We start from the raw sequence: 144,179 nt of genomic DNA, 5'->3' as shown, positions 1-144,179 counted from the left end.
ACATTCACATTCCGTACGTCTTCATATCCAATCGGATAACCATGTCTTTGAAAGCACAGTGCCGCTGCATTCATCCAGCTTTTCTGTTTCATATTTATTTGTACTGATCGGTCTGAATCTTACAAAAGCAGGAAAGAAGAAATGTGAAATATTTGCTAGCTATATATATTATAGAAAACATTATTCATATTCCCACAATAACTCGATTGATTCGGCTTTGCAGCAACTGTGAGCATTATATATTGTAATATAAACGAGTTATCCCAAAACATATAACGAAATCTCATTAATTCGAATGAAAAAGTAAGAATTCTAAATGTGTATATTGTAGTAATAAAGATGCATTTGTGAAATTTAACATGGATAAACATTTATGTTTATTTATTATATTTATTTTCTTTGTACAGTTTTATACATTGAACGGCTTTCATATAAAGCATACTGCAGTAAAAACTCTGTAATTAGTAAACACTCACCAGATGTGCAAAGTGCCGGCATTTGTTCGGAACAATATTTCCATTCATACGTTTTGTTTCCTTTACTTTTGTCGATACCTATTTTGAGACAAGTTTTGTTGTCCTGTTTTGCAGCAGGAATATGTTTAGATTCTTCCGAAAATAATGATAAATATACTTAAATTTCAACGCCTCAATGTGATCAAAAAATAATTCCTCAGCAAATGTTTCATATGTTATAAATCAATATATATTCTAATTTGCTGTCCGTATAACTTTACTTAATATATGTAAATTATAATATCATATTATTTTTATCGCTATGTATTAACCATTTACTTCCGTAGAAATGTCTACTTTTTGTGTATTTTGGCACAAATTATGTAATCTAAATTTATTGTTAGTGTATGATGATAGCTTAAATTATTTGTGTCACTTGTCTAAACTTTTACAATTATAGATCTATAAAAATACATTTGTATATAAATAACATTTAAAACATGAATGGTATGTATGAAATATAAAAAATGTTGTATTTACCGTTGTGAGGTAGCATTCTGTACAGTGAAATGACCTTGTCTCCGCCACAAGCAGCGTTATAAAAAACAGAACATCCAGCATTGCAGTTTGGATTTCTGATACTACTTATAACTGGTTTGTCTGATATGCAGTAGCACTGTAAATAACAATGTGTCCCAGAGTTTACATATTAGAATGTGGTAGAAAATTCAGTACATAATAGATGCAATAATTTAATTAAAACAAAAAAGCTATTTCATGGGGAAGAGGGTTCGGACGATGATTATTCAGCTTGCATCCTGCAGGCAAAACAAAAAACAAAACAAAACTTCTTGTTGTATGACCCTTGTTATTGGCACTATAAGGAACTGCCAAACAGTCAACAAAGAACGCCGGTGTGCAAAATGTAATCAAAATATACCTACGAATTACTAGTTAAGGGCACTTTTTAGATATAAGAAGGGTTAATTTTCAGTTTAAGAATCTATAATAACATCCTTACGAAAAATATTTTCCTACTGATCAGTGTTTAGTAACAAATAATAACATTTAATTAACATTAAAATAATTGATTTTTCTCAAAATATTTGAAATATGTATACAAATGTTACACTACCTCATCACTTTATACACTTGTTTAGCCATTTTTCTCTTAGAGAGCCTAATTCAAATTCAAAAATAACCAAAATATGGGGATAATCAAAGTTTCCCTTAATTTTCAATGTACTTTTACCGAGCAAATTAATTGATTTTGCTCAAAATATTTGAAATATGTATACAAATGTTACACTACCTCATCACTTTATACACTTGTTTAGCCATTTTTCTTTTAGAGAGCCTAATTCAAATTCAAAAATAACCAAAATATGGGGATTATCAAAGTTTCCCTTAATTTTCTCAAAAGTATGTAGGTTCAATGTACTTTTATCGAGTATTTAATATTTCATTTGACTTGAAAATATCAGGTACCATATCTGTCAATAAATAAAGCATTATTTAGCCAATTAACACCTTTAATTATTATATAAATTGAATTAAACACTTTATTCTTTCCAAAATGGATCTGAGTGATCCATTAATTTAATAATGTTAAAAGAAAAAAGAACAAATTTTGCCCTCTCTGGGGAACCACGCCACTCAGTTAAAATTGATTACTATAGTAAGCCTATTGAATACTCTTCAAAGCGGGGGTATTTATTAGTTGGGTTCCACCTTAAGTTTAACATAATATATTTCAACCCGTCTGTTTTAAAAACTGGTTTATGGTTATTGTTTAGCCTATATTGCTGAGAACATTTTGATTTGTTTAAAATATAAAGTTAATATTTCTTTCTAAATCTTATTGTGATTAAAGGATGAAGCCAAATAGCTTACACTATAAAGACAGAGAATAGATTTACTTCATGTTAATGTATATAAATTCATAAGTGATTAAATATTTCAAAACCCTCAGTATAATAACAAAATCTAAACAGCTTTCATATATACTCATCAAAATTTACAAGATCTGTTAAAATATTTATTATTTAAAATTAACATGTCATATTTCCAATTTCCTACTTATTTCCTTATTAATAAAATATGCCACGGTAAAAAGAGCCATCATATTCCGTTGTCATAGTTACGGTATTAACATATTCAAAACATCTACAGTGGAAAAGACCTCTGTATCATCTGTTCTCTCAGCTAAAGCTTATAAGGTGAACGATCATGCTATACCTCTTTCCTCTGAATCCCGATAAAAGGCGTGTTGGAACAAGCAGAATAACATCGTCCAATATTCGGTGTACCGAGTTGAATTTTGGGTATTTGTAAGTCCTCCGAACTCATGCAACCTATATGTAACAACAACATAGGCATTCATATATCAGTTGTGACCGGCACATTTGAAATAGAGAAAACATGTTTTCTTGCATACTTCAGAAAACAAACATTATATAAATAATAAAAATTTTACATTTGGTTATGAATAAAATTTCGGAGGCAATCCACTTTATCGTCCGATTCCCCATCAAGTTTAACATATTTTTTCTGAACAACTCGAAAGTCTAAGAAAATTATAAATATATGTTTGGGTCATGTTTTACAAAGCATAATACCACCTTTCCCGCATAGGTAAAATGTAGTTTCAGATTTTTAAGCTCCATAGAAAATTGTTTATTTTAACAATAAAAACGTAAAATTTACCAATATACTCAAACAAAGCAGTTTGTTGATAGTAACAAACCCAGACCTCTTTCTTTATAGAATGTCCATTCATATCAACTGTAAGCTTTTGGTTACCGTATTGTACAGCAGGTGTAGCTATCTCACAATTATTGCTCTTCTTTGTCAATGTAAATGTTGTATTCGAAACATAATAACACCATGACTCTAAAACAAACATGAAATTACTCAAAGGATATTTTTAATTCAATTGAATAACCTTATTCTGTTGGTGGTCCTCTGACAATTGTTTTAACAAATACTTGACATTTGTTAAGCGTCATTCAATTTGTCAACTTGTAAAAGAAGAGTCATGCGGGGGTTGCGTTCATTGAACGCCGCCTTTCCCTGTTGATTATGTTTATCATATATTATTTTAAGATATTTCATCATAAACTTAAATTGCAAAGACAATTTGCAGATTGATTCACGCGATAAAAGAAATTCCAACACGGTTCTTTCAAAATTATCAATAGCAATATCGACATGTTGACACAAAAGAAAAACTTTCCAAATTTGTAAACTGTACATTCCCCATCCCTTCCATTTTAGTTAAATATCATACCTATGGTTCATGTGTTATTTTATTACAGAAAATTTATGTAACCGGGATACCAACTTTAAACAGGTTTAAACAGAATAAATTCTTATGTCGGAAGCCATCCGGGTTATATGGGTTCAACTTAAACTAACTCTGTTATTAGAAATTAACGTTTCAAAGTCTTTATTAAAACATTATTTAAGTACCAATTATAATATATTTAATTTAAGTATCAATTATAAGTTATTTATATGACAAAACAACATACAACAAATAATAAAGAAGTTTACCTTGAAATATGATCTCTATAGTACAAAGAATGAGTATATCCAGTTTCATTCTCCACATGTATGCTTTTATTCTTCTATAAGAGTCTTTTCCGAAAATGAAATTATTCAAACTTGGTGCATACATAAGGAAATTTAATGGTAAGTACGTGTAGCTGTGCACGAACTATAGGATATACATGTATGTAGTATATGTCTTTAGTAACACTTATTGCTTAATTCACAAACTTAGCCGGACGTTAGTCATTTCCCGTCATTACACACTGATATACGGAAGACGATTTGTGTGCTCTCACTATAAGGGGGCATTTAGATTGACCCTTGTCCGTCTGTCCGTCCATCCGTTCTCATTTTGTGTCGCACGTAGCTCAAAAAGTATTTGACCTAGAGTCATGAACCATTACATGGATGTTGCCCAGCATGTGTAGTTGTGCACCAATGTGACTAAAGTTCAGATCTACTTATTTATTTCCTGTGCATCTAATGACGACCGAATATGGTTCGCCTTCTTTATAATTCGGATTTCCCGAGAAAGCTATTTTTAGCAATGCAATCAAATCGGTTTTGACAGATAGCCAGTAGACGAATTATCAAAATTCGGTTATCCGTGGAAATTTAACAAATTGTTGATTTTTGTTGAAAAAAAAATGTTTGAAGTAATTTTTAACAAATTAACTTGAAAAAATAGAGTCAATTTTTAATGAGCAAAGATTTTATTTTTGCCAGTTAACTTGATGACAACGCCATGTTTGTTCTTGAAATCGTGAAAATAACCTATTCAGTATTGTCTTTCCCAGGGTTAAAATTAGAAACTGCATCGCTTTCAAAATTATGAAAGCTCGCCGATGAATGGCTGTGTTAAAGGTTACCAGAAATGACTTTGTATTTGGTCACTGTTAGATCTAAAAGCGGAGCGTTATTTAAAGCTGATTTTAATTAGATTGAGATGTGCACCCGGGTATGTTCGTGTGGATTTATTTAGTTTTTGTAGAGTTAAGTATTTTGTCAGAGTTATTGCCCTTGACAAAGTAAAAATTTGCAAATTTCAATTTGCGTCGCATGTAGCTCAAAACTTATTCGACCTAGGGTCATGAAACTTTACAGGAATGTTGCTCAGTCTATGCACCTAGGGTTTAACTTGTGGATTTATTTTGTTTTGTCAAATGTTTTGCCCTTGACTTACTAAACGTTTGTAATCTCCAACTTGTGTCACACATAGCTCAAAAGTATTTTAACTAGGGTCATGAAACTCTACAGGAATTTTGTTGTGCACGTGGTGTTTCGCCTGTGGTTTTTATCACAAACCCGTGTCTTTTGTAAACCGTACTAGATATTCAAATCTGTTTTGATTATCATTTTGATTGATACATTAAAAAAATTTGACAATATTTAAAGAGATGCACATAACTTCGTTATGTTGCGCTTGTCGTTATCGTCAAACCACGTCATGTTTGATTATCTTTTCTTTGTATCTGGTTTAGTTAATTGTGTATGCTGTAAGAACGTATTAGTGTATTTTTTCAAAATTTTGATTGAATGACATATACTACTTTTCGTACAATTTGCCGTGAGACTTCCAATAGTAAATACAAATGTTTCCTCAGAAATGTAAAATTGTCATTACGGAACTTTATGCGATCTTTTAGGACAATCCTTGTACTTACATGTAGTATTTACATTAAAATATATTATATATTTATATAAGTGATGAACACTTTACTTTCAAGGTTGAGAAACAAAATATAATTCTTGACTTATTGATTTAACTTCTTTTACCCTTTACTTCCTTTATAAAAAAATATTAAACAAATTAAGCAATTCTACCGGAATAGACGTTTGATGTGTAATAGCATATTTCCTTTCATAATTAAATAAGCACAAACGTTAACTTTAACAATAAAACCTACAAAGTTTTTTGTATTATTAACCAAATGGTTAAGGGGGTGTTGTTTACAAAAGAAGTGTGGAAGGACGGATGTTCTCCTTCAGTTCCCATTATGGGCTTATTTCCTTGATCTCTGAAACCCAATAAGCAACATATTTTCACCTCATCAGCAAACTTTTACCCCCACAAGGCTGTACATAATGAACAAGGATATTCATCCCATAATATCCCTCAAGCCCGAACGGACAGACGTCGGGAGGCGAGTGTTGAAAATACCTCATCTTGAGCACGTTGCAGATTTGTATTTCTTAATTAGCACAATTGAATAGTCCATAGCTTTGTAAAGGAATTAGTAAATACATCTGTTGAATCTGTACGATCAATCTTAATTGATTATTATATTTACTATCCCGTTTTAAAAATAAGCCTATCACATAAAAGACAATAGACTCTATTTTTATTTTATGAGTTCCTCCTAAAAACATTTATTTGAGAATGTCAATACAGGTCATAGAAGATCAGAGAAAACCAAAACAAAATGGTCATTCATCATTTACAGCGTTCATTAGAGCACCTGCTCAAAACGTTTTTGCAATCAATGCCACACAGAGGTCATGCAGAATAAAGAATATTTTCTACGAACATTCCTCGATATACTAATAGTGTTAGAGCGGCTTCATAACCGTAGAAGGAATTTGCTTTACAAAAGATAAAATATATGTCAACATAACTTTCCGTAATGTCTTATAACAAATATAATAATGCATAACAATATACAGTTTGTACTATATTTCATCAATCTTCTGTATCAGCTTATAAATTGAATTGTGCGTGTTCCTGCCTTTCAACATTTTACTAAAAGCTAGCAGTGTTGTAGACATTGTCTACTTGTTTTTGTTCAAACGGATCAGAGTTAGTGTGATTGTAAGGGCTTTCTTCAATGGTATTCATACCAACTGCATGATTGCCGCCAAGTTTAAATCCAGAATTCGCTGATATATCTTTCGTTGTGTTGTATGTATCATCAGACGCTTGAATTCCAGTTTTAGATTTATCATTGGTGTGATCATATATGGGACTGCTTTCAGATTGCAGTTTATTATATATATTGTCGTGTTCCTGTTTTAATGTTTGTCTGTCGGTACCAGCGATGTCGTATGTTGTTACGTTTGTGTTTACTTCATCTGCTTCTTGTTCGGGCATGTTGTAAGTGCCATCACACAAATCAGATGTTGTTTTGATAGCTGTATCTATATATTCAGCATCAACAAGCTCGTAAGAATTGTTTACGTGTGAAATAGGATTTTTAGTCTTTGAATTTTTTTGATCAGCCACCTCAGTTAACTGCTTTCCTTCAGTACAACAACGTATTTTCTTCCTATAAAAATGTATCAGCAGAAAAGAAGAATAAATCACAAATGTAAAACCAATTAGAATTACTTTATTTAAATGCTAAAGCAGATAAATAAAATAAAGCATATTTCATAAATACATAAATATCAACACATACTTGTGAAAAAGATTTACTTCAATCCTGTTTTGGAAAAGAAACATTGATATTTTTGTAAACTTCACCAAGAAGTAAGTTACGTTGCACTATGAAAACATCTAAGGAGGCTTATAGTATCTAAATTCCTTTCAAATGAGGAAACATACCGTTTGACTAGGATCAGAATGATCACAATTATAACGACAACCAGGATAGCTGAAACTGATACGCCTACAATGACAGGTATGTCAGTATCTGAAAATAAACATGTATCGGTCTTTATTCATAGAGATTTAAGTTAATAATAACGCTAAAGATCGACGCTAGAAAGGCAAGTAATGCCTGTAAACCAAGAAATACTGCTAAAGAAAAAGATTCAGTAATACATGTAGAATGAATTTAGGTTTGTAAGTGTTTACACATTTACAATGGCTTCTTTCTTATACTCAACCACCACTTGATCAGCTCAAAATTTTACACACCCCATTTTTTTCTTTCTCTCTTTTGTATTGCTAATATTTGATTCTTGCTTATTAAAATATCAATCCAAGTCACTGAGAATGCTTTTACACACTCACATGAACCATTGTGAAAATGAAACAAAGGCACTAAATCGATTTTGATTTGTCCTTTACCTTTGGTTGATGAGTCATTGTGTGACTTTCTTATCTCGTCAGCCAACGAAACAGACGTGTGTATTTGGTGTGTTTGACCAAGATGTTGATGAAAGTCGTTCTGTTGTCGTTGCTGTAATCATTGTAAACACCAATAAGTTTAGACATGGTATATATCCGAACATCAGTATTAATACAGTCATATACTTGCACAAAATATTATATTAATGACAATGCCTATCACAGAACAATTGATATACTGTTAAATACCTGTTATAATATTTTCTTACTCTGTTAGATAGGTCGATCCCGTTAAATGAGGTTATAATGATTGCTTGAAATCAATAAGGTTATTTAATCTTCAAAATATATCAATTATTATAACTTTCTTAAATAATAATAACGGATAAATGCATAAATCATATACTGGTTATATGAGTATGTTTTGTAGGCGAAGAGTTATCATCACTTGTGATAGTTGTCAATTGTGTTGTTTCTTTTTCTACAGGCGTATCTGTGAAAAGATGTTGAACATTATTGGCTTAAAACGAAACTCAAGACTAGTACAATGAAAATTAAACGCAATCTAATGAAGCGCTCTAAACCACTGAGCCAAATGAACGATTTACTGACGCACTGATTACATGAAGGAAAGACTTTATTAGTTACAAAAACATTCCTGTCATATGAATAGATATCGTTTTGATAATTCAGACAAAAACACATTTGGGTTATATATACAAAACCAATCATGTTGTGAATACAAATACCATTGCGGTTGTTTATAATGAAACAATTTAGCTTGTTTTACTGTTTTATAACTGTTAATAAATATTACTTTTTCCGTAAGTTAGATTGATATCTATAAATGAGATTATAATAATTGCTTGAAATTAATAAGTTTCTTAAATTTCCTAAAATTATTATTGATTAATAATCAAATTTAAAATTAATTTCTCGGAACAGATATATGCATAAATCACACACAGGTTACATGCGTACGTTTTGTACTCGAAGTATCACGAGCGATAGTTGTCAATTTTGTTGTTTCTGTTCTCACGGATGTATCTGTGAAAAGACGTTAAACATATTTGACAAGAAACGGAACAAGAGACTGCAATAATAAAGTTTACATGCAAAGTTATACAATGCTTAAAACCACTGAACCAAAGAAACGTTTTATTGACGCACCGGTTACATGAAGAAAAGACTTAGTAGCCAAAAAATCATTTCTGTTTTATGAACAGAAATATATAGTTTTGATCGTTTATAGAAATACAATTCCGGTTGTTTATATAGTTAGCATCGCCAGTTGTCTTGATAATTAACTGAGCTAGGTGTACAGTAATACATAACAAAGCTCAAATCTTAACAAGTTCATTTTATCAATTGTTAAAAACTCAATTATTGTTATTTCCAATGATTCCTGTTGAGAGGAATTTCTCAAGTGATGCTCGTTAACGAATTTTAATGATTTTCAATAATAATGAAATATTAAATATGTGCTGTATATTATTCAAAAAGCATGCGACCAAAATTGCCGAATGAAAATGACATTTTTTCAAAAAAAAATATCCGCAGTTTATGATACAATGTGCATAATTTATAGCTCTGAATCCTTTTATGAAATGTGTCACTGTACGCTGATTTAGGTAAACCTCTGAGGCATTGATTGATGAGTTAACTGAGGGTCTGTCGGGGCTTGTGTCGACGACATGATAAGAACTTTTTGAGTCTTTTGGGGTTAGATCTTGAGAGTATGGCTGGTGTGGTAAAGGGGTAATTTTCTCAAACTACAAAATTGACTTCACAATCTTAGATGTATGCGATGGGGTGTTATCATGAAATAGACGAATATACCTAAATCTCGACATGGCGTAGTTTCTGACAATATTTCATGACCTTTTATAGCGTTAAATCTCGGTAATACCGACATGAAACACGTTTGCCTTCCCGGGAGAAGAATATTCAATAAATGACCTTCTTGGAACTCATGGTCCGTTGTGCCAGTCAGAATTTTTGTTCCCCATTCATACCTTATTACACACATTTACCTCCACCAAATCAGTAAAAATGTGCTTTACTGAATAACGGAGTTTTGTGCGAACCATTACTTAAGCTCTTATTTCTCCAATACATGTATTCTCAAACCGTTTCCAGACCATTTTATTTTTACAACAATAGTCATCGACTTACTCTATTAAAACTGCGATTTCTTGTAGTTTAAAACTGTTTTAAGCTGATGGCTCGTGTTAATAACGTTAGAAAGGTTTTGAATAGAGATGTTTAAGCATGTCAAAATCAACGAAATCGTGCATCCTCGTGATTATATATAATCGTACGTGTACAAAAATAAGTGTTTTTTTTTTTGTTACAAAGTATGTTTAAAGTGAGCAACAATCATCAAACTTGTAATTATCGCAAAATGACTGACAAAAAGATACGGTGATTTAAAAATTGAAACAACGAATGTCCGCTATTTGCTATTTAAGTAAGGAGACAAAAGGGTCTCTTGAATTGATAAATCGTAGATTCAATGATGATAAAAAGGACGTTTCGACCAATGAAAAATCGAGAAGTTTATTTGCACTATAATAAACTGCATTTACCGGCATGAAAGTGTTCGCTAAATTATTTGCAAGTTCTCTTTCGGTTTTATGTTTGTTTTGCTTTTGTTTTTGTTTTCATAATGAAAGATCGCATTACAATTGCATGATTAAAATTTGCCCTGTACATATTTTGTAATTGACCTAATCGAATAATACACTTATAAATATAAATAAAATAATCTTACCATTGCAGAGAATATATTTTCCTGTGTCTTCTTTTGAAAAATGTAAAACATATCCGTAAGGACTAACATATTTCAAATACCCATAACTGATGTCCAACAAAGTTTTCGAGTTTTCTAAATCTAAAATGAGTAAACAAAATCAAATTGCTGAATCGCATAATTTAGATTATATTTAATTTCTCTTTCAAGTAAAAGAAGTAACTACTGATAATAAACAGATAAAAAATCAACAAATGCGTTTTCTTAATTGGTCATTGGTGATTTACACATGAATGTATTCATGTATTAGTTATTTACGCATAAACGTATTAATAATATAAGAAAACCTTTAATTGCATGTATTTGATTTTGGGAGACTCTTTTATCCAGAAATCTAAACCAAAATGATTTAGAGCTTTTCAGTGTGGAATTCGGATTTTGAAACTTTTTTCTTGTTTTACGTAGTTGTTTACAAAAATCGTTCCAATCTTCTGAAAACATTATTTTATGGAAAAAAATACCATTATCGTTGAAAATTACATCGCTCCACACGATCCCTGCCCAGCCGTATTTGGCCACGAAAATCACATTCCGTACGTTTTCATATCCAATCGGATAACCATGTGTTTGAAAACACAGTGACGCTGCATTCCTCCAACTTTTTTTTTTATAACAAATTTTGACTGATTGGTTAAAATCTAAAAAAAACACATAAAGTTTTTTACAACATTACTATTTTAACAGTACATCTGACATTCAACATATCCGTACAATGCAGCAGTACATGTAAACAGGGTCAAAACATTTTATAATAGTGAACGTTTTTATCGTCGCTTTTCACTGGATAATCGTGATGGTTATTGGAGATGTTATCAGATACACTCCATGGGGCGTCCGTGGCCGAGTGGTTAAGGTCGTTGACTTCAAACCACTTGCCCCTCATCGCTGTTGGTTCGAATCCCAACAGGGACTTTGGATTCTTTCAGCTAGCTTACGGAACGTCGGTGGTTCTACTCAGGTGCCCGTTCGTGCCTGAAATAATGCACGGAAGGGCGCCTGAGGTCTTCGTCCACCAGTAAAGCTGGAACGCTGCGATATGACCTATACTGTGTCGATGTGACGTAAAACCCAAAACAAAAGATCCACTCCACAGTTGTCGGCTGCAACCGGACTAGAACACGATACTACTCAAAAGACAAAATAACATCGAGGAGAAAAAATCGGTAAAAGAACAGGTGGGAAATATCTTTTATGTTACATTACGCTACGGACAGTGGTTCATTCCGTTTTTTATCTTTTCATCTGTATAAATTGATAATTGTTTTCTGAATATCGTTTTACTATTTCTTGTTTCCATGCACAGTAAACACTTTATTGCTACAATAACACCAAGCACTGTTATATGGCTGTGTAAACCGTGTACTTGCTACTCCTTTAACTTGATTATTCCTTATAAGAACTTATTCGGAGACTGACAGAAATAGCCGCAATTGTTCGCAAATGCAATTCAACCTTTCAATTCCTTTTTTCTCGACATTTGAGCAATCAAGATGAAAAAGACCTCTCATTCTAATTTTTTAATGACGCAAACTTGTATTAACTATATACACGGTTGTTGATAATTTATAAAGTGAATTATTTTCGTTTCCCCTTAAATAAATTTATCTTGCTGTATTATAAATCCGTTATATAAAGATGTTTAGAAATTGCTGCGCCCGTGGTCATTTACGCAGGTTGGGTTAAAGCTTTACATACATGCTGTAATTTTCCCCTTATAACATGTCGCTCCTTTTGTAACCATTTACGTACATCAGATTGCCTTTTAAAGTTTATTAAGTTAAACGTTATTAAATGCTGAGATGATATTAAAATTGTGCAGTAAGTCATATATACCTGGAAAATATCATAGCTATAATATAAACAAAACTCACCAGACGTACAAAATACCCACATTTCGTCGGAACAAAGTCTCCATTGATATGTTTTATTTCCTGTTTGGTCGATATCTAATCTGAGACATCTTTTTTTGTACTCTTGTTTTTCAGGAATATGTCTAGAGTCTACCGATAAGGACATAAACATGAAGTTGAAGTTGCATGTATACATCTATATGAATGACAATCTAAATTTCAAAAATAAAACTTTTTTGTCAGTCTCTATTCAAGCCATCAGCAGAGATGTCAAATTGTTGACAGAACAACTTGTCCCTTGCCTTAGTGGGTTCGACTCCCTCCAGAGACTTATATTATTTCATGCGAGGAAGCTATCTTGTTTGCTTCCGGAAGGTCGATTGTGCTGCTTATGTGTCCACCAATCGGTACATCTCGGCTATTATTCATAATAACCCCGGAATTATTACGGATTGAAAGTAGTTTTACTACGTGGTTTTTATATGTAAACAAAAACAGAGGTGTAATAGTTGGTGATGTGTAGCGAATGTATATATATATTTGAAATCCAAAGGAAAATATAGTCTATTTCGGTAAAATTATGATTGAAAATATGTCTGACAATCACAATCATAATCAATTTAGAAAATGCCCACCGATGTACAATTGTATCTTAATCTGAATTAATGTCGACATGTATATATTTAATACTTTCCGTTTCTACAACCATTAGAATAAGTTTGTACATAATATACTGTTTACTTTCATACCTTTAAATTTCTTATTTTTGCTGGACTTTTACCCGATATATTGGAATAAATTTAACTCCTAGCAATAAATTACTATTGGTTTACATGTTAAGTTCCTTAGAGCATTGTCGGGTACCTGAAACGGTGCAGATTTTCCGTGATAGGGTGCTTCAATCCATGATGGAGGAAGGTATACAACAAGAATGCACGTGTCATTTTATTTCTATGTATTTAGACAAATCCGTTTTATATTGTAAAAGAAGAATAGTTGCATGTAATGTAACAATAAGATCAATAAGTTCACAATGTATGTTACATATGATATGACATATGATATATATGAACCTTCTTGTTGTTTACCTTCCTCGATCTTGGATGGAAGCACCGTATCACGGAAAATCTGCACCGTTTCAAGTACCCGACAGTGTAGCGTAGGTAAAACCGAAATACAGTATTCTTACTATTGTGTTTGAGGCTCTTATCCGAAGTTTGACGAATATGGTCGAAAGAATGCGATTGGTTGTCCGCTCGTAAGAGAGTCATGAAGGGGTACCTGATATCTTCCTCCATCACTTTTCCCGGATACAAAACATGACTAAACAGTCAATCAACAATAGACTTAAATTACTTTGCTTGTTAACTTTACTATATTTTACTAGATGAAAGCACACGCAGAATAGGTCATATGACGTCTTTCCATCTTAACTAGTGGTAGAAAACCCTCCGTGCATTATTTCAGTCACGAACGGGCACCTAAGTACAACCACAGATGTACCTTTAACTATCTTGATAGCTTCCTCTAAAGACCGTGGCGCAATACAATCCAAGAGCGGTGAAGGGCAAGTGGTTTGAAGTTCTAATTAAGTTAAAATGAATTTTGTTAAAGCATAAGGCAAAACGTAATCCTTTACGTACCGTTGTGAGATAACATTCTGTACACTGAAATGAAAGTGTGTCCTCCACAAGCAGCATTATACCTGTCAGTACACCAATAATTGCAGCCAAGTTGTCTTATGTTTTTCTTTGGTATGTCTGGTATGCAATAACACTGTAAACAAGCATTTGTAACAGAGTGACCTACGTCCCCTTTTTACATGCAGTACAAAATTGTGCTATTTCAAAAGAATGAGATATGGATCCGAACTTTCAGAGCAAACTCTTTATCAATGCTACTCTGCACATGCAACAATAAATTCATTAAAGATATAGAATGAAATAAATCCTGTGTATGTTTCAACAAATTTCGTTTGTATATATAGTTGTTATCACTATTTCAAAGCCATAAAATGTAACAAATAGAAAATCAAAACAGGGTTTGGTCTATTACAGGGTATGTTTCGTGTCGGGTCCGTAATTATTGTAAACATTTGTGCCGAGGTATTTTAAAATCTATTAATTACTGGGGGAAAAAAAGATTGACCTGACACAAAATATACCCTATATTAACTAACAATGTTAAGATGATCCCTAAGTATGACCTTGACCATGAAGGTAGGATTCCGGTTGTTATGCGTGACACGTCGTCCGATTATTGTGAACATTTGTGCCAAGTAATTTTAAAATCCCTTGGTCGATAAAACAATATTGATAGGACACAAAAATACCCTATTATAAACCATGTGCAGCTTTAATCTCTCCGTGTGCGCTTGACATTTGAGTTAGGGGTCCGGATGTTGCGCATGACACATCGTCTTATTATTGTTAACATTTGTGCTAAGTAATTTCAAAATCCCTTGCTCTATGAAAAAGTTATGAAACGGACACAAAATTTACCCTATAACAGACCATGTTAAGCTTTGACCTCTACATGCGACATTGACCTTGGAGGTAGTTGATTAGGCGAATGTCACATTGTCTCATTATTGTGAACATTTGTGCAAAGTATAATCAAAATCCCTTGATGGATGAAACAGTTATGGACCGGCCACGAAAATGTGACGGACAGACATACAGTTTGACAGACGGACGAACGTACAGACGGACGGTGTCAATTTCTAGACCCCCTTTATTCTACAAAATTTGGGAGGGCCAATGTTTTCTATAGATAACCATAAAACATTATTGTCAGATTTGCTAGTACATGTAGATATCAGAATAAAGTCTACAAACTTCAAATCAAATGTCATTTTAGCGGGAAGGAGTTGTATGATAGATTTTGATTCGTTTGAATCTACGTTAAAATATCTATCTAAGCCCCATTGAGATAAAACCCGATATCTTAAACAAACTACTTTCGGGCTTACTTTCTAGAACTTACTAGTACATGTGTCATCAACATGGTTATGTCCTCAGTGGGGCTAGAACAAAAAAATATCTGTTTTAACAAATTAACAACTAGGCAGTTGCTTCCCGTATGTGTTGGTCCCAGTGTCTTTCATTTCATGATAAAAACAGAAGTAAAGCAAGCTGTAGAGCTTTTAAATATACCCATGTAAAGTTACTACGGTGGTTCTACTAAGGTACCCGTTCGTGCCTGAAAGTATCTTCAGACAGGCCCCTGGGGTTTTCCTCCACCCGTAAAACAAAAATCATAGTTCATCTTCCTTGTTCTAAAAGGGTTCTTCAAGAGGCATACAATTTATGTCACATAATTTTAACATTGTGGTCTTTATATATTATAACCGTTGCTAATCTGCCGAAAAAAAGTTTATCTAGACACTATTCATAAAATATCCTAGTAACAGATATTTTATAAAGAAGAGTATTTTAACAGACATAGTTTTTGATAAGCCGACTATTGATACTCATTTACAGCTAGTTAAACCAAGGAACCTTCTAGTATTCACATATCAAAGCACCATAGTCATGTTATGTACATTCTAAAAGCATATACAAAACATTAGAGATAACACAATAAAGCAGACCACTGCCCTCTTTACTTTCAGAAGGCATTTGAAATAAACACATTCACAAAAGATAAAAACGTTTAAAACTCGGGGTCAGCTGTCAAGACCCGACCAATGGCTTTAGGCACATTTGTCTATATTATCATAAAATAGTCTCCCCTTGATCATAAAAAATGACCTCGAGTGTAAAATTGTTGAAATATGCTAAAGTGTCATACAGCTTTGATTCATACTTTGACAGAAGAACACTATGACCAAACCGATATATTGAATTATTCAAATATGCCCTTAAGCTTTAAATGACCTTGACCATCAAGGCCAAATTATTTAATCTAGTTTAAATTGACATGACTGTAATTCATTTACGAATAAAATATAAACTATATACGCCATATTTGACACAATAGATGTATTGTATAAATCAAACAGGGCCTTGACCTTAAAATGATCTTGATCACGAAGGTGAAAATATTTTTCTTAATGCAAATGTTTGCAAATGTTATAGAAATCAAAATATGTTTTTATAGATTGAATTTATACTTGGGCAAAACAAAGCTTATTGTTGAAATTAAAACTGAACATGTTGTTTAATTCAAGTTTAACCTTAAAACTAAACTGACCTTGACCGACTTGTTCAAATGTTTATATCATAACTTTAATAGTAATTATATGGATAGGTTTGATTCATATTTTGACAAAACAACGCTTATAACAATACCACTATGATGAATAATTTAGGTATAACCTTAATGTGTAAATGACATTGACTGTCAATGTCAAGTATGAAATTTTAATTGTAATTATACTTTTTTGCAAACCAAATGATGTTGTCTTGAAGAATTCTTTGCTACAATATTTTTCCTCCGATGTTTTGAATTTAGAAAGGCGGTGGCTCTTGTTAACATTCATACTTGTAAAACTAATGTCTTAATGCTGTAGAAAAATTCTAAATTGAATGAAGATTATCGTTAAAACAATGCTCTACCTTACTCTTCTGTATCCCGATAAAAGGCGAGTGGGAACAAGCAGAGTAGCACCGTCCGATATTCCGTTCACCGAGTTGTATTTTAGGTATTTGTATATCTAAGTCATCTGAACTCATGCACCCTAGATAAAAACAACATGATAATTATTCATTTCTAAGCTATTAAATTAGAATATCTTACATATATATTACATATATGACCGGCTATTTTTCTAATGCGTTTCAGCATTGTATGATGACTTTACACGCGTTCACGTAGCCGTTGAACGGCTGACGTCATCTTACTTTCGTGCGACATTTTCCCACCGTTCTTTGAAAACAGTCTAAAACTGCTTGGTTTTCTTATGTACTAGTCGTCAATAACAATTTGCGTTATTATAATTTCATTATACAGATTGCCGATAGACGGGACAATGTATGGCTTTGTTGGCATAAATACCTGACATTGAAGGGAAAATTATGAATATACATTGCTATCAAAATCAAAAGACCCATATTTTCATAAGAACCCATGACGTTAAAAAAGTATAATTTCATATCGAATATTGCTTAGAATTATACATTGTACATAGATATTTGTTATTTCAAACAAAATTACTTGAATTTACCTATGTACTCAAACAAGGCAGTTTGTTGATAGTAACCGACCCAGACTTCTTGTTCTATAGCTTGTCCATTCATATCAACGGTAAGGTCTTTCTGGCCATATTGTATGGTTGGTGTTGCTATCTCGCATCCATCTCTATTCCTTGACCATTGCAGTGTTGATTTTGAAACAAAGAAGGACCATGAAGCTGAAATGGCATGGAAATACAATTGTCTTAACTGCAGTGGCTTTTTACGTACAGATACATGACGTGTATTATGCTTTAGATATTTTCTGTGTATCAATGTTTGACATTTTTATCGGGTTTTACATCGCATTTGAGGTCATATATGGTGACTTTACAGCTTTACTGGTAGAGGAAGACCTCGGTGCCCTTTTGTGCATTATTTGAGACACAAACGAGCACCTGAGTAGGACAACCTTACTGGATAGCTTGGTCACATAAAAGAATCCACATACACTGGCGAGTTGGGAAGAACAGCATTAAGACCAACGACCTTACTCACTTGGTCACGAACGACCCATTGTAAAAGGAAGTTTTATATTAAAACTGACTTGTCATCTTATAAAGAAAGTCATTGTTGGAGACATTCAAACATAAAAATTAAGACGCAAAGGAAAAAACATAAATCACATGCACCCACGTGTTCGAATGAAGTTCAAAGTTCTTTAAAAGAAAAAAACAAACGTTGATATGGATATGTTGATGTAAAAAAACTTTATTCGTTAATCCCTCACCCATTTTTATAATCATATTTAAGCATAAAAAATTCAGTATTACGTCGTAAAAGTCCTATGTCTTTACTAAGTCCGAATATACAATCATAGCTTGTTCTTGAAGCCATATAGTTTATCAATATTTCGATGATTAAACATTATATTTTGTTAACTTATGTATGATAAAACTAAAACTAAAACTATGATAATTCTAATTCTTAAACGAAAAAATAGACGAAGGAAAAACAAATGAACATATTTACCTTGAAATACGGTGACCAGGACAGATAAAAAGAATAAATCCATTTTCATGCTTCACATTTCATATTCACTTCCTTCTAAAACGTCTTCGCCGTAAATGTTACACTTTGAACATAGGAAATTTTATTAAGTTTGACTAAGTGTAGTCGCAGTTATTGGCGGATGCACTTGAATGATGATATTTATCTACAATAATTATAGTTAAATCTTAATTACCGCAAAATGTAGACGAAATTCGTAAGGCTCGACAAATTACTATTAATGTCGACATAAATCGCCCAACTTTCGTGATTATCCGTGGTTCTGAATGAATGCGATAGTTTCTTCAATATATACATGACATAAAAAACATAAAAATTAAGATAAAAAAAAATGAAAATACAATTTTACATTCATGTTTGTTTGTTTGTACATTTGTTGTTGGGTACTTTTTGGGGGTTGTTGTTGTTGTTATTTTTCTTTCTTTTTTTTCTTTTTTTTTTTTTTTTTTTGCGGGGGGGGTGCAAAAATACATTATACAATGTAAATTGAATTATTGCTCATTTTGACACATCACTTTCTTTCGACAAGGAAGTAAGTGTAAAATATAAAAGTTCAGCAAAGTTGTTAAATGAATACATGAAATGTTGTATTGTGTTTCACAATCTCAAGTGCTTTCTTCATTAATTTATATAAATTGACAATAGACGCGCAAACGGAAACTAGCTTGTTAAGTGCGTTCGTATGAAATTTTGTTTCGACCGTGGGCGGGCTAGGTGTTTCATTTGGAGTTTTTGTTAACAATTTAAGAGAGTTTTCTTATTCGTGAAATTCTTATTCTTAACGTTAACTTGTATTTTTACACAGAGCAAGTTTATTTATAAGTGATCATATTGACCGAAACTGATTTATCTTCGGCGGATTTTCCTAATTTGTTTCCGCGCACTCGAACTATCGAAATGTTTATAAAATATTAAAGATCCTGAGTGTATGTTGTAATTAAGGATGTAACAACACTTAAGTGAAATTTTATATATGTATAATTATGGGACAGCAATGATGGAGTAAACTTTTCAAACCTGCAATACTTACCAGAGGCAATTTCAACAGTAAAATTGACAAATAGATATAATACAATACCACAAAATGACAATGATCAGATTAGAATTAAGACACTGACCACAATACAGTACGAACCTATTTCTGCAGTTAAAGGCCAAAGAAAGTTAAATGTATGTTGCATTAACCCAAGATCAGTTAAAAATAAAACTCTGGCCATTTGTGATTTTATACTTTCCTACAAATTCGATTTGGTTGCAATCACCGAATCATGGCTTGGAACTTCAGTTGACAAAGTATGTCTGAATGAACTTTTGCCAGAGGGGTATCAGATAAAACATGCCCCGCGCCCTGGTGGGAGAGGTTATGGTGGTGTCGCCGTGATTTATAAGTCAAATATAAATGTTAAGGTTCTAGCATCAACTCATGATAGTGAGTACTCAACATTTGAACATTTGGATTGCAAGATAACAATCAAAAATTATTCAATGAGGTTAGCTGTTGTTTACCGACCACCCCCATCTAAAGGAAATGAATTAAAAACTAGTGTATTTCTAGAAGAATGGGCAAAATTCCTAGCACAATTTGCTGTGACTGATAAGAACATTATAATAACAGGAGATCTGAACTTCCACCTGGATATCCCCACTCAACCTGACACAATCAAATTCACAAGCATTCTACAATCATGTGGAATGGTACAACATGTTCGAGAACCAACCCATGTGCTTGGACATACACTTGATGTTGTCATTACTAGGGACACTGACATCTTAATTTCGAACATTAAGGTTGTTGATCCAGGTTTATCAGACAACAAATCTGGAAAAGTGACAAAAGATCATTATGCAATTATATTCAATACCATTGCTGAAAAACCTCCGCCTATCCGAAAGTCAGTGACGTATAGAAAACTCAACTCAATTGATATAGATTCCTTTAAGAGTGATATTGAATCATCAACACTCTTACATCTTGAACACACCGATCTCGAACAACTTGTAGGAGAATATACGAATGTTCTTTCCACCTTGCTCGAAAAGCACGCTCCAATTCAAACTAAAACAATAGTGTTACGACCTTCTTGTGCTTGGTATACCCAGGAGCTACATGACGCAAAACATATGCGGCGCAAGTTAGAAAGAAATTGGCAATCATCTAAATTGACTATAGACCACGAAATATATAGAAATCAATGTGCAAAAGTAAATAAAATGTTGGTTGAGGCTAAAGTAAAACATTATTCTGATAAGGTAACATCCTGTGGTCGAGATCAAAAACAATTGTTTCAAATTACCAATAACCTAATGAATGGTCCAACTGAGACATCTTTACCCACAAACATAGAAACTGATAAATTGCCACAAGAGTTCAGTGATTTCTTTGTTGAGAAAATAGAGACCATCAGGGATGAAATAAAATCAAAATTAGTTCTAAACCCAGGTGACGTGGAAACGGAACAGATGGGCGTTGAAAATAGTCTGACTCGCTTTGAGAAAGCATCAAAAGAAGAAATTAAGAAAATAATAAATAGTTCTTCAAATAAATCATGTGAACTGGATCCTATACCAACATGGCTATTAAAATCGTGCCTTGATGAACTTTTACCATTTCTTTCTAACATTATCAACATCTCTCTCAGTACAGGAAATGTTCCCGCAGAGTTTAAAAGGTCTTATGTTAAACCCCTTCTGAAAAAACCAACATTGGATCAAAACATTTTAAAAAACTATCGACCTGTTTCAAATTTATCGTTTGTATCGAAAACACTTGAAAGAGTAGTAAGCTCTCGCATTGATGAACATGTGACAACAAATCAATTTCAAGAAAAGTATCAGTCAGCCTATCGCAAGTTCCATTCGACAGAGACTGCACTTATCAAAGTCCAAAATGATGTACTAAAATCCCTTGACCATGGAAATGTGACAATCTTAGTTATGCTAGATCTATCAGCAGCTTTCGACACAATAGATCACAAAACCTTAGTACAGAGACTTGAAAATGTTTTCGGAATTGCTGAAAAACCACTGGAGTGGATAACATCATACCTTAAAGATAGAAAACAGACAGTATACATTAACGGTGTGCTGTCAAAGCCGGTCACACTTAATTTTAGTGTTCCACAGGGGTCCGTTTTAGGGCCAAAATTCTATACTATGTACACTAAACCACTTGGTGCCATTTGCAAAGATCACGGACTGCAATACCATCTCTACGCCGATGACTCACAGCTGTATCTATCTTTCAAACCATTAGATGACATTTCTAAGGAAGAAACATTACAACGCATTCAAGCGTGTCTCCGAGACATAATATCATGGATGAATGAAAACATGCTTAAACTAAATACTGATAAAACAGAAGTCATCATGTTCTCATCTCCGTATAACTCCAAACACATTGAAGATCTATCGATAACCGTGGGTGACTCTAAAATAAACAAATCGGTCAATGTTAGAAATTTAGGTGCCATCTTTGATTCAAACATGAACATGGAAGATCACATCAATTCGGTATGCAGATCATGTTATGATCAGCTTAGACAAATAGGAAGAATTCGAAAATATCTGACAATTGATGCATCTAAACAACTTGTCACTTCATTGGTCATTTCGCGCCTAGATTACTGCAATGCATTATTGTATGGAGTACCTCAAACATTAATAAACAAACTGCAGATTGTTCAAAATACAGCTGCCCGCATCATCTCCAGAACTTCACGGTACGATCATATTACACCTGTACTTAAAGAATTACATTGGCTTCCGGTGCAATACAGAATCCAGTTTAAAATTTTAACACATACCTACAAAGCTTTAAATGGAAAATCGCCGGAATATATGGAAGAAATGTTATGTGTTTACAAACCACGAAGGAATCTACGATCTCAGAACAAAGCACTTACTTTAGTGGTACCAACGAGTAAAACTGTAACCTTTGGCGACCGACGATTTGAATATGCAGCTCCGAAACTGTGGAACGATCTGCCGTCTGGTGTGAGAGACTCGAGCTCATTGTGTTCTTTTAAACGTGCACTTAAAACACACTATTTCAAACAAGCCTATATTTTATCGTGAATAATCTGAGACAGTGATTTTAGAAAACTGTGTGACTACTGTGTGATATCAACCATAATTTTACAATTTGTTTTAATTCTGCTAATATTTTTAACACAGTTACAAATAATTAAGGTGTTGATTATAAAATACATTATTTCTAATTTGGTGTTTTAGAAATTTTGCTAGAATATTTTATCGTATGTTGTCGATATTCAATTATTTTAATTCTAAACGACTAAGTTAATACCACATTTTAATTGATTGTTTCATATTCTTGTTCTTAGTATGTCGTAGATTTATTATGTAAATGCTGTTATAGTATTTTAAATTGTATTGCTGTAATTAGTTATTAGTTTTTATATCATTGTAAAACGGTAAATACCACATTTTAATTGATTGTCTCATATTCTTGTTCTTATTATGTCGTAGATTTATTATGTGAATGCTGTTTTAGTTTTTAAATTGTACTGCTGTAATTAGTTATTAGTTTATATCATTGTAAAGCGCCTTTGAACATGTATATGAAAAGGGCGCTATATAAGTTTGGTAAATAATAATAATAATAATAATAATAATTATTCTTCTAAAACAATTCCAAATCCAAACATCCAAGAATATGTTATGTATTGCAAATGTTTATTCGCATTATAAGTAATCATTAAAGTCTATGCATTCATTTTTTATTTAGACCTTTTCGAAAATAGATTTCTTATTACCTCCCTTTATTTACATGAATTGTGAATTCGGTAATATCTTTGCAAAAAATGCTTTTTTGAACTGACAATATTGATAGATTTTCATTTGAGCATCAGATTTGTGATAAAAAAAACTTAAAAAATTGAGTAACAGGATTTTTAATGCTGGTTAACATTAACTTATTAATGTGACTCGATGTAGACATTTGTTTCAAAAACTATGTAATTAGTTTCACATATTGTTTTTTCCAATATGCAGCCAACTTTTTAGATAACCATTAGAAGTATCCAACAACATAATATTGTGTGCATTGCAGATAGTCTGTCATACAAGGTGGTAAAATTTTATTATAAAAGGAAATTATTTATAGTCAAGGCCAGATGCCAGCCCTCATTTTCAATGAAATTACAAATCTTGAGATGGGAGGGTCCGTCGGGAGCAACGAAAACAACAAAATTACACGGTTTTATTGAGGGCAATGTCTTTCACGTCTGGAACAGAAAAATATGTAAAATAAACGCACTAAAGTGAAGTACGGGGCAACTTTTAACCGCTACCACACGGCACTTAGTATTAAAATCTGTAAAAGAATGACGTTTGATCATACTGACACATGCTAGTATATAATCATATTGATGTGTCGTACTTCAAAAGTCCTTATGTTTAACTCTGCGAACAAAAAAGTCAATGACTATTTTGATATCTTATAGGTTAGTTTAACTAGACAAGCATGAGAATGAGATTTCAAATTTACATTTTTTTTTCCTTATTGATATGAAAGCACTTCTGATAAATCAACTTGCTTAAAAAAAACTTGAAACAAAAGCCACCGCAAGCGGAACCACGATCAACTTTTGATACTCCAAAAAACAAATTCTGCGTATATATGTAACATTTTGCACATGGAAGGAAATTGAAACTACTTGTAGTAATGTTAACTATAATGAGATGATGTGCAGAGCGCAGGTCTGACATTCCTCAGGTCATAGGCAAGGTCACACTTTGTATTTCGTATCAAGTCCGCTCTGTATCTTTTGAACGGATAGAAAAAAATTAAAACATTTTGGCACAAATATTACTTCTAATGAGACGGTGTGCAGAACACGGGTTTGGGTCCCCCCCCCCCCCGAGATCAAAATTGGCCCCGCCCGTTAGATTACTTGATTTATATAGACTATGGCCTATTAATTGAGTAACAGGCAGGGTTTCGTAATGGTTATGGAACTACGGATCATATTTTTTCCTTAAAAATGTTGATTGATATTTACTTATCGAAGAAAAAGAGATTGTATTGCTCTTTTATTGATTACAAGAAAGCATTTGATAGTATAAACCGTACTGCTCTCTGGAGGAAATTGTTAGCACATAATATTGATGGGAAAATACTTAAAGTTATTCATAATATCTATGACAAAGCTAAGTATTGTGTTAAAGTGAATAATTCATTGTCAGATACAATTGTAAGCTGTTTAGGTGTCCGTCAGGGAGAAAATCTTTCTCCAATTTTGTTTTCAATTTTCCTTAATGATTTGGTTTCTTATATGTCTACATATTGTGAAGGGTTGCAGTTTTTATCAGACCAGATAAATGAACAGTTAAGTAATGATGAAGTTGATGTATTCTTGAAGTTGCACTTATTACTCTATGCTGATGATACAGTTGTTTTCGCGGAAAGTCAAACTGGCCTTCAAACAGCACTAAACTGCATGCTTGATTATTGTAAATTATGGCATTTGACTGTTAATACCGATAAGACAAAAGTTGTTGTATTTTCTCGTGGTAAATTAAGAAATAAGCCTGTATTTTATTTCAATAATGCACCTCTAGAAGCTGTAGATGATTTTAGTTATTTAGGTGTGATATTCAACTTTAATGGTAAATTTAATAAAACAAAAAAGCACTTGACAGATCAAGCGAGGAAGGCTATGTTTAGTATTTTAACTAAAATTAAGAAATTGTGTTTGCCAATTGATATTCAGTTACAGTTGTTTGATAGTATGGTTAAGCCAATATTATTGTATGGGTCGGAGGTGTGGGGATCTGAAAATAATTCTATTATTTCTCAGTTTCAATTGAAAATTTTATAAATATATACTTAAACTTAAGATGTCAACTCCTTCGGTTATGGTCTTGGGAGAACTAGGTGCATTTCCTATTGAAAATGATATTACTTGCAGAATGTTAAATTTTTGGAGTAAATTAGTTAATGGTAAAAATGATAAAATATGTGCTTCTTTGTACCGCACTATGTATAATCTTCATGAAAAGGGTATTTTACATTGTCAGTGGATCGAGAAAGTAAAATCTACTTTGAATAATCTTGGTTGTTCTGATTTTTGGATAACTCAGAATGTTGCAAATTTTAATAATTTTAAATATGTAATAAAATCACGATTACGTGATCAGTTTTTACAAGTATGGAATAGTGATGTTTTTGATTCTGCTAAGTGTTTAAACTATAGAATATATAAAACTCAATTTAAACTAGAACATTATTTACTATGTTTACCAAGAAATTTAGCAATTGCTCTCTGTAAATTTAGATGTCTCAATTCTAATATTCCTATAGAGAAAGGTCGCTATTTTGGTATTGAAAGAGAAAATAGAACATGCTCACTTTGTAATCAGCAAGAAATAGGTGATGAATTTCATTATATTTTTAAATGTACTTATTTTAATCATGAAAGACACAGGTATATCAGTAACTATTATTCAAGGTTTCCTAGTATTTTAAATTTTCAGGCTCTTATGTGTAGCGACAACAGAAATACTTTATTTAATCTAGCCATTTTTGTCAAAGCTATAATGCTGAAATTTCAATAAGTCATCTTCCTTATTTACTTATTTACTTCATGCCATGTTTGTATTATTATTTTTTGTTTTGTTGATTGTTCACTCTTATGCCCTTAAGGGCCATGAGTTTTGTTTATAAATAAATAAATAAGGAAAACACATTTAAGTTTCATTGTGTGCAACTAAAATGTCTAGAGCTCAGATATTAAGCATGTAGCATTGCTTTATTTACCTTTATAAAACTGATATGAATCATGCCCCTTGGTTCAATATTAGCCCCACCCCAGGGGTCACTTAATTTATATATAATATATCTATTGACTTATATAGGAAACACACATACCGTATAAGACTTACTGTGTGAAACAACGATGCCTCGAGCTTAGATTTTTCGGCATATAACATCACCTTTGTGGATCACAACATAACTGGTATTAATCATGCCCCTTAATTGGTCCCTTGGCCGGGGGTCACTTAATTAGTTAATAAAGTTGGTATACATTGCATTTATGCCTCTACAAAACTGGTTATAATCATGCCCTTTGTATTAATATTGGCCCTGCCCCTGGACTTATAGTAAATTCACTCATAATTTATTTGCATATTATGTGGAAAGTGTTTATATTTAGATTGTAAATATCTGTATGTTTCTTATACTTTATAAATTTTCATAATTTAGCTAGAATAAGTCCAATGATCACAAAAACAAGAAATACAAATTTGGACTTGCTTTAATAGGGAGATAAATAGAGGATATTGAATGAGTGAAAGTTTAATACTAAATTTATTGAACAAGTTGAATAAAATCATTATGCAAGCCTCTGTATCTCTGTACTGAGGCCGTCCTTAAAAAAATGTTTGTTTGCAGTTACCCGACCCAGAATTTTCAAGGTGGGTAGGTAGGTCGATTTTTTTTTTTTATTATTGAACTGTACTCCCAAACATGGAATTTCAAAATGCTGGACAATATATGCTTTGATAATCTGGTAATAATTAATAAATTGATAACTGAATTCTAATTTAATAAGAACTACATTTTATTTCTTCTATTAACCTTAAAGCACAAGGCATAATTTTCTGATTCAAAAAAAAATAATTTTTTATCCAGACCAAGAAAAAAAATTTGAGTGGGGGCAAATTTTGTGAGTCGGTCGCGTTACTGCAAACAAACATTTTTTTAAGGATGGCCTGATAAGGGAAGATCACTGCGTAGGAGATTGATACACATTAAGACTTGCTTTGAGAAAGGGAGATAACTAGAAATACAAATTTGAAGTTACATTTGCAAAGGGAAATAACTAGACATACACATTTGGACTAGCGTGCATCATTTGTGGCTTCAAGACATATAAAGTGAGAAGCCACTAACTATAACCATGGAATACGTAATGAAATTTCATTTAATTCTTATTGTATAATCAATACAAAATACAATACATGTAGTTTAAATCTTGCTTCATTGAGATTTTCAAACTTTGTCATTTCAAGACATGGCTCATTAGGGAGCACCTGACTAGAGAACAAACAAATCAACAAATAGAAAGTAAAATATGACCATACAGAAAGTTACAATAGCTTGAATAGGCATGCAATCAATTTACTTTAACAACTGTAAATTGTTATTATTGTTTTTATTAATTAAATAATATTTAAATGCATTTTAAAACTCATGTACTAAAATATGTACATGTTATAACAAAAAGACTCAAAATGGAGCCGTGCATGAATGGAACTTAAGAAAACAGTTTTCATACTTTTTTTATAAGCAATAAGTTGTATGTTGGATTTTGTTCTTTGAACCACTGATGAGTTTGTTATTTTTGGTGTTGTTTTACTAAAAACAACAATATAAATGTTATATAAGAATATGCAGGTGACATGGATGCACCTTTGTGCACACCTTCAGGAACGAGTAACAGTCTGCATCTGACCACCACAGCTAGTTTATGACAAGCTTGTTCACAAAACAGAGTTAAATGTTCCAAGAGGAATTGAAACTCCTGCCAATGAGTTTACTTGTTATCATATTAATCTTCTTTTTCCTCCTTAAATACCTTTCAATCATTTTCATTTCTTGCTCATGTAACTAAAGGATCATTCTTTTATTGGCAAGGTAATGGACAGAGTCTCTGATTTTTTGATAAATTTTGCTGCAGCTTCGGAGTAGACTATATGGCAGGGGAGTGGAAGTTTTAGCTCGTACTCTCCTTCTACAAGTAGGTATACATCATCCTGAAAAAGAATAAATAAAAAAATAAAGAAAAATTATAAATATATACACACAAAAATCTGCATATATTTTGAAATGTTCCCTAAAGATGACAAAGTAACGGTTTATATTGTTCAGATTGGAAGATGGACAAGTCCAGTCAAGATATTCAGCATGATATAGTGTTATTCAGTGATTAAGGTGATAATAACTTATTACCACTATCACTTTAGGGTCAGACCAGCTTACACGTGATCTATGCAGTTTGATTGCTGAATGCTGGATCTCAGTGCTTTATATTGAAATCCATTAATATACTTATGAGCTGGGCTGCATTTCATAGAAAATCCTATGTGTATCCTAAGTCTTAGGATATAAAACCAACTTCAGGACTAACTTAAGACCTTTTCATTATCAGTCAAATACTCAACACAATAAATAAATGCATTCTCCTTAGAAAGTTTAGAAATACAATGACAGACCCTTTTATTCGTAATGTGTAGCTTTACTGCCCATTAGCATTGCTATTCAGAGAGTCATAACATAGGAGTCAAAATTTAGGACATTTTCTTTGAAACGCAAAATTGTCTCCGTTTTGGTCTTATGCCCGATTTTAGACTTAGGACAAGTCATCTACTGGTCCAAATTCAAAGCTGGAGGATTTCACATTACAAGTTTAGAAGGTTTAGCACTATAATACTATACCTGTGATATATCCAGTTCACACTGTGACACAGACTTCACACCAGGCAAATAAACTTTCAACACTAATTTTTTGCATGTCTTTGAGTCAGTCTGAACAATGTTCAAATCAAAACCTGGTTCCGGTAATGTAACTGCTGTAGAAGATACTTCCTCTATTAGGCCTTTTTTCACAGGTTTAGTATTCAGAGTTATCCCTGAAATATCTTCTGTTTCCTTGTTGAACTCATTTGGCAATTCAACAGTTGGAGGAGCAAAATGTTTGAGAACATTTTCCACATTGTCTTCCTGATTCTTATTCTTGCTATTAAAAGACAGTAGTAAACTTTCTTGAAGTTGTTTAACATTACCCATATGTGCTTGCTCAAGTATTTTATAGTTTCGTTTCAGAACAATATGTGGGTTTTGTTTCTCTATAAAGTCCATGGCTATTTGTATAAGAACATGCTGATCTTCTTTGTTTACAGGATTTCTCCCACATTCATCTAAGATCTTTCCATTAAAAGCCACTGAAGTGGCAGTCTTAGTACCTGAAATTTAACAAATGTAAATAAGGCAACCATTAAGCAATTTTGAGGACAAAGACATTTGATTACCAAATTTGAGGTCAAGTGCAATAGAGAATTCATTTAGCAATTTTGAGGACAAATATAACCATCTAGCAAATTTGAGGTCAAGGGGATTCATTAAGCAAATGTCAGGTCAAGGATGAAGGCAAAAATTTAGCAACTTTCAGCACAAGGGCAAGCATAAAGCAATTTTCAGGATGATGGCAATCATTTTGCAATTTTGTGGGATAAGCGTAATCATTGAGCAATTTTAAGGACTAGGGTCAACATTTGGCAATTTTGAGGATAAGGGCAATTGCTCAGTTATTTTTGTGGACAAGGGCAATCATTTATCAATTTTTAAAATGAGGGCAATTATTATTTTTTAGCAAAATTTGAGGACAAGAGCAATCATATAGCAATTTTTAAGGTAAGTGTAATCATCATGCATTTTTTTAGGATGAGGGCAATCAGTTACCAACTTATGGGACAAGGGCAATCATGTTACACATTTGAGATAAATGGCAATCGATCAATTTTGAGAAAAAGAGCAAACATTTTGTAATTTTCAGAATGAAAGGCAATCATTTTGCAAAACTGGAAATGAGGGCAATCATTAAGCAGTTTTGAAGATAAGGGCAATCATATAGCAAACTGATGGCTGACTGAGGGCAATAATTCTAATAGCAATAATGAAGATTAGGGCAATCATTATCAATTTTGAGGACAAAAGCAATTTCTATTTGAAAGACCTTTCTAATAAATCTATTAAAACAAATGTCTATCACTACAAACATATCATTGACATATCAATATCTATTTTGCAATATAAAAAGGGCTAAATCAAAGGCAGCGAGTATATCAAGGCCTAAAACATATCAAATGTACGGTCAAGTGTATATTTTTAAAAAAAGATTGTAAAATCATTTGGAAGTTATTTCTCATTTCAGAATTGTTTTTTACTCAAGGGAGACAATTAGGTGAAAGTACAACATGATGTTGCAACAGTTACGCACCTTTACCCTCTTTAATTTGACTAACTGCACAACCAGTCACTTTAACTGGTTCTTCCGCATTTGCTGGTGGTGGTATTCTCTTCCAGGAGCAAAAATTTATGTAGAAATTTATTTTCTCAGGCTTCTGTAAACAAAAATACAAATTTTATTTTTACAAATGCTAAAAAATAATTAATTTTTTGACAGTAAGAAACATAACACAAATACAATGTATATAAGCTAGCTTATGACTCCAAGGATGATTTAAGAAGTTATACTTTGCTTTCCTGAATTTTTTAATGCAGAAAAGTGCTTACTGGTACAATCATGTTTTACTAGACAATTCTCAGTGTCTTTTTAACTAAATTCACCAAAATTCTGTTTGTTAGATATGTATAGGCCAAGTCACACCCAATGCTTGTATAAGGTATTATAAATAATTTTGCAATATTTTTGACTAAAAAAGAAATTACAATACTGTTTATTAGCTGATGATTAAGTTATCACCAACAATTTTTCTAAAAATATACAGGCTATACCCATGGCCCTTATAATTATCCCTGACTTGAATTACAACAAAAATCTTGTCAGTTTTTTATGTTGTTAAAAAAATCAAAATTGGGTTCTATGGTTTCAATGATGATTTAAGTATAACTAAAACTGTGTCCAAAGGACACGGATGCCCCCACTGACAACATACATGTATATATGGATATATATTGAAAAAATCAACAAAGGGCCATAATTCTGTTAAATTTGGTCGCAGCAAAAATTCCTTCCTTTACTTCCATCTACACATTCAGGTTGTTCATCCCTGGAAGTTTAAGCAAAATCTGCCATCCGGTTTAAGAGGAGTTGCGTTCATAAATTTCTATATGATATATAGTGAAAAAATCAACAAAGGGCTATAATTCTGTTAAATTTGGCCGCAGCAAAAATTCCTTCCTTTACTTCCATCTACACATTAGGTTGTTCATCCCTGAAAGTTTAAGCAAAATCTGCCATCCGGTTTAAGAGGAGTTGCGTTCACAAAATTTCTACATAGTGAAAAAAATCAATAAAGGGCCATAATTCTGTTAAATTAAGTCGCAGCAAAAATTCATTCCTTTATTACCATCTACACATTAAGGTTGTTCATCCCTGGAAGTTTAAGCAAAATCTGCCATCCGGTTTAAGAGGAGTTGCGTTCATAAATTTCTATACGATATATAGTGAAAAAATCAAGATTTCGGGATGTACGGACAGACGGACGGACAGACAAGTGTAACGCTATATGCACCCCACTTTGTGGGGGCATAAAAATTAGATGAAATACTTCAACATGCAGTTTACAGCCATAGTGCTCAACTCCCTATATCAAAAAACAAGTGAGTAAGTGGCTTATCATTTCCTTCATGACCTTCTTTTGAAAGCAAAAATATACAATATCTAAATTTATGTGATAAGATTATCAGAAAATTTTTAAGGGTAACCACCAAATAGTATAAGGTGAAGCTAATGTAAAACAACACAAGACTTCAAATCTTTATAAACATATGATTACCACTTGCCCCTCACCGCTGTGGGTTCGAATCCTGACAGGGACATTGGATTTTTTCATGTGAGGAAGCTATCCAGCTAGCTTACGGAACGTCAGTGGTTCTACTCAGGTGCCGGTTCGTGCCTGAAATAATGCACGTAAGGGCACCTGAGGTTTTCCTCCACCAGTAAAGCTGGAATGTTGCGATATGACCTATACTGTGTCGATGTGATGTAAAACCCAAAACAAACAAACAAATAAACATATGATTATTTAAGCGAAAATTATATTACACAATGATGTAAAGATGATAAGTAGGTGAGAAAGAGGAAGAAAAAAAAAGGATAAGAAAGAAATGAAGGAAGGAAAATGGAAAGGAAGGATAAAAGGAGGAAATAAATTGGTAAAAAGCAACCTGCTGAAACCGGAAGTAATTAACCTTTAATGCTACCAGTAAAGAGCCTGAGACCTTCATGTCTGTGCACCCTGACCAGAGTATTATATTATATATATGGTAAGTAACTGTAAATTCTTGTATTTGGATACTGTAATTCCCTGAACTGACTTACAAATTCAAAGCAGAGACAACCCATTACCCATTGCACAAAGTGAAATTCAGTAGATTAACTGTTAAATCAACTTACCACCATTTCTGTTTTGACACACATATGTGGCTCTGGTGGTGCCATAAAATTGTTTCTCTCTGCCATCTGTTTGTCTATAAATGCTTTATATGCACCAGGATCATTATCAGCCATGTCGTCCAGCATTGACCACACTTGCTGGGCCTGTTGCATCATAGATTCACTGCTGTATTCCCCTTCCATGCTTGCCTACAGAAACAGAATCAGAGTTGTCATGCATTTATATTAATGTTCATCCATTCAAATAGTATTGACATTGTGATAGTCATATTATACACAGCTAAAAAACTCCCATTGTGGTTATATAACCTTCACACTTTCATATAACTGCATAATTATTCCATTGAAGGAATAGGGCCAATAAATTTCAGCATGATTTTTTAAATTTTCATTTTTCGAGAAAAGCAAATGTATTAGAAGTTTTATAAAAAAATAATGAACAATAACATAACATTATACACAGTTTATCTTTTTATTTTAAAATGTTCCAGAAATTGTCTTTGTTAAATTATTCATAACCACCAGGCTGTAATTAAAGTTGCACTATAATATCAGAGTATTTAATAACACTTTGGAAATGATCATTATAAAATGTCGTCTTTTAGAAAATGTGTGAAGTTTAAATTAAATTTGCCAGCTTAAAATTATGTTAATGTGCAGTCGGAAGTCACAAATTACATGACATGTAGTACATATGTATCAATTAAGGGGGCCTATAATCACACTATTAACAGTCATGGTATAGTACTCCCCGCGGGTACCGCGTCCTTGCCAATTCCGATGTAATAGGAAATTTGTTTCTTTACACATTGAATGCTACCAAATACTGTTTCCACCATTATAGTATAAGTGGAAGTGCTGCTTTTCGTGAATTTGGATAGAAATTGTTAGAAATTTTTTCATTTCAAATAAATTCTGTTATTGATAGGAAAATCCAAAGCTTCCTGTGTGTGCTGAAAAAACTTCTTTATTTTACCCCATATTTAACGGTTAAACTTATAATTTCATATTCCGACACGTGAAGGTCGTCTGCTGAAACTGTAGTGACAGCATATTCTGTTACAAAAAATTATACTGAAGCCAAAAAGGCCCATCAATTAATATACCACGGTACCATAGTGCTCTCTGTATAAGCTCCCATTCTAAACATGGCTGATCGCGCATAGATGTTTCTAATTAAAATCATTGAGATATTCCATGAATGACATGTGTATTTTAAAGTTAAGATGCGACAGCTAAACACAATTCAATAAAATAGTTAATATAAGTTCTTTTTATTTGTACAATTTGCTGGAAATAATAAGAACAGTGGTACCATGGGGACCATTCTATTTGTATTATCTATATCTATCATAATCTATGTTTATTTTTCTATTAAAATTGAACACACTTTATGGGAACATGAAACATGCCTGAATCAAAAAACGGATGAAAGGATAAAAAGAGTTGTTGAAATGAAGAAAATAGAATGGAAATGCGGGGGGGGGGGGGCTAATATTAATCATCCCTCTATATATTGAATTTGCAGACATCAATGTTATATTGACTTTCATTATCACCTTACTAAGATGTATGAATAAATTTAGTCCAATAATTGAATAAGTATAGAAATGAAAAATAAAATATATCAAATAAGGTAAAATAGGGCGAAATGTGAGTGGGACGAATCGCTACATAACCGAATATAAAACGTTTTATATGTATATATCTAGAAGACTTTTGTTTCAAATTAACCATAAGATTTACCTATGTTTCAATTAGAAGTCCCGGTAAAAAATAACACTGAACATAAGGATTACGCAAAATTATATCAAATCATCTATTGGACATGAGACAGCTCGTTCTCACTTGTCAAAAATGTAAACAAACTAACCGGTGTTACAGACTGTATCTCATACTGCACGCGGTAAAGTCTTCTGAAAAATTGTTGTATTGGACACAGTCAACCGGATGTTATTACATCGTAGCAACCGTTTGATTACTCGTTATTCTAACACTGGCAAGTGTAGCTGTCTTTTTTTATTCCGTTTCATCGTTAAATTAAATCGGCAAAATGTCTGATATGGGATCTGAAGAAATGGATGAGGAGCAGGGGCCATACTTAGGCGTAAGTACTGTTGAAATTATTTGAATCAGTTGTTTTTATAAAAAAAAATAAACAGTTGGCAACTTCTGTGAAATTTATCATTATGTTCAGATCTTGATGAAATTGTAAAACAAAATCATCTAGTTTAACTTACCCGTTTTATATAAATAATTTATTTAAAACTTAACTTTGTAATGCTTTTTACTTACATTTCATATATATTTATATAGATCTATTACTAAAGGCTACTCACAGTAGACAAATTAAAATTGTAATTCTGCAGGGTATTCATTCTGCAATGTTTAAATTTAATTAAGCATGTCTTAAAGCAAAATCATATAAACCATGATACTAGGAATATGTAGAATCAACTCTAAAAAACAGGTTTCTGTTACAATGTGTATTCTGAATTTTGTTGCATTTTATTGACATACACAAAATGTAAATTATAATAGAATACTGGAGGCAGCACTGCCCCAAATAAGCAAGTGCAAATACATAACAGGCCAAGCAAATGTGCTTATAATTTATTTTTTCCTAATCTGCTAAATTAGATGTCTTCCTCAGTGTAACCCAATTCGGGGGACTCACACCACTTGACTGCATGTTTCCACTTGTGTCATAACCAGTAATAATTAACATTAGATTGAGGAAGTCAAAAGAGAGGCTCACATTTTTTATTCAAACCTACAACCTCAGTTAAGTTCCGCCACAAAATATACCCAAGTGTTGTCCTGTTTCCAAATGAAACATGTATTTATGAAGTGTCAATGATGATTTGTCACAAGGTGACAATATTCCATCTTCTGGTTTATAAGGGTTTATTTTGAAAAAAAAAATGCCTTTATTTACCACAGATTACCCAATTTATAATAGTTCCTGTTGTCAAAAAAGGTGAATCCAGACCACATAAGGATTTAAATAAAATTTTAAGTGTTATATATTTATAACCTTTTCTATGCTAAATAATCTTAGAATTGTTCTTGTCCTGGTCTTTCAATCTGGACAAATCAGTTAATCATTTTAGGAAAGATTTCAAAATATGTACTGACTGAATAGAGAACATTGCAGACTATGATCAAATTGTGCTGTTTGATCTTGGTCTGCACTTGTCACAGTGCTAGAATCCTGTATCTGCCAGGAGGCAAATGGTTAAATTTCAGGCTATATTTTAAATTTCAAGTAATATTTTAATGTGATATTATAGGAATATGAAGGGGGAAGAAATGAAAGAGATGAGAGGCATGGTCAAGGAAAAGCTACACTGCCAAATGGTGATACATATGAAGGCATGTATGAAAATGGTAAAAGACACGGTCATGGCATTTACAGGTATGTTGGCTTATATAATTATGTGTATTTAGGAGTGCTCCCATTTTATATACATAACTATGAAAATTTTGAATTGATTTATTGAATGTATAAATGTATATATTTTGGTCTTAAATTTAAAAATCTGCATATTCATTTCAACTATTTTGTCTTTTATTCTTCAAGTTTTGTGTTTATAATGTTTAAAGAAAGATGCTTATCATTTTCTGTTCTAAAGTTAATAAATCTATAAATTACCTTAAATAAAAGCACATGTTGCTGTAAAACTGAACACTATGATGTACATTTTTGTATGCTACATTAATTGTATTTTGATTTTATAATAATAAGCATTATTTCACAAATATTTTCCAGATTCAAGAATGGTTCAAGATACACTGGTGAATATATAAAAAATAAGAAACATGGCAATGGAACCTTTATATATCCAGATGGTTCAAGATATGAAGGTATGTTAACAACTGTTTTCATAACTTTAGATGAGAACAGAGGCTTCTATAAATTTCTAGATGTTAAAAATTATTGGATATGTAATTAATGACAGCAGTTTAACTTTTGTTTTAATACTTTAAGTGAAATATCAATTGGTAATTGACATTGACTGTGGAAGTTGCATCAATTATGAATTATAAGTATTTTCATAAATGAAATCAATATGAACAGCACAATTATGACAAGACAAGCCATGAATATTTATTTTTTTTTTTTTTTTTTTTTTTTACATCATACTGCTTTAAAATCGTTTTCGATTACTATAAGCAGGTATACATTGTATACATTTAAGAAACAGCTTTTAAGATACAAGGGAATCCGGGAACCAGTCCCTAGCTCTTATTGAATAGACCCCTTGGTTCTTTTACATGCCCAGTGTATAGCACTGATACATGCGAGGATTACCTGGATTTCTTACCAGTACACCTCTAGGTAGGTGGGAAACACTGAAAGTGTCTCTGAAAAATCCCAAGGGTGTAACCCAGGATCGAACCCGGGACCTCAGGAGTGATAATCAGTGGTTTAACCAACTGAGCTATCGCGCCACCGATGTTTATAATATTTAGAATATTATTATAACTACCATAATTAAGATATATCTTAATGAGTTGGATGGCCTAAAAGACAAAAAATAGTTTGACAGTGACTTGAATTATTCCTTAGTTTCAGTGATGTTTACCCTATGATTTGTCAATGTTAATTAATCCAGTGAATAATACTTAAGGCTCTGAAACATTTTTCATAATATGAATATCTGATTAAGTCCTTTGAGTAAAAAATATGTTAAGAATTTACTATTAAAAGTGATTAAAAGTTCTCTATGAATATTCAACAGGCAGCTGGGTAGATGACCAAAGATGTGGTTTCGGTAAATATTTTTACGTCAATGGTGATATATACGAGGGAGAATGGTTGAATCATGTCAGACACGGTCAAGGTACTTACACATACGCTGCTACCGGAACTAAATATGTAGGTACATGGAACACTGGAAAGAGAGACGGACATGGTGAACTTGTACATGCCAATCATAAATATGTAGGAGTTTTCCGTGAAGATAGAGTAAGTAACACCAGTAATAAGCATTAACTCTAGTCACAAATATATTTATAAGTGATTCTGCAAAAACTTCATGCAAATATTTTTACAGTGAATCATTGATTTTGCTTCATGGTACTCTGTTAGAATAGAAGTCACATGGCTGAGTGGTTAGGGTCACTTACTCAAAAACACATGCCTTTTACTGTTGTTGGTTTGAATCCCACCAGGGGCTGTGTATTCTTTTAGATTCTCTTTCATGTGAGAAGCTAATTCAAGCTATCTTACTATCATAATTTAAAGAAAGTCATCGGTTCTACTTGGGTGCCCTCTTGTGCTTGAAATATTATACAGAGGGACACTGCAGTCTTCCTACATCAGGAAAGTTTTGACTTTTTACAGCTACTGCCAATATGACTTTAAAAACAACCAAAAAATAAAGAATATAATTATTAATTGGCTAATCCTTTAAAATTCTAAATAAGTTACATCTAAGTTAGAAATTTTATTGATTTTCTATTATCTTTTGTTTTAGCCAATGGGAAAAGGCAAATATGTATTTGATATTGGATGTGAACAGCATGGTGAATATCTTGGCATTGAACAGGTAAGATTGTAGAAGGTTTACACTCATTGAGGAAGCAGTCTGTTTGAACTTTTAACTTCAAGTACTGTGAGAGAGTAATCTTTGATAATAATTACCACTGCAAATATGGTTGGTTACTTTTACCTTCTGAATCCTAACTTTCTGATATTTAAATGTTGTAAACAACTTATGTACTTAAATAGTTGACTTGTCAAAGAAAATACATTACAAGATCTTATAATTTCGTACAGGATAAGGAAGAAAAGGGTGAGGAAGATGAAGGCCAGGTAAATATAATCTCAAAATGGAAAGCTGGGCAGACAACAGGTATACACCTGGCTTCGGAAGATGATGATTTAGAAGATATTCAGCCAGAGGGCAGAACGACGGCGACTGACGAACAACCCTCAGAACAAGGTAATTTGAATTAAAGATATGTTTTAAATTGAATTCACATGTTTTCTGATTGTAGTGTGTCAAGACAAGGAATGCATTTCTCGTGTTGTGATAAAGCTTTTAAAGCACAGAAAATTGCATTTATGCTTTCTGATTGAAAAAACACAGTTTGTCTTTTCTTGTGTGAACTGACTTCTTTCTTTATTCTCTCTTGTGATTTTTAGTTTATGCTTGTCATATCTTACATGGCTTTGAAGCTTGATATTAACAAATTTGTATTAAAGGTACTGTTTCCACTTTTTAATTTGAAAACTTGTAAGATGTTAGGACAAATCATTTCCAAATATTATGTAAGGAACTTGCTTTAAGTTCATTTATTTTTTAAGAAAAAATGATACAAAAATCTTCTATTGTTATAATAATTCTAAGTATTTTGATATTAGAACTCCTAAAAAATAACACTGATTGGTTCTTAACTTGATGTAGTATAAGTCTAAACAGTGTTTTTCCCACCCATTAGGAAGCAGTCCACCAAAAAAGGGTAATTTTTGATGTATGGAATTATGCATATTTTGGAGAAAAATGACTTTCAACAAAAGCCAGATTTTGAATAAGCATTGGCAAACTTTTGGTAAAAAAAAATTCAATTGCTTTGGAATGGGTCTGTTATGGGTTCATTAAATTTTACAGGATTCATCTAAAGGAGGGGAAATAACACTGCATACTAATAATTCCCCAAAGGAAGAGTACTTAAAGAGTTATCTTTCTTAACAACATATTGTTCTCTATATAATTCTGATTTTCTCTATCCTTGTTGTTGTTGTTTTAACAGAGGACTCAGAACAGTAGTTAGACAACAGGTAAACAACAAACACACACATATATCTAAATTTATATATTATTTTTGTTATGTATTCATTGTTTTATTTTTGAGCTCGCTAGAGCACTGTTATTGTGCTTTAGGTGGAGTTTGTGTTGATCAAATTGGTACAGTGATATTTACCCATCCTTTTTTGTCTGCTAATTGAATGCACAATTTTTCAAAATTCATTTCAAGGGATCAAGTATTAGTTATTTTATGATAAATACCAACAAATTTATATCTTTGAATGTCTTTTGTCAAAAGCTTTTACTATAGTGTTAATTGAGAGAATCACATACAAGAAAAAAAAATATGCTCATACTTCTGACCAAAAGTGCCTAAAAAATTAAGGAGGATTCTACTTTGCATTTATAATTGAGGCCTTAAAAGAAACAGGGTATAAAATATGCAATTTTTTCTGCTTAGTTAAAGGTTGATTTCATAGAAATTCAGGTGGGAACTCAATATATATATATATCAGGAACAAATTTCCTCCTTACTTCATTAATATAATGATATTCTTACTTGTATAGAAGGTAAACTTTTAACATGGCTGAGAGGAAAATTAAGAAGTTAACACAAAACGAAAAAAGATGTTTAGTAATTAATAAAATTGAGGCAGTGGATTTAATCATTTCAGTTAAATAATTGCACTCTATAATGAAATGAATGGGCTTTTTAAATTATTAATTAAAAGATAAAAATTATGTATACTTATTCACTAAGGCTTTGGCATCAGTGCCACTTTTTATTGTTTTCATTTTTTCCAACTCCACTTTTTTCCTGAAACCTGGCAGCTTTGAAACATTGAATACTTGTTTAAACCATCACCTCCACATATTTGCAAGGTACATAATACTGTATCATGAGTTTTGACAAAATTATGCCCCTTTGTCAACTTAAACTTTCTCTATTACTGTTGGTACTGCAACACTTTTTCACAAAACTAAGATATTATTTTATACTAGTAATACTTATGGGTGACTTTTTCACCCATTGTAAGGCAAGAGTATGTAACTATTGTGTACTTTGACATAATTATGTGAGACTTATGTCCCTTTTATTGCTAAGTAAGATCCCAAAGAAATCAATTTCTGAGTTTTGTCATTGAGAGTAGGCCATTTGACAAACACATTTAATATTTATAAAAATAAAATCCTTCAGCCTTTGAAACTGCAAACTGGGGGAAACAAAATAAATAAATTGGCTCTAAGAAAACAAAGGACTTCAATTTAAGTATTTACATTTAATTAAACATTTTTAAATTGTGAAATGTTAAGTGAAAGTATAAATTCATAAACAAGTTATGTATATACCCTAATTATACTGAAAAGTACAAGTATAAAGGTGTTGTTGTGAGGTAGAAAGGCCAAGTCTGTTTCTAGGTGTGTTAAAGATTAAGGATGTTGGAAGCATATCTACTTAGTTGCTAATGTTTGAGTTGATTGATTTAGCTGGCTACTGTCCCAATTTTTGTATGTTTTCAGGTTATGTAATTTGCATGAGCATTGTTTGTTTTCTTCTGTTAAATTTATCAAATTTCCCATTGTTTTATTGACTTTCATATTCAGTTATACCATATACATGTATGAATGCACAAAAATCAAAAAAAATCCTTACCTACCACATACATATATTTCATACATATAGATAAAACATTATTCTGTAAAAAATTTCTATTTTTCAATTTGTTTTTAGACTTTATGATAAATTTGTGGGGTGTTTGGGATGAGGCTCTTCTTGGGTTTTTTTTAATATTATTTTTTATACACATATATTAATATTTTATATAGTATTTATAAATTTCATAATGTTTACTTTATTCATTAGAAAAGTTATAATAATATGTCTTCTAGAATTGATCTGGAAATGCTGATTTTTTTATTAATTTTACATATAATGCTTATGTAATATATATATTTCACATAAGTACTAAGTTAACTTAGATATTTCTGAGTCTAATAAGTTCAGAATCACAAAAGTCATAACTGAATTTTGTCAAGAAATGGGCCTTGGTGATTGTATTTCTCCGCGTTTGAACTCGAATTGTGCATAATGTTACAACAATGCACTCAAAATTGATATCTATTTCCCCACAATGATATATCTCTTTTCACACTGTGGATACAATTTGAAAATTTTCTCAAATTTCAGTGAAAATTACTGCAAACTTATAAAATTACCAAATACAGTCTTGAAAAAAAATATGCATAAAATTTGATTTTTATTCATATAACCTGCAATGAAGAAAAAAGAATTGTGAATACAACTTGTATTTAAAATATGTTTCATTATTTCAGAAGTAGCAAAAACACCTGAACAAACTGAGACACAAGAACAGGCAGAAAAACCACCATCTCCAGTTCAGGCTGAGAAAACAGCCGAAAATGAAGATGGTGCAGGGAACCAGGAAGAGGAAGCACCTGCCGAGCAGAAACAGGAACCAGCCGATTCTGGAAATCAAGAAGAGACTCCGGCAGAATCATAAAAAAAAAACAATATTTAATTAATTTATCACATTCTTTTAAAACTGACGGATAATAAAATAAAATATTTATTATATATCTTAGATGTTTTATATATTAAATATATATCTAACGAAAGGAATACGATAACAGTATTACATTTTTGATGATACATGTAATAGTGGTTTTAATCAGCAATGCACCATTGTGAAATATGCGTTTCATTGCAAAGGCTACCAAATATAGGTCAAATCTGACAAGTAGGAATTCTGGACAAGTTGCTCATTATAACAGTACTTTTCTTGTGTCCCAGCTAAATGTGTTGTGAATTTGTTACATATGAACTGCTCTTTATCTATTATCATTCAAATCTTTATTGAATTCCATTTTGCATGATTCTTTTTTTACAAAAAAAAAATAAAATGTTACATATATAGTGTTGTTGTTTAATTTTTCTTTGATACTTGTATTAAAGGGACTCAACTGAGGATTTTTGACTTGACAGGACTTCCCAGATATCTGTACCATAGGTCTTGACTCATAACTTGTGGCCAAATTTTCAGATCATTCCTTCTTTATATTTTTCATAATAATCATTTTTTATTGTGAAAAATGACCCAAAAATGAAAAGGGTTACAACACTTGTCACTCAATTCAGGCTTAGAATGGCACAAAATTCGATATTCGATCTTATCCTGAGTTAATTATTCCATTTTTCAGTGTTTCATTCAATCTATGTGATAATTTCAAAATTTTATGTTTTTAGGCTTTTTGACCTCAGTGGAGCTTCTTTAAAAACCTTTCAGCAATAATTTAACAGCCATTAAATGTATTCAGACCAATCTGATGTTTTGCTACATGTAAATACCTTAAGATGTTGACTTTCAATCTGTCACCAGGATAAATGCTGAACTAGTTTTGATGAATGTGTTCAGGAATCATGTATACAGTATAGAAAATAATTGTGTTGGTTTTAGTGGATATGGAATGTATCTCACTGCAGAGTTACTCAAGTCAAGAATTCGAAACCATTAATCTTGTGCCAGATTATGATATTCACAATGGTCTTCATAATATTTTTAAGTGCTAGTAAAAATATAAAAAAAAACTTGAAATGTGTCCATATATAGGACATGGATGCCCCCACATTTTCACTGCTTTGTCATTCTTTTGACATACAGCAAAAAAGTATGACAGACAGACAGAGGAAATTTTACATTACTCTCCCTACCCATTAGTGGTTGGGGCATAGAAAATGACATAATTTTTCCAATGTTGACATTTTGATTTCTCCAAAGATAGAGCTGCAGGAATTCTAAATCTCAATTTTATGTTAAAAGAAAATAAAAACAAGCCAAACCCAAGTGCACTGAGCAACATTCATGTAAAGTTTCAAAACTCTAGGTCAAATACTTTTGAAATTTTGCAATGCTCATTCAAGGGCAATAACTCTACAAATACTAAATAAATCCACAAGACCCCCCCCCCCCCCCAATATGTGCATAACAATTTTACTGAGTCAAGAGCAAATGCTGAATTAATACACAAGCAAACCCCCAGGTGTAAAACTACACATGCTGTACAACATTCCTGTAAAGTTTATCTCCAGGTGTAATATTAATGTCACAACATTTACAACAAAATCACAATTTAACCTAGCTACGACAAAGTGTGATTTTTTTCCAAACTAAATTGTTCTGAAACAGGGGGTTTTCTATTTGAAAGTTTTTTCTGTTTCTTTTCTATATTTCAGTCAAAACTCGCAGGTCAAATTAGATCCACGGTAACAGTTAAAACTATAGAGAAAACAGTAGCATTTTATTTTCTTACCTCAGAAGCTCGGTACGTGTGGTCATGTTCCGACCATTTTGGCGCTAAAACCACCGCAATGACTCGGAAGTATGGGCACTTTGGACTTTCAAGGTTAAATTACAGCTCAAGGTTAAACCTAGACTTTCCAAAGGGGTAGGGTCGTGGTTACAAAATAAAAGTAGAAAAGCCAAGCAGAGCACGGGAAAATCATGTGATTGAATGAAAATGTATCATTTACATTTTAATTATAGAATTTCTATTTAAGCGCGAATTGTCTGTACCAAAAATCTTAGAATATGAAATAAATTAATAGCTCTACCAAAACCTATGTAGATTTAATAGAATAATATAAAAACTTTTTTTCAGTCATGCATATGGAAATACGTTGAAAGGGACGTAATCGCTGTTGAGTATGTCACAGTGATTACTTCCCTTAGCAACCGTGGGAGATTGATTGAGCATGTCACTTACACATTTACGCCCCTTATATTTTGCGACGCCATTAATTTTACAAATGTTATTCAATAAACTGTTCAAACTGTTTGACACAACCAAACACTTCTACGAATGTAAATGGGTAAAGTCAGAAATTGACAGTTTGTTATTAGAGCAAGCAAGGGTAAGAATGACCTGTTGTTTTTTTTGTTCTTTTTTAACTTTTCGAATCTTTACCTGTTTACAGTGTTTTACAGTTACTCTGAAACAGAAAGCTGTCCCTAGAGATCAGATAGACAAATCATGCACGTTAAATTTGATTACAAGTTTTCCCCCATTTCTGATCAATCATGCTATATTTCCCCCTTCAGAAAGCTACAGTAGCTAAAGAGACTTCAGCAAATAGGTTTTATAGTACTGCTACAGTATACTTACTGTCACTCAAAATCAAAATAAAAGCGACATATAAAGTTATGGAAGCCAGAACTACAGAAAGCCATTGTATTGGTTTGAAAATAGCAAAAAAAAAGAAATAATTTATTATATCATCTAACTGGAAGTGAAAATTTAAAAGACTGACAGATAAAAAATTTCCATCCTAGCATTGTGTTGTCCCACTGTGCATGCTGTGGTATTAGCAGTCACTAGTTCATGTCACCTTTGTTGTCAAAACCGGTACACTAGAGTGGTTGGACCAATGCTCGGCGCATACCAATGCTCGGCGTAAAAAAATCTTTTTTTTAGAATATCTGAAAATGTCTCGAGTTATCGCCGATTTAGGTCACTGGTGCTTTTATTTACATCTTTCACCATTTTATCCTGGTGTGGTTCACTGCTGGTAAAGTCATGTGACAATGCTAATAGCAGACAAACAACCGTACGTAATCCGCAACATATAAATTATTAAAATCTTTTAACACTAGAGTTCTGGCGCTGTAAAATTTAAATTAAAGGTTGGGTACTTGTAAATGTATGAACCTAATTTGGTTGTTACAATTTATTCAATGTGTTTTCTTCATAAGATAAAAAAGAGATTTTATTCGAAAAACAATTCTGCATCATGTAGTATTGTACGCCGAGCTATGGTACAATTTCACGCAAACCACTCTTGTTTATCCGGACTATCTATAGTTCCAGCCATGCACATCATTATGTGATTAGCGAATTTTACACAATGGCTATTTAAAACAATATCATCGGTCTTGAAAATGGACATATAACATTGAGGTTTGTTGACGTTGATTTGAATTCGCCATATCAAATATAGTATTTTTACGCCGAGCGTTGGTCCACCCACTCTAGTAATCAGCTGTTTACATTTATCATTTCGGTTAAAAGAGTTATAGTGAAATTTCTATTAGATTTTGACTCAAATAACAAAACATAATGTGGCAAAACTGTAAAGAGAAAGATAGAATGAAGGGCTAGATAGCTAGCCCTTTAGACAATATGTCTTTGGCAAGACAATATTTGTCGGCACTTATACATTAGCATTGCAGATACGACTATTAGAGTTGTCAGTAAAAATATGTATTACATACTGGAAACAAATAACTTATCCACCTTATGAATAATGAAGCCAGTCAGAATAAAGGGTAGTTTAAATCTTAACTCACAGCTTTAGACATATACAAATATCATCTATTTTCCATGAAATACTATAGCTGTTACCAGGGTCCCAGGGTATAAGTTTTATTCACATTCCTGCTGTTTCTTGTCTTCCCGTACACAATAGATGTTAAGAACCTAATAGTCCTATCATGCAACAAACGTTATTAAGCTTAGTAACCCAGTCTACCTTGAGAAGTGATTTTTCATCTCACTATTATATAAATTTCAATTTCTTTCTACCTGGCCATTACCAAACACTAACTTAAAATAAATATACTATTCTCAAATTTGATATTAGAAAATTTTGATAATTGCTCCAAGTTCTCTTTGTAAATATAAAATAAAACATGTTTTGGCTTCACACAAAGTAGATAATTATGTTATGGTTAAACTTCTACACACTTAAAGTGGTCACGATAAGAATATAAAGTGTCATTAAAAAAACTGGCAGTTTTTTTAAAGAAAAGACCAACTTTTCTTGACCTGCAATAGGAATGCACATTCCCAAACCCTATACATAGTTTACTCATTCTTTTATTTAAATTAGACATATTCACTAAGAATTTCATAGATTTCAATGAATTTCTGCAATTGAAATAATTTAATCAAGAATGACTATTTTATACACAGACACTTGGGGTTTGGAGCTCAAAACGCCTTTAAAATCCAAATAAAATGCATATTTGTCAATCCCAGCACATGTACTGATCATATATATCAAAAAAACTTAATATAAGCCGTTTTGAAAAAATTTCATATTTCAACATCTATAATAATTATAGATGTTGAAATATGAAATTTTTTCAAAACGGCTTATATTAAGTTTTTTTGATATATATGATCAGTACATGTGCTGGGATTGACATATATGCATTTTATTTGGATTTTAAAGGCGTTTTGAGCTCCAAACCCCAAGTGTCTGTGATTTTATATCTTTATTCTGAATTTGAATGTCTTATTTAGTCTTCAGGAATTTAATCAAAATGAATTTTCAAGAGGCATATCCAGATACAAGTTCCTCTGTAGCAGCAGCAGCTTTGTCAGGAGATAATAAATTATTGAAAAGATTAATTAGATCAGGTACATTCTTACATGCATTTCTTGCTGGGCCTCTCATTGGCTATAATTTTTGAGTCAGGTCACAAATTCGTCAGGAAATTCTGCGCAAGAAAATTTCAATATCAAAAATGCTTGATTTGTCGTCAGTTGTATGATGTCAGATGAGACTGTAGGGGCTTTAAAGGCCCATTATACCTCAGAAATACTAGCATTTTTCTTTTATAAAAAACTTTTTTTGGTATTTTGTTACAGTTTCCAAAATAAAACTCATTTGCCTTATAGATTAACTATCTTTGATTATTTTGCTTTGTTAGCATTTAGTATATTCATATTGAATTAGAATTTTGTGTGGAAGTCGAAATACTACTATGTTTACATTTTGCTACTTTTACATTACAATACTGCACATTCAGCATTACTTTTATTGATTGTTTAACATGTAACATTCTCTAAATCCACTTCTAAAGAATTAAAAAATATGTATTATAATATTTTAGGGCATAATGTGCTTTTAATGTTGGCTCAGAAAAGTTATTTAGTACAAGTGCATTACAGATTCTCAGACAATAATTAAATCTAGCTTACGGAACATGTGCAAATCTGACTAAAGATGTGTTAAAATGGTTGTAAAAACAGAAAAACAAACAGATTAGAAAAATATTATTTTACAGGTAAAGCAGTTGATGTTAAAGACAATCGAGGTTGGCAACCAGTGCATGAAGCTGCATTCCATGGTAACATTGCATGTCTCAAGGAAATCCTCAAATGTGGTGAGTTTGAATTAAATAATTCTGTTCGTATTAATATGTTCTGTTTTAATTTCATTTTTATTGAATATCGGAATCAACCAGGGAATGAAATAAAGTATGCTTTTATCAACTTTTGTTGCTTTTTTTTTCAAGAAATACTTTATATCAATATCTAAATGATAGTATATATTTCTACTGTTGTACCAATATTTAAATACTTGTGAAAAATGTGCACATTGTAGGGCTTAATGTTGTTGTTGTTACTGCTGCTGCTATTATTTATTTATGTTGTTGTTGTAATTAATAATTATTTATTAATTATGTTATTCAGGGCTGCAGATAACATGCGTATTTGCGTTATTACCCAATTAAAATGTCTTAAAACCCAATAGAAATAATAACTAAGGGTAAGAAAAAGTAAATGAATTCTTATTTATACAAACTACATTTGAACTGGTGCGTAATGACGAAAATTATTACTTAACGCGTACATCAGGCAGATCATACTGTTTCAAACTGTTTTAACCTTTAAATTATATAAGGCAACTTGGAAATCTCCTAGGCCAATAAACCATAAAGCAAAGTAGAAAGTAGCTTTTTTATAACCGTACAAAACCTACAAATGTCTACAATGAAGGTCAAAAATTTTGGGTAAAATGCATGAACTTGTACTTTATAACCCAAATTGGTTAAAGGGGGTAGGGTAAAAAAGACAGAAAGAACTCAAAGAAAATAGAAAAAACCCAATAGATCACAAAATAAGGGGTAATTACCCAATATACACAAAATGTTATCTGTAGCCCTGGTTATTATTATCATTGTTGATGTGTAGATTGATGTGGACAGTTGCTATTGTTGTTGTTGTAAATATTATTATTTGTTATAATTATGTATAGGTTAGTGTTTAATAATATGCATTAACAAAAATAATTGGTCAAGCCTGCCGCAGGCAGGCGACCAATTATTTTTGTTAATGCATATTATTAAACATTAACCTATTTAATGATCAACATTATTTTTTTCAACTAACAACAAGGCATTTCTCTAAATCACCTATAGCTCCGCCCTTTCGCTCTACAACATGTCTACACCTTGTTAAGTTGCTTACATGTCACATTTAGATAAGCTAATTAAATGGCCCAGGCACATTTTTTTACTGAAATGTCACAGAATTTATACCTTTATCTACAGTAAGACTATCATGTTTATAATATGTCTGGAAAAAACAGCGAAAAACGATGCAATTAGGTAAAAACAATGGAGTTAATGAAATGTGTACATCCTTTTAAAATAAATGGAAAATGTGAGAAAAAAATACATTAGAGATTATTCATTGATACAAATTCGTTATTAGCTTCAAGTTATTCACTAACATTTAAAATCCCTATTGATTTGCTCATTTGAAAAACAGTTCATTTTTTTTCTGTGTGAAGGGGGTCCATTTTCAATGAGTTTTCCAGCCAAAAAATGTAATCATTGTATTCTTGATATCAATGATTGTTAATGCAGTTTATTCCTATCAAGTGAAAGAAAATAATGTTTTGGTTACTTTTTCTATAAAATATAAAGTTTAAAACAGTCAGCAATTTATAATAGTCATTTTTCTTAGAGTTCAAAGGATTTAAAAAAGTTAATATGCAATCATTTGTCTCTGTGTACCCAACATGTATTATCTATGTAATAAATCAGTTCATTGTATCCTCACATTTAGAAAACACCTGACCTCGACTATTTTTTTTTTATGTTGGCATTGTTTTGCTAACCTTGACATTTTACAAATCAGAGTGCAAACCATACCTCTAACTCCTCCCTGATATAATGCATTATTGAAATTTGTTAGACTGCGGTTAGACGACAGATTAAGTGAATTTTATTTAGTTAGTACACATTAACCAAAGTTAGACAAAGCAGAAATTTGAAAAATACTACAATGTGATTGGACAAAAAATAATGTTGATCATTAATATTATTATTATCATCATTATTATTAGCTCACCTGTCACAAAGTGACATGGTGAGCCTTTGTGATCACCTTTCGTCCGGCGTCTGTCCGTAAACTTTGACTTTAAATGACATCTCGTCATAAACCGCTAAACCAATTTCATCCAAACTTCACAAGAATGTTCCTTTGGTGGTCACTTTTAAAAATTGTTCAAAGAATTTAATTCCATGCAGAACTCTGGTTGCCATGGCAACCGAAAGAAAAGAACTTTAAATATCTTCTTTTAAAAAACCCATAGAGCTAGAGCTTAGATATTTCAGATGAAACATCTTCTATTGAGTGTCTACCAAATTTGTTCAAATAAAAGCCCCAGGGTTAAATTTGCCCTGCCCGGGTGTCTGATTTTCCTTATATGTCTGTAGTAAAAACTAAAAAAATCTTCTTTTAAAAACCCCAAGAGCTTGAGCTTAGATATTTATCATGAAACATCTTCTAATGGGTGCCTACCAAGTTGGTTAAGAAAAAGCCCCTTGGTTAAAATTAGCCCGCCCCAAGATCCTATACACAGGTGAGCGATTTCAGGGCCATCACGGCCCTCTTGTTATTATAATTATTGTTATTTAATTATTATTGTTATTATTATTATCATTGTTCAGATGTAGATGTTGACAGTAGAACATTTGAGGAACAAACAGCCTTGATGTTAGCATGTAAGAAAGGTCATTCTGATTGTGTATCTTGTCTACTCAAGTCTGGTGCAGACCCTAACAGCACTACAAATGAGGAGTATTCTCCACTATGGGAAGGTAGGTAAAACAAAGTCCCCATACTATTGATTGATGCAGGAAAATAAAGATACTGCAAAATCATTATCATTTGTGGGGAATTAATTTTCGCGATTTTCGTGAATTAAAAAAGTTCAAGATCCAACAATATTTTATTTCATCTGCTGAAAATATATTTTGCATGACATAATTTACATTTTACCTTTTGGAAAAATAAACAGTTCACAAATTTTATAACCCACGAAAATGTTCTTTGTGACAAAATCACAAAATTTCATGTTAACGAAATTTAGTGAATTCACAGTATATTATGATATAATGGTTTAATAAGTAACCTTGTATGAAAGGATTTAAGGAAATTGATAATGCTAATTACATTCCAGCATCAGTTAACGGGAGTTTAGAATGTATGAAGCTTTTACTGGGTGCGGGTGCCAATGTAAATGGAAAAATCTACACATTAGATACAGCATTACATGCGGTGATACATCACCATGACGATAGTAACAGTTTACTATTGGTCAAATGTTTGGTGGAGGCTGGTATAAACCTTACTTTACAAGATGAATCTGGTCTAACTGCTGTATTTACTGCTGCCCAGTTCGGAAGGACAAAATGTTTACAGTATATATTAACCTGTGCTCATGATAGAGGTAATCAAAGTAGTATAAATGCCTATAATTATCATTTGCAGATACATTGTATTAAGATTAGTAATTTTACCAGGTGCTTTTAAAGCATAATTTTCAGACTTACGAATTACAACTGTTTGTTCCCTCATAAAAAAGACAGTAATAACTGTTTGAGATGCTAACATTTGAAAATGAAAATGTTGACTGTCAGAATCCTTCTCTAAAATGGCATCTCTATGAATCACAATGTCTGATGTTCAGGGGCATCTCTGGCCAAGCTATTTGACTTAAGCCCTTAATTTGAATCTCGCAAAGAACTTTACAATCTTTCATCATGTAAGGAAGCCATTAAGATAGGTTACAGGATGTCAGTGGTTCTACTAAGGTCCCCATTTATGTATTAAATATTGCATATGGAGTACCTGATCTCATGAGGTAGTCCTCTATCAGTAAAATTGGAAATTAACATATGATTACAGTACATGAGTGGCGGAGTGACTTAAAACCCAAATATATAAATAAATGTCTGGTGCTTTAAATAAACAAAAGTCACAAATTTCATTAACCACGATAATTCCTTGAAATGCTTAAATCATGCTGCATTATGGATACAATTTTACCAGCATGACAATACTGCAGGCACATGAAACAAAGTAAATTCTAAAAGGATAACTTGATTAATAGGTATGCTTATTCTGTCTTGTAATTTTGTAAGTTATAATTTTTTTCCCAATATGCATGTTAGGAGTTGGCAATAGAATACATAATACACCACAAGTTGTAAGATAAAATAATAATGTCACATTATAATACATTTATCAGTGATTTTTAGCTCGATTTTTTTAAGAAAAAGAGAGAGCTATCACACAGAGGCATCAGTATCACACTTTGGTTAAGTGTCTGTGTGCAAGTTGCTATTTCCAAAACTATTGAAGAAAATTGGTTGAAACTTCACATACCTATTTTAGAGCATAATGGAAGGTAAATTTCCAAAGCGAATAACTCTAACTTTGATTTTGACAGAATTATAGCCCTTTTTACGAGTATAACTTAAAAAAAATACATTATCCAGGCTCTTGTTTTACTATCCAGCACTTAGAATCTTCAAGCATGCAGTCCCACTAACAGGTCTTGTTTGTTATATGAATTGTAGGGAATGTATTCAAGAAAGAGCTTGTGAACAAAGCAGCCTTTGACCTAGCTACTCCACTTTACCTGGCCACGCAGAATGATAATGTGGACTGTGTCAGAATCCTGCTTCAAAATGGAGCTGATGCTGATCTTGGTATAAGTGCTGAAGACATAAAACCAGGCTTTCTCTATACACCCCTACTGTTGGCTTTATATAGAGGTAACAAGGAGTAAGTATTTTATATTGGTCATGACTGACCATTCTTTTTTTCATCAGTAAGTGGCAAGTGTTTTCTGTGAGATTTTATAGAATTTTCAATTATAAAAATTAGGTCATTAAGTGACCTTGACTTTTTGTAGCAAACAGATCAAAAGTCAAGGTGATTGAGAGTCAAATAAGATCCAACAATAGAATGGTATTAACTTGTGACAAAAAAGTAATATTGCCATTTATTATCGGATATTATAAATTTGCGTTTTAAGTAAGTAGGTCGAGGAACTTTTAAATAATGATTTCTGTAAGTAGGTCAAGGACTTTTTGTAATTGAGTAATTGTGTCAGTAGGTTGAGAAACTATCAAAGTGTATAGATGGGTCAGTAGGTTAAGGTATTTTCTAGTATTTATTTTGATTTATAGGTCAAGAATCTTTCTTATTATCCCCTGCCATTAAAAATCGAAAAAAGGGATATTCTGTTTGTCTGACTTAATTAACTTCCTAGAGGATACTTATGTGGCTACTGTACTTATTCTCTATTGCCATTCATTCATTCATTCATTCAAGTGAGTCTCATTGTACGTTTGGGAATATCAATTCAACAAACTTGCTCATTGACTATTTTGGTCAGAAGGGTAAAGAACTTGATAGTAGTAAATGTTGGTCTGTAGGTCAAAGAACTTTCTAAGTGGGTATTTGGGCCAGTAGGTCAAGTCATTGAATTTTCAAATTAGGTCGAGGATCATATATTTTGTTCATACATTTTCTATCCATATTTGTATAAGATAGTTGTATTTTCTTATTATTTGCTGGTTTTAGTTTATTTACATACAGATTCAACTTTTTTTCAGATGTGTTGAGATCTTAACACCTGCAACTGATCTTACAAATTTCATATGGGAGATGAATGATTTTGATCCTGAAATAAGAGTAAACTTTAACCCTGTAGCTATAGCAGCAAGTCTAGACTCCGAAGAGTGCCTCAGAATTCTTCTTGGCAATCCATTCTTTTCAAATCTTTATAGTGGAGAAAAGAACTTGAACTACCTGGCAGAAAGAAATCCCTTTAGTTTTGATATTAGGACAAGACCTGCAGTGCTTTTAACAAAAAAGTTTAGACCATTCTTAGAGGAGTGTTTAAGAAGGGATGAATTTGCATTACGGAAATGCATTGGATGTGTTATTGAGAATGGTTATAAGTATTTTCCTGTATTCATATTAATGTTGAGACTTGGTGTAAATGTTCACTTTCCCAGATATTGGCTTGACCATGTTTCTATGGCACCATGCGCTCTTGGGTATTTCTGTGCTATGTTGAAGTATACAGTGAAAGGAAATAGCAGTAGGGGAATTATTGACACACACAAGTAAGTGTCCAGATAACATTGTACTTTGCAAATGGTATATACAGTGTAACCTCCACAGTGCTGCCCTTAGTAGAACTGTATTACCTCTTTACAACATTCAGTATTAATTCTTTAATTCTGGTATATGATTTCATAATGAACTTAATAACCTCTATGATTTCACAGTGAATGAATTTAATAACCCTTCTATTATTTCACAATGAATTTAATAACCCTTCTATGATTTCACAATTAATTTAATAACCTTTCTATAAATTAACAATGAATTAAAAACATCTATGATTTCACAATGAATTTGATAACACATTGAATTTAATAACATCTCTATTATTTCACAAAGAATTTAATAACTTCTCTAGGATTTCACAATGAATTTGATAACCTCTCTTTGATTTAACAATGAGTTTAATAACCTCTCTAGGATTTCACAATGAATTTTGATAACCTCTCTTTGATTTTTAAAAAAAATCCCCTTGTCTGCTTGTAATTAAGTGAAGAATTTAAGAGATGAGTAGAAAAATGTTGCATGCACATTGGATTTAGAAATGAATCTGAAAATATTCTCGATGCTTGCAATTTTAATTTTCAGACTTTTGGATGATGACACGTCTGTTTGTAATATTCCAGTGAAGCAATCTTGTATACGTAAACTACAGTTATATTTGACTACATATACTGCAACTGTCAAAAGAGAAGAAAAACTAAAAGAGAAAATGGGAAAAGAATTTAAGAATATGCTTAATTCAGGTAAAGACACTCTTACAAGTCTGTGACACATAATTTGCTGGATTTTTTGTTTGATGGTGAAAGAAGATGTACAACTGTTGTCTGATATGGGTGAATTACTTTAAAAAGTAATGCTTTAATTCAAGCATTTTTTGCCAAATTTGTGCATAGATATAGCATTACTGTATTTTGAATATTAAAGCATTCAGTTAAGAGCTCTGCTAAAAATTGGGGCAACATTATAAAGCCCAAAAGCAAATAAAAGACAAAATCGCTGACAAAAAATGCCTTCAGTGTAAATCCTTTGAGTTATCTTTGAGAAAACTCGCTGTGAAAGTTATTTTTGGGGAAACCAATAATTTTATAGAAAATTTGCTTTAAAAGGGGCATAACTCTTTCAATAATATTTTGATTGCACCGAAAATCAAACTTGTCTTTTAATATGCTTACTGGCATGCCAAATATAAACTTAGTCAAAAGCTATCATGTGGAAACAAATAATTTTACAGAAAATTTGGTAAAACAGTGTATACATGTATAATAAATAGAAAATTCAAGTTTATAAATACAGGATTATTAACCAGGTTTTCAATTTTGAAAATCCTGGTTATTAGATTGGGGTATGGCGGGCGGATGGGCGGATGGGCGGCTGGGCGGATGGGCGGGCGTCAAACGAAATTGTGTCCGCTCTGTAACTCTTCAACCCTTTGAAGAATTTTGATGAAACTTCAGACAAATGTTTACCACATCAAGATGACGTGCAGAACGCATGTTCCGCATGGCTGGCTCCAAGGGCAAGGTCACAGTGACATTAACATTGAAAATCCTGTCCGCTCTGTAACTCTTCAACCCTTTGAAGAATTTTGATGAAACTTCAGACAAATGTTTACCACATCAAGATGACGTGCAGAACGCATGTTCCGCATGGCTGGCTCCAAGGTCAAGGTCACAGTGACATTAACATTGAAAATCCTGTCCGCTCTGTAACTCTTCAACCCTTTGAAGAATTTTGATGAAACTTCAGACAAATGTTTACCACATCAAGATGACGTGCAGAACGCATGTTCCGCATGGCTGGCTCCAAGGTCAAGGTCACAGTGACATTAACATTGAAAATCCTGTTTACATGATTTTAACTTGATTTGGCAGTCAAAGGTCATATCATCTTTGGAGGTAATTTAAAAAAGATATGATATATTATTTCATGTCTACTTTGTAACTTGTTTTTCATTATACAGAATTATCAATATAATTATAGTGAACAAATTCTTCTGTGCTGAACTCGTCCTACATTTCTCAACGGATTTTGTTCAAACTTTCACAGAAGCTTTGTCATCAAGCACCCTGGCACATATTGTCGGGGTTTTGTGATTGGATAGTTTTTGACCTAATTATGGCCCTTTGTTTTTTTCCTTATACATAATATTATAGTGAACACTTCTTCAGTGGCAATTCCTCCTACATTATTCATGTTTTACATTGCACATAGTTACATTGTTTGTTGCTTGTATTTGTATTTCAAATACAACATATTTATCTACAATGGTGATAATTGAAAACCTGGTTTCATGGCATTGCCATGTTTCTTGTTTTCATCTTGTGGTATGAAAATGATCAAATATTAGTATTTGCCACTCATGAAATATTTATTTTCTATCTACTAGATGATATAAATTGTGTTCATAAAAAAAAGTGTTCATAAACATTTTTTTTTGGATTGTGTTATAAAGGTTATGTGAAGGCATCAGGTGCCCTTCTGTGCATTATTTCAAGCACAACTGAGCACCCAAGTAGAACCATCGATGTTCCATAAGTTAACTGGATACCTCACTTGAAAGAATTCAAGGTCCATGATGCCATTAAAACCCACAGCAGCAAGGAGCTAGTGATTTGAGGTCAACAACCTTAACCACATGGCCCAACACTTTAATTACAATCAATTACAATCATTATTTATATTTTAAAGTTTTGCAATCTCCAATAATAACTTTGTATGAAATCAGTATAATTACTTTAGTGAAATTTTACTGAAATAATATTTGCCATGAGAAGGTATATCAACAAACCTTAGTGACACTCGTATACAGTGCAGGTATATGTAATAAAACTTTATTTTCATCTATTTTAGGTGAGGTACACAGTCTACAGAGTCAATGTCGGAAGATTATTGTTTTACAATTGATGAAATGTTCATATTTTTCAAAGAAATCAGTTTATAAACTACATGCCCCAAAACTGATACTCAATTATCTGTTGTTTAAAGAAGACGTGCAATTTTCAGACGCTGTTTTGAAAGCTTTTGAGATGATCGAGAAAGAAGAAAAAGATCTCAACAAACTTTTTAACGATATGAAAGTGTGATTTGTGTAACGACTATATGTATTGATTAAAACGAAAATCTGCAGAAGTTGAAAAAATTTACTTTAAGATCAGTCTTCGATGTTAGAATCTTAAATAGGGAGTACTTGTGGGCATTTCTAGGTAAAAAGAGCTTTAAAAAAACAATATCTAAATTTGCAGAAGTAAATGATTTACTTTTAGACCAGTATTCAATGTAAGGTCTAAAATGGAATTACTAATTGTGGACGTTTCTTAATGACGTGCTGTAAAAAAATGCTGTGGATTTTATTACATTCTCAAAACTTCAGCTTTGTATTTCCTTTAAACAATTGTTCGCATAATAAATGTTTGAAATTTTTAAGATAAGGTAAGTTTTTAATTTCACAATAAAGAAGTTCCAGGTTCTTATGTATATCTATTATGATTTTCTAGGAAATTTCTGTGTTTTGACATTAAAAATAAAATTTATGTACCGTTCATCACAGTTAAGTAATTTTTTGGCCCACTTTTCAGTTCAGCATTGAAAAGCAATAATATAAATATTTTAGAACACAAATTGTAAGGGGGGTATACTTGTTTGAGACTGTGCAGCCATCTGGTTGTCAGGCTGTCAGTGCTTCTCTTAATTCATATTATTAATTGATGTACAGCTGTACATGTACTTTATTTATACTTGGATTAAACATTTAATTTGAGAAATTCACATATAACATTGACCTTTGCAGGGCCAATTTTAACTTATGCAAAATATCTATGCTATAGGATCTTGTGAACCAGATAATTGCATGGAATCGAATTCTTTAACAAATTTGGAAGCCCTTCACCCAAGGAACAATCCTGACAAGTTTGGTTTAAATTGGACTAGTGGTTTTTCACAAGAAGATTTTTTAAGTTCACTATATTACACACTAAACACTTAAGCATTTGCGATGCAGTGGCATATAGCAATTCACATGTGTAACACATGTGAATTGCTATATGCCACTGCATCACAAATGCTGCAGCATAAAAAAAATCTGGCAAAAACTATATTACTTCACTGTTAAGTATTGATATGTAATCAATATAAAAGCACTGTGCATTATACATGTAGTTTTCCACAAGGTCTAAATATCATTCTAAATGTGTGCATAAACTAATTGATCCTCGTGGTTTGGTCAGTTTTGACCTCAGGAACATAATATATTATATATAAACTTGTAGATAGGGCTGTCATTAAATAACCCTGTAGATATTAAACAGTTGATTTAATACTGATTCTAAAATTAGAATATTGATACAATTTAAAACCCATGTCTTGTAAAAATATTTCACTCTTTGTCAGCATAACATTGTACATGCCAAATCTCTCAACTCTTGGCATTGTAATTTCTCAAAAGAAGTAGACTGCATTAAACATTTTACTTTTGTAAAAGACCACAAGCTGATGCTTCATGCCAAATGAAGGACCAGGACGGACATCCGTATCTCCTGCAGCAGCTGTGGATATTTCATTGGGGGTGGCTGTGTAAAACCTTGCTGTCACAGTATGCACACTGTTAGCATGGAAACCTATTTTCTTTTTAGTGACCTTGACCCTAGGGGACCCTATAGCAATCCAAAGTGAGGTCTATGCACAAGCTTGCCATATACCATAGTTTGATTACAATATTTCATTCCTAATGATAAAAAAATAAATTTCTGCAAATTAGTCAGTTTTGATTTTAGAAATTTCAGTTTGATTAGGATTTTTTTTTGAAGAAGAAGAAAACAGTTTTTATGCGAAACAAAGCAGTAATTAAAGTTTTGCAATTGGGAACAAGTCTGATAATCTGACCCATGGTGACACTAAGAAATGCTTGCTAGTTATGGATCAGAATCACCTGTTCGACCTCTATCCGAGCACCTGTCGTCATACACCAATCTAATAACAAGCTTTTTCAAAATTGAAAACCTGATTGATTTACAAAGGCCATATATATAAGTTCAAATTCGTATTCGTATATATATAAGTTCAATGCAGACCAAGTAAAATACCAGAAATTGCTTACAGGGTAATTAACAAGTTACATTAGGATGAATAAAATAAACAACTTCTTCCATTTATAAATATTTTATAATCAATAAAAAACCTTGTAAGTTTATAATATAGCACATGTTTTTTCAAATAACTTGATAACTTTTAACTAAATACAGCACACTTTTTCTCAATTGTTGAAATCTCTTTTAATCTTGTAAAAACCTGAAAAATATCATTATGTAACTTGTTTGCTAAATGTTAAAATTTTGAAAACATGTGAAAGCACTTTTGACATTCAATCAAATACATGTAAGTATAAATGTACATATTTAAGATCATAACAAAAACAATCAAACACCCTACACGGCCATAATTCTTTGCATCCTGAAATACGTGTATTGTTTCTTTACTCAAATATTATTTCTTTTCAGAAATACAGTTTCGAAATTGTCCAAGAAATTATTTAGAAAAGCCGTAGCGTCTGTAGTGTGGATTACTAGGTTCTCTGTTAAGATCTGGATCTGCTAACGGGGCAGGTAATTCTGGCTCTTCAGGTTTCGGTCTATTCGTTTTATGTAGGCGAATCTTCATAAAGTGCATTATATCGGGTCTAGTTAGTCCTATTTGCTCCTCCACACAATTGTCAAATATGGTCTGATATTTCCTACAACTGAATAGAAAAAAGAACAACAAATTAACTATTAATAACCTGATGGATTTCTTACACTCGCTTTCCATGGCTATCTATTTTAGATGAAATTATCAAGTTAGTCGATCAACAGTGTATAGCTGGTCTGACTACATAGAAATGCAGGCCAGCCTAGCTCTATACCAGTGACGAAAGGCTAATCTGGCTTTCTGTCCAGCTGGTTAAAGCTACATGCCTCCAGCCAAAATATTTCAAGAAAATCAACCTTGACAAAAAGTGTACCAAGATGTTAAGAAAAGTAAAAACATTAACAATTCAAGAAATAATTTAACATGTTACATGGTATTAATGACTGATTTTGCAGTATTAACCACCATGTTACTACTTCCTTGCAGAACTTTTTGCATACATGTATTTTGACCATTTTTTGGTCATTGTCATAGATTTTAAAAGCTGTTTTTATGCGTAAATTTCTTTGTTCATATGACAATCTTTTATTCTTTAAAACATTTTTAGCATGAATCTGGAGGCATTTTTTGAGTCAAGTAAACACCTCTGTTGAGAACATTGCAAAAATGTTAATTGTTACAAAAAATGAGACTAAAAATATCCTAAGATAATTAAATACATGTTTAATGTATTCATTACTTAGTTGTAGTTATATTTATATATTGCATGACTAAAAGAAAATCCAAAAATATCAACACAGACTTGTTTCTAAAGATTATCAAAAATCTGCACAAATACCTTACATTGGTCATAATATTTAGCATCAAAAGAGTTATTAATCTAGAAATGTGTCCCCATGACACTACATTCCACTGTTATGTCTGTCTACAGATACATGTTTTCATATTTCTTGTCCAACTTTTTACCTCTGCAGGTGACCTTTACCTTATGACCTGAATTTTTGCACAAAACACTGCTTCACAATTTCATTTGTTAAATGTTTGGTTTTACAGCACAACAACACAGCACAGGCTATATGGCAACAAAAAAGGAAAGATGATTTTGTTTAACCTCGGTTGTTACAAACAGAGTTCAAAACAACCTGACCTGCTGGAGCTAAGAGATGCATATGCTCCAGTTATTCTATCCCATTTAGTCGCCTTTTACAATCACACAATGATAATTACTGATAAATGGTTGCTGCGATTCTTTTGCCTCAACCATTGAACCCAACCTCTCAGCCACAAGGGGCTTCTTTCACAATGGTGAAAATTGTGCAGAGTTACATTAAAATTCTTGTAGAAGTTTTTCTCCTAACAAGCATTTTCTTTTAAGACTACTTTTATATGCGCAACACTTTTTCTGTGATGACGTCTAACTTCTTATCAATTTAATACTTAATATATAAGAAGATACATGAATGGCTCAGACATAGTCTGCACCTTGCATACAATGACCTTGAAAAAAATGATTATGCTGTTAACACTCATGATTGTGATTTTGAACATTTTTGATACAGTATAATTCCTCCATTTGAGACTATATATATTTTTTATCTGACTTTTAACCTTAGAGACCTGAATATGCAAGTAATATTCCTCCTATAACAAAGGTGAAAATTTGTGCCAATGTGTATTATAATCCCTCAATAATTGGAGGAGCTTTACTATGGACAAGTATTTTGTCTGACCTCTTACTGTGACCTGACCTTTGATCAAGAAACCTGGTTTCTGGGTGCTATTTTTCATAGCAGTAATCATTTGTATCAAATAATTTTACTATCCATGGCATCCTTGCACTTAGAACACATTTATTCTCCCTACAAATTTCGACATTTAATAATCTCTGCTGACCTTGACCTAGTATTGAGTCTTGTGAATTTTTGTAATATAATTCTTCGCATCTGATGTACTCAAATCAATTCTTCATGTAGCCGCAGATCGTTACCTTCCTGCCCTATTCTGCGGTGTCAATATCAGAATACATAAGAGTGATTATTCAATGGTTCCAAAATCAGCAGAAGAATTTAAATACTTGACCCCTTAACCTAAAAATTTGAATCTGTGCTCAAGATTAACCCATCTTTGAATATGGAGAAGCCCATTCAAAGTTCAAGGGATAACAAGAAACATGGCAATGCCATGAAACCAGGTTTTCAATTATCACCATTGTAGATAAATATGTCGTAGTTGAAATACAAATACAAGCAACAAACAATGTAAGTTAACTATGTGCAATGTAAATCATTAATAATGAATTTTCTATTTTTAGTAACTGTAATCTTGACCCTATTGGGGCCAAAAAGCCATCCCAAGTGAGGTCTTTATAAAAACTTACTTTACATCAAATTTCATAAAAATATCTTATTGTGAACTAGTTATTGACCGGAAACCTATTTTCTATTTTTGTAACAGTGACCTGACTGGAAACAGATTTTCTATTTTAAGCAACAATGACTTTGACATTACAGGACCAAAAAGCAGGCAGATGAGCTGGCAGGCATGCAACAACCTAAAGAGTTTCTGTTTTATAACTTAATAAAGTTTGTTGTGATTAAAAGGATATATTACACTAATAATTAAATTTTATGGAAAAAACATAATAAGGGCCATAATTAGGTCAAAACTTATCCAATCACAAAATCCTGACAATATGCATCAGGGCACTTGAAGGTGAAAGCTTGAACAAAATCCCTTGAGAAATGTTGAAGGAGTTGCGCAACAGAAGAAATTGTTCACTATATATTCTGTACAAAGAAAACAAAGGGCCATAATTAGGTAAAAAATTATGCAATCACAAACCCCAAAAATATGCATCAGGGCACTTGATGACAAAGCTTCTTTGATAGCTTGAACAAAATCCCTTGAGAAATGTAGGAGGAGTTGCACACAGAAGAAATTGTTCACATAAAGAAAACAAAGGGCCATAATTAGGTCAAAAATTATCCAATCACAAAACCCTAACAATATACATCAGGACACTTGATGGCAAAGCTTCTGTGAAAGTTTGAACAAAATCCTTTGAGAAATGTAGGAGAAGCTGCGCACAGAAGAAATTGTTCACTGTATATTCTATGTAAGGAAAAATAACAAAGTGCCATAATTAGGTCAATTGTTATCCAATCACAATATTCTATGTAAGGAAAAATAACAAAGTGCCATAATTAGGTCAATTGTTATCCAATCACAAAACCCTAATAATATACATCAGGGCACTTGATGACAAAGCTTCTGTGAAAGTTTGGTCAGAATCTGTTGAGAAATGTAGGAGGAATTGCACTCAGAAGAAATTGTTTACTATATATTCTATATAAGGAAAAAAACAAAGGGCCATAATTAGGTCAAATATTATCCAATCACAAAACCCTGACAATATGCGCCAGGGCACTTGATAACAAAGCTTCTGTGAAAGTTTGGTCAAAATCTTTTGAGAAATGTATGAGGAGTTGCGCACAGAAGAAATTGTTTACGCCCGCCCGTCCGTCGGCCCGCCCGCTGCCGACATACCTCAATCTAATAATCAGTTTTTTCCTTCGGAAAACCTGGTTAAAAATAGTATAAAAATACAAAAATTGCGTTGTCAAAAGTATAGAGCATCAGGTCAGAAAAACTTCAAAATCAATTAAATTAAGTAAAATCAATAAAGTGCAGTTAATTACTTACAATCTAAATTTTAATTCATGCTGCGTATCAAGACATTTCCAATAGTCAGTGAAGCTTTCTGCGCAGCTTTTCTTTACTTTCTGTAAGAACTCCATACCACAACGGGTAACCTCTTTGCCCTCATTTAAACATGGACGTGGATCTTTCCCATTCTCTGACTTACACAACATGAACTCCTGAAAACAAGAAGTAACTCATCAATGCTAAACCATCGCTGGCAACAGTTGCAATATAACTTGCATTTAAAATAAAACTTTCATTTTCAAGACTAGTATAACTTCTTTATACATGGATGGATTTTGATATAATTTACCATAAATGTTCTCCATGTTGAATTGAATTGTATCACACAAAATGAATGTCAAGGTCACAAGTGGTCTAAGGTCAAAATATTAAAATTTGTTTGTTGGCCCTGTATCTTAATCATTCTTTGAAGGATTACAAAATAATTTGGTACAATGTTCACCATAATGGGGTGGTGCGTTGCACACAAAACCCAGGCCTCTCAAAGGTCATGTTCAAACTTGGAAGTTAGCGCAAAATCTGTGTCCAAAGCGTAACTTCCGTATGAATGCATTGAGGGATTTTGATATATCTTGGGATAAATGTTCTCCATAGTGAAGCGGAGTGTTGCACAAAAAAATTCAGGTGTCTGTGTTAAAGGTAAAGGTCATACTTAGGGAAACAAGAGCACCGCAAGGCGGAGCATTCTATGCCCAAAAGTGATTTTTTTTTTAGTAAAGATGAAGCATTTGTAAGACATGGGAATTAAATAAAGTATTACCTCCTTCACAAAACAATCCTCCTTTGAAGTTTCAATATTGTGGTCCAAATGGACCTTAAGTTATGCCCCGGAAACTGTTTTCAGTTCTAAGCTAATAGTGACCTTGACCTTGTGACCCCAAAACCAATAGGGGTCTTCTACCCAATATGGACAATCATCCTATTAAGTTTGAAAACTGTGGGCCAAATGGAACTTAAGTTATGCTTCGGAAACTGATTTCAGTTTTAAGGTCATAGTGACCTTTGACCTTGTGACCCCAAAATCAATAGGGGTCTTCTACCCAATATGGACAATCATCCTATTAAGTTTGAACACTGTGGGCCAAATGGAACTTGAGTTATGCTCCGGAAACCAAATTGCTAACGGACAGACTGACTGACAGAAGTTCTAAAAGGAGAATAATAATGTGGCTACTCTATTGTTCTCTCTATTGTTCTTTTTAGCCACACAAAAGAAAATAGCCACATGAAAGCATTACGGAATGAATGACTTCAAAGAGAAAGAACAGTTACCTATTATCCCTCTAGCCACATAATTACTGTCCTGTGAGTGCAGATAGACAGACGGACAGACGCCAGGGGGTATAACATTCTTTTGGGCATATAAAAAGGTCAAATAACAAAATAAAACATTCAGTTGCTAGTATAACTTCTATATACATGGATGGATTTTAACATAACTTAAGATATAGTTAGAACAAATGTTCACCATGGTCAGTTTAGTTGTCCTGCCCAAAATGAAGGTCACAGTCACAAGAGGTCAAAGGTCAAATAAAAACATCAAAATATGGTTGTCAACACTGTAGTGTATCTTACTTAAGCTTTGAAGTATTGTGCTTAGTGGTCAGAGGATTTTTGTTATGCCCGTTTGCGCTGAGCTTGACATAATTGACAAAATAAATTGTGCACTGTTTGCATGTGCATCCAAACTTGTCCATGCCATAACTTCTTTGTGCATGGAGAAATTTTCAAATAACACAAGTTGAGTTTTTTATGTTCATATGTCATGCACATGAACCAGGTCACCGAGTCAAGGTCATCTAAGATGGTGCAATTTCAAGATTTTGCCTTGGTTATACATGTATATATTTTCCCCTTCAGAAAGCCATAGGTTGTTTTAAAATTGGGGAAAAAAATCATTCGAGTCACGAGCATGTTTCTTCATATGACATCACTCAGTACTGGTTGCTTCCAGGAAGCGGACTCAAAAGTGTTTAATATAAGTTGCAAGGACTTGTTTTGCAATCAAGCTTAAATAAATATGCTAAAACAAACTTTGATTGACTCCTAAACTCAAATTGCTGCCTCTAACAATATTGTAAAATGAAAATGTAAAAAAACATCAAGTATATCACAGGAACTTGAAATTTAATCAATAGATCACAAAATATGCGTATATTAGTGATATAGCCCTTATCTCTATTATGTTTTTTATATAGAGATAAGGGCTATATCACTAATACACGCATATTTTGTGATCTATTGATTAAATTTCAAGTTCCTGTGAGTATATATACAGAGACGAAATATATAAATCATGCTCAAAAACCACCTAATTTATGGCACAATAGCTCAGTTGGTTAGATGTAGCCCGATAGTCCACTAAGCTCAGTTGGTTAGATCACCGACTGTCACAGTCACTCCTGAGGTCGCGAGTTTGATCCTGGGAAACACCCTAGACACTTTCAGTGTTTCCCATCTACCTATAGGTGTACTGGTAAGAAATCCAGGTAATCCTAGCATGTATCAGTGCTATTCACTAGGCATGTAAATGAACCAAGGGGTCTATTCATAATTCAATAAAAGCTAGGGACTGGTTCCACATTCCCTTGTATCTCATAGCTATCTGTGAAATCTAGAGTCATGTATATGACCTCGCGAGGGGTTTGACATTAATGGAAGATAGGTAAAGAGGAATTAATTGTTACCAAATGCCCTGAACTTTTGGTGGTTCTTGAAAATATTACATTTGTCTGAAATTTCAGTTGAAATAAATTCATCCCACCCACCATGTAAAGGTAAGGTTTTCTTACTTTACTTTGATCATCACAATATTTGCCCATGTGCAAACTAGCAGCTTTCATAGCAGGAAATGTTAATTTAATTTCCTGCATCATGAGCTCATCACGAGCAGGAAGGTTGAAAGTTTCTGTAAATGGCATTTTCTCTGCAAGGAGAAAGCCAAGGGAGGCTATCGCAAAACGTCAACAATATACAGCTAAATGCCGTAAATAACGGTCGGTTAAAGTAACGGCTAAATACCGTCAGACTTTGTACGGACTTGTAGCTTTGGTAAAATTCACATTTCATCATGCGTTTCCAGCATATACCACAGTGCATTTAACAGAAAATACCTGAAATTACCCAATTTCAAACCGCGTTTTTCCATGTTAGAACATTGCCTAACATATAATTTTGAGGAAAAATTGTTGTTTTGTAGATTTTTTGATTTTTTTCATTAACCCATTACCCCTTGAGCATTTTGTGAAAATTGGCTGTTTTCATTGAAAAGTCTCCCGTTACAAGTTCAAGTTGCTATAAAACTATTAAAACTGCTTCAACACTAATCAAACTTGGCACAAATGTTAACTGGACCATTGCCTTTGTAACAACATGCTCAGTCTTAAATTTCCTGTTACCATGGCAACTAGGGGACATCTCAAAATTGCCAAAAATCACTATTTTGCGTTGATTTTTTCCATCAAAATTGATTTTAAAGTGCTGCCACTTCTCAATGGATTGAGGTAGCGTCAAAGGCTTTTCAGCATTGGTTACACGTTACCTTATGATCGACCTGGGGTCATTTTTAGCCTCTCACAAGTCCAAAATTTTCTTTGCGATGAGGGGGACTCCGCCCCCCTTCAAACCCCCAAACAGAAGGGGGCACATCCACCTTCTGGCAACCCCCTGATGTATCTTTTGAATGGGGGACGGCGCCGAAAAAGTGGTCAATTTTTTAAACAACATTTCTCAAACAAAAACAAGTGTTTGGGGGCCTAAATAAGGCATTTTTTCACCATTTGAGAAAGCAAAAGGGGGGGGGGGGTGAAAAAGCGTAGAAAGGCGTTTAGATCTGGTAATGGGTTAATCAGAGACCTAAATTACAGATAAAATATTAAACATAGCTCTTTGATAATACCACAGGTTTATATATAAATCCGTGATAATACCAATTCCTATATATAATATTAATTATATGCTAATATTATACTTTACATAAATTTGCTCCTTCTTTATCTGTACGTGTTACAGGGTTTGCAGCAATAAATAAAATATTGTTTGTTTAACCTTCCGCTACCTACCAACAAATACACAGCTACCTTTTTTTTTACTAAACATTGAAGCATAGTCTGTCAATGAGAATCGCATCTTTATCTTCATGTCTGCCTCATGCTTTTTAATTGTAAATATACCGACTGGGATATTATTATGTTGAATAAAAATTTGAAAATATGATTCTCAACTTTAGACAGATGCTCAGCATTCACAATTAGTTTTTTGAATTCGCTATAATTTTAGACAGGGAATTTTATTCTATTTTTTTTTTTTTTTTTTTTTTTGATATGATAATTTTTTTTCATCTACCAACCTACCCTACCCAAACTTGCAAATGTTGCGGGAGGGAAACAAACATAATTATAAGGCTGACCTTACCGCAGTATTTATTTTCCTCCGCCAATGGCACTATCACAGAAATGATTCACATTGAAGTTCTCAAAAACTTAAAGTTTTTTGGTATCTTGTTACAGTTTTCAAAGTAATTCTCATTTGCCATATAGTACATTGACTGTCTTTTGCATATATAGCTCTGTTGGCAATCATCGGTATTATTGTAATGAATTAGTATTTTGTATGGAAGTCAAAATACCATTTTGTTTACATTTTGCTACCTTTATGACACATTACTTACTTTCTTCAGTTGTAAACAACATCTATATGCCCTAAATCCATTATTTAAGCACACGTTTGACATTTCTAAAGAATTAAAGATCCTGCGTAACTCATTTTTATGGTTTTATATCATATATGATGCTCAAATTAAGATTTATCAATATTGTAAGTTCCAAATAGCATTATTTATAAAGATATTATACCGAATTTAACATTTCATGCAAAAAAGGAAGTAATTAGAAATTTATTTTCTATAAAGTCTAAGTCAAATGATTTCACTAAGAAATAAAAGCATATAGTTTAATGATTACATACATATAATGTGCGCAAATATTTGCAGTACATATTTTACATATTCTTCGATGTTTGAAAATTATTTTATAAGCATAATTATATACATATTTAAAATTTCACTTGAGTAAGGTATACAACCTCAATTATAACATACAGGATCTTTTAAAAACTATCTGCCCTAAATCCATTATATTAAACACATGTTTGACATTTCTAAAAAGATCCTGTAAACTCATTTTTATGGTTTTATATCATATATATATATAATGCTCAAATGAAGATGTATCAATATTGTAAGTTCCGAAAAGCATTATTTGTAAATATATTACCGAATTTACATTTCTTGTTAATAAAGAGAGGTAATTAGAAATATATTTTCTATAAAGTCTAAGTCTAATTTTTCAATAAGAAATGAATGCATATATTTTAATGATTGCATATAATGTGGACAAATATTTGCAGTGCATATTTAACATATTCTTCGATGCTTGAAAAATTGTTTTAGAAACATAATTACATATATAAAATTTCACTTAAGTGTGTATACAACCTTAATTACAACATAAAGGAACTTTAAGAAAAACGATTTATAAGGAATAATGTGCAATTCGCGGAGGAAAATAAATACAGTGTGTGTATGATTACCGGAAGTAAGAACTTCAAGTACGACAGATATTATAATGGTATATGTGTCTAACACCATCGTTGACGGTTTGTGTGCTTACCACAATGTTTCATTGAAGGAAATAAATAAGTGTTGACAAGTTTAAAAATGTGGAAAAAAACATGTACTAGTATAATGGCATCATAAAGTATTGTCTAATTCGTGGAAATATAGAATTTAAGCAGTTTCTGCTAATTGTTTTGTTTTAATGTCCGTATAATAAGAGGATTTCCATGTGAGTTGATACTTAATTGACATTAAACATTATATGTAGCTCTATGAATTGATACGGAGTGGGTGAGTGAGCATGCTATGTGATGTGTTGCATGCAAAAAAATATAATTTTATTATTGTAAAAACATAAAGTACTGCTGCAGAAAAAAAAGTTTACATATATATTATGTATAGGACATTTTTTTAAAATTGTAAGTACATTACAACCTTATAACCTTACATTATAGTTGTAAACTAGTATCTTTTAATTATAAGTAATGCAAATCTCTCATCTGAAGAGAAACTGTGATAATTTCAAGTAAAATTGTAACTATAAGTAGCGTAAACTGAAATAGGAAAGTGTTAATTTCATGTCACGGTGGCCATTTTTAAAAATGGCTGCCATGGCACCCATCTTGGCATATATAAAATGGATCTCATGCCCAAAATGTTTCTTTTGTCTTAATTATCATCTGTGCCAAGTTTGATGCTTTTCCCATTTTCTGAAGTATTTTAGCATATTTTGTTACAAATTGACTGGTCTACTTGGGTATGTGGCTGAATAGTTAAGGTCATTGACCTCAAAGTACTTGCCTCTCGCCACTGTAGGTTCGTGTCGGGTTCTACATTGTGAGAAAGCTACCAATCTAGCTTGCGAAACGTTAATGTTTCTAACTGGGAGCCTGAAATAATGTACAGAGGGGGTACCTTAGGTACTCCTCCTCCAGTAAATCTGGAAAGCGGCCATTATGACACTATACTGTGTTTGGTGTGACGTAAAACCCAACCAAAACAAAACAGTGCAACCTCTGCAGAGCAACTTCCTTTGGGAGACAAAGATTTGTGTTGTTGTTGAGATGTTGCTCTACAAACGTTTATTTTACTGTTGTTTTACTTTATAAAAATTGTTACTTTTTTGCTTTAATTTCTTTATTTTGCAAAGGATTTATTTTACACTTTACTTTTAAGTTTCATATCCACTACAATATAATAATTATATGACAAGGCTGACTCATTAACTCTACTGAGTAGCGTCAATATTTTCCGAATTAACTTCCCGTTAAACTTAGAATTTTCCTTATTTTTTCTTTATTTCCTCAAGGATTTAATTCAGACTTCCAAAAATGTTTATCAACTGTGACCTTTGTCATATGAGTATGCTAGCTCCTGCTTTTGTTGATTTATCTTCGTTTTATTATGTATTAGAAAATTGTTACTTTTTAAGGTATTATCTTTATTGTTATACTACAAGTATATGGTATCTACTCTAGACTTAAGATAATTGTTTTAGCTTTGTCACTAGTCCCATCATGCATGACAAGGTTTTTTTTTCATCTAGCATCTTTTTTTCAAAGGCTATTTCCTCTTTGAACTTATAAGTTTACTTTTAAAAGTTTTTATTTCTTTTGCTTATTTTTGTTTCTTCAGATTTTAGATTGTTTTCTTTTCCGTTAGAGCATAGATATGTCTGTTTTAAACTTTTATTGTAATGGTCATATTCATATAATGTGGTGCAAAAATATTGAACATTCTCAACAGTGATTTTTGATACTGATACAGAAATATATTTATATCATAATTTTTCCCCATAGCATGTATTTTATTAATCGAGCGTGGCTGTCTCCTCTGACAGCTCTTGTCTACATACTTCGCATTTAAGTTTGATAATGTTTTAAAGAATATTGCTATTAAGAATAGAAGATCTTTTATTTTGTTAATTAACTGCATACTTCATAGATCACATTTAATGTTTGACAATATTTTGAATAGAATTACTATAACGAATACAAGATACGAGATTGTTGAATTGTTATTATGCTGTAAGGGGCAGAACTCTTGCAAAACTGTTCAAATTTTTAATTTTTCGAAGGGAAACAACTCTTCTGGTCTTACCTGATACTTTCTAAAGGTAGATTACTCTACCTTTACATTCTTTGCAGGATATAAAATGACAAGTTAATTAAATTGTAGAAATGTACATAACAGACTTAATTATCTCATGTGAACTTGAAAATACAAGAATGTTTCGTTTGAAATAAGACTGTTGAATTATTTTATCATATGTCAAATGATTTCCACGAGTTTTTGAGAAGGCCAAGTAAAATTTATTGTTTGTTGTTTAAAGTGACATTATGCATATCCAAGTCAACAAGGGAAAGTCAAAATAAGGTAGCTTACCGTAATTCTTTTCAATTTTATAATTTACTTCACATGCTTGATAAATAAATCTCTGAACAGTCTTTTTATTTTTGAGGCAAACATACATTTTATCCTAAAGATTCTCCAATATGATTGTGTCACAGAGAGGTAACTTGGTTAGAGTCGATGACTTCTAATCCAGTTACCTCTCTGGCGTGGGTTCGATCCCCAGGAGAGGCTTTGGTTGTTTAGAGCGGGGGAAGGTAGTCTAGTACTGGTGTAACTCTCCAGGAACGTTGGTAAGGAAACTACCCGCCTATATGACTGAAATACTGTTGGGAAAAGGCGTAAAATGAAACAAACAAACAAACCATTATTACAGTCGATCATTAGAATTCAGCTCAAACTTTGACAGGGAAAAAATTAGCATAATGTAACTTTTAATCACTTAAGAGACCAACTTGGTTACATATCAGAAATGTAGAGGTTTGAGCCCTTACACGTCCATGCAATCTAACCAGGAAATTTAACAATGTGTATTTTGGCCTGGTTTAAAATCTTTTAAACTTTGAAGAAATGGACTGTCAGTGCAACTGCAAGGTCATAAAGTTGTATTTGACCATGATTGAAATCCTTAAGACTTTAAAGGAATGAGCAAAAGGCACCAGAAGCGAGGGAAGTTTTAGGTTATAATTATTGACCAAATAGTAACTTTCTGAAAACCAAAATAAAAAGGTTTTGAGGCCTAAAATAAAAGCATAGGAAGGAATGCTAAATGTGAAATGGTCAAAAAATGTAGCAAAATGTAAACAAACTAGTATAGTAGTATTTTGACTTCCATATACATTTGTAAAATGATTAATCGCTATATCTGTACTGCATCGCAAAAGGCACCAGAAGCGAGGGAAGTTTTAGGTATAATTATTGACCAAATAGTAACTTTCTGAAAACCAAAAATGAAAAGGTTTTGAGACCTAAAATTAAAGCATTTCTGGGACATTGTGGGCCTTTAATAAATGCGCTTACCAGGTAGCATTGCAATTGAAATCAATGATTAAACTTATGAAAATTATTATTGCAAACTACAATAGACATATACAATTTTTGTACTTTTTAATCAGCACTATCGAGCTTATTGTTATTTCAATAAATTCTTTTTTATGTAAGAGTTAGACGCTTATAAGAAAAATAAAACAATGATTTAAACAGCGTAAATTAAAGACGTTTATCACATAAACTGCGGCGCAGGAGTGTAATAAAGCCATTTAATAAAAACCATATTACACTAGGCGATATTACACTAGTGTAATAACACTTTGACATCACGTCATTTGCACTATAAACATAGCGTTAAAGCGCGCTAATGTTAGCGTTATACTATAGGCGCGTCAAAGTAAAATGACTCTTGTTAACATTTTACAGTTCTTATTTTATATATGTGATAAATAGAATATTATATTCGTGTAGATTCAATACTAAATTTATTGAACTCGTTGAATAAAACAATATTATGCTCGCCAGAGGCTCGCATAATATGATTTTATTCAACTCGTTCAATAAATTTAGTATTAAACCTACACTCTATTTATCACACACCCGTGCCGATTTTGCGACTCCGTAAATATGGTATTGCACGGCCGTGCATATATTTTGACGTGGCGTCATTAGCGTTTATACAAACATATATAGTGTAAAGACGCGCTGAATGTTAGCGTATACTATAGGCTCGTCACATGAAAATGACGCTTATTTCACTTTAAACGGTCTTATTTTTGGGTATGTGATAAATAGAATATTCAATTCGTGTTAGTTCATTACTGAATTTATTGCATCTCGTTGAATAAAATAATATTTTTTTTTTTCAATCTCGTGCAATAAATTCATTATTGAACTCACACTCATTCAATATCCTCTATTTAGTTTTTCATTTGTAGCGTCGTTGACTTACTTTTCGTAGGCACGGACAATGTATTAATGAATAGTTAAAGTGACTCGACTGAGGTTTTTGACATGAGATTAATATTTCATTTGATAGAGCAAATAATTTCAGATCGTTTTGTTTTCCCAGAATAATCATGTTAATTGTAAAAATAAATGACCAAAAATAACTTAAAAATACGAATTTTCAATTCATTTCTGGGCATATTTCTTAATTATCTTTTGCATATTTTGACCTCAGAGGAGTTCCTTTGAAACCCCTACTACATGCAGTATGTCTGTATGAAATAATGAGGGTCCATACGCCCTTTCAGGCACTGAGAGTACGGAATCCGGACATGGCACCATTCATGTTCTTAAAGGTTATAATCTACCAAAAGGTGACCTATAAACTTTGAGTCATACTAATTATGTATGCAAGTATTATTGTGATCTTTACTATGTTGATGCACGGGAGGCCGATGAGACCGAAGAAAAAAAAGTATTGCTGCCAAAATAAATGATCACATCTTTCGTACGGGGTTGACTGACTGACTGATCAATACTGTTGCAACTCAACTAGTACCTGACACATGCATTCGTTATGCATAGCCGACATGTAAGAGCATTATTCCCAGTATACGAGTATACACAAACGAATTTTGAAGATTTTAGGCCTATAATTGAGGTTCCCTTTTTGAATTTTGAATATACCCCAAAAATCGGTTTGGGTTGATTTTTTTAATGAATATACCCCAAAACCGGTGAAATATAAATTACATAGTAAGATTCAGCAAATGATATTGAACAGAGTTTTAGTAAAGGGGTGGGGGCTTGCCTCCATTTTATCAGTCTTCACAGATCAATTGAGGTTAGCTCATATGACTAGGGGCTAAGTATCGTCTATATTCAAAAGAATTTGTCTTACATATGGGGTTGTGAAGGGGAAAAAATGTATTTGTTTTAATGGTCTTAACTTGTCCAACTTTTTGTAAAGCTGGCGCATATTGGCTTTATTTAAAAGCTTTAAAGTACCTAACCTCGTACACTATCCTCTAGCTTCTTCTTTCAAAATCAACAGTAATCTTTATACGTACAAAAAAAATAGATTATGTTAATTTGGGTTGGAGATGTTTCAATTATATAGTAAATGTAAAGCAAGTGGTAAACTGAACTGACTGAACTATTTGGCTATTAGTAACTTTTTGGAAACTATAATCAAACCAGCTCATTTGCGTGCGATTTCCAGTGCTGTCCGCTGTACACGCAATTTTTGTTTCTTGGGCGGCAGGAGGGGCGGGGGGGGGGTAGGGGGGGGGCAATGTAGATGGTTTTGTTTTATGGTGATTTCTAAAACTTCTGTAAATCATTTTCCAAAATCCAATTCAAATCGTAGTTCAACCTGGCTACTGTTTTACGTGTATATTTATTTTCTCATACTTCGAGATAGTAAAGTGCAAAACTCCAAAATGATATAAAAATGTTTCATTTTTCATATAAAAGCTAAAATTATATTTGTTTCGGGTTTCGTGTGCAACGACATTTATCCGGTACTGTGCAGGTGTGCGCATTAATTGTGCTTCAGGTCTAATAATTTTACAGTGTAGTTAGCTCTTATTGTGTAAGTGTTTCGATAAATAATAGGTAAATAACAATAGCAATACCGAAATGTTAAATCAATTAGTAGAAGCGTAATTGAGTAATTGTTTATTTAGGTAATTATGGAAAACGATTTTCTGTATTTAAAACAATTTTAAGTATTCTTTTGTTTTATTTTAAGGATCTTAAATAAGGAACGAAGCATGCTATAAACGAGTACTATATAGATTTGTCTCTTATTTAAAAGTCTAGGTCTTGCCAAATAGCTAAACACTGCATATGTATACATGTAGTTGTAGTATTCAAAGTGTTATATTATTAATATTGATGTACGTCTCTACTTTGTATAAATAATTATTGTTTACCAAAGTTTTTCGTGATATTTTCATTAAATTGCTGTCATTTGAACTACAGTTTAATTTATAAATCACCATTCCGTCTTTTTTTCGTCCTTCGATAAATAAAAAAAGAACAGTATATATGTCATGTCGCCATAGCGACCACTTATTTACAACCGGAAATGGAATTAATTAATTGGTTATAAACTTCCGGTTAGTTTCTGTTTGTGAATTACCGCTATAGATTAAGATATAACGTTGTGAGGGATTGAAAAATGACCAGGAATATATGAGAATGTATCTTCACACCATTTTATCAGAGTAAATTCCAGTTTTCATATTATTTGTGACACATATCAAGTGCAGGTAATTTCACCTGTACATGACTCGACGTACTGACTCCTCAAATCTAGAAATCTATCAGTCAGTCGCGAAATATTATATAACAATGATGTGATAAGATTGTCAGTTTAAAATCTACAGTTTAACACGGAAAGTGAATTCAATAATCTGGTGGTAGTTGTTTATATGTTTCAACAAATGTCACCTGTATTGATATCACAGTGTGAGAAAAAATGTGAAGTCAGACCAGGACCCAGGCTCGAAAGACTGTTCTTTGGCTCTACCAAAATATGTTAAGATTAAAAGAATCTAACATTGTTGGCCTGTATAGACCGGAATATCTACTGTTTATGGCTGTAACAAGGCTCTACGGAGTGTGTTTCGTATTAGCTTTAATTTATAGCTGTGTTCAACCTTTACTCATAGTCTAATTTCTAAATATTTGAAATGTATTAATGTTTATTAATAGTATTAAATTTCACGTGATTGACTAACCCCAACACACCCAGAATTTTATAATTATAACAATGATTCACTGTTGATAAATGTATGCTCCTCACTCACGGAAGCTTTTATTTTGTTAAGGGGTTATCTGGAATAAATCGTCAGTTCAGAGCTGACCTGTGACCATTCTCAACACACTATTAAACACCAAGTTTCTGGTAAACAGTTACCTGAGATCTAGATATTCCTGTCTAGGACAACAAGCAGTGTTTGATTCTTTTTCTTGCATTTTATATAATATTATTAATCTCGTTTCGAAAAAAATAATGTTGAAACCAAATATTTTCATTTAGCACTTTTTTTCTTTATAGTAGATCTAGCATATGAGTTTTGTATCGATTTATTCAGGGAATAGACATATACACATACAATTTTATCACAGATATCAACTTGCATATATATAAAAACACACACATAAATGCAACAAAAATAATTATAAGATTAATTAATGAGTATGTTCTATGTAACCCTAAGGATTGCCCATTAAGGTAAAAGCTTATTTCCAATGGGGTCCATTTTCTGTAAAATTATTACACTAACTTACATAATAATAAATGAGTTATAAAGAAGTTTACAACTGAATTCATTACGGTGGCGTAAAATGATGTAATTTTAACAACACAACTCATTTAGGAAAAATACATCCCATATGGGAATGACATATTGATTTTCTAGCACAGGTATAAACAGAAGATAACCCTGTCTGATATGCAAGAAAGTTTAGTCACTTGTATTTAACTACAGCAATATCATTTAATATTTTTGAATCTAAAACCAATGAATGCTGATATATTTGTGGGCATTTAAAATCTGCTTTTCTTGAGTCATATTGCAGAATAGAAAAGTTAAATCTAGTAACAATTATTTACATGCATGATCAGATCTATCATCATTCTTTGTTGCTCCCCAGTTAAATACATGACGACCTTGTCTCTTACATGATTTTTCCAGTAATCTACATAATATAATAATGTACCAGAGTGAATGAGGACTGACAGCTCTTGTTGCTTTTATTTTCAACACTAAAGAAAATGTACTTCACATGAATTTTTATTGTTTCAGATGTTAAGAAAATTTCCATGAATTGGTGAGAAAAAGAACCAGTGGGACATAATGGCGGCCAAAGTGGCACCAAAAACACTTCCTCCACTACAGAGAAGACCAAGCATAAAGTACGATGATCAGGCTATTGAAGTAGAGAATGTTGGTGGTACACCATTTGTAAGTGTGTGTTACCTGTATAAATTTGTTGTTGTTTTCATCTGGTAACTTACATAGTACATGTAGCTAGTGATTGAGTCAAAGTTTACAAAAGATACCTTGAATTTTTCTAAGGGTGAACTTATTGCATTATGATTAGTTTTGATTTTAAGCTTGACTATTCCAAGAATAGTTTGGGGACATCCAGAATTTAGACAATCCATTGTGCAACCTTACTCTTATAAATTGCTGAGTAGTGATTAATATAACAATTTATATTATAATTTTATAAAACTGCATGTTTGTAACATGACTTTTCACTGGATAATCATAAAGGTTTATATAGTTTTATATACACTGCTTCTGTCAATTATCAAGAAATGGAACTTTTTCTCTAAAAGAAGGTGCTTGCTTTAGGCCTATTATAAATTCCTAGCAGCTGGAGTTTTATTATATTTCCAAACAGCCATTTATATAGGGTAATATAATCTGTCAAAAATCTTTGGAACTAATTATATATTGAGATACAGATCTCATACAGCTGACAGGTACCATGTTAGTTTATATAGAACTACATTCTTAAGATAATGTGTTTGAACTGTCATTTATTTCTCAAATTTGTAAAATGTACAAAACACCATTTTTGGTCACCACCACATAGACAATATATTTTTGGAATACAATAGATGATGCTGGTTATCTTACAGATGTATTTGATCCTGGTCCAAATAACTTCTTCTGAAGTGGCGTGTTCATAGAATTGATCCAAAATATTTTTTAAGATAATTACTGCAGTTGTTGAATATGCGCGCTTTAGATTTTACTGTATCGTATTGCACCCCCACCACTGATGATATACTGTAACTTAAAACTTTGCATGTACTATATAAAATTATGTTACATTTTGTCACCTTAATGCAGTAATGGGTTAACTCGCATTGAATTTAAATGGGAGTTAACCCATTACTGTGCATGTCTTCTAATTCATAAAGGACTGTATGAGAATATTTAGGATGGAGCACATTGTTCTTTTTGTAGGTCTCATTTTAGTTGTAACAGCATATTAAATCAGTTCCTCGAAAACGGCTGTTTTTAGCTGCACATTTGACAAATTTTTATTGAAACAATGTAAGAATTTTGTTTTGTCAGTAGCATTGTTTTATTTATCTCATATTAAATGTGTTAAGTTTATACAAATTTATCATAATTTGATTGTGTTAATATCTATAAACTTATTGAAATACTCTTGAATCTGTTCCTGGAACCAACCAGTACTAAGAAATGAGTGTAAAAGTTTATGCTCAAGGAAACAATGGCTTGTCGACAATGAGGTTTGAACTTAAATCCAAGATTGAAAAAAAACAAAGTTGGTCATCCAACAGAATAGAACCTGAAAGTAAACCAGATTGGTTCCCTATTCAGATGAAATTTACATAAATATTTTGGTTTATTTGTGTAAAAAAGAATTGTTTTATTGGGAAAAAACATATGTATGGACACATATTGCTTCACCTCAAGTTTACAAGATCTTCTGACAAGATCAAATGAAAGGTAAGTTAATTTTCATTTTCTTTTTAAGAGGTTACTTCAACTAATAGGTTATGTGCATCTGCATATTTCATTAAGCTGTATTAATCAAGAGGTATGAAAATTCTAGCTTTACTGGTAGAGTAAGACTAGCTAGATGTATGTCTGTGCATTATTGTACTGGCACTTAAGCGAACCTGAGTAGAACCACATTAAGGCAATCTTTGTTTTAAAATCTATATATGATTTTCGTTGTATTCTAAGTCAGGTGTGTTCTAAAATTTTGAAGGTTTGTTAAATACTACATGTTGTCTGTATAAATACAAGTATTACAAATATTATTGCTTTTGTGCCAAGCAATTAAATTCAATTATTCAAGACTTCCATTAAGTTCCAAAATTTGGAAGTCAGAGACCTTTAAATGTTTGACTTTCTAAGTCACATTATATAGATCAAGAAGAAAAAGGGTTAAATTTTGGAAGTTACATACCAAAATAAGGAGTAAATTATTCCCAAACTTCCACTTATGGAAGCCCTGACTATTTTAATTATGTAATTTTGCTTCTTCGCTAATTATGTGGCAATTATATATACATAAAGTTTATGGAAACTTTTTTTTACAAATTTACTGTTTAGTCGATTTAGACCCATTTTCTTAAAGTACATGTATGCAAATTATAAAGAAGAGAACAAGTATCTCTTGTTAATTGTCAAGTGTCAGTATATATCAAGTGTCTTAGTGTATATTGTTACAAAAATCAGTAAAAACTAAATATTGCTAGATTTTGACATTTTCGAAGACGGAAAGCAACCAACATGCCATTTCAATGAAATCGCTGTCTTCTAGATTACAGGTACCATACTTATTTGACTTAAGAGATTTTTTTGTTTTGTTTTTTTTACAACAAATGAATGTGAATTTTTAATACAGTCTATGCATATCAGTAGTAAAGAAAGAGCAAAAATTAATTCAAATAAATTTTCAGATGTTGTATTAAGTTTAAGTCTACACAAGATTAAGTTTCAATCAAATTAAGTCAGATTTTAGTTATTTGACGGATACATATTACATGTACAATAATTACAATAATTATCTGTAATTTTGTGAAGTCATTTTTTCTGAACAATATATTAAGTAAATATACTAGTTATTTGGTGAGATGCAGAGTTCTTTCCCTTAAAATTTCTTTTGGATAAACTTGCAATTTTCATTTAAGTATTAATTCACTGACACATTAATTGATAATTTTTTAATCCATGTTCATTGTCTATTAATTAATTGGGTCAGTCAGTGCTGTATAAGGTACATTTCGTAAATATTTTTGTGCCCTTGACTTATAATGCCATTATTTGCTGCACTTATATTGGATAGCTTACAGGATGTAAATAAGTTAGTAAGTTACAGCGGATATGGTCGATTAAATTGTTTTAATTTTATTCTTTCATACTTCACTTAGATCTTATAGCCTTAAGCAATTTCCATTGTATACAACCTGTTGAGTGAAGTGTAAGATACTGTGTTTATTGTCTAATGCAGATACTATCTATTTGATGATGTGCATAAAACACACATACACAGACACACACTAGTCATGTGCTTAGTTTTATCTTGAGAAACATTTTCACTCTGGTAGTCTATGAAAAAGGAAAACAACATATTTATATACTTATTTGTGAGAAATTAATGTGTTTAGGATATTACTGAAGTCAACGCATTTCAGTTATGCATCCTTCACACACCATTGCCTGTTTAACACTATGTTTATTTGACACAGTCTGTAAACACAGTCACGTTTTGTTGGATATAGTTTGTTAAATTATCTTCTTATAGTGGATAGATTGTAAGTTGAATTATTATTATTTTATTATTTAGATGATTTTGCCATTATTATTCTGTTTCATTTTCTTGTATTTTTATTAGTATTTAGTTATAATTTAAAATCATAAATTTATAATGCTCCATTATTTTAGTCACAGTATTACCACTGTTTAATATTTGTGTGCATTTGTTACTTCTTGTTTTACTTAATTCTTTTCCTCATTTATTATTTAAGTTAACTGTGCTCAATTATCTACTGCTTAAACATTTAAAATGTTTCTAGGAAGAAATATACTTGTCTATGAATTAGTAGGAAGTTTTAAGAATTAATTTTATAGTGACCTTATTGTTAAAATAACATAGTTATGTCAACTCAATCATTTATCTGCACATTCACACAATTATCAAATGAGGCAACTCAGTTATTCACCAGTATGTTCTCACAATTGTGTTCAAGTAAGGCAACCCAGTCATTTGCCAATACATGTATTTTCACACAATTATGTTCATGTGAGGCAACTCGGTCATTTGCAAGTATGTTCACAAAATTATGTTCATGTTAGGCAAGTCAGTCATTCACAAGTATGTTCACAAGGTTATGTTCACGTGAGGCAACTCAATCATTCACCAGTATGTTCACACAATTATAATACAAGGAAGGCAACCCAGTCATTCAAAAGTATTTGTTACACAGTTATGTTCTAGTGAGGCTACCCAATCATTCACCAGTATGTTCACATGGTTATGTTAAAGTGTGGCAACTCGATCATTTGCCAGTACGTTCACACATTTTTGTTCAAGTGAGGCAACTGAATCATTCACCAGTACAGTACAGGTTCAAACAATTAATTACAAGGGAAGCAACCAAATCATTAACCAGTACATTCACACAATTATGCTAAAGTGAGGCAACCCAATTATTCACCAGCATGTTCACACAGTTATGTTCAAGTGAGGCAACTCAATCATTTGCCAGTATGTTCACACAATTATGCTCAAGTGAAGCAACTCGATCATTCATCAGTTTGTTCACACAATTATATAACAAGGGAGACAACTCAATCTTTCACCAGTAAGTCCACACAGTTATGTTCAAGTGAGGCAACTCAATCATTTGCCAGTATGTTCACACAGCTATTTTCAAGTGAGTCAACTCAATCATTCACTTGTATGTCCACACATTTATAATACAAGGGAGGCAACTCAATCATTCACCAGTATGTCCTCACAATTATAATACAAGGGAGGCAACTTAATCATTCACCAGTATGTTCACACAGTTATGTTCAAGTGAGGCAACTCAATCATTTGCCAGTATGCTCACACAATTATAATACAAGGGAGGCAACTCAATTATTCACCAGGATGCTCATGAGTTATGTTCATGTGAGACAACTCAATCATTTACCAGTATGTTCACACAATTATAATACAAGGGAGGAAACTCAATTACTCACACAGTTATGTTCATGTGAGACAACTCAATCATTTACCAGTGTGTTCACACAATTGTAATACAAGGGAGGCAACTCAATCATTTGCCAGTATGTTCACATAGTTATGTTCAAGTGAGGCAACTCAATCATTCACTTGTAAGCTTAGGTACAAACAAGGTGTCATCTTATAAAAAAATCAGATTTTTTCCTGTATTTTTTTTTAATTTATTTATTTTGAATTTTATTTTATATTGTCCAATTCAAAGCTAAGTATACATGTTTATGTGCCAAAACTTAATTTTTGGATTTTTTGTTTTATTTCAAAAATCTTGAAAAAGGTGATCCCTGGGAAGCATTAATTAAAACAAAAATTACATAAAAATTGCAGGTTTTTGTTTGAGTCAATTACATTTATGTTTTCAATCAGAATGTCTCAACAGGTGACATATTGTTTCCGAAATTGCCCTGGGCTAATTACCTTTACAGCAGACAAAGAGGTGTAAAATATTTGATATATTAACAACAGCTGTAATCTTAATTCTTTTTAATAACATAGACAATTGTCATGGTGATTGGAAACTATTTAAGTTATTTCACAGGTATTTCAGACTTGAGCCAAAATATTTAAATCAGCCTCTTCAGAAATAATGTCTAATTATTGGTCAACTAAATTTTAACCAATCAACAGTGAGAGAACCCCTAAAAGATCCTTTTTCCGGCTGGCAGTTTTAATAATGATTCTGTCTCGAGTAAAGAAATATGTGTATAATTAAATAAATGCTAGAAACTTGGATTAAACTTATATAATTATATATTTATATATAGATATTTTTCATTGTCATAGATACTGCGCTAAGAAATCACAGCAGGGAAAAAGCAACTCAATTCTCAGCTAGGTTGCATTTGTTGTAAAAACCCATGTAACATGAGCATTGTACTATTAAGAAAACATTATCATGTACAGATGAGATTATACCATTGGCACAAATCGGGCTACACCATCATTTACAGGTCAGATTACACCATCATGTACAAGTGAAAGTGATGATAAATGAATTTGAAGACTAGCTTCTAGCTATTCTTCTTCCTTTTAATAATGTGTAATGTATCAGTTACATAAGTGGAGATATAGTGTCATGTATAAACAGTGTGATTTAAGCATGTGTGTTTTGGGCTTCCCATATCAGTATCACTAAGACATGTGAAATGTTATATAGTAATGTATTGTTTTTTCTTGTTTTTTTTACAGGGAATAAGAAATACAGCAAATTTTATAATATTCCTGAAAAGAAGAAGATGGCTAGTAAATGATTGAAGTCAGTGTCTTGAAACTAAGATTAGAATATATTTTAAGCAATCCAATTTCAACACATTGTATGAACTAAACTGTGTTGTTGCGCTATAAAACCAAACAAACAAAAAGGCAACACATGGTATCAGAGAAGCATTAAGTTGTGTTAGCTGACAGTGTAGCAGCAATAGCAATGTCTTCAGAAAATGATGAAGTGATTCAGGATAGTGTAGATGTTGGCAACAAAATGAATAAGATGGACAGACAGTCTGAACAAACAGTAGGCACCAGCAATGATGCTGGTGGACGGAGGCATTTTGTGGAAGATGTAACTTCTGATACCTCACCTCTCCTAGGAGCCAGTATTGATAGCGAAGAAAGTTGGATAAAGCTCGATAGTGATCTTAAAAGAGAGCGTGAAGACGCCACTGAGCAAGTAGACATAGAAGTTGAAGACATAAGCCTAAATAACATTCATATGAATACATTCCCTGGTTTGGAACAAAGCTTGGAAGACCAAATTATAGATCAGTCTAACAATAACGTTGAAGATATAAGTAACAGTAAATCATTTTATAATGAAAAGTCAGATAGACCTCACACATACAGAATGGATAGCAATCAGAATCATGCTAGAAGTAATGTTGAAGATTCAAAATTAATTGAAAAGACATCTGCTGTGGTAGAAGAAAAAAAATATGACATTGAAATTACAAATATCGAACCATCTCTGATAAGTGAATGTGACTCGGATGTGAAAGAAGAAGAGGTTTTAAAAGTTGATGCTTTAGATGGAGAAGAAATTGTTTGCATGTCCAGAAGGGAGCGTGTTTCCATAGGTGATTATCATTATATCCGAATGAATGCATTTCCTCTTACCAAACATGATGCAGTATCTTCATTAGATTCTGTAAGTAGTGACGAAGTAGATGGGGAAGTGTTTGAAGATACCACAAAGGAGAATTGTTCTGCTCTTGGTGAACCGAATAGTGTTGAAAAACAGGAAAAGTATAAAAGAGACAAAAAGAGAGCTGTCCGGTTTCTTGCTTCTTACTGGAGCAGGGATTCGTTAGAAGCAGTTGATATGATTGATGCTGACTTTAATGGGAATAATGAAGATGATGAAGTTGACATGGATATCGTACCGAAAGTAAACATAAGAACGGATAGGAGTCAGTCAGTCGTGAAAAAACATGCTTCCGTTCTAGGTGAACTTAAATCTCAAGTGAAGGCAGTGAAACAAGAACAATTACAGAAAGAAAAGGATGCAAGGAGACGGTTTGGCAATGTTTTAAAAGAATTAAAAGCATACAGCCTGGTTAGTGTTTATTGTAATGATTTTTTTTCAACATAGGGGTCAACTGGTTAAGCAGGTCATTTCAGGAAGTGAAAATTCTGTCATAATTCTTATGAAAGGGGAGCAAATACAAGCTATTTTTTATCTATAATTAACATCCTTGTCAGAAGAAATAAAGTAATAAAAACTTTAATGAAAAAGAATACGGCATCAATGTAGACCACAACGATATTCGAAATTCGGGTTTTAGTATTGCCTATAAAGCTAAGGGACAAGCTGTTAAACTGAGCCTGCAATTTAAGGAAAATAATATCACAATGCACATGCTTTTTAGCTCGACTATTCGAAGAATATGAGAGCTATTGTAGTCGCCCCGGCGTCGGCGTCAGCGTCCGCGTCTGCGTCTGCGTTGGTTAAAGTTTTTTGTTAAGTCAAATATCTCAATTATTACTTGAGATATCCAATTGAAACTTACAATACTTATTTATAGTAACAAGGTACATCAGATTGACAAGTTGGATAACTCTGCCTACAATATTGAGAGAATTATGCCCCTTTTTTACTTAGAACTTTTGGTTAAAGTTTTTTGTAAAGTCAAATATCTCAATTATTGCTTGAGATATTCAATTGAAACTTACAATACTTATTTATAGTAACAAGGTACATCAGATTGACAAGTTGGATAACTATGCCTACAATATTGACAGAATTATGCCCCTTTGGAACTTAGAAATTTTGGTTAAAGTTTTTTTGTAAAGTCAAATATCTCAATTATTGCTTGAGATATTCAATTGAAATTTAAAATACTTTAAATACTGCAATATTTGCAGAATTATTTGCCCCTTTGAAACTTAGAAATTTTGGTTAAAGGTCTTCAAAGATATTTACTTGAAACTTTACACATGCACTTAGGGTCATAATTGGAGGGTCGTACTATCAAGCACTTAGAATAGTCGAGCGTGCTGTCCTACCGACAGCTCTTGTTATATAAAGTTATTAAATACAATATTAATTTTGTTTACTTGATTTTTACGAATCAAAATAAAACTAATTAACACAACATGACATTAACTGCTTACAACAACAGCTCCTTCCATAGGCCAAAATAAAAAGCATTCCATAAGAGACGATGCCGCTCATCAGCGTCACCAAAAAGCCCCCAAAAAATTTTAATGTAAAAACCTGACAGAACATTCTTCCAGTATGATTTTTATACTTTTTTGTTGGAAAATTTTGCAAAAAGCACTTTGGAAGATTGGAATGGGACAGAAAGTAGCCTAAAAAGCACTGTTTTGTTGTGAATAAATTTTCATTCTTATAATCTACACTATTTTGGCTTGATGATACCCAATGTTTAGATAGGTTTATATTTTTAAAATGCAGGAAAACTAACATGATATCTAATCTAATAATAAATAGCTTGGTGTGAAAGGGTTGTAACTCCTTCTTTTTTTAATATGAGTAAGAGTTACAACCCTTTGGTACCAAGCCCTAGCTATGTAATGTAATATTGTATTGTTGCTATCATTATGGCATGGCCATTGTTCTATTGGTAAGTATGTTCAGAGAATTAACTGATTAAACAATATTTCATTTTTTTGTTATTGAATATAATACAACGCCACTGAATTAACAATGTTTAAAATTAGGCGTTTAATCAAATAAGTTTCAGTTTCAGAGTATGTTTAGAATAGTTTGAATAGACAGTTGAAAAAATAGAACACATGATAATAAATTATTGTACTATAAGTGGATAAATGGACATTGACAGTGAGTCCTGGTTCAGGCATTGTGTTCGAAAGAAATTTTACTAAAATACTTTTAAAATTTTGAGGAAATATGGGTCAAAGGGTCAAGCATAATAAAAATAGACATTTCTTTTTAAAAAAAAATGAAATTCATATTCAGTGCAAAAATAGTTTTGTACTGTTACAGTGTAATATTATGGTTAGATTTACATTTTGAATGCTAACGGAAAAAAGAAAACCCTAAGCCATTACCATTTTGCCAGCCAAGACATGTTAATGTTGTTTTTACTGAGGGGAAGATGCCGACCATTGGTGTCTATTTGCTAGTAAAAAAAAACTTTGTTAGTATCAAAAGTACTTTGATACTGAAATGTCTTTTCCAAATTCACAGCATCAAAATTCCATGTAACAAATTCAGTGTTGTCCAATATTTAACTTTACCCTCCTTAAACCAAAAATGATTACCAATAGCCACCTGGTGAGAATAGAGCCTGGCCAGCCTACCAGGCTATATACTGTTGGCTAACTTTAAATTTTCATCTTGATATCCCCAAATTTGATAATGGACAGTTCCAAAATTAGAAGCTGGACTGGTCCTTCAAACAAATATAGCAGGTTAAAGTGAGATATCACTTGTTAAAACAATCAAATAAAATAATGACATGGCGGAGTGCTTAACACGTCACACTTGTAATCTAAGGATTGATGACTGCGTCGGTTCAAATTCTGTCTAGGGCAAGCTGTCGTTTCCTTGAGCAAGAAAGTTAACATTCCTTGCTTTGAGTACTGGTTGGTCCCTGGGGAACAGATTCTACAGTGTTTCATTAAGCTAATAGCTTCCAACACAATCTAGCGAAAATAAATTTGTATAAACTAAATTAACCAGTCTAATTATTACATTATTAAGTCAGAAGCAGTCATTGTTGACATTGAACTTTATTATTTCCAGGAATTGGATGAGGAGACAAAATGGATACGTGGTCACATAAAACGCCGGGAATGTTCAAGTTTTATACCACCTGCCAACACTCCAGAAGAAGAGTGAGTGATTTTGAATATATAATGTTCTTTTTAATAATTTAAAAATAAAACTTCCATAATAATTAAATTCTATAATTATACCACCTGCCAACACTCTTGAAGATAAATGAGTAACTTAAAATTGGTGTTGTTCTTTGACATAATTTTAGAGGACTTACATTTTGATAGTACATACTTGTTGTACAGAGATAAGCAAAACATTCTTGAAAGTGTGAACTGTGACTTTTCAGCTGCTGAGTGACTTTTAACCCTTAAATGGTGAACACTCCAGGACAGACTTTAAAACCTGAAATTGTAAATTCTCCAGAATTTAAATTGTGAATTCTTCAGGACTGTCATTAAACCCTGAAACTGTGAACTCTCCTTGACTGACTTTGTGAATTCAAGGACTGACCTTAAACCCTTAAATAATGAATTCTCCATGACTGACCTAATAAATAAAGCCTAAAATTGTGAGCTCTCTACAGCACTTTTCAGAAGTGAACTAAACCCTGAAAGGACAAACACTCTACCCTTTAATGGTGAACACTCTTCAGGTGTTACTTTAAACCCTGAAACTCTTCAGGTGGTGATTTACCCAAAATTTGTTAACATTACAATAGTGACTTCATTCCCCTAAAATGGTGAACATTCCTCAAGTGTGACAAAAATTACCCTTAATTTGTGAACATTACAATATGAACTTTAAACCTTATAATGGTGACCACACTTCTGGTGTGACAAAAATTACCCTTAATTTGTGAACATTACAAAAGAATTCTAAACCTTAAAATGGCGAACATTCTTTTGGTGTGACAAAATTTACCCTGAAATGGTGAATGCTCTGTAAAAGTGACTTCAGACCCAACAAGTCAAGATGAGACGGTGAAGAATTTCAAGTGGTATAAAATTTTGACATAGATTAAAAAATGAAAAGCTTGATCAATCTATTATTTTTTTCTACAGAAGGAGAAAAGTTAATTGCCAGTGTGGATATGCCTACAACAAACATATTCCAAATGCAGACAAAAAGCACCTGGAAGATGAAAAGTGGGCATACAAGAAACATTCCATCCAGAAAACAACAAATGCGTTTGGAGACATAGAATTTGTGGGCTATGGTGGAAATGTGGGAAAGGTAAAAACTTTCATAATGCTGCTTTAATGTTATGGTGGAAATTGTGCGAAATGTATATAATATCATTATTCTGCTTTTATGTTATGGTGGAAATTGTATGAATGGTAAAAATATCACAATTCCACTTGTATGCTATGGTGGTAATGTGGGAAAGTAACCAACCGGTACTGAGCATTGAGTGTTAACTCTCTTACTTAATGAAACAATGGCAAAAATGGTTTGGACCAAAGTGGCAAGAAATCTTTAGTCCAAATTGTTAACCACTCTCAGGCAGGACTCATATTTTGAAAATCCTAGCGAGAACCCTGTGTTTGTTTTTCTTACAGTATATACGGGTAGACGTAGACACAAAGATGTCGGACATGTTAGACCTGATGATGCAGGTATGGGGACTGGACAAGCCAAATCTTCTCATCTCAGTGACTGGTGGTGCCAAAAACTTTCAAATGAACAAACGACTCAAGGAGACATTCAGACGAGGTCTGATGAAGACTGCTTTAACAACAGGTAAAGTTTGATCAATCTATTCTCACCATACAATCTCTCTCATTGGCAAATAAATGTTTGATGCTTTTAGTTATAGGAAAACCTTAACAAATTTGCAATACTTTTTTGCATAAGAGTTTTCTTTAGTTCTGTCTTTAAAGATATGTACTAAAGATATGACAAGTTGTTTAGTTGTATGTACAGGATTTTTCCTCTGCAATGATAAAAAGCCAGCCATGTTTGACATTGAGAATTTAAGGACATTTTCAAGTTTAAGTTATTGTAGATTTATGTAAGTTTGAATCGTTTAATACAGAATTTGAAAATTCAAACATATATAGATACATTCTGTAGCAACAGAATTTGTAACAACTATGTTCAAAATATTACATATAGAAAGCGGCTAAGATGGCTTAATTAATTGAATGCATAAATCCTTGGGATGCTATACCCAAAACTGCTAAGCCTTTAAGACCAGTATAGAGCCAGGCCAGCCTGAAAATCTGTACATTGAAACCATTCTCAATACTTTTGCAAAGTTTTGTTATTGATTTTGTTTCTCTATTAAAAATATGATTGGACTGTTCCAAATTTTAAACAAGGTAAAGCCAATTAAGCAAGGTATACCAATTAAATATACCGCTGAGATATTACCCAAACATGTGTTAAAATCTGCGTAAAAACCAGAAAAACAAACAAAAATCAAGCAGGTTAAGTGTTAATGAAAGAGAGAAAGTAAAGTTGATTTTTTTTACAGGAGCTTGGATTGTGACAGGAGGGACTCATGCTGGTGTGATGAAACACGTAGGCGAAGCTGTTAAAGATTTTGGTGTAGCATCAACATCAAAGAACCCTGTTATCTCAATTGGTATAGCACCATGGGGGTGTATACAAAACAAAGAAGTTCTCATTGATGATCAGGTCGATACTATTCCATTTTGTAAAATTCTCATTTCAAAAAATTATTACTTAACATATAGAGGATATTCATGTTTTTTTTTTCTATAATACAGGAATTATTTTCTTAGAGTGGTATGGCAATAAATATTTTATGAGTGGCAATAGCAAGACACCAGTGAAAATACAGAAAATATGTTTCACTGCAGTGATAAGTAAATTTTTAATGTGAAATATGGAAATTGAAAATATGCATTTTATTTCATCAATATTTCTCATAATTTCATTTATAAGTACTAGTATATAATAATTATTTTTCCTTATTTTCCCTAAGTCTTGCCTTTCAAATAGGTAACTTCAAACTTGATTTGCAAAATAAGCAAGATTCAGAATAGATGTATTGTTTATATGCTAATTGAGTGTATTAGAGTTGTAATGAGGAATGTGTATGAAATCATACAAAGAAATAGTTTATCAGGGAACAAAACAAAGATGTTACTAAGGGATTAGACTTCTCCATCTAAATTACAAAAATAAATTTGGATCTCAAACTTTTTCATAGCTGCTATTACAAAAATTTAACCACCAAATTATTGAGTGCAAAGTCTTTTACAGCATCACATTAAATCGTTGTCTTGCTATTCCTAAATTTGTTATTCCATTATGAGTTCTATTTTTTTTACTAAAAAAGTATTTTTATACTGAAAAAGCTATTCTTATTCAAGAGACTAGTCAGACTTAAGATTTATATCAAAATATAAGATGTATGTTTGTTTTTACAGTGTACAGGATTGTGGCCAGCTAACTACAGAATTGAGAAGGAACAGAAACCTAAGGAGAGTTTTCTTGACCCAAATCATACACATTTTATCCTTGTGGATAATGCTACAGAACACAAGTTCGCAGTGGAGATTCCGTTCAGAGCAAGACTAGAAAATAAAATAGCCAAAATAAGAACAGACACAGGAGACAGTATGTAGATAATTATATCAGACGATTATTTGCTTAATCGAAGAATAGGGAGAGCTATTGTACTCACCCAGTTGTCGGGGTCCACCTTTGTTAAGTTTATGCATGCAAGTTGGTATCTCTAAAACTACTGAAGAGAATAGGTTGAAACTTCACACACTTATTTGAGAACATAAAAGTAGGGCACTGTCAAAGGCTCTTAACTCTTACATTGATTTTTACTGAATTAAAACCCTTTTTGTACATGGAAAATTCTTTTACTTTCATGCACTGTGAATAGTCAAGCACACAGTCCTTCCTACAGCTGTTGTTCAAACATAATGGGAATAGCCAATGGTTTGTTCAGCTAGGAAGGAAAATTATGGAAAAAACTTGCCTGCAGAGTTTTTTATGTGATCAGAAGTGCCACCTGTAATCAAACCTTATTAATTAATGCACTTCTAATTTTAGTGAATGTCAAGCGTTATTTGATTTGCTATACATGTGTAATGATTGCCACTGTAGTTGAATAATTAACAAAAACTTAAGTATAAATGTTATTGCAATTATGTTACTTAGTTATATACTTTATGTAAAAGTTTTGTATACTTTCTAAACAGATGCAGTATCAGTGCCTATAGTGTTGTTAGTGTTGGAGGGCGGACCAGGTACGTTGGAGACGGTACATCAAGCTATACAAAACAATACACCATCTGTGATAGTAAAGGGGTCGGGTAGAGCTGCTGATATTCTAGCATACGCTTATCAGAACTCAAAGGAAGAAGAAATAGAAGCAACAGACCAGGAAGGAAAGAAACAGAAAAAGTATGTTGTTTGCAGAGTGTATAGTTTAAACATATTTATTTTAGCTCGATTGCGGAAGAAGTTCTTGTAACTTATCTTTAGTGTCATAACTATATGTCATTTACCAAGGCCCATGACTTTAGCATGACTTTTTGTCTTGATAACTTTTAATGTAACTTACAGGTTATATTTTTATGCCACCGCAGCATCTGCGATGCGGTGGCATATAGCGATTCACCTGTGTGTGTGTTTGTTCGTTTGTTTGTGTGTGTGTTATATAGATTATATAGTGAACTTAAAAAATCTTCTTGTGAAAAACCACTAGTCCAATTTCAACCAAACTTGGCAGGATTGATCCTTGGGTGAAGGGCTTCCAAAGTTGTTCAAAGAATTTCAGTCCATGCAGAAATCTGGTTGCCATGGCAACCAAAAGAAATTATTAGAATAAATTTAAAAAATCTTCTTGTAAAGACCAAAAAGGCCTAGAGCTTAGATATTTTGCATAATGCATTGTCTGGTAGACCTCTACCAAGATTGTTCAAATTATAGCCCTGGGGTCAAAATCGGCCCCGCCCCGGGGTCATTGATTTTCACAATATGTACATATAGTAAAATAGATAAATACAGAATCCCTAAAGAAAGCCCAACACGGCAAAATTGAAAATGTTGCAGGCTCTGTTTGATTGAGCCTGTTCACGGACGGTACTGGAAAGTGCAAGTTACCGTCCACGCCCCCTAGCACCGGCTTAAGCAGAATTCAACATTTAAACATGAAATAGTAAAATTTTGAATTTAGAAACATCCGCAGATGTGTTCATACGGCGGTTATCATGGAACCTTCAATGTGACACTTCTGTGCCATTCCATGAAAAGCGGCGTATGGTCCCCAAGTAATAAAAAGCGTGTGCCCTAAACGAGAAAACAATGGGTGGAACTAAATAAAATGGAATTTTGAAAGGGGATCCGAGGTTATGAAGCCTGCGTATCACAGATAAGACGTCAAAAGACAAATTTAAAAAGCAGGCAACATATCCTGAGGGTGATTCAACATTATTCAAGTAGGAATATTGGAACCACCCAACTAGAAAATGCCGAAAAGTTGAAACTAAAAATACCACAAGCACAACAATAATGTCGTGCTGAACGATCTTCAAGGATCGAAAATATAACATCATTGATTAAATGTACGGGGAGACATTTTACAGCCGCCACACGGCACAAATAACACGTAACATATAGTAAAAACTTAAAATACCTTCTTGTAAAGACCCAAAAGGCCTAGAGCTTAGATATTTTGCATAAGGCATTGTCTGGTAGACCTCTTCCCAGATTGTTCAAATTATAGCCCTGGGTGCAAAATCGGGATGCCCCGGGGGTCATTGGTTTTCCTTATATGTATATAGTAAAAACTTATAGTAAAAACTTTAAAAAAAATTCTTTTAGCAATTGACAAATGCTAGAAGTTAGATATTTTGCATGAAACATTGTGTAGTAAACCTCTAGCAAGATTGTTCAAATTATAGCCCTGGGGTCAAAATTGCCCCCGCCCTGGGGGTCATTGGTTTTCAATATATACATATAGTAATAAATCTTATTGTCTGAAGATACAAGGCTTAGAGCTTTAATATTTGTTAAATCATATCATCTAAAAGTACTCTATCAAAGTTGTTCAAATTTTGCCTCTAGTGTCAAAATTAGCCCCGCCCCCGGGGGCCATAGGTTTTCCTTATATGTATATTGTAAAAACTTAAAAATCATCTTCTCTAAATTTACAAAGGCTAGAGTTAAGATATTTTGCATGAAACATTGTGAAGTGAACCTCTAGCAAGATTGTTCAAATTATAGCCCTGGGGTCAAAATTGCCCCCGCCATGGGGGTCATTGATTTTCATTATGTACATATAGTGAAAAAATAAAAAATATTTTTGTCTGAAAGTACAAGGCATAGAGCTTTGATGTTTGATATATAATATCATTTATAGGTCCTCTACCAAAGGTAGTGTCAAAATTGGCCCTGCCCGGGGGCAGTGATTCTCATTATGTACACATAGTAAAAACAGAAAATAAAACAAATGTTTTCTGAATGGGAGAAAGCTATAGCTTAGATATTTGACTTGAAATGTTGTTTGGTGGACCTGAATCAAGATTGTTTTGAATTAAACCCTTGGGTAAAAATTATGCTTTGCCCAAGGGAACAGTGACCCACTTTCTTGTCCTTTGATGTACAGCAATGACATTTTGACCATGTGCACAGTTTTAGTTGTGAAATTGAACTTTGATATCAGGTGACCTAGATTTTGATGATGTGACCTACTTTCTTGTTCTTTGATGTACAGCTATGAAATTTGAACCAAGCGGTGGCATAGCATTTTTCTCAAATGCAATCTTGTTTGTAACTTCCAATACATGTATATAAATGTATAATATTGCTAGATTAGGGAAAGAAAAAAAATCTACAGTGGTTTGGCAGGGATATAAATATTATAATTTTTCAACTGTTTCAAACATGGTTAAATTTCATAATTGTGTAGATTATAATTATTCACTAACAAATAACATAAAAGATTACCTAAAAATTATATATCAGCAATTTAGTTTATATGAATTTATTTATTCGATTGTGTTGAAAGCTCTAAGCTTATTGAAACACTCTCGAACCTCTTCCTTGAACCAACCAGTACTGAGCAATAAATGTAAAGTTTTCTTGCTCAAGGAAACAACGGCCTGCCATTTATGGTCTGATTGGATTTTTCTTATTTTCGTCTTGATATATTTGTTATTTTCAGAGCACGGAGATTCATGGATGATTCCCTGCTAGTAGAAGTGAAAGAGATGGTGGAAAAAGAGTTTAAGAACGATGTAGATACACATGTTGGTCGTATAAAAGACTGTCTAGAAAAATGTGACCTCATGTCAGTGTTTGAGCTAGATAATAAGTCAGGTGTTAAAGAGATTGATGTTGCTATGTTACAGGCATTATTGAAAGGTAAACATGATCTTATATTTAGTAATAAAGTTCAAGGCATTCTGTACAAGAAAAATGGAATAAGCCGTACAATGCTTTTGGAATTGGAAAATCGTGCTTATGTACCTGCATGTCAATGAAAGTAGTTTAGCAACAGAAAAAAATTTATTCCTAGGATAGGCATCTGCAAAATGAATAGAATTATTCCTCTTTTAGTCATAGGAAGGGAGTTTCAAGAACTTTTTCCATGTTTTTTTTTAAAAAAGGAAGTTTTTTTTGTGCATATATGGAAGTGCACAATTAGTTGACTATGAATATTATTCAAATAATATCTGATTCATGTAGAGACAAAGCAAGTCTTTAAGTGCTTAAAACAACATACACTTTCCTCTAAATTTTGAATACATGTGTGCCTTAGCTTAATAGATTGACGGTTCAATTTCAATCTTTATTTTATAGCCAATAAGAATCAGGTATTTGACCAGCTACGTCTTGCCCTAGCCTGGAACAGAATTGATGTTGCAAAAAGTGATATCTTCACTGATGATAAAAGATGGCCGGTAAGTAGAATTTTTAACACATTGACTGTATTAAAACAACTTTATATAAATCATTAAATAGAAACATGGCCTAGCCATGCAATAATCTTCGATTTGAACTTCTAGCTTTGTGAGTTTATCTTTTTTTAAGAAAAACAAACCAAAGATTGTCCTAAAAATTACTCTAAGTTAGTTTACAAGGATGATGGTTCTACACATGCGGGTTATTGTGCCTAAAGCAATGTGTGAAGGAGCTGCAATAAGAAAAATTACCTGTACATACAGAGCAACTGATAACTTTCTTAGCACATTTATTAGCAACACTGTAAATATCTATTACAGACTGGAAGTTTGGACGATGTTATGTTCTCTGCTATACAACTGAACAGGGTAGATTTTATTGAACTGTTTCTGGACCATGGAGTTTCTCTCAGGGAATTTCTTACAAAGAAAAGACTTCTATTGTTATATAATAAGGTAAGTTGACCACTCAACTATATCAGAATGAATTTCAATTTTTCACTTTAAAGGCCCAGTATGCCGCAGAATGCTTTAGTTTTAATATCTCAAAGGCTTTTAATTTTAAATGTAATTTTACAGTTTCCAAAATGATACACTTGGCCAATTACCTGTACCATTTTTTGTTTGTTTTTTTTCGCAATTAGTACAGTTATAGTGATTTAGTATTTTGGAATATATTACTTTGTTTACATTTTGCTACTTTTTTGACAAATAATTTTACATTTAGTTTAAACAATATTTTATTTATAATCCACACATTTACATAATAAAGTAAATAAAATAAAATTTACAGATTGTAAGATTGTTGACTTGAAATCATGTACATCATACCATTATAAGTTCAAATCTTACCAGAGAGTAAGAATATGTCCATGTTAAATAAGCTACATAGCTAAATGTATCATAATAAAGGTTGATGGTTCTTCTCTGTGCTAGCCTGTATTTGAAATGGTGTCCAGGAATGCCTAGATCTTCCACCATCATTAAAGCTTTTAATTGTTGTTTTCGGAGGTTTATTCCAGTGTTTTTGTGACTTTAAATTCAACAAAATAAAGGTAAAATTCATGTTATTGCATGTTATTTGACCTGTCTGGATACAATTATTTCTTAATGTCTTTTCCAGCTATATTTTATCATGTTTAAACATTAACATGTATTTAAAAAAAAACACCATATATTCTGTTTAAATTATAGATATCTTCAAATTGTTTACTGAGGACTTTGCTGGACAGAGTCAAACACAAGGAGGACAGTGTAAGTTACTAGAATTTAGATTTTTACTCTTTCTTTTAACCCTATTTGCTAAAATAAGATTTATACATGTATGGTCCACTAGCATAGATTAACCTTTACCAGTCTTCCAATCTGAACAAAACCATTCATTATTTTTATGGGATAATTAATGTATTGACTGATATGCAAACAGTGCAGACCATGATCAGACCACACAGATGTGCCAGCTAATCAAAGTCTGCACTGGTTGCATGTATATAATCAATTGCTGCCAGCAAGCTAAAGATTAATTGCCAGCCCTTCCATCTTTTGAAGTATGACCTTACTCTCAACACTAGGCTGCTATGTTTTGACCCCTTAACTTGCTGATTTTTTTAAATGGACTTTTCCACCTTCCATTTTTGGAACTGTTCATTACAACTTTAGGATATCAATTTGGTCAGTCTGCAGTATAGAGCCCGATCAGACTACACAGATGTCTGCACATATTTTTTGACTGAAAGGATAAGGAAGTTGTTAAATTTGAAGGAAAAATGGATTTAGTTATTGAGTCTGAAAGAAATTGGGCACCAACACAAAAACACCTGTCAGAAAATTTTAAAACAAGATGCTCTTCAGTTTTAAGAACCAGTCCAAATGAGACTAGATGTCTGAATATGCAAGTTATACTGTGAAGAGTTTTCAATAAAACTTAAACATAAAGCAGCGGACAATATTTTTAATTTTAGCAGACGGCAATTGTCCCAGCATGCAACAGGTTAACATAGAATAAAATGTCTTGATTTTCTTTTTTTTCAGCATCGGAAGAATTTCTCGCTACTAGATGTAGGTATTCTGATTCAAAGTTTGATGGGTGATTCATTCCGTCCTATATACACAACTAAACCAGAATATGCCTATCTAGATGTTGACCTGTTACTTGATGGTTTAACAACAAAGAAAGCTAAAGAAGGAGGGATATCTGCATTCAAAGCAATGACGGAACTTGCAATGAACCCTGCAAGTAACCAAGACGATGGTATCTATACATACCTTTATTACATTCCTTTATTATTTCAAAAACAGAAATTTTAATCTTTTATTGAGAATGTTTGCTTGTACAAACTCTGAGTAAAACTTTGATTGAAAGTGACATTATGAAAATTTTTCACTGATCATTGTCTTGTTGTCTTAAAAGAAAAAGCTATTTTGAAAAAAAATCATTTTGGTAGCCAAGTGCTTATTTCTCTTCAGCAAATACTTGCCTGTTATTGTAAAGTCATGCTTATTTTACATGATTCAAATTGTCTCAATCTGAAAGGGTTATGATATTTGAATAATTCTATTAAAATAGTTGATGGTAGAGCAAATCAGAAACATCAGTCAAATTCTGACTTTGAGAATCCATCTCAGGAACTGTTTATATGGTCTGTACTGATGATCAGACAAGGTATGGCTAAACTGTTCTGGGCGGAAGGCAAGGTAAGTTGTCACACAACTTTAAAAAAGAATTAATTGATCATTAAAATTAGTGTTAACCCTAAACAGCCAAATCTGTATATTAACATAATTTTATTATCATATCAAATATATATTAAATCCAGGCAACAATGCACATTCAGTCAATCTGACCAGGCTTTTTACTAACAGCTGTCAAAATTTTTAACTTGATATCCCTAATCTCAATAATGTACAGGTCCATAAATGGAAGCTGAACTAGTCCATTAAAAAAAAAAGGTCAGTGCAATATGGGTTAAAAAGTACAGTTTGTATACATGCTAACTGAATTGCTTTAGAAAACGTGATTCTATGTTCATAAAATTATAATTATTGTACATGTATATATTTTGAGTTAATCAGCCATTGTTTAAATGTTACAGGATGCTATAGCTGCAGCATTAGTGGCTAACAGCATACTTCAAGCTATGAGAAATAAAACAGATGACACAGAAGTGGTGCTCAAAATCCAGCATGACATTGAGTAAGATTTTAAATCCTTTTTTTCTCTCAATTTATTCAGTATTAGTTAACAAAGTCCTTACTTCTATGTAACAGACTTGTCATTATATGAAATTCTAGCTGGACATTATTGGTGTCAGAACGTTCATGTAATACTTTATAAAAGAAGTAATGTGGTTAAAAAGAGGCAGCATGGTCGAGTAATTAATGCGTCTAATCAATGGATAACTTTCTGCTTGGGTTCAAACCCTGTCAGAGGCGAGCCGTTGTTTCCTTGAGCATTAATCTTTACACTCATCGCTAAGTACTGGTTGGTTCCAGGAAGAGATTCTAGAGTGTGACTTTAAGCCTAAGCTTCCTACACAATCAAACTAAAATAAATTTTGTATTAACTGTGTTAGTTTCTTATTCCTATTAATATGGGTTCAGGAACTTGAATTATTACATGTTGTTCTATAGGAAATAACTATATAGAAAACACATACTTTTCTTTGATTTATAATAAGACAATGATGATGATTCACAGGAAATGACATCATAATACTAAAATAATGCAAGAAAATACAAAACTACATACATGAAGTTAATCAGCAATGTCAATATTTTTTTTAAAGGACTCTAGCAGAAATGTTCAATAAGGAGATAAATAGATTAATTTTTCTTTCAGTGAATGGTCTGAGTTAGCAGTAGGTGTGTTGAGTGAATGTTACTCAACGGATGAGAAGAAAGCTCAGGATTTGTTAGTACGGGAGCAGACTAACTGGGGTGATACAACATGTATGCTGATAGCCGTTAAAGCTGATAACAAAGTCTTCATCTCACAGACAGCATGTCAGTCTTTACTGAACAGTATATGGATGGGAAAGCTGGCACAAGATAATTCATCATGGAAGGTTTGTATATTTATTCAGCAATTGTTGGTATAATATTAAGTTCCTTTATATATTTGATTTTTGATATTCAGTTTGGTGTAAGGGGCAGACTTGTGTTAAATGTTTCATAGCAATTGTATGTGCATCAAATGTGTATAATAGCATTTGTTCTTTCATCAAATGAGTGTATCACTGAAAGTATGATCATAGATCTTCCTGTCTAAATTTGATATTTTGAGCAAAAATGCAATGTTGGACCACCATCATTGCTTTTTGCATAATTACGATGGAGTTACTGTATATGTATATTGTGTACAAGTGAAATTGTTTATCACCCATGATTGAACGAGTATAATATTATAAGGTACCTAATGTAGTGTTGCTGTAGTTTGATACACTGACTGCTACATATGTATTACATATAGCAAATAGTTAAATTTAATTATGAAGGTTCTTTTGAACGCTGAATGTTTAGCACGTAATGGAATTATGTATATATATATAAATTCTCTAAATATTTATACAAACATAGTTTAACTGTTGTTTCTACACATTTGTTGTGATGTGCGATATTGATGTCATTATTTTCATGCACATGGTTAGATATAATTTTGGTTTGACAGTGTTGATCATACAAGATAATTTGATGTGATGTTATATAGAGATTCTACTGTTTGCCACATGGTTATATTACCCAAAGAGTTTGCTCAATAGATAAAGCGTTTGCCTGTGAGGCAGGCTGCCCGGGTTCAATTCTTGGACAGTTCAGGTCACTTTAGTTGTGATTGATCATGAAATCCTTTCTACGGTCATTGGCACTGTACCTCTGCTCTGGCATGTACAGAAGTTATCAGTTCCTTGCGGAATTGGAGGTTACTAGTACTGGTTAACTGCTTGACAGCCTGCTCAGAAAGGATGTGGTGGCTGAACAGAGCTCTGTTAAATTCAAAGTGGCTTACAGTTGTGATCAGGAAGGTAAACTACCACCACCACATGGTCAAATAATGATAATGATATATTTCAGCTGGTGTTATGTGTACTATGTCCACCTTTAGCATTGGTTCTGCTAAACTTTCAAAAGAAGCAGGTTGAAAAACCTAACAACCAATTACAAAATCAGCTTTATGAGTTGGATAATAATAAAAAGGTAAGCATTAAATATTTGTTTATTTTATCTTTGTAAAATTTGTTTTGTATATTTGTTAAAATTTTGGCAATAATGCCACATTCTATAAACTACTTCTTAAGTACAAAAACACATCAAAACCTTTCTGAACCTTACACAAGTTTATTGGCAAGGTAGGCAATGTACCCTGATTATAGTTTCTATAATGTACCATGACATCAAAGTTATTGCCCTTGATTAAAAGAGTTATTGCCCCTGGCACAGGAAAGAAATAGAGGCATTCTATACACTATTCTTAAGGTAAATGACAGAAAGTTACTTAACTGTAAATAAATGTGTATTAGGGTAAAGTGCAACTCACCTTGATTTAGATTTCTATGTATTAAAAAATACACTAGAGTTATAGCCCTTGATGTAACTTAGTTTAACAAGAAGTATAGCCCCTGGATTCATCCAGCTTTTAATCTGGAACAGTCCTTTAAAAAATTAAGGCATTTCAATATAAAAATACAAAAATTAAAATGCCAACAGTATAGAGCCTGATCAAGCTAAAGGCATGTGCAGGTTGACCTGGCTCCGTACTGGCTGCAAAGGCTAATGACTTTTCAAATTGGTTACAGCAGGGTAAATGATTCGATAGTATGTTTCTGATTGAAGTACTGTTACATAAAGGTTATAAACACTTATCAACTGGCAATATATTATGTCTCTCAGTACTCATAATTATATAATAACTGCAAAACTTTTATTTGCATAGAAAGAAATAGAAAAAAAACTCCTTTTATAGTTTGTTTCATTTTTTTATTTCATTTTCACTACAGGATGATGTTGATAAAAAACTTGTGAGACGACAGACGACATTTATGAAAAGCAATTTGAAAGGAAGTAGAACCTCATTGTAAGTATTATTTCTCTACAGATAATGTACTCGTTCAGTACTTTCTGAACATTTATGAGTTACCTGTTGACTTCAAACCATTTGCTCTTCACTGCTGTAGGTTCGAGTCTCTCCAGGGACTTCAAATTCTTTCATGTGAGGAAGCTATCTAGCTAGCTTACAGAACGTCAATGGAATGTTGCCATGTATGGTAAGTTGCCATATGACCATCTATGTTGGTGCAACGTAAAACCCGGCGCCCCAAAACAACATACAGGGCGTTAAATGTATTCATATCCTTTTCAACCCTTTCATCTTTTAAGTTTACAGACATTATAAGGGGGTGAATATTACTATATACTTTAAGTACTTTTATATGCATAACTTATCATACAGAAGGTTTACCGACTTTCTAAAGGTGCAACCAAATGGTTAGGGTTGCTGATTTCAAATGAATTGCACATAATGGTTGTGGGTATGAATCGCGTTTGAAAATAAGCTTTCCAGCTATAAAATTGGTGGTTGTACTCTGGAGAATGCTTTTGCCTGACATTATGAATGAATGGGCACCTGAGGTCTTCCTGTACCTTTTAAGCTGGAATTTGCCATATGACCGTGAAGAGCTCCATTGAGGTAAAAATTCTGAAAAACTTAAAATTCAATTTGTACTGAGATCAACTATTAGATCAACTTTGACACTTGAAATTTAAAACAAAACATGCAACTAATAACTAAGAAATATTCTCAGAATTAAAATAAAAAATCAATTTTTTGTGTGGTTTTAGTTCAATATGAGTTAAAAGCTTTTAAACACTTTATTTTTGTTTCATTTTGCATACTAAAACTCGTTATTCATGAAAAACGAAGCAAGGGAAAGAAAGTTTGCAAACATATTATTAGGCCATAAATAATAAAGAAAATATTTTGAATCCTGTCATGTCAAAAAACCTTTAGTCTCCTTTAACAGGGTTAGTCTGACAAACATCTTAGACATTCTTGATTTATTAATCATGTATCTATTATATGAAAAATTCTCAATTTTTTGTATAGACGAGTAGGTGAAGAAAGTAAGGACCAAACTGAGAATGATGAGCAAGAACAGAAAAAAATGTTGGGTGTTCGAGAAAGAATCTACTACTTCTTTAATGCCCCAGTGATCATCTTTATGAATAATGTGGTAAGTAACTCTGATGAAGACTTGTGAGAGATGAAACGTTGGTTATCATCATTAAATAAACCTCAAAACTTATCCTTTCCACTTATATCATTTTTCTCAGTAAAATGTGGTAAGTTATAGAAAAAGCATCAGACCACAATGTTATCCTATTTGTTTTGATGTTCTTTCTCTTGTGTCACAGCCTGAAACACAACTTTCCCTGTTATCCAACATGTAAACCCCAGAAATAATGTAGCCAAATCTGGGGGTCATTAAACAATAATGCAGGGTATTGTAATAATCAATCATTTCGGGCCACAGTCAGTTCAGGAAATGCAGAAGGGACTGATAGTGTATGAATATAATAAGGAAATTGATTTTTGAAATAATAAGTTGAATATTTGCAGTTAAAAAAATATCCCATAGTCCTCTGGATTTAGGAAATTAACTGTAAATAGTTGTGACTATTTAGCTAGAATAAAATTAATATGCTATTAATAATATTTTTTAAAGAGAAAATTGTGATATAAATATGAAAACATATCTTTAGTTTTAGCATATCTGTTTTGGAAAAATTTCAAGCTATTATGATTGCTTCTGCGTCATTGTGCCAAACTTTAATCTAGCCCATTATTCAAACATTTTACAAGTTATAATCATGAAACTTGGACTATTTGCTAATTTTGAAAATGTGCAATTGTAACACAAGGGCAATAATTCTGACAGCAATTTATTTGAGTTATTTTTCTTTTTAACATAGAATTTATACCAGATGAAGTTCACAGCACATGACAAAAATTTTTACAAATTTAATACATGATGTTTCCCTGTATATATTTTTCAGTTGTCATACCTTGTGTTCCTAGGACTGTTCACGTATGTTCTGATATTTGATTTCAACCCAAATGTAACAACTGCTGAGATCATTCTCATGATCTGGGTATTTACAATTTTCTCAGAGGAAGTACGACAGGTATGTTATATATTTCCTTCTCTTGTTTGATGTGTTGATCATTATATATTCAGATTGAAAAGGAATGATATATTTAGATTTAAATGAAATAATATATTCAGATTGAAATGAAATAATATATTCAGATTGAAATGAAATAATATATTCAGATTGAAAGGGATTAATATATATAAGATTGAAAAGAAATACAATATTCAGATTGAAAAGAAATAATATATTCAGATCGAAAGGGAATAATATATATCAGATCGAAAGGAAATAATATACATGTATTCAGATTGAAATGAAATAATATATTCAGATCGAAAGGAAGTAATATATTCAGATTGAAAGGGAATAATATATATCAGATCGAAAAGAAATAATATATATCAGATTGAACAGAAATAATATATTCAGCTTGAAAGGAAATAATATATTCAGCTTGAAAAGGGATAATGTATTCAGCTTGAAAAGGGATAATATATTCAGCTTGAAAAGGGATAATGTATTCAGCTTGAAAAGGGATAATATTATTCAGCTTGAAAAGGGATAATATATTCAGCTTGAAAAGGGATAATATATTCAGCTTGAAAAGGGATAATATATTCAGCTTGAAAAGGAAATACATGTAATGAATTCAGATTAAAGGGCCCTAAAAATGATGCTTTGAAAAGGTCACCCAGATACTGTTTTGATATTTTTTATAATTTTGTTAATGCAAATTGTTTAGAGTTGAGTTTTTAGCTGGACTATTTAAAGAGAAGGAGATTGACTGAACTTGTATCACATTTTGGTTAACTTTTGCCCACATATTGGTATCTCCAAAACTTACTGAAAGGAATAGCTTGAAACTTCCTACACTACTTTTCTGTAATTATCTAATATGATGAACATAGATCCCATTGCTCTTTAGTTACCTTTCTTGCAGAATTATTCCCCTTTTCTTACTGTCAAGCACTGAGAATCGTCAAGCATGCTGTCATAGGGACAGCTTTTGTTTATATCATACTTACATTATACTTAATTATTTAGCATGGCTTGCAATCAGAAAAATACAGCACTTGTTTAAGAACGGTGCATTGAAATAAACAATCTCTAACAAATGTTGTCTTTCCTTTTCTGTCAACAAAAGTTACAGAACAACTTTTAAAATTTTGTTTTCAGTTTAAAATTGTGAAATTGAGAAACAGTAGTGTCATTTTGACAACTAGAGTTAAGAATTACCTCCCTTCCTATACAGCAAACATACTACCATGCATGTTGGTCATTTTAACCTTGCATTGTTTCTCTAGAAAATGAAAACATTTTTATTCATTTTATGCTTAACCCTTTCTTACCATTTTGACAGTTTTCTTGTAAAATATACTTGTTAAACTTAACGTAACATTATTTGTAACACAAAAGTTAAGATAGTGATTATAACAATGGCATGAGTCTATAGATACATGTATATACACAAAAAATTTATATTCTATAGAATAATTTTAACAATTTAGGTGCATTGGCACTTGACAGTAAGTTAAAATGAGATGGCCAGTGAAAATATTATAAGAGATTGTAAAGCCAGCTTTTTTTTTTACATGTTTTTGGTTATGTTGAACCTTAAATTGCTGAATTCATGTAATGGACTTACTTTCTTGAATTTAGAACAGTCCATCATTAAGGTTCAGAGGCATTTCTGTATCAAAATGTCAAACAAATAGGAGTTAACAACAATATATTGACCTGCTTAATTCATGTAGTGGACTTGCCTGCTTGAATTTGGAACAGCCCAGTTTAAGTTAAGAGGATTTCAGTATCAAAATACAAAAAAAAAATATGAGTTGACAACATTATAGAGCCTGGTCAGACTGCATGGATGTGCAGGCTGGCATGGAACTATACCGGTAGTAAAGGGTGATCACTTTTGGGTTCAGCAGATTTAAGGTTCAGAAAGTAACGAGTCTGTATTTTGAGTGATGCTAGTTTATCATGCCTATTTTGTATGAAAGCATTTTCTTGTGGGGTTTTTTATTATTCAATTGATAATATGAAAGCCCCATTTTCTAAAAAAGAAAAAATATTAAAGCCCCATTTTCTAAAAAAAAAACACACAAAAACAAAAAAAATAAACTTGATAAATGTTCCATTGATTAGTTGAATTTAGAGTGAAATAATGTTTGTTTTTCAAAATTTGAGTTTGAAACTAAGATGACTTGCTTCTGAACATTGAAAATGAAAGGGTGAGTTTATAAATAGCAGAAAACGATTTTCCGTAAAAGCTAAAAATATCCTCTGCCTACAGTGCAAGTAGCATTATGAATTAACATTGTATTAATTTTGAGATTCAGTAAAAATGCAAGGAAAGTGTGATTTGTGTTTATAGTTTTCATTAGTATTATAAGAATATTTTGTTTTTCAAACAGTTATTAATGAGAGGGGCACCACAAAGGGTGAATGCAAGCGACAGTGCAAATGTAAATAAAAAATAAATATCTGTATGTGCACCTAATTATAGATAGACCTATTAATAGAATTGGATTTTTGTGAAAAAGATATGGAAGTTACATCAGTTAAAAAATTGCACAAATTTCTTTTTTAGTGTCTTTAGTAAACAGTTCCAATCAAATGAATAGTTTCTAAATGCCTTAGACGAAAATTATGTTTTTTTGTTTATTTATCATAATTATATTAATTATAAACATGTCACTTTAAGCAAGCAGCATTTTGGAGCACAGAGAGAATTTGCCTCTATTACTTGTAGCATAGGTTTTGATAATAGCAACTAACTTGTAGTGAGTAAATATCCTTTTTGCTAAATTGTTTCATATATTATTACATGTATTAGTTTTGCAGCTAGAACAAGTGCTCATAATTCAGAATAAAGACAGTACAAATCTTTATGTAATTCAGTACTGTACAGTTGCAAATCAATGTACGTATATCTGAAAGGTGTTGCATTGTTTGCTTACAATGTGTTGGATCAGTTTAACAATAAGTGAGCTTAACAAATAAAGAGCTTGTACTAATTTAATAATAACTGATGGCCACAATAAGCTTGTGGGGCCCACATGTACAAGTGGTTAAGGTCACTGAATTTGAATCACATGCCCCTTGCTGCCATAGGTTAGAATCCCCCGGGGGCTTTTAAATTCTTTGGTGAGAGGAAGCTATTAAGATGGTTCTACACAGGTTCCAGCTAATGTGACTGGGAAAATGCACCTGAGGGACACCTGAGGTCCTCCACCAGGAAAGCTATCATTAATCGCCATATCACGTTTACAGTGTTGGAATGACTTGTTTTGAATTACAATTTATTATAACAATCAGGAACTTTAGGTGACTTGTTTTGAAAGTTGATTTTATATAGTATACAATTTATTATAACAATCAGGAACTTTAGGCCAACTAAAAATGTTGCCATTGAACCTGCTTGCAGTGAAAAAAAAAAAATTTGCTTGCATCTGATATTGATTTATACACAGATATCGAGGGATATTTTATCTCAAAATAGAAGACAGGTATGTTGTAAATCCTGGTAGCAATTATGAAATTTGTTTGAAATATTTTGCTTGTGTACAACAAAATTAATGCACTTTCCTTTACTAGTACTCCTTACTGTTTTCATGAAATGTCAAAGTCTTTGAAAGTATTTTAAGATACAGAGAATTTTGTAAACTTAGTAATGGTGAAAAAGAAGATAAATATAATTTTGAGGACTTTTCATCTCACTGGAACTGTCAAGGACAAGAAGAATAGTTCTATACAGTCATGTATATTATATTTTTACAAGGATAAGAGTATTCAAAGACTTTGCATTGATGAAATTAACCCCTGTATACCCTATATGTAGCCTAAATCCCCATTTTTCATTTAATTTGTCATTACTATCAATAGCTTATGATTTATTGTCATGACAGTGGGTGATACTGAAACAAAGAACTTGAGTGGTTTTGAGTGGTAAGCACCATGAGTGGATGAGTGTTACTGAAGCATAGTTTTTGAGTGTTTTAGCTGCAGTCATTAAAAATATAGCTACATTGTATTACAAAGTACTAAGTGGTTTTTAGTGGCCAACACTTAAAGTATTACTAAAACAAAATACTAGGTGGTTTGAGTGGGAAACACCTTGAGTGTTACTGAGGGATAAACAAAAACTTGATAAACACCATGAGTGTTACTAAAATTACTTTAGTGGTTTTAACTGCCAATAGCACAAGTATTGCTGAGTGGTTTGAGAGGTGAACACCTTGTGTATTACTAAAACACAAACAACTTGAGTGGTTTTGAGTGGGGAACACCATGAGTGTTACTAAAACACAAACAACTTGAGTGGTTTTGAGTGGGAAACACCATGAGTGTTACTAAAACACAAACAACTTGAGTGGTTTTGAGTGGGACACATCTTGTTTATTACTAAAACACAAATAACTTGAGTGGTATTGAGTGGCAAACACCACAAATCAAATGTTATTGAAACAAAGTACCTAAAAGGTTTGTCACCATAATGTTATTAAAAAGGTATTAGGAAATCTATAGTGTACTAAGTACAAAAAGAATGTATAAACTAGTTACATTTTCTATTTATTACACTGTGGAAATAACCTTGTATCCTTAATATAGCTACATCTTCATGTAAGTAGAAACAAAGTGTTTTCTAGTTTGATTAGTATACTAGTTACTTATTCTATAGATATATAAATCAACATTATACACTTACTATAAATAAGTAACCTTATACATGTATTTCTATCTTTCAGCAAAATCTTATAACACTTCTTGCATTGTTTTTATGTTGTCTTTTCATGTTGTTTTTGTATTTTCTAATGTATGCATTAAAGTTTGTGTAATAGATTTTCCCAACTATGAATTAGAAATACATAATAATAGTCTAATTTAAGAGTGCTTTAAGGGATTACAATCTGAAAAAAAAAATTCAAAAAGAAATCTGATAAGTTTTAGCAGGTTGTATAGAGTAAGGCAAGCATAGTTTACCTGTTGCATTTGTGTGCTCTGACTTTGGAACAGACTCCATTATAAAATTGAGAAATTTCAATGTATAGATTGAGTTACCAACAGTATAAGAGCCTTGTCCAGCTATAAGGTAGTGCAGACTAGCCTTATTTCTATACTGTTATCGCCTCCATAGCTGAGTCACTGGTTCAGGTCACTGATCTCATTTCACTTGCCCCTCACCACTGTGGGCAAGACTCTGTTTTCTTTCATATGGGGAAGCTTTCCAGCTTGCTTACAGAACATCAGTGTTTTTACTTAGGTGATACTAATTTGCATGAAGGGACACCTAAGGTTTGTCTCCACCAGAAAAGCTGAAAAGTTACCATAGTTGGTGTGACTTAAAATGATGATAACTTTAGGTCTTTTTGACATGTTTCTGTTGTTTTGTTTTGGTTCTTCTTTTTTTCTCTTTTGGGTGGGGGATGTTGGTAGGGGGACAATTCCAGAACAGAAAATTTAATGTAGGTGTTCTTAGTTTGTTTTTTTAATTGATTTGAAATGCTAAAAAGGGATTGGAATGATAAAAATTGGTTTTAGTTAAGTTACTGAATATTACAGATCCCATGTTTAATTAACAAAATCTTAAGGGTATTGATAATGCCATGGAAATATTTTTTTAGGTTGGGGGGGGGGGAGACTAAACATAATGTAACAAATGATGTTATGTATGTTTCTTGTTGTTTGTAACTATAAAGTCTTGTCTTACAAAATGTATAAAATATTTATTTGTAGCTTTTACTAAAAAATATTTACTGATCCCTTTGCAAAGTATAGTTTTGCTTGTTGTTTTTGTTTTGTTTTTTTACTTTTTTTTTTTAATTTAATATTTATATTGTTTTACACTGTTCATCCTTTCATGAGATATGAGAATGTAAACAGAAAAATAAAGAACCACAGTCATGTAATTACATTTTCTGTATAATCTACACCCACAAAACGGAAACATTTAAAAAAGAAATGTGAAGCACTGTTTATTTCTAGACATTGGTGCTACTTAAGTTACATTTATACCTATGGGCAGGGCAGTTAGTGAACCTTGTGCACTTTGTGATAGTATATACCTGTTTCAAAGTGTCTGCGGGGTTGCCTTTAAAGTTTGAAGCCTCAGAAATGCAGCCATTATTTATCCCTGCGTGCTCGTAATCGGCGCCTAAATAAGGCAAACAAATTACTGGAGTCTATGCATGTCTTAGCTCCAGCAGGTGAGGTCGTTTGACCCTTGGTGTTGCTTTAAATTTTCAACACCCAAAATTAGTCAAAATCATCTTTCTTGTTTCAGTGCCATACAACCTAAATTGCGTTGTTGTGCCAACTAAATAGTAGTGCTAAGAAATAAATTTTGTCATGTGACTGTTTTAATTTTATTGCTCATAGTAAGTTAGATTCTGTGCACTAGTGTATTTACTTATTAATTGGAAGTAACACATTACATTGTTTTATTTTATATTTCATCTTTACTTTATATTTCAACTGTCAAAAGTAATAAAAAGTATGGTGCATTAATTCATAATTAATTTTTAAATAGTGTACATCTTTAAATAAAGTAAGATTTCGTTAGACAATATAAAGAATTAAAAAACACAACTATGTAACTTGCATCTTGAATAGAATGGTTTGCTCATATTAGAAGATAACTCGTCACTAAATTGACAAAATGCAAAATGAATCAGTTAGAAAAAGTTTCTGCTATTTTTTTCTCCAGAATTTTATAACATTTATATTATATTAATGAGGTAGTCTTAATATTTCGATTTCAAGACAGACTGATTTTAGAAACTGATATTAAATAGATGTCTGTCTTTATGAAGGGCGACAAGTATAATTATATAAAATAAAAATCCCTGGCACACAATGTGTTTGGCTAATTGATGAGGATGTTGTTCAATATTTATGAGTACATAAATTCATGAAATACCAGTATAATTTAGAGTAAAACAATTATTTTATTCTATTTTTTTTATATTTTTTCAAATTGAAAAGAAAGTTTTATTGATTTATTTATTAATCTTTATACAGATTTTATTTAGAAACTCAGGGTAAATCTATGCACATGATTCAGGCATGTAAAATTTATAAAATAAAATAAAAGATAAAAAATTAGTCAGTATTTCATGATTTACATTTGTTATTATTGTGCCCCCACTTTAGTGGCAGGCATTTAGATTTACCCTTGTTATATTTCCAGGTTGCAACAACTGCTTCTAATTCCCTGGCGGCCAAATTACAAAGTTATATCACGGATACCTGGAATATCGTGGACATTATAACGATAGTGTTGTTCATTATTGGAATGGTTCTCAGATTTCTACCACATTCAACTACGTTTGAGGCTGCCAGAGTATTTCTCGCGCTCAATTTTGTCTCGTTTTTCCTGCGTCTGCTGCATATATTCTCTGTCCATAAGGAGTTAGGACCAAAGCTTGTCATGATTGGTCGAATGGTAAATTTTTTTTTCATATTTATTGATTTTTTTTTTTTGATTACATGCAATTGGACTGTTTCTTATTTTAGAAAAGGTAAAAAGTTGCACACTTTATATAATACTTATAATGTTAAAAGTGATATATTATTGGAATTTATCGAATGAATGATAATTGAGTATTGTTGTAAAAAGCACATTACTGTAATTTTATAAAAAGAAATTAAAAATCCAAGTTATTTAAGTATGTACAGTATTTATTTAGATGAGCATTCAGTATTCTATGTACACACATTAATACAATGAAAATATTTAAGCCATATGATTTTAATATGTCTTTGATATAGTGACCCGTGTTGTTTTTTCAGGTTCAAGATTTGATGTATTTTCTGGTCATATTGATGGTGTTTGTTGTGTCGTATGCCATCGCCTCACATTCTATCCTCTTCCCAAACTCTCCGTTAAGATGGTACACCATTGTAGACGTCATACGGAAATCTTACTGGAACATTTATGGTGAATTATTCCTTGAGGAAATTGAAGGTACTCTAATTTATACTTTAATATAAATTGTAACTGAAATTTATAAAAGATTTCTTAGTTTAAAATTCAGTTGCTTTCCTAAATTTAATGGAAATGTATTAAGTAATATTCTAACCAGTGTAGCCACTACATTATCCTCCTGAATTAACATTTTACCTGTGGAATTATTAAATGGACTTATATTTATGTGTCTTTAAATATCAGTTTTGTCATCCACCAGTATGGAGCCTGGTTGGTTTGCCCGGTAGTGCAATCTGGCCTGGCTGTACACTTGTGGCAAGGGTTAATCACTTACAATCCCAGGGTTTGAGTAACCAAAAACCAGGGGTTTGGAACTGACACTTTTGTCACTTAAAGACCTGGTCTTTACCCTCTCACTGATGCTTGTAGTTTGTATTAACAGTCAAAATGCTATTTTGAAATAAATTTTCATGAAAATGAAATTATGTTGAATTTATATGAAAAAGAATTGGTGTTCAATGGTTCAATGTAATATTTTATGATAGACTATGATTATCAGTGTGTTATTTTATGATATGCCATAGTTAAGAGTGTTTTATTTAATGGTATCCATTCATTTTCAGTGTTTTATGTTATGTTGTACTTTGATTTAATTCTCTTTGTCCTCATGACGGGTTTGGCAGAAAACAAAAAAATATTTTGATTTGATATTTTATATTAGTATGAGCCGTGCCATGAAAGAAACCAACATAATGGGTTTGCGACCAGCATGGATCCAGACCAGCCTGCACATCTGCGTAGTCTGATCAGGATCCATGCTGTTCACTATCAGTTTCTCTACTTGCTATAGGGTTTGTAAGCTAACAGCATGGATCCTGATCAGACTGCACAGCTGCGCAGGCTGGTCTGGATCCATGCTGGTCGCATACGCATTACGTTGATTTTGTCTTGGCGCGGCTCATATCATGATTTTATTTCGTTTTACAGGCACTGCTGATTGTTCATATGATGAGGTGATGTGGTTGAACGGCACATTACCTCGATGTCCGACCGACACAGGAAAGATAGTTGTACCTATATTAATGGGAGTTTACATGCTCCTAGCTAATGTGTTACTTCTTAATCTTCTCATTGCCATGTTCAGGTATGCCTTAACACTAATTATTATTATTATAATATAAGAAAAACACCTTAGAAGTACACAAAGGACATACAAAATGTACATGTATAACCATTTTGCAGAAAGCCCTAAATATGTCATCAAAGCATCATAGACTATTGCAAATGTATTAAGGAGTAGATATAATATGAATGTTAATTGTTTCTCAGTGTAAATTACAATAAAAGATGTTGCACTACTGATAACTTATTTAATGATGGTAACTGTTTATGACGTGATGAGGCTCTGCTGAGTTTCCACTAAACAGTTACTGAAAAGCTAGATATTCCCGTCTGGTGAAACTGGAGATTGATTACTTTTCTTGCATATTAAATATTAATCATAATTTGGAAAGAAATTACGAATTTACAACTTCATTTATAACTGTAAATGACATTGTCCTAGGGAGGCAATTCATTCATAAAAGGCCCGCAGATATGACGTCATTTAAAGCACATGACCTGTCTTACATGGGAGGGGTGGGGGCTGGTGTAGGATAGGTTTGTCCAGCACCGATATAATCAGTAGATAATCATTTCTGATATGCTAAAATTATAAAACTGTGTCCAGAAAGACAAGATTATTACCTGCGTTTTGTCACAGTACAATGTATTTCTCTTTTGAGCTTAATTAATTATATAAGCTAAATACTTGCAGTAAAACATGCTTGGGTAGAAAATCTCAGCATTGTACCATTTGAAAAATATTTTTTTGTAGTAATCTAGACTTAACATGAATGACACATGCATTGTTTTATATGTATATATACAGCATAAAGGGATGTCACTCTTATAACGTTACATCATATTTTAGCTATAGCCTAATACATGCTTCAGATTTCAGCTTAAATCATATATTCTATTATTATAGTTTTTAAATAGACTTTTTATTGGTGTTTAATCATATGAGTTGTCCACCATTTTCTACTGGAATTGAAATAAGCATTTATTTATCAAGTCTCTGTTTTTAACCATGCCAATGTCATGGGCATTATAGCATAGACTTTCGAGAAAAGATTATTTTAACCGTTTTTCAATCAGCTTATTTTTTCAAACGAAGCAGACAACAAAATATAAAAGGATCTGCTCATTGCTTGATAAAAAATATATGAGCCACGTCAAGACAAAAACAACATAGTGGGTTTGCGACCAGCATGGATCCATGCCAGCCTGCTCATCCGCGCAGTCTGATCAGGATCCATGCTGTTCGCTAACCAACCCTTTAAAAAGTAGAGAAACTGAAAGCGAACAGCATGGATCCTGATCAGACTACGCAGATGCGCAGGCTGGTCTGGATCCATGCTGGTCGCAAACGCACTATGATGGTTTTGTCGTGACACGGCTCATATTATATGTCTCAAATCAGATGTTTTGAATTCAAGCTCTCCAATGTTGACATCTGCTATGTTTCCTCTTTTATGAAAATATACTGGATATTCCTGGAAAATGATTTCTAAATGAAATTTTCATTTTTTTACACAAGCTTTTAAAAAGCTTAATAAGTTACCTTTATTCTAAACATTTGAAAGTAGCATTTCAAAGCTGAGCAAACTGGTTTGTCAATTACGAATCATGGCAAATGCAATTATCATTTTTTTAAGACATAAACCATCATCTATCATTTATCTTTCAGCTACACATTTGAACTTACTCAACAAAACACTGACGGCATCTGGAAATTCATGCGTTTTAACTTTATAGTAAATTATTGTAGTCGATCCCCTATAGTGCCCCCATTTACTGTCCTCGTGCACATGAAATCTTTACTACAGTGTATTTTTAAAAGAAAATCTTGTCACAGAAGAATTCGTCATAAGAGCATTAGTAAGTGTATCGAGAAAAACTGTATTTGTTGCGATGTTGTAAATTTTTTAGACGTCCCCAGCTTTACGCAGAGTATAATATAGGTATCCCAGTTTCTAAATATAGATAGTTATACAATAGGAAAATCTTCATTATTTAATAAAAAATACTCCCGGATAAAGGGCATACAGGGCCAAATTTGAATTATAAACAAGCCTTTTTGCTAGGGGTGTACGGGTTATGTTCCCATACAATATTATTTTATCTGAAATGTAAAGTTAGTACTTGTATATGGCATATATCTAAGACCTCTAATTCTTTAATATCTTGATAACAGTCAATATATGTAAGTTTCCTTCAAATTACAAAATTATCACCAATAACTATTATCAAATGGATAGGAAAAAGTAGATTACCACTCATAAAAAATAAGGTCAAAGTTCAAGACCAAAATTGGATTTTGATTTGATTTTTTTTTGTTTTTTAAGAAATATTGGTTTTCCCAAATGAAAATCTGGGTCAAGGCTACAAATTTACATTGAAAGGGTTTCAAAAAAAGGTTTAAATTTTAAATTTTTAAATTTCCGATTTTATACAATTGTGAAATTTTTAAAGGTGGGGTTTATTTTGTTTTTCTATTTTGGGAATTTTTTTTAAAATGGGGGAAAAAAATTTATTTTTAGATTTAGGTTTTTTAAAATTTTGCTTTAAACCCTAAATGTTTTTAAAATATAAATCGGTGTGCTATATTTCCCCTTTGTTTTTAAAAAACAAAAAAAAAAAATTTCCCTTTGAAGTAAAATTTAAAACCTTTGATATTTATTTAAAATTCCCAAATTATAGTTCAAAGGGGGACATAATTATATTAGCTAGTGATAAAAATACCTTCACCTAGTATATGCCATTGTTATAAAGTCAGGCCAGTGTGCATAAATGGTGGGCATAAGTTAGCCATCCAATGGTCACTTGCATTTAAATGGAATAGAAATCAGTAACATTTATCTAATTTATTAAGTCAATTTTTTTGTGAATCATTATATATAAAAATACAATCTTAATAAATCAACAAATAGTGGAGCATTAATTTATAGATCTAAAAAATCCAATTTTAATAACTTTAATGATTTTGAGAGATAGAAAAAAAGGTACTTTTGTACTAGTCAGGGTGTTAAAAAAGTGCAATAGAATGTAAGATAACAGGAAAAAATAAATATATGCTTATCAGCAATGTTGTGAGAAAACATTTCAGTTTCATTCTGTGAAGTTGTGTATAATATTGAATTTATTATAGTGGTGTTGCTTATACATGTATATATATACTCATACATTGTTTGATTTTTTGTGTGCAAAATGTTTATATATAATTGTATGCATATACGAAAAATATATATTACGTGTATAACTAATTGAGTAAAGAATGGGAGAAAGATTTATGGCAATTTTAACCCTAAGCCTGCCAAATTTGTATAATGGATTTTCCATGCTTTGAATGGGAACAGTCTATTCAAAGTTTAAAGGCACATTATGCATCAGAAATGAAAAAATGTTTATTTTTGTAGAAAGGTCAAACATATGTTTAATAATGTTGTAATAATCAATTAAGTACATGTGAGATGCTAATAACCTGGCGAAAATAGTGTTGAGTGTGAAAAAAAGAATTTGATTAAGGTTGCAAACTGTAAACAAAATGTTAATTTTACTTTCATATATAATACATATTCACCAGCACTGTACTTATTGCCATAAATGCAAAAGAAACAAAAGATGGCTCAGAAATATGGCCAATATGAGTAACCTTTTGGAAACTAAAACAGGACACCAAACATGAAGTAATATAATTTTATAGGCTTAATGGGCCTTTAAGGGATTTCAATGTCAAAAATACATGTACAAAAATAACTGAGCAACCAATAGAGCCTGACAGGTCAGATTGCATGAAGGAGCAGGCTGACCTCAATGGGGTCTTTAGTAATGGCAAAGGCTAATAACTTTGTGATCCAGCAGGCTTATGGTTAAAATAACATACAATATAATTGTAGCGTGGTTTTCATATTGTGACATCTCATGTATATTAAGAGAATAGTATTTGAGATGAAGGGATTTTTTTTTTTTAACTTATGACATGTATATATTTAATAATTGATTTTAATTTCTATAGCTTAAGACTGTTTGAATTTTTGTTCATTGAGAGATTTTGCAAATGGCATTCATTGATGTCTTTAGTCACAATGACAGCTAAAGGTCAAAGGTTAAAAAGAAATGGCACAAATTCTTTTTTACGAGTATGGACATCTTTTGTAGATTATAGTAGAAATTAGCTACCAACATCTATTAAAAGTCATACTAATAGAAGAACATGTGTAGTTTGAATACTGATATATAAGTATGGAATAGTTTGAGTGCATTAATAAATATTTTTGTTATGGCCAGAGAAAAAAATGTTTGATTATAGCTTTTTTACAATTTATCAAATATTTTGTGACATACCCTAAACATTTATTAGTTATAAAAATAATTTAACTTAAACAGTAATGGGTATTTTATATCTTAAATTAAAATAATAACATATTTGATTTTCTTATCCTATTTAAATTGCTGTTTGATCAGAAGAAATGAAAAAACAGACATTTCTTACTCTGGCCTTACAGTAGCATACCTCCAGATTCATGATAAATTTTATAAAAAATCAAAAAGTGTTAATTATATGGTCAAGTGTATTCATTTAGTGTATATAAAGTGATTTGTTTTGGTACAGCTAGGACACTTTTTCTATCCAAAGATTTTCAAATAAGGCATTTGCTTCATTAGTCTTGGAATATATCAATGGTAATGAAATAAGTAGTATTAGATAAAGTCATATTTGGATAAAAAATGCAAAGGCTTTATGGATTGTGAATATTTCATATTCATTTACAGGGTATAGTATTTAATGAACACTTAAAAAAGTTTGACTTTTGAGCATTTATTCATTCAACTGGAGGCATGCAGCTTTAATATTACTTATTTTTAGGAGATAGATAACTCTTAATTTCTTTGCTTTTCGTTATTATTCGTTATGCTTAAATGCGTGTTTTCTTTTTTTGTTTTCTCTTCAGTTACACGTTTACATTGGTCCAAGATAATACTGACAAACACTGGTTTTTCCAACGTTATTCTTTGATTTACGAGTATTACACTCGACCAGTGCTGTGTCCGCCACTCATATTTTTCTCCCATGTTTATCTGCTTGTAAAGTTCCTATTTTCCTGCTGCTGCTGTCAAAAATCTACCTCTAATAACGATAACGAGGATGATTTCCGTAAGTTTATGTTTTGTTTATAAGGTTTTGTTATCTCCACAGTTGTTGCAAGGATATCGATAGTTTAATTTACGTCTTTCATTAACGCAGTTGCCATTTGTATATATCTGAATTTTCAAATACACAACTTTAAACCCAATTAATAGGTAGAATATATAGATATATGCCTTGTTATCCTCATAGCTTATTTTACCTGTGATGAACTTAATTTACTAAGTCTATTGTATGATATTTAAATTAATTTGATTGGCTTTTTGATATACATGTATATGTATGTAGTTGATATTAACAAAAAAAGTAAGTTCACATATTGCTTTATGCTCACTTGCCATGCTTTTTCTAGTATATGAAAGTACTAGTTCAATACAATGAGACCATAATGATCATTCATAAGCTTCATGTACGCTGTAAGTGAGTATTTAACAAAATGATATTTTTCAGGTCGTAAGTTTAAAAACGAGCGAGAGCTTGTTCAATGGGAAAATGTGATAGCAGACGCATTTCATCAGAAAACAGAATTAAAAGATTTTGAAAGCATGGAGTACAAAGTGAATGACACAAATACACTGTAAGTATAAAAAATGTTTGAATAATTTATGTGGGTTGTCAGTGGCTGAGTGGTTAAGGTCATTGACTTCAAACCACTTGCCCCTCACTGCTGTGGGTTCAAATCCTAAAAGGGAATTCTTTCATATGTTAAGTACATCAGACTTTCGGATTATTTTATGGTTTAACTCAGGGGGCATGTTTTTTGCCTGAAAAAAATGGCATGGGCGGCAAACCTTTAGGTCTCAAACCTCCTTAAAAAGCGTCGGGCCCTAGACCTATTTTGGGCCATTGCATGTTACGTAAGCTCTCCCCGGGTATATGCTGTCCGTTCATAAAAGGGATACAACAATTTTGAAAATTGGGGGCCCTTTCCCTTTTTAAAGGAAATTGGGCTACTTTGGTTTTCAGGAAAAAATAATTGGGAAAAATTGTTTTTTAATTTCAGCTTTTTTTTTTTATTAACAAATTTTATTTGCGGGGACCCAAGTTTATTTTTTACAAGTCTATTATTTTACAATTTCCCCTATTTTAAAAAGTGTATATTAATAAATTTAAATTTACAAGTTTATATTTTACATGTTTATATTTGTAGTATAAAAGAGTTAACAAGTTTATATTTACAAGTCTGTATTTATAAATTTACAAGTTTATATTTTACGAGTTTATATTTACAAGTTTATATTTACGAGTTTATATTTACAAGTTTATATTTTACGAGTTTATATTTAGAAGTTTGTACATTTGTATTTACAAGTTTATATTTTACGAGTTTATATTTACAGTATAAAGGAGTTAACAAGTCGTATAGATGAGCTACAGGAGCAGCAGTTACAGTTGTCACTGTCAGATAATGTATCCCAGTCACAGTCACACCTCACACCGATCACACCTGTGTCACCATCCAGTGTTATTGTTAAAATGCCGCCAAAACTTGAGTTTAGACTGGAAGCTTTGGAGAAAAGTGTATGTTGCTTTTGTTTTAAGTTAACTTTTGCCAAGACAAATGCTTTACCACAACTAGAGATTTGTATTTTTAAAATATCTAGGTTTTTTTTACCAGAAGATTACCAATGATTGGGTATTTAAGTTAACTTATTAGCTGTCACTCTTGAGGTGTCCATGGCCAAGTGGTTCAGGTGTTTAAATTCAAACCACTTGCCTCTTATAGCTATGGGTTCAAATCCTTTTGAGGACTCCAGATTCATTCATGTGAGGAAGCTTAGTCCACTTAGTTACAGAACGCCAGTGGTTCTACTCACAAAGGGGCACCTGAGATCGTCCTCCTGCATTAGAGCTGGAAAATCACCCTGTGATCTTTACAATATGGTGTGACTTGTTGAAAAAAAAAAACCAATAAAAAAATAAACATTCTTTAGTTATGTTAGAGACATACTATGCTTATCATTGGGTATAATTATTTACTGCAGGAATTTACTTAAATCTAGGAAATTCTGATTGAATATGTCAAGTTTGAATAAGAGAATGCACAAACTATGCAAGACTGTATAGCCATTATCATTATTCTCAAAAATCAAATTTGAGCATTATATATCTTTAAAGAACCTTTAAGAATTGAAAATTCTCTGGCAATATTATGGTTTAATATTGCTTTATTACAGATGGAAATGACACATGACTCACTTAAGTGGATTATGAATTCACTTAAAGAAGGAAAGGTGGCCAGTGATACCAGTGTCCCGCCCACTTTCATAGATTGGGAGGAGCAAAGATTAGAAGGTAACTGCTTGTAATAATTAAACTGGATTTTTTTTATAGATATATTTAATGGTTAATAATTTATGTGAGCTTCACAAATTATATGAATATTTGAAGCTTATTTAAATTGGACTTTATATTCCTTTTTCATTTCTTATATTCATATTTTGAAAGGTCGTATAAATTATATAATTTTTGCAGATTTGAGCTTTATTTTGGCTTGTTTTATTATTTTATTTGAAAGTATTATGAGGATTTTACCGTTTATAGACGTTTTTCCTTAGTTATCTCAATAAATTGTTACACACATAATTATATGCTTGCTTCTTAATTTGATGAGAATTTTTGGCTATACAATTTATTAATTTTATTTACGTATAAACTGGGAAAATAATTTTCAACTCAATTTGTTTGTCTTTTTGTTTTTCAATACAATTGCAGAAGGTAAATATATATGTATGTTGTGCATGATACATGTTACATGTATGTGATACCCATGTTGACAAAGCACTTGAAACTCACTTGACACTCTAAAAAATGCATCTTGTTTATTCTCACGGTTGAAAAAAATTAATTTAATTGTCTCTATATCTCAATAATTATTGATTTTTTTATGCCCCCTCTACTAATGGGGAATGGGGCTCCCAGATTTGCCAGTGTTGGTCCTTCATGTTTTGTCTGACAATACATATAAATTGGGGAATTATCAGGTTGGAGAATTTTTTTGCAGACATATTTCCTCTTATTCTTGTCAATCATTCATCATAAGAAACTTGTAGTTTAAGTGATAAATAAGTATTCTTCTTTTCCTTCATTAAGATGATTTAAACATTAATTTTGTTTCTTGTATTAATAGATATTTTATGGGATGGTAACTATAATTTAGGTCCATTTGTATGTTTTTTTGTTTTTTTTGTAGGTAAAATAAAGCTTGATTTTTACAATCTTATTTAACGATTAATCCAACATTTTGTACTGCTTTTTAACAAGAGATACAAAATGCACTGCTGCTATACACTTCTGATATTCAAATTCTACTTTATAAGTTTGAGTATAATTTTCCTTGAAAATGTAACAATATTATTTGTATTGAATTTGAGCCCAACTATTCGTAGAATAGGAAGAGCTATTGTATTCAGCCAGGCATTGGTGTCACACTTTAGTAAAGTTTATGCGTGCAAATTGGTATCTCTAAAACTTCTGAAGGGAATGGGTTGAAACTTCACACACTTATTTTAGAGTCTAATAGGAGGTCTTTTCCAAGGCCCATAACTCTTACATGGATTTCGGCAGAATTATGGACATTTTTGAGATTAGAACATTCTACATTGTCACAGCTCTTATTTAACTATAATTGAGCACGTTGTCCTAGTGACAGCTCTTTTTCTATGAGTACTGGGTGAAATAAGTTTACTAAATTTAAAAGAACGTTTATAATTATCTTTGGCAAATAACCCTAATTCAGCAAGTTTTTTTTTTTATTTTTCATAATTGTTTTTTTGCAAACTCAACTTAATAAAAGGTAGGAGCTGAGAGAAAGTATGTAGTTGTTAAAAGCACATGAAGGTCTAACTGGCTAAAAGTCATGGACCTTAGTGAGCAAGCTACAAAAAATACTTTGATTTTTAAATGTTTATAAGGTGGGACAATCCTCTGTAAATTTTAACTCTGAAACAACAGGAAAATTGTATTCAATTTTTTTATAGGAAATTGTCAACTTGAACTTTTTGAAATATGATGGTTTTCACAGTGCACTTATAAAATCTAACAACACTGTTAAGTTATTTTATGTGTGCAATTAACAAGTCACTTTTCACCACTAACTTGTTTCAAAACTGGAGGAAAAAAAACTTAATTGCCCCCAAAAAAAGAACTTGTGACTTTTCCCTATTTGACTTATTAGGAAACTCAAAACAAATGTTGTAAATCTTAGCTCTTACCACCGTAATTATCTTAAATGGACTTGTCCATCTTTTAGTCCAGACAAAACCATTCATCATTTTAAGCAGCGAATTTCAAAATAAGTACTGACTGAAAAGCAAACAGTGCAGACCATGTTGAGACGGCATTGAAGTGCTTGTTGATCTTTGTCTGCACTGGTTACATGGGTGTTTTTGCTAATGTTATCTGGTCATTTTATTATATCTCTAATTAATAAATTGGAGTATAATATGATGGTGTCAGTCTGTCTGTACTTAACATCACCTTCCCTTGACCATTCAGTAAGTGAAGAAAGAATAAAACCATGGTTTATGTTGCTTGATAGGGACATTGCCATTGCTTGTAGGCAGTAGATGACCCATTTTGGCTTTAGGGTCATTAGATCAAAGGTTAATGGCATTGACAAACTAAAAGCTTGTCCAACTAGGGAACGCTGTCTTTTGCATAAATTCCTTAGATTTGGTGTGGAGGCTGGTAATGAGTAGTAAATGACTCCTATTGGTTTTTAGAACAGTGGGTCAAAGATCAAGGTCATTGTGGCCTTGACAACAAAATGTTTTTCTGACCAATAAATAGAGAACACTATGGCCTGCAGTTTGAAGGTTGATCATGGCTACTGGTAATTAAAGACCCGTATTGCCTTTTAGGTCAGTACCGGTAGGTCAAAGGTAAATGTCACAATTGCACTTTGTATAAATTCCTTGTCTTATCAATAACTTTAAAAGTAATAGGTTGAAGTTTATGATCTTTGAAGGGACATTGTCTTTGGCCTGCAAGAAGTCCCTATAAATCTTGAGGTCATTAGGTCAAGGTCATAGTGGTAAATGAAATGACATAAGTTTATGAAACTCGTTAGTTATAATTCATAATTATAAACATGTATATTACTTATTTATATATATTATATATATATATATATATATATATATATATATATATATATATATATATATATATATATATATATATATATATATATATATATATAAAAAAATGTATATGTATGTAAATATGCCACTGTGGCAGGAGAATGAAGTGGGATCATAAGTGTCCTATGGATACATTTCTAGTTCATAAAGAAATATGCTAAACATGTTTCATGATATTCTAGGAGAAAGAAAATCTAAGAAGAAAAGTAAGTATGAATCAAAAGCAGAAGAAAAGTGCAAAGATCACTTTTTGTTTAGTTTTAGTTCAAGTTTTGAAATTGTTTGGATATCGTTTTGAATATTTGCTTGCAAGTACATGTATAAATGTAATCAACGGCAATAGTTAGTCACTACAACTGTGTTGGCTTATGTAATGCTTGCTATTAAAACAGTTAATTTGCATTTTGAACCTTATTTTGTGTTTAGATAACCATTTAACATAATAACAAAAAGTTTTTTCTTAAACAAAAAGAAAGTTTAAAAAAAAAACATATTGGTGAATTATGCAAAATGTGCACTATTGAAGATGAATGTCATTTTACTCATAATGAGTAAGCTAATAGACTTGCAAATGTCTTATAAGTTACTAATTACTGACAAATGTCAAATTAGTTACTAATTAATACTGCATCTGATTTAGATATGGAGTAATGTTTTATAAATGAATTAGAACATTGATATATTTAGTGCTTTCACTTCTTACCATTAAGAGCTGTAGTAGCAATTTCTGCAATATTTGGAATGTCTATCCTGGCTAAAAATGTTATCAGCATCATAATCCTTACCATGCTTAATATCTTAAATGGACTTGTCCTTGTTTTTAGTCTGGACAAAACCATTCATCATTTTTAGGGTACTGCGTTAATTTTAAATTATGTACTAGTTGACTGAACAGCAAACAGTGTAGACCATGATCAGGCAGCACAGATGTTACAGCTGATCTTGCTCTGTCAGCTGGTAGCGTTAGTAGATTAAGTTTTGACCAGCAGACGAAAGGTTAATTAATCTTACAATGCATTGTATCAGAGTCTAAGCCTCACAAATCCATATTTTTTAATAATAAGGTAAAGAGTCAGTCTTGAAAGCAACTGTATGAAAATTTTGGCTGACATATTTTGGACCAAGTACATTTATACAGAAGTGCACTGTTTATTTTTGGCTGTCACATTTTGAGCCAAGTGCATGAATATAATTTAACAAAAGTGCATCGTTCATAATGATATTTGTAAAAATTAACATTTTTTTAAATCATTAATAGGTCTGTTTAAACAGTAGTTCTATTTGATAATCTTATTTTCATATTATAGTTTATCAAAATCATTTTAGGGCTTTTCCTTTTTAAAGGAAGTAGTTAGAAATACAGTTATTTTTGTGAAATGTTTACCTCCTAATTTATACTTTGCACATTTTTTAATTTTTTTTTTTACAACTAGTGTCACTTTGAAATTAAGAAATGGTGTCAATGTTTGAATGATACAAGTGTGTTGGTGATTTTTATAAAATTATGTTGGTTTCATTGTTGTTATTTATATGAATGTTGTTTTCATTAATGTAATGTTGTTAATGCACAAAGATTTCTCAATAAGAAGTTAAATCTGAAAGTCTGAAACATTTAAGATGTATGTATATATCATTTTGCTTGAATATTGTTTCTCCCATTTTTGGCCGGGTTGCACAGGTGCAAACCCGGGTTATAGTATGGTGAATGTCGGGCGGCGGGCGGGCGGTGGGCGGCGGGCGGGGAAAAAATTTTCGTAACAGTTTTCTCAACAACTACGTATCACAGCCTCTTGATATTTGGTATACAGCATTAACACATGGTCCCATACCGTGGGATTCGATTTCAGGTCTGTCGCTCATCCACTTACTGTTTATCCACTTAGTTTAATTAGTTAGATTTTTTGACATTAATGGTCAATGGTAGGAAATTTTCGTAACAGTTTTCTCAGCAACTACTTATCACAGTCTCTTGATGGCACACAGCATTAACACATGGTCCTTTATCCTGGGATTAGATTTCAGGTCTGTCGCTCATTCACTTCCTGTTTAACAACTTAGTTAAATTTTCTGACATAATGGTCAATGGTAGGAAATTTTCGTAACAGTTTTCTCAGCAACTACTTATCACAGTCTCTTGATATTTGGCATACAGTATTGACACATTGTCCCATACCATGGGATTTGATTTCAGGTCTGTCGCTCATCCACTTCCTGTTTATCCACTTAGTTAAATTAGTTAGATTTTTCAACATTAATGGTCAATGGTAGGAAATTTTCGTAACAGTTTTCTCAGCAACGTCTTATCACAGCCTCTTGATATTTGGCATGCAGCATTGACACATGGTCCCATACTGTGGGATTCGATTTCAAGTCTGCAGCTCATCCACTTCCTGTTCACATTAATGGTCAATGGTAGGAAATTTTCGTAACATTTTTCTCAGAAACTACTAATCACAGCCTCTTGATATTTGGCATACAGCATTGACACATGGTCCCATACTGTGGGATTCGATTTTAGGTGTGTAGCTAATCCACTTCCTGTTTACCTACTGAATTAAATTTTCGACATTAATGGGTCAATGGAAATTTTTTTCGTAACATCACAGCCTCATGATATTTGGTGTACAAATGCAACCCGGCCTTTTCTGTCTTTGACCCATTTTTTAGTTGTATTTTGATTAAGTTCCATTAAATTTTAATGAACGAACATATGACTTCTTTACGAAATCAGTGGCAAAACTGTTGCCAGCAGTTAAAAATGGTGTGTTGATTTAAAAAAAAAATCCCATTTATTGACACATTTTGTTTTCTGAACAAAACATTATCTGAAATCTTTCATTTGATATAAAAATAACAATAACATATAAAATACTTTTTCCTTTTGTTGAACTTTTTGGTTTATTAATGGCAAAATATTGTTCAATATAGTAATTGTTTTGAGAAGACAAGCCTTTATAAGTCTAAAAGTTAGCGGTTGAAATTATATTTTGTCCAATGAGATTTTTCCATTTTTTCAAATTTTTTCGATACATTTAATTAATTTAATCGGCACCAAATTGTCATAAAGTACTATTCCGTTAAATCAGTGTTTATAGCTCAGAAAGTGTAAAGTTTCAAAACATAATTTCAACCACTTATCACTAGTTAATTAAACATATAATTCGATTTAAACCATTTCACTATCTTATTTTGGAGCATATCTCCCTTAAAGAACCATCTAACAACTTCCTATAACTATAATCCCTACATGTATAAACAGACACCTGCTACAATTAGTGCTTCCAAAATTTCAGAGTAAAGTAGAAAAAACATTTCTTTTTGTAAATTTAGTAATTTGAATAAATTTCCAGATTGTATATACAATTATACATGAACAATCATATTAGCTTTGCAGGCTAGTCTTGTAATAGTCAAAACATTGCAGTGATATTTTTTTAAATACAGTGCAACCTCTTCAGAGTGGCCCTCTGTAGAGCAAATGTATAACCTTTTTACAAGAACAGTAATAGTCCTCAGATAGCATGACCGAGGGGTTAACATGTCTGACTAGTTATCTAAGGATTGTTGGCTGCATGGATTCAAATGTTGTTTCTGTGCACAAGAAACATTACATTCATTGCTTAGTACTGGTTGGTTCCAGGAACGGATTTGAGAGTGTTTCAATAAGCGTACAATTTCCAACACTATCAAAACTAAATAAATTGGCATAAAAAAACCCAAATAATTCTTCTGAAAGTAAGCTGATTTCACTGTAAATTTAACTTCCTTAGAGCAACACAGGAAGTTGCCCTGTAGAGGCTGTACTGTAATGCAGTAATACATTTAATGCTGTTTTTTCAAGTGGCATTGGGTAAACATATTTAATTAAGCTCGATTGCGAAACATGTCCTTTCAACTTATAATAATCACTTGCAAGTCGGCTTCCTGGCACCAACCTGAGTACTGATGTCATATGGAAAAACATGGTCTTGACCCGACTAGGGCTCAAACCAATGATCCCTGGGTTGAGAGGCAGACACCTTAACCATTAGGCCACCGTTCCCGTCATTAAGTGGCATTAATGGCTTGTCTGTGCGGAAAGAATGAAACCAGAAAAATATTGCAGTTTTGACTGATCAATTTAAGTAATAATATATTGAATTTTTTTCAACAATGTTCTGATTCAAAGTAAGGCTATTGTTCATTGTACAAAATTCAGAGGGATTATTAAGTTATTTGACAGCTATTTTATGACATGGTAATCTTCAAGAGATAACTAAAAAGTAAAAGATAGTCATTGTCTTAGTGTGTTATTTTTCTGTGTTATTTTAGAGAAGAGAAAGCTAGAAATCAAGGCTGGTGAGGAACGAGCCAAAGTTCGTGAGATGTTACTGCGTGGGATAAATTGTCACTTTAGGTCTCGAACATCACCATATCCCGGGTCACTTATTTCAAGGTTTCCTGTTCCAGATGATAAAGTATCATGGGAGGTTGGTACTCTTTTTTTCTCCTCTATTTTTGATGAGGGTTTTAGTTCAAATGGCTCGTTAAAATCATTAGATGGTTTTGCTTGTGGAGGAAAATCCTCTTGTGGTTGAGAAAGAGGATGCTTTTACCGTTAAGGCATCATAATTGCAGCCACCGTTTTTAACAGCCTCCGTGGTGGAGGGGTTAGAGTCGATGACTTCTAACCCTGTTACCTCTCTGGCGTGGGTTCGATCCCCGTGAGATGCTTAGGTAGTTTAGCACGGAGGAAGGTAGTCTAATACTGGTGTAACTCTCCAGGAACGATGGTTAGGAAACTACCCGCCTATATGACTGAAATACTGTTGAAAGTTGAAACATACAAAAGCTACCGTTTATCCCTGCATGATTGTCAGAGGCGACTTCATGGGTTTGAATTACTTCAGTCTATGCATGTCTTAGCTCCAGCATGTGAGGTGGTTTTGACCCCTGGTGTTGCTTAAAATTTGTAACACCCAACTGGTCAGTCACAATCATTCTTCCTGTGTCAGGGCCATTTTGACCTAATGGTGTTGGTGTGACCTTGATGGACCATCAGTATTTCATTTTATGCAGGAGTGGATACCACTGACTTTCCACAAACTGGATAAAAAGCTTTTTAAGTTGATGAAATTTTGCAGGATTTGAATCAGCATTAATACAGTCATGTGAATGTGAACTGTGTAGATAGATTAAAAAGAAGCTTGCTTGTGTTAAAATTGTACTGAATTTGGTTTTAAAATGATTATTTAAACTTGAATTTCTTGAGGTCCTTAAGCTTTTGGATAAGCATTTGTTTGTTTTCAAAGTGACTTTGAAGGTTTTCTGCCTTTTAGAGGAAGTGGCATAGAGTTATTTTTAATTTTTTATGAAACATTGGATATTTTCAGGCTGAGTACCCAGAATACTCCCCCAGCGCCTACACAGCTCCGGAACTCGTACAAGATTTAAGGCCAGAGTGGGCTGATATAGATATATTTCAATTGTAAGTATTTTCATGTTTTTGGAAACTAAGTGGACAATATCTTTAAATTGAAAATTTCTCCTTATTCACCCAACAATTACATTTATGTTAATGCAGGACTGTTTCTGCAAGATTACTCATTATTGGTCAAAGAGGTTATAACTATATAATTCTTTATAAGTTAATATTTACTGATTCATTAGGATTCATAATCCTTAAAGAGTTATAGGCTTGTGAAATGTACATCCATATTTGATGACATATGTTTTAGGACACCGCAACAAAGGGAGGCTGCTATTACCTCCTTCAATGCAGTGGATGGGGAGAAACAAGTGGACAGGATGAGTTTTCTTGGTGAATATGTTGTACAGAATGGTTTACCCTTGAATCCAAAAGGTCGCACAGGTCTACAGAGTCGGGGACTTCTAGGAAGATGGGGTCCGAATCACGCTGGGGATCCTGTAGTTACTCGGTAAATATGTCAATTTCAAAATTGGTCTTCAACCTACCAGCAGTTAAATTAATTAAGCCATGATTATGTTGACACTTATGTCTAAGGCCCGTCAAGGAGGGTATCTAAATTACCTAAATTGAACATAGTACAGTACCATGCGTCCGGACAGATATGAAATGACAATGATTTCATTAAGATAAAAGCTTGGGTGTTTTAACATGAGATACAATATATCAGCAGCAAATGCTGAAGTTTTGGATGTCCTATTGTTTACTCTGTAAATGATTATAGCTAGTATAAGAGGTCAGGCATTGCACTATTGACGCCCAAATTTCCATCATCAACGTTCCTTAAATACACATTAAAATATCACAATTTACGAAAGTTGAAATAAATTTAATTACTTAATGAGAGGGAAACTTGCATTTATTGTTGATAAAAAAAAGATCGTCAACAACTGAACAAAGAAAACAAATAAATTAGGCATTTTTAGGGGCCGTCCGCGTTTGATGGTTGTCCGGTTTTGGTGGTCCCCAACCAGTAGACAACTATTCTTTTAGCATTTTTTTTTTCTTTACAGATGGCAATAATTTTGTGTAAACATTTGGCTCACCTTTTAAAGCCATGTATTTTGAGTGCTTATTTTTGATAGGGTTAACACTCTTGATTTTAAAGGAAAAATTACATAATTTATTATTTGTTTCTTCAATTCTCAGATGGAAAAAGAATGCAGACGGGAGCAAAGTACTGAAGGAGGGTAAACCAGTGTTAGAGTTTGTAGCCGTGCTCCGTGCAGACAACCAGATGTGGGCTCTTCCAGGGGTATGTCACATGTTTTCTTATACAAAGTTTAGGAAGGCTGATTAGCTGGTTTCCGTTGCTTGCGCAAGGAGGTCACATGGCCAAAAAGGGGGTGTTTCATTCAAAATGTTTGTTGTCTGAAAATACACGGCCAACTATAGAGATAGTTTACAAGGCTATTTGTTTTATTGAGACAATGCTACAGGGGCTAAGCTGTAAACATGCTAATGCTCATTAGCTAATGCTCATTAATAATCCCAAATGTATTGTACATTGATGTTTTGTTAGTAAATTTTTTGGATTTTGAAAAATTTGTGGGATTTTTTTTATCTCACTGTGTGCGAAGAGTGGATGGGGAGGGGAATCCTGGGACAATGTGAAAAATCAGGATTTTATATCCAAGTAGGGGGATATGGTATATTATATGCTTTACAATACAGAAATAAAATGTGGCAGATATTTTTGGAAAAGTTTTCCACCTACATTTATACAGCTAAATAAATATGATTATAACATATATTTTCAGGCAATTTTACCACCAGGAGCTAAGCCAGCGGATCATTTGCAGGCTGATTTCACTGATGAAGCCATGGGATCTCTAGAAGGTTCTAGCAATGAAAAAGTAGTAAGAAAGAAAATGAACAAAATTTGGAAGAAAGGAGTAAAAGTATGTACTCATATATACGTTTTTTCTGTTTTAAGTGACTGTGAATTCACTAAATTTCATGGCATGGATTTCTGATTATTTCATGATTTTATCTTAAAGGAATTTCTTTTAGGTTCTTAATTTAATAGATTTGTCTATTTTTGCAAAGTTGTAAAACACAAATATGGTATTGCAAAATAATCTTTTAACAGCAAGCGAAATAAAAAAATTTAGATGAGGTAATGAAATTTTGTTGGATATTATATTCATGGAGTGACCAACCACAAAAAAACGGCAAAATTTAGTAAACCCGAAGCATAATGATTTTGCAGTATTTCAACTTTGTATATTTTTGAATTGATAGATCCCTACTCTGACCTTTTATATGAATAACAATAGATTAATCCACAAACATTGACATGTGCTCTTTTGTTAACAAATACATTGTGGTGAAATTGTTATTGTATCCACTAATCTGATAATGAGAATTAGATCGGTCAGGGATCTATGCATTGCCATTTAAGTAAAAATTTTAATAAAATATGAAGATTTAATCAGTACATAAAGTTTAGTTTTAAGAGAATCTCTTTCCTTAACAATCATGTGTTCTATACATGTATATGAAAATGTTTTTTATTTATTTTTTTTTGTAGCTTAGTTACGAGTGCTTAGTTATGAGTATTAGCGTTACTAAGGTATTTCTTTTACATAAAAGATGTGTGTTTTACTGATTTCTATTTTTAGATATACGAAGGTTATGCAGATGACCCACGTAACACAGACAACGCATGGATTGAAACGACAGCAATTAGTTACCATGACGAGGATGGGGCGGCCTTCTCTCAATGCAACCTACGGGTAAGATACTTCTTTTTTAGCTAGACTTATAGAAAAATGAAAATTGCTAGTCTACTCAACTTTCAGCTTTCTTTTTTCAGTTAAAGTTTTATGATCAATTGCTACCTATACAATATTTCCATTACTGAGATATAAGCTTTATTTAACCTCATTTATGCATTTCCATTGATGAATCATACTGATAGAAGAAGTTTTATAACTCTAGCCTGCATACAGTTAGAATTAATGCCCTTGAGGAACTATGATATCTCAGGCAGGTTTAAGTTTTGCATCCACTACAATTGCATCAATTATTTTCTTGAGATTTCACACATACTAAAGATCATGATTGCTGGTCACCATTTATACTAAACCATAAAAACCTTACATAACATAGTATTTTTATAACTAATAAAGTACTGACTTATTAAGGAAACATTTTCTGCTCAGGATTTCAAACCAAAATAAAAAATCACAACTAATTTTGAATTGTAAAATAACATTTCTAATGTCAAGAAAACTAAGGATTTTTGTAATATATCTGTTTGTTATATAATTTCCAGGCTGGTGAGAGGGCAGAGCTAGTCACATGGTTAACCGGGTCACACAAGGTGACCTTGCACGGATCACATTTGTATCTAGTAAAACTTGCTGCAGAAAGACTTGGTGCTTATTTTTAAAAACTTTTTAGCACTTAAAAACTTAACATAGTTATGTCATAGCTAGGGAAATAAAAATAAACTACATTATCCATTAGTGCAAAGCTGAAGGTATTTACAGTGTTCTTGGATTAAATACGAAAGTTAGAAAAATGTAAGAGGAAAGGTAGATGAAGGCAGGGTAACAATGTTGTAATATTGTTTTGTGCAGATCTGTGATATGGCTAATTAAAATATGCAGCTATTTGTAAACTACAATGTGGGAAATATTTTCGTGTATGAAATATTTTAGCTAGTTAATTTATTTTACTTTTTTAAAAAGGAATGCCAGTTATTTTTTTATAATTTTTTTCTAAATTTATTGGCTAGTTTTCGTTAAAATTTTAACCATTTTGCTTTCATAAGTGTACTCATCTTTTGTACATAATTTTTTTAACTTATTTTTATATACAGAAAAATATATATATTTTGTTTATTTTACTATTTAATTTTGACATCTTTGGAAAAAAACTGTCACTATTCAAGTGGCCAAAAGTTGATTCATTTTTTACAAATATTTATTTTTATTTCAAAATAAAACCTTTTTCAGTATAACACAGGTAACTGTAATTCTTTCTATTTTTTATATAAATTAAAATCTTCTATGCATCTGTTTAATCAAGTTCATAAGCAAAACAAGAATTATACATGTATATTTGTACAAGCTCATCCAATCAAAATGTACTTATAATCATAGTTTTTCCATACCTGTATGTTCAAATTATTCATGCTTTGTTACAATTAACCCTAGTCTTTCAAATTTCTATGTCATTTGATTGTCTGTTAGACTTATGAATTTTGTAAAGTAATTATTTCTATGTCCCTGCATCAATTGATGATTGGGGGCATATTCCTATGTCTCTGCATCAACCGATAGTGGGGGTACATTCCTTTGTCCCTGTATCAATTGATGTGTGGGGGCATATTCCTACATCCCTGTATCAATTGATGAATGGGGGCATATTCCTATGTCCCTGTATCAATTGTTGAATGGGGGCATATTCCTATGTCCTTGTTTCAGTTGATGAGTGGGGGCATATTCCTATGTCCCTGCATCAATTGATGAATGGGGGCATATTCCTATGTCCCTGTATCACTTGATGAATGGGGGCATATTCCTATGTCCCTGTATCACTTGATGAATGGGGGCATATTCCTATGTCCCTGTATCAATTGATGAGTGGGGGCATATTCCTATGTCCCTGTATCACTTGATGAGTGGGGGCATATTCCTATGTCCCTGTATCACTTGATGAGTGGGGGCATATTCCTATGTTAGTCCTGTTTCTACATATATAAGCCCTAATTGTAAATAAACCATAGTCAGCACAAAATTAAAGAGCTTTTATTTTAAAAACACATACTTAATAGATAGAAGATATAATGATATATATAGAATAGATATAGTCTTTACATCGGCTACAATAGTCCACCAGACTTGATACGTCTTTAGAACTTTTTTGAAATTCTTTACATATATCTTACAGGTTTGGCCCTGCAGTGAGCATGTATGTGTTTTATGAACTCATTTTATTCAATTTAATGAAATAATAAGCTATGCTATACAGTTATATGTATGTAATGGCAATGAAAATGATGTAAATGTGCTAAAAAAAAAGAAATGAAAAACATTTCCAATGTACCTGTATATATTTTAAGTGACATTATACTCATATTTTTGTTAATTTTAGCTAAATTAGTGATTCAGTTCAAAATATTTGTCTATTAATAGTGATTGACCAAAAATTGATATTGAAAAAACTACTTAAATTATAAAGAAGACTACCCCACTCTTTAAAAAATTCAACGATACTAATAAATTCTGAATGATATTAATAAAAAATCCGTGGATCATGTGTATCATTAACTACTTTGGTATGATAAAATATTAATTTTAACACAATTTAAAATAAAAAAGTAAAGATTTTTTTACTTTTACTTTACTTTTTTACATTTTTGCTTTGATGAGCATAAGTAAACTGGCATAATGTTACTTTAATTTGTCATCCATATGTCAGACAGGACTGTTCTAAGCCCACTTTTACCTGTACTTAATTTTCTATTTTTAGCATGTTTCAAATTGTGATGCCACAACTCCTTTCTTTTATGTCATAGATTTGTACAGCTAATAAAAGTGAACTTTTGTTTTTTTACAATATCGAGGAAGGTGATTGTGTTTGTGACACTTGTTGTATTATAATTTTAAGAACGATTATGTGATATTGACATGTAACACAAATAAATAAATAAATAAACAATGCAAATTAAATTGGCGGAATTTTTAAAATTTTGTTTTTCTTTTTCTATGTTGAGCAGAAAATATTATATTGATATACACAGTATATATTTCTATGGACTGTAGCGATGTTCAAAATTACAAACAGTCATGGTCAGAATATTGAAATTGATGATCTTAACCATGCAGGCCCTTTCAAACATTGCCTAAAATACATTTTGTACATTGTCTTTTTATTATAATAGAATTATAATAGAAATTACACTGCTGATAGATTTTGTTTGTAATGATTAAGCAGACGGCATGTATGTGTATTTGTGCAAACAGGAAAGCACCTGTATAAGAGCGCCCCTTGTGGCTAAGGGTTTGCCATTAATCGTTGAGGCATCAGAACTGCAGACACCGTTTAACCCTACGTGATCGTAAGAGGCGACTAAAAAGAGTTCGAATAACTGGAGTTTATAGATCTCTTAGCTCCAGCAGGTGAGGTAGTTTTGACCCCAGGTATTGCTTTAAGTTTGTTACACCTGAAGTAAACCAAAATCATCCTTCCTGTTTCCGCGCCATATGACCTAGACTGTTTTGTTGCTCCGTAAAACCAAACAAGAACCTCATATAAGTGCTGGTATGAACAGTGTTCAGTATGGAATATCTGCTTGGTCACTCTCTATATAGGTGCTGGAATGAAACAACCCATTATCTGGTCCATAGACCATGCCTATACAGAGGTTGATATACCATAGCAGTGCATATCCATTCTATATTTATCTAATACACTGACACCAGTACGAACTCGGGACCTATTACATGGTAATCGTAGCACTGCAGGAGAACAACTCGCATTATAGTTGCGACTCATTGACCATCCGTCGAATGGTCATCACTAAAATCGTAACTTCTATTTATTAGCCGTAGATGGACATCACTTAAATCATTATTTCTATTTCTTGGCCTCAAATGGACATCACTCAAACCAGTCTTCCTATGTAGTGACCTCAAATCGACAACACTCAAACCAGTCTTCCTATGTCTTGGCCTCAGTGGACATCACTCAAACCAGTCTTCCTATGTCGTGGCCTCATATGGACATAAATCAAACCAGTCTTCCTATGTCTTGGCCTCAAATGGACATCACTCAAACCAGTCTTCCTATGTCTTGGCCTCAGTGGACATCACTCAAACCAGTCTTCCTATGTAGTGACCTCAAATCGACAACACTCAAACCAGTCTTCCTATGTCTTGGCCTCAGTGGACATCACTCAAACCAGTCTTCCTATGTCTTGGCCTCAGTGGACATCAATCAAACCAGTCTTCCTATGTCTTGGCCTCAAATGGACATCAATCAAACCAGTCTTCATATGTCGTGGCCTCAAATGGACATAAATCAAACCAGTCTTTCTATGTAGTGGCCTCAAATGGACGTCAATCAAACCAGTCTTCCTATGTCTTGGCCTCAAATGGACATCAATCAAACCAGTCTTCCTATGTAGTGCCTCAAATGGACGTCAATCAAACCAGTCTTCCTATGTCTTTGCCTCAAATGGACGTCAATCAAACCAGTCTTCCTATGTCGTGGCCTCAAATGGACGTCAATCAAACCAGTCTTTCCAGGTCTTGGCCTCAAATGGACATCAATCATACCAGTCTTTCCATGTCTTGGCCTCAAATGGACATCAATCAAACCAGTCTTCCTATGTCTTGGCCTCAAATGGACATCAATCAAACCAGTCTTCCTATGTCTTGGCCTCAAATGGACATCAATCAAACCAGTCTTCCTATGTCTTGGCCTCAAATGGACATCAATCAAACCAGTCTTTCTATGTCGTGGCCTCAAATAGACATAAATCAAACCAGTCTTTCCATGTCTTGGCCTCAAATGGACATCAATCAAACCAGTCTTCCTATGTCGAGGCCTCAAATGGACGTCAATCAAACCAGTCTTCCTATGTAGTGGCCTCAAATGGACGTCAATCAAACCAGTCTTCCTATGTCGTGGCCTCAAATGAACATCAATCAAACCAGTCTTCCTATGTCTTGGCCTCAAATGGACATCAATCAAACCAGTCTTCCTATGTCTTGGCCTCAAATGAACATCAATCAAACCAGTCTTCCTATGTCTTGGCCTCAAATGAACATCAATCAAACCAGTCTTCCTATGTCGTGGCCTCAAATGGACATAAATCAAACCAGTTTTTCCATGTCTTGGCCTCAAATGGACATCAATCAAACCAGTCTTCCTATGTCGAGGCCTCAAATGGACGTCAATCAAAACCAGTCTTAATATGTCGTGGCCTCAAATGGACATCAATCAAACCAGTCTTTCTATGTAGTGGCCTCAAATGGACGTCAATCAAACCAGTCTTCCTATGTCGAGGCCTCACATGGACATCAATCAAACCAGTCTTCCTATGTAGTGGCCTCAAATGGACGTCAATCAAACCAGTCTTCCTATGTCTTGGCCTCAAATGGACGTCAATCAAACCAGTCTTAATATGTCGTGGCCTCAAATGGACATGAAACCAGTCTCCCAAAGTCGTGGTCTCAAATGGATATCAATCAAACCAGTCTTCCTATGTCGTGGCCTTACATGGCTGTGTCTCATGTTTTGTTTTACTTTACTGTGGCCTCAAATGGAAAAACAAAATCTATAAATTATTCTTCCAACATAAACATATGTTAAGTAATTCTCGCTATGTTGTATTTAGGACAACGGTAAAGACCTTTTCCCACCGAAAAAAACAAAACATTTTGTTTACGAGTTCTCCGTATTCTTGAGCACATGATATATTTGTATGATTAAGGTCAATGCTATTTGTATTGACCCCTGTTCATAATTTCTTCATGTTGGTATGCTTAATCTATCCCCATACACCTGGGGAAGTGTTACATTAATATTTATTGTTTAATAAACACTTTTCACGGCCTGTTATTTCGCAAATGACAATCATTCTTTGCCTCGTGTTTGAATGTTATCTCGAGTATACAAGTGTGCGTCGTAATTTGTTTACATTACAAGGCTGTAAATATTCTACATTTGGCACATTAAAGCTTTAAAACGTGATTATATGAAAAGTGAACAAGTCTAAAACATATCAACTTAATCCCAAGTCAGTAGTTTACTTTGATGCATTAACACAATTAAAGAAATACATATCAAATCGAAATCAAATAAAACAGGTGTTCTTTTGATGATTTTTGATAATTGTTCCATTGACAATGTTCGGTTCTATGCCATGGATTACGTATAGAGATTGGTTGTATACATAAGGGTTTTTCATTTTCTATCCGTATAAGTATAAGTACAATTCCGTTTTAGGTTTCAATAGAAATTTCTTTCTGGTGAATCACAAAGAAAATGCTAAGGGTGAACTTCCTTGCATTTGATTCCTAAGCTTATATATTGTATTTAAAGAAATTCTGACTATACACAGTGTATAGTATGTTACTAATTACTATACTCGTTCTTGTTTGATATAATGTTTCAAAAGTATGATATGATAAAACGATATCTGGGTATTTGAGAAAGGGAACATGTGTTTTATACATTTCAGCTTGATGTTAGCCTCATGCTCACTGAGATTTAAGGATCATGATCAAAATTGGGATCAAAATAATAAAAAAAAACTCAGTTATTCTCCATTGTTTTATTCTCATAAAATCTAATGTCCAATATCAACTTGATAAAAGTGAAATTCAAATAGTATTTTTATTGTATTTTGAAATAAACTTTTTAAGACTTAACAGTTATTGGCATTTTTAGATGATCCAAATATTGATCTTCCTTCTAAATTTGGTCCTTACTTAGATCCCATTGTTTTTGTATTGGTATATTGTAATTCCGCAATTGTATCCCAAAATAATGTTGTTTCTTTGCAGAATAGCAAATGGAAATAAAGTCAGGATCATTTGATTCTGTTCCAGATATTTCTTAGTGAACACGAGCCAGTGTTAATGCGAAAATTGCCAAAAACATTTCAAGGCACTACACTGTCTAATATTGAGCCTAAAATCAGCCCCGCTTTACGATTTCATGTAATTGAACAAATCATGACATCCACTAATTTTAATAGAACTCGTACATGTGCTCGTCACGTAACACAGTAATTAACATAGTTAATGTTTGACGAACTTCTGCGTTACTATACTTTCAAAATCTCTCATTTTTTTATAAATTACTTATTGAAAACAGTGTGTATCTCGTTTCATAGTTTAAATACTGAATACTGCTTAAAGCCGGTGCCTTGGCCAGTCGCCCCCCGGTGAGTGGGTACAGGAGCTTGGCTCTCACGTGATGCTCAGCAATGAACAACCAATCAACTGGCCTGCCAACATTCCTCAATTTTGCCATATTATAGACTTCTTTAGAATTCCTGAAAGTTGCGTGCGTGACCATTTTCTCTGGTTACTTTTTTATATACACTAAAGTTTACGTGAGCATTTGCTCATCTATGATTTATAAACTGTCACAAGACATAAGCAGATATTTCAAATAGCACAGAAAATCATATTACTGATTTTGTGTAAGAGAATTCATTTTAAATAAGCAAAGAATGAAATATCTTCACGCCCCGTGGACCTGACTCTCAGAACGCAAGTCAATGACCCTAAAGGAGTAAATTGATACTTTAAAAAATGAACGTATTCCTTTTTGAGGGATAAAACAATATCATTTTATTAGTATCTCACATCAAATGATATGTTTGTTAATCGCATTTCAATTTTATAATATAAGTTTCCCTTTACAAAATGCCTCCTAATATTTGCATTTATTATATACTTATAAATGAAATATTGAGAAATATTAATGAAATAAAATGCGTATTTTCATTTTCCGTGTTTTCACTGTAAAAAATTTATTTTTCACTGCAGTGAAACATATTTTCCGTCTTTTCACTGGTGTCTTGCCGGACTACTTTCTTTTAAATTCTGCCAGTACACAAAATTTAAGGGAAAGTCTTTCAAATTGTATCGCAAAAAAGAGAAAAATGTATATAATAAACAGAAAATTCAAGTTTTTTTTATAAATACATGATTTTTTTTTCATCTTGTGGCATGAAAATTACCATATTTCACTCGTGGCTACCGCCACTCATGAAATATTTATTTTCATACCACTCGATGAAAATAAATCATGTATTTATCGACAAAAACTTGAATATCCTTTATTTATCACACACCCGTGCCGATTTTGCGACTCCGTAAAAATGGTATTGCACGGCCGTGCATATATTTTGACGTGACGTCATTAGCGTTATACAAACATAGTGTAAAGACGCTCTAAATGTTAGCGTTATACTATGACGCGTCAATGAAAAATGACTCTTAGTTCACTTTAAACGGTTTTCACTTTGGGTATGTGATAAATAGAATATTAAATTTGTGTTAGTTCATCACTCGTTGAATAAAATAATATTATGCTCGCCATAGATTCAGTATTGAACTTACACTCATCCAATATCCTATTTATAGGGTAAAAATGACTGAAATGTTTTAGTTGAAGATGGTGAGATAAGATATACGAATGTTGCATATAATAGTTTTTATATGAGATGGGCAATTCAAATATTAATTGTTGTCACATTCGCAAAAAAAATCATTTTAAAAAAGGTTGATGTATAAAAGCATCTGCAATAACTTCTTTGTTCTGAGACAACGAAAAGAACCTGAAAAAGCAAATGATACAATGAATTAATGGATGTAATTTCGATAATAATCAAACAAAAAATGAAATATCCAAGATAAAAGAATTGTTGATGATATACATATATTTATGATTTATAACATTATAATCGTGAGAAAATTATTACCTATGTGATAAAAATCATTATTATCTAAAAGTGACACCTTTTATTTCGCAAGAATTGATAAATTAAGAATTTATTAATGAATTTCAAAGCATTGAAGTACTGAAATATTTGTCGTCTGCTTCAAGAGCGGAAATCTTAAATCTAGCTGTTTGGACACTGAAATGTTATAAAACTCATTTGTAAGAACTCTTCAGACGGGAGATTTAGGTCATAAAAGCGATCATTATCCCGATATTAAAGCCTCGTTATGAATACTGCTCACCTACTTTAAGTGTTACAATAAAAGACGCGATATTAGCCAAGAGTTAAAGTAACATTTAGAAGTTGTAAAAGTGGTAATAAAGACATCATTTTGTTAGAAATAAGTGTAATGTGTAACACTAGAGATGAAATAAAGAGTCAATCGTTTACCGATTACAGCAGACAGTTTTGGTCAAGTACCCAGTTTAGTGTCCAATAACACCGTTTTATAAATGGTTTACAAGCGACACCTGGTGGCAAGGTAAAACACTCCAAACGAGTTACGCAACCGTGCATATGGTAGGGACTGGAACAATCTTCAAAGACCATCTGTCAGTATAAATACTTATACTTTATTTATTATTACCAGTGTACGACCTGAATTTGATTTAGGGTCGACACTTTACGTTTAAAGAAGCTATACATCAGTCCACCAAGTCCTCTTCATAAATTCAATAAAGCATAAAAAGAACTAGAGTAAAGTTGCATCAATTGTATGGTAACGTAATTCAAATCCTTAAGTTCCTACCTATGAAATAGTCGAACCTTAAGTATATTAAAAAAAACTTTTTTAGTTCGACTATTCTTCGAGAGTTATTGCACTCACCACTCACACTTCGGTAAAGTTTTGACTTACAAGTTAAAAACTCCGAAACTTCTGTAGGGAATGGGTTGAAACTTTGCACACTTGTTCTCTGTAAGTATCTTACATGGTGTGCATAGGTCCCATAACTCTGAAGTACCCATTTACACAGTATTGCTCCTTTTCTAACTGTCAAGCATTGAGAATAGTCGAGCGGGCTGTCTTACGGGCAGCTCTTGTTGATATTACAACTGGTACCGGAATATATCATACTATATATCATATAGTGTGAAAGCATAATGTTCTAAAAACTTAAGAATCGTGCATCTAGATAATGCAGGATGCATACAAACTTTAAAAAAAATATCGATTTTCATTGTCGTCTGCAAAGTGTTAGTTATATGTATGATACATATATTCACCTTAGTCTAAGCTGCGAAAATCACATGGCTATAATATCATTTAAGTACAATTAAGTATAATTTGAGTATGGCCGAGTGGTTAATGCGCCGGACTAGTAATCTAAGGGTAACTTTCCGCTTTTCGAAACCCCCGTCAGGGACAAGCCATAGTTTCCTTGAGCAAGGGACCATGGTTGGTTCCATGAACGGATTCAGAAGTGAGTCTATGAGCTTTACAACTGAACTAAAAATAAATTTTGTTACAAACCAAGTCCAGAGCAAGACCGCTATAACCGTGTTAACTGATGGTTGCATGTATTTTGATATTGAAAATTTTTAACTTAACTACGTATGGCTACAGCATTGCTTATAAAATATTGAAAATATATCATTTTTTTAACAACATATTTATAATAGTTGATGGTTGAACGATTTCAAATAGTGCTCGTATACCAATATAAGATATTTTATCAATATAAAACATAGAACTTTTAATGGGATATACTATACTCTTAACAGGCATGAAACTTGTTGAAAGGGTAGCATAAATAATAGGTTTAACCAGTAAACTAGAGGCGATGATCATATGCCTACGCCACCACCAAAGAGCCAGGTCAACCTACACCTTTGCAGTCTGATTATATTTTTAGATGATACAAACCTAAATTTAATTGTATTGTTCCTTATTTTGATCCCATTGTTATTTGTTTGGGTCGTAAGACCAAACAAATCTGGTAGCGAAATTTCAGACCCTGATGTGCTTATTTGCAAAAACCGATAGTAGTCCAAACTCCTCGAAGTGGTTATTTCCCTTTATATGTACACTAACGCCGAAAAATTGAGGGGAGATCATTGCGTACAAATTGTTAAACGACAGGCGCATTAATTTTCAAGCCTTCTCGGGAAAGAAAAAATAGCACTAATAACAGCATTGGTTTTATTAATTTTGTTAAGGTGGGTTTTATGCGCTAATTTTGCGGGGAACCAATGGTCAAAAGCCCAATATGTCTCATTTTTATTCCCTGAAAGCTTTTTTTTTAATGTCCTGTTATTGTTTCCAAAAAGTTACTCATAGACAAATTACCTGAACCATCTTTTGCTTTGTTGCTTATTGATAATTAGTACGGTTATAGTGATTTAGTAGTATGTATGGAAGTCAAAATACTACTTTGTTTACATTTTATTACTTTTATGGCGGATAATATTACAGTAAGCGCTACTTTCACCAGGTGATAAGCATCTTACATGCCCAAAAACCATTTTTAATGTTATAAAACTCATGTTTGCTTTCTAAAGAATGGAAAAAAAAATATTCATTTCTGAGGCATAATGTGCCTTTAATGTTCTAATGTTATGCATGATTATATCATTTTGACGTACTATATTTAACTTACATTGTATTGGCTTTGATTTTTGAAGTTCGTCGCCCTAATTCCATAATGATGTAAGTCGTATTTTACCATTTTGAGAAAATCGACTTCAAAGTTTTAACAGGCTATATCTTCACACTAACTCAACCAATTTTAATATAAAATATATCATAGTATGCAGAATTATTTTAACTTTTACACTTTTAATTACGAAGAAGTTCCTGTAGATAGTTTTTTTGAAAATCAAAATAAAAAAAATGAAAAATCACTGAAAAATAAATTTTATTGACAAAAATACAAGAACCAGAATGCTGTATTCAGTTACAGCAATGTGACCCTAAAATATCATTACATTTAGGAGTTACAACAGTGTGAAATAACGACTTTTGAACTGTTTTATACTGAAATTATATTAAATTTAGAGGTAACTAGAAATTGAATTCTTTAACGAATAGTCTGAATCCACCTTTATTTAGGCACGACAGAGCATGGAATGTGATCAGGATCAAAACAGTAAATTTAGTCTTAAAAGTCAATAATAGAAATCCAAACAATGCGGCGAAGTGTGAATAGCCACGAACAGGCAATTTAAGGTTGAAATAGATCTCGGGCTTCATTATCTTATCACCATTTACATGAAATAGTGAGCCTTGCAAATTAACAAAAAAAATAAGATGTTACTGATTTTGTAAATGTATCACATTGAGGTAAACAAAACGAAAACAAAATTTAGAAACATCGTCCTTGTATTGATATTTACCACATAAAATAGCAAACTTTTTATCATATGATATGCTATTTTTACAAGAAGACTGTACAATGTAAAATATTTGGAATTCAGATTTACTTTTGGTTTCGTTTATTATATCATTAATTCATTCCAAATTCAATTCTGAATACCTGTAGCTTGCAGACAAACAGCATGTTGAACATAATTTGACTTACAAAACACACAAAAATGTTTGAAAGATGTAACTGCTTAAGTTTTGAAAAACAACATCAACAATGAGTTCCTTTCTCTGTAACATAAAAAAGAATAAACCTATGTATTTTACTTTTCTAAGAACAGCATTACTTGATGTTTTGTTTTTAAAAAAATGAAAAATATGAGACACAACTCAAAGCTCACAAATGTTCAAAGATGCTACAGATCTGGATACGGTGTTTCAATGAACTACTGTGCTTCAATTACTACATGTATTTATATATAAAGTGGCATACAACTTCTTTACATACAATAACAATTAAGTATACGTTTGCATTTAATGTTTTTATCTGAACTGTTAACATCAATAACTCATTCGTATAAAAACAATGCTCAATATCTAAGAGTTTCAGACAAATATTAATTCTATTTTACCTCAACAAACGTTTGATGAAACAAATATGACAATTTAAAGAGTTCTTAATGTTTTATATGGTCTTAAGAGTTTGTAACATTTCTTCACAAAATCATTCTTTTTTACGTTTCAATCGAATGAAAATTTTTAACCACACATTTTTTCTTTTTAAAAAATAGTTTTCGTAATGGATAATTTTCAGTTCAATGGTTCAAATCACTTGATAATTACAGGTAGTATTACCTTACGAGTTGGAAGTAGATGTACAAGAATTATTTTTAACTTAGAAACTTAGATTAATTTTGCTTTGCATGTTCCAATTACATAATAAATTTCAGCATAAGATTGAACATGATTATGTTGACAAAAAGGTATAGACTGACACCCTGTTGATTTATGCAAAATAGCTGAGAAGGTGGTATTTTGTTTAATAAGTATTTGTTGTGCAAATGACGTCTCTTATTCAACGCTAAATGGTGCATCTGAGACACCTCTCAGCTTTTAAACTTTTTTTATAGGGATATTGTCAACTTTAACCCACCATATAGCCTTTATGGTTTGGATGTACTGTTTTAAGAACACAAACGAGTGATGTAGGACTGAACATTTTAAAAGTGTTTTGTCTTTCTTTCTATATGATAGTGGGTATTGTTAACCAGTCTAGATTTCATAATGCCTTGGACAGCA

The 144,179-nt window shown here is 32.3% G+C and overlaps 8 protein-coding genes across 23 annotated transcripts in view; 3 read left to right on the top strand and 5 right to left on the bottom strand.

The window, feature by feature from the left end:
• LOC132734905 (uncharacterized) overlaps nt 1-654 on the bottom strand; it is a 4,085-nt gene extending 3,431 nt beyond the window's left edge. The window contains exons 1-2 of the mRNA XM_060721776.1: nt 477-654; nt 1-118 (exon numbers count right to left, since the gene is read on the bottom strand). The exon at nt 1-118 is cut by the window's left edge and continues 68 nt beyond it. The gene's annotated coding sequence lies outside the window, so the exon portion shown is untranslated. The remainder of the gene's footprint in view (nt 119-476) is intronic.
• Nucleotides 655-837: 183 nt separating this feature from the next.
• LOC132734904 (uncharacterized) lies at nt 838-4,650 on the bottom strand. Its single transcript, XM_060721775.1, has 4 exons — nt 4,011-4,650; nt 3,162-3,347; nt 2,694-2,809; nt 838-1,131 (listed from the first exon to the last, which is right to left on the bottom strand). The coding sequence occupies exons 1-4, from the start codon at nt 4,132-4,134 to the stop codon at nt 949-951; spliced, it is 609 nt and encodes a 202-aa protein (XP_060577758.1). The 5' UTR covers nt 4,135-4,650; the 3' UTR covers nt 838-948.
• A 1,677-nt stretch (nt 4,651-6,327) lies between these two features.
• Nucleotides 6,328-19,119, bottom strand: LOC132734900 (uncharacterized). Of its 5 annotated transcripts, none has more exons than XM_060721767.1 (12): nt 18,825-19,115; nt 17,846-18,031; nt 17,238-17,359; nt 14,322-14,454; nt 12,700-12,828; nt 11,290-11,466; nt 10,790-10,909; nt 8,983-9,063; nt 8,423-8,509; nt 8,017-8,128; nt 7,549-7,636; nt 6,328-7,270 (listed from the first exon to the last, which is right to left on the bottom strand). In XM_060721767.1, exons 1-10 carry the CDS (start codon nt 18,871-18,873, stop codon nt 8,055-8,057), a joined length of 1,158 nt encoding a protein of 385 aa, XP_060577750.1. In that variant the 5' UTR covers nt 18,874-19,115; the 3' UTR covers nt 6,328-7,270; nt 7,549-7,636; nt 8,017-8,054. The 5 variants fall into 5 exon arrangements, with proteins under 5 accessions (XP_060577750.1, XP_060577752.1, XP_060577753.1 ...); XM_060721769.1 differs by having other exon boundaries at nt 8,998-9,063; XM_060721770.1 differs by lacking the exon at nt 8,983-9,063.
• Nucleotides 19,120-27,802: 8,683 nt separating this feature from the next.
• LOC132734908 (PIH1 domain-containing protein 2-like) lies at nt 27,803-34,911 on the bottom strand. Its single transcript, XM_060721778.1, has 5 exons — nt 34,772-34,911; nt 33,026-33,214; nt 30,884-31,007; nt 29,323-29,849; nt 27,803-28,640 (listed from the first exon to the last, which is right to left on the bottom strand). Exons 2-5 carry the CDS (start codon nt 33,206-33,208, stop codon nt 28,503-28,505), a joined length of 972 nt encoding a protein of 323 aa, XP_060577761.1. The 5' UTR covers nt 33,209-33,214; nt 34,772-34,911; the 3' UTR covers nt 27,803-28,502.
• A 61-nt stretch (nt 34,912-34,972) lies between these two features.
• Nucleotides 34,973-42,719, top strand: LOC132734909 (radial spoke head 1 homolog). Of its 2 annotated transcripts, XM_060721781.1 has the most exons (8): nt 34,973-35,132; nt 36,319-36,443; nt 36,798-36,892; nt 37,771-37,997; nt 38,509-38,580; nt 38,811-38,976; nt 39,788-39,815; nt 42,118-42,316. In XM_060721781.1, exons 1-7 carry the CDS (start codon nt 35,079-35,081, stop codon nt 39,802-39,804), a joined length of 756 nt encoding a protein of 251 aa, XP_060577764.1. In that variant the 5' UTR covers nt 34,973-35,078; the 3' UTR covers nt 39,805-39,815; nt 42,118-42,316. The 2 variants fall into 2 exon arrangements, with proteins under 2 accessions (XP_060577764.1, XP_060577762.1); XM_060721779.1 differs by lacking the exon at nt 39,788-39,815 and having other exon boundaries at nt 42,118-42,719.
• A 1,865-nt stretch (nt 42,720-44,584) lies between these two features.
• LOC132734907 (ankyrin repeat and SOCS box protein 3-like) lies at nt 44,585-54,042 on the top strand. Its single transcript, XM_060721777.1, has 7 exons — nt 44,585-44,713; nt 47,111-47,220; nt 47,871-47,969; nt 50,547-50,696; nt 51,059-51,328; nt 52,461-52,668; nt 53,505-54,042. Exons 2-7 carry the CDS (start codon nt 47,124-47,126, stop codon nt 54,022-54,024), a joined length of 1,344 nt encoding a protein of 447 aa, XP_060577760.1. The 5' UTR covers nt 44,585-44,713; nt 47,111-47,123; the 3' UTR covers nt 54,025-54,042.
• Nucleotides 54,043-59,497: 5,455 nt separating this feature from the next.
• Nucleotides 59,498-66,350, bottom strand: LOC132734902 (NADH dehydrogenase [ubiquinone] 1 alpha subcomplex subunit 8-like). The gene is made up of 3 exons (XM_060721773.1): nt 66,162-66,350; nt 63,346-63,521; nt 59,498-59,755 (listed from the first exon to the last, which is right to left on the bottom strand). The coding sequence occupies exons 1-3, from the start codon at nt 66,288-66,290 to the stop codon at nt 59,545-59,547; spliced, it is 516 nt and encodes a 171-aa protein (XP_060577756.1). The 5' UTR covers nt 66,291-66,350; the 3' UTR covers nt 59,498-59,544.
• A 2,709-nt stretch (nt 66,351-69,059) lies between these two features.
• Nucleotides 69,060-131,896, top strand: LOC132734910 (transient receptor potential cation channel subfamily M member-like 2). 11 transcript variants are annotated; one of them, XM_060721791.1, is made up of 36 exons: nt 69,060-69,212; nt 77,092-77,250; nt 87,297-87,388; nt 88,334-88,505; nt 88,832-89,012; nt 89,749-89,912; nt 90,671-90,860; nt 91,457-91,661; nt 94,426-94,625; nt 95,064-95,164; nt 95,486-95,620; nt 96,359-96,418; nt 97,196-97,415; nt 97,731-97,858; nt 98,257-98,357; nt 99,003-99,228; nt 100,232-100,354; nt 101,155-101,231; nt 102,261-102,387; nt 103,211-103,339; nt 106,786-106,821; nt 110,502-110,756; nt 111,104-111,278; nt 112,227-112,383; nt 117,296-117,498; nt 117,940-118,066; nt 118,830-119,010; nt 119,667-119,784; nt 122,816-122,839; nt 126,945-127,102; nt 128,006-128,100; nt 128,351-128,551; nt 129,250-129,355; nt 129,861-130,001; nt 130,725-130,838; nt 131,381-131,896. In XM_060721791.1, exons 2-36 carry the CDS (start codon nt 77,143-77,145, stop codon nt 131,495-131,497), a joined length of 4,947 nt encoding a protein of 1,648 aa, XP_060577774.1. In that variant the 5' UTR covers nt 69,060-69,212; nt 77,092-77,142; the 3' UTR covers nt 131,498-131,896. The 11 variants fall into 11 exon arrangements, with proteins under 11 accessions (XP_060577774.1, XP_060577775.1, XP_060577772.1 ...); XM_060721792.1 differs by having other exon boundaries at nt 69,071-69,274; XM_060721789.1 differs by lacking the exon at nt 69,060-69,212 and adding an exon at nt 75,351-75,504.
• Nucleotides 131,897-144,179: the final 12,283 nt, after the last annotated feature.

This window comes from Ruditapes philippinarum, unplaced genomic scaffold (assembly GCF_026571515.1).
Source record: "Ruditapes philippinarum isolate M1 unplaced genomic scaffold, ASM2657151v2 ctg1096_1_1_1_1, whole genome shotgun sequence".
Classification (NCBI taxonomy): Eukaryota; Metazoa; Mollusca; class Bivalvia; order Venerida; family Veneridae; genus Ruditapes; species Ruditapes philippinarum.
The sequence above is the reverse complement of the archived record's forward strand: the minus strand, read 5'-3'. Positions and strand labels throughout refer to the sequence as shown.

Bases quoted from the DNA above. Each gene is read 5' to 3' on its own strand.
- LOC132734900 (XM_060721767.1), bottom strand. From the start codon at position 18,873: ATGAAAATGGATTTATTCTTTTTATCTGTCCTGGTCACCGTATTTCAA. The intron at 18,032-18,824 runs GTAAATATGTTC...ATGCCATTTCAG, and splicing joins CCTGGTCACCGTATTTCAAG to CTTCATGGTCCTTCTTTGTT. The intron at 17,360-17,845 runs GTAAATTCAAGT...GTTTTTATCTAG, and splicing joins TGCCTTGTTTGAGTACATAG to GGTGCATGAGTTCAGATGAC.
- LOC132734909 (XM_060721779.1), top strand. From the start codon at position 35,079: ATGTCTGATATGGGATCTGAAGAAATGGATGAGGAGCAGGGGCCATAC. The intron at 36,444-36,797 runs GTATGTTGGCTT...AATATTTTCCAG, and splicing joins CACGGTCATGGCATTTACAG to ATTCAAGAATGGTTCAAGAT. The intron at 38,977-42,117 runs GTAATTTGAATT...TCATTATTTCAG, and splicing joins CGAACAACCCTCAGAACAAG to AAGTAGCAAAAACACCTGAA.
- LOC132734907 (XM_060721777.1), top strand. From the start codon at position 47,124: ATGAATTTTCAAGAGGCATATCCAGATACAAGTTCCTCTGTAGCAGCA. The intron at 51,329-52,460 runs GTAATCAAAGTA...TATGAATTGTAG, and splicing joins AACCTGTGCTCATGATAGAG to GGAATGTATTCAAGAAAGAG. The intron at 52,669-53,504 runs GTAAGTATTTTA...ACTTTTTTTCAG, and splicing joins TTATATAGAGGTAACAAGGA to ATGTGTTGAGATCTTAACAC.
- LOC132734902 (XM_060721773.1), bottom strand. From the start codon at position 66,290: ATGCCATTTACAGAAACTTTCAACCTTCCTGCTCGTGATGAGCTCATG. The intron at 63,522-66,161 runs GTAAGAAAACCT...TCTTGTTTTCAG, and splicing joins ATTGTGATGATCAAAGTAAA to GAGTTCATGTTGTGTAAGTC. The intron at 59,756-63,345 runs GTAAGTAATTAA...TTTTCTATTCAG, and splicing joins CATGAATTAAAATTTAGATT to TTGTAGGAAATATCAGACCA.
- LOC132734910 (XM_060721783.1), top strand. From the start codon at position 83,496: ATGTCTTCAGAAAATGATGAAGTGATTCAGGATAGTGTAGATGTTGGC. The intron at 99,229-100,231 runs GTTTGTATATTT...GATATATTTCAG, and splicing joins AAGATAATTCATCATGGAAG to CTGGTGTTATGTGTACTATG. The intron at 129,356-129,860 runs GTATGTCACATG...ATATATTTTCAG, and splicing joins AGATGTGGGCTCTTCCAGGG to GCAATTTTACCACCAGGAGC.
- LOC132734904 (XM_060721775.1), bottom strand. From the start codon at position 4,134: ATGTATGCACCAAGTTTGAATAATTTCATTTTCGGAAAAGACTCTTAT. The intron at 2,810-3,161 runs GTAAATTTTACG...TGTTACATATAG, and splicing joins TGCTTTGTTTGAGTATATTG to GTTGCATGAGTTCGGAGGAC. The intron at 1,132-2,693 runs GTATAGCATGAT...TGTTATTTACAG, and splicing joins TCGGGATTCAGAGGAAAGAG to TGCTACTGCATATCAGACAA.
- LOC132734908 (XM_060721778.1), bottom strand. From the start codon at position 33,208: ATGGAAGGGGAATACAGCAGTGAATCTATGATGCAACAGGCCCAGCAA. The intron at 31,008-33,025 runs GTAAGTTGATTT...TTTTGTTTACAG, and splicing joins GTGTCAAAACAGAAATGGTG to AAGCCTGAGAAAATAAATTT. The intron at 28,641-29,322 runs GTATAGTATTAT...ATTCTTTTTCAG, and splicing joins GTGAACTGGATATATCACAG to GATGATGTATACCTACTTGT.